General features: G+C 45.7%; 1 protein-coding gene across 2 annotated transcripts; it reads left to right on the plus strand.

Annotated features, from left to right (window-relative positions):
- The first annotated feature begins 63,080 nt into the window (after positions 1–63,080).
- LOC147703185 (cytochrome c oxidase subunit 6A, mitochondrial-like) lies at positions 63,081–119,587 on the plus strand. 2 transcript variants are annotated; one of them, XM_086928894.1, is made up of 3 exons: positions 63,081–63,380; positions 91,329–91,471; positions 119,244–119,587. In XM_086928894.1, exons 1-3 carry the CDS (start codon positions 63,269–63,271, stop codon positions 119,337–119,339), a joined length of 351 nt encoding a protein of 116 aa, XP_086785020.1. In that variant the 5' UTR covers positions 63,081–63,268; the 3' UTR covers positions 119,340–119,587. The 2 variants fall into 2 exon arrangements, with proteins under 2 accessions (XP_086785020.1, XP_086785021.1); XM_086928895.1 differs by having other exon boundaries at positions 63,093–63,362.
- The last annotated feature ends 24,592 nt before the right edge of the window (positions 119,588–144,179 follow it).

A 144,179-nucleotide genomic window follows, 5' to 3' on the forward strand; every position in this document is an offset into this window, starting at 1 on the left:
CATCGTAAAAATACCGCAACAAATGCAACTTTGGAGGCAACGAGCTTTTCATCAAAAATCACTCATATCCAGTATCCCTTATGGGGAATTCTTACGCCTGAGAAGAATATGCAGCGAGGAACAAGAGTGGCAAAAACAGAGCAAAAATGCTATGCAACGCTTCCACAAAAGACAGTACAATCAACAAACCACATGGAAGTGCTGGGAAAGGGCGAACCAAACTAAAAGAGAAGAATGCCTAACACCAAAAGAATCCCAATTAACAACTGAGGAAGAACCAATCAGATTCATTACAGATTACAGCAGTGAAGCCAAGCAGGTAAATCAAATACTCAAAAGAAATTGGAAACTCCTACAATTAGACCCAGTGGTAGGCAAAAGAATGGGAAACCATCCCATCTTAACATACAGAAGGGCCAGAAATCTCCAGGACCAGTTGATCCATAGTCACTTTCAACCAAACAGGAAAGGAAAACCATGGCTACAAACCAAAGGTTTTATAAAATGTTATAATTGCAAGGTCTGCGAAATTGCAAAACCAACTACAACAATAACAATGCCAAACAATAAAAGCTGGAAAATCCAAGAATGCATCACCTGCAATAGTAAATACACTGTGTATATGATTGAGTGTCCTTGGAAATTGAGGTACATAGGAAGTACAATCTGCGAGCTCAAAAAACGAATATTGGAACACGTTCGGGCCACTGTCCACAAGGACAGAGCCAACGCAATTGCAAAGCACATGGAACTGAGTCACAATGGTGATTGGAAACAACTTCGCTTTTGGGGCATTGAAACCATGAATTTGTCAGTAAGGGGTGGCCACCATGAGAAATCCCTTCGACAGAAAGAATCCAAGCATATTTTGAGCTTCAGGACAATGACACCTTTTGGGCTAAACCAGTCAGAGGAACTGTACATACATTTGTAAATATTACTGTAGAAATCCAACAACTATGAACTTTGAACCTTTCATACAATGCAATCCCGCTACCATGATTCACTTGAACACATTTTTGTCCCTACACTCACAGTCTCAATTGATTGTTTTGTCTTGATTCTCAATAAGTTTGCCCACTGGATGGCTGTACTTGGACACAGAGACTAAATGGGCAATTCATGAATAGCCCACTGGAGGGCAGTATCCCCAGTTCGATCACTAATTGTACTGCATTGCACTATATGCCATCAGGAATGATGAATGTCAATTGATTGCCCTGTTTCACAATTTGAATTTTGACAAATGAATTGTATTATTTATGGGTACAACGTCACATTCCCCCTAATTTTGTTAAAAAACCTTGGTTTAAAAACTGAGAAATCATTTGGGACGGCCAAAAACTACAGGTCCCAAAGTGCTTAGCGTAAGTGGGTGGGCTTGGCCAAAAAGAAGGTGTGTTTTGAAAAATACGTTGTCCCCTTTAAAACTGTGAGTGTCCAGCACTAAACTGACCGTGACCAAGGCAGCGGACGCTGCCGAAACGCGTCGGTTGTTTTTTGTTTGAACCCCCCCATGGATTTGTGAAGCCAAAATAAACATCTCATAAATGAATTAAGCGACTGACAGTCCGTTCCTTTCTGCGACTCCACGTCCCCGGAATCGGGGAAACCTTGTTGAAATTGTCAGCGGCTGGCTCTGCCGCAGGAGAAACGCGATCGGGAAAAGCAGCGCCTTACGAGGGAAAGGCGAGCCAAGCGGAGGATATATATATATATATATATATATATATTCACTGAAAAAACCATAGGTTATAGACCATATATAGTTAGGAATTAGCATTTACAAAACCTTGAAAATTCACTGAAAAAAACCATAGGTTACAGACCATATTAGTTAGGAATTAGCATTTACAAAACCTTATTTTACTCACACAAAACCATTGAAATTCGCATATATAGTTAGTTGCACTAACTATATATCGCGCACCCGCAATCCACTGCTGATCATGTCACATATTACATCATTCATGACATGGTCAGTGACATCAATGATGACATCACTGATGACATCTCAAATGACATCACTGATGATTTCAATGGTTTTTTAATAGCAAATATCAAAAGCTGTAAAATGTATTCTTCTTTTAAAGGAAAAATATATTTTATATGTATTTAATATAATTTTTTTATGTATATAAATTTTTTGAGGGAACGAATTTATCAACTATCATGCTGAAGAAGAGTGTGGGGAAAAAAAAACAAAGAGGAGGACTAAGAGGAAAGAACAATCAGTTCAAAAATACAATTGTTTTAAAGCATGAAGTGCTTTTCCACACATTTACATTTCAATAACCCATATTAGAACATACAAAATATCTACAGAGGAGACGGTGTACATTGAATTTTAGACTCTTCATTGGTACCTACATGTTGGTACTTACATCACCCACACAACACAACAGCTCTATTCAGAGCTACCCTACCTCAAAGCACTCTAAAATATTATTTTACTATTTCCCTTGGTTTTTCCCTTGTTACGCTTTCCGGAACGCTACCCGGTGCGCAGACCGGGCGCTAACCGTGCAAATTTTTTTTTTTTTTTTACATATATGGGCCTCCTCAGCCACCCTCAGAAAACCTAGGGGGTCAGGATATGTCTCCCGTGCCCCCTTATACCCATTCCCAACATTGTTTATCCTCCATCTTGTGACTAAATTCGTCCGAAACACAAGATGGCGGACTCCCGTTACGCTACCGGTGAGCTACCCGGTTCGCGTACCGGGTAGCGCTTCCACCGCGAAAGATCAAAAAAATATGTATTTAATTTTTTTGCCCCGCGGGGCCCTTTAGTAGCCCCCACATCAATCCTAGGAGGTCAGGAGGGGTCTACCTTGCCCCTTTCATTCATTTCCCCATTTGTTTATTTCCACCTCTTGTCTCTCAATCCTACCGAGAGACAAGATGGCGGCCGCTCCGGACTGTTTAGAATGTTGAGAGTCACTGGAGAGCCAATCCGCTTCTCCTCGCGAAGTTACGTTACGCGTCTGGTACGCGAACCGGGGCGCTAACCGGGACGCTGTCACAGATATATATATTTTTTTGAAAGTTAATTTCTCAAAATCCACTGGAGCACATATCTTGAGACCTAGCAAAGGCACATCGGGCAAACAGTCTCTACAATTTTGCCAAGTTTTATAGAAATCCATTCAGCCGTTCGAGCTAAAAGTGAGTCCAACCGCCCTATGGAAAACTCAATGTTAAAAACACGTTTTGGGACCCCCCCTTTTTTCTCGGCACCCGCTTGATGAAACCCCCCCAAACTTTTAGGGGACGCTCAGAAACTAAATGTGCCATTTTCCTGAAAATTTCAGCCAATTCCGTCATTCAACGCCAAAGTTATTCAACATAGAATTTTCAGAAATCCCTATTCAAAAAAATCCTAACTATATATACCTACTGGCGACCGTCAGTAGGTAATATATATATATATATATATATATATATATATATATATATATATATATATATATATCCCAACGTATTTTTTGGCAGAAAACCAAGCCACAATCACGGCGGGCAACACGGCAGGGAATGCCACTCCCTTAAATTCCAACGTAACCCAGTTTAGGAAAATAAATAAATCCACTGGTGCCGTGGCCACATTTCATAAACGGTCTTTATTTCAGGCTTTCGGGTAGACCCGACGCGTTTCGCAGTTACCTCACTGCTTTGTCAAGGGTGATTCAATAAAGTGCAATACACACATTTAAAGGTGCAGGGTTCAAACTTAATAAACATAGTAGAAATACTTCAGTTTTTAGTTTCAAGCAGAGTAAACATACTTAGTTTCCCTTGTTGCCCTTGAATACATTGTAGCCATTCATTAGCCGTGTTTTTCAAACAAATCTAGCCCAAGTGGGCTGGTATCATAACATTGTTGATAACAAATCAAAGAAAATTCATAACATACAAATAATGCGTGTCGACATTATATTAGTCGTGGCTTTCAATATAGTCTCTTTGTAATGTAGCTCTACAGGCGGCGAAAAAGTAAACATCTTCACGCTGCTAAGAAAACGGTAAAGTAAACGCTAGCGTAAAAAGCAACAACGCTGTTATAATGGCTTCGGAGAGAAGCAGCAAGCGACGAGAGGCAGCATCTAAGCTGTTTACGAAATCAGTGGATACAGACAGTATTGGTGCAACAACAAGCAAGACTGCTGTAATTGACGAAAAACGAAAATTATGGGATGCGTTGTGGAAGGCATTAAAGAGAGAGCAAGCGAAGGGTTGGGAAGCAATGGCCCTCCAACAATATGTGGATGTCGGACGAGTACCACGAGGGCTGCGAATATACACGATCCCCACCTTTCAGAATCCAGACCCAGATTTAATTGAGGAATGGATGCAAAACAATGAGGAATGCTCCAGAAATATGCTGAAATTGCTTATAAAATATGCAGAAAAAGAATGCATGAAATTGAATGAAGAAATCGAGGGACTAATGGATAAACTAAAAAGCCTATACACCGCAGATGAGTTTGATATGGAAATGAGCAAAATCACTAAAAAACTGTTGAAAATTGAGGAAGGAATTAAATTGAAGAAATTATCGAAATTTGAACGAGATGAGGCTGATTATAAAAATGGACAGATCCTAACATTCAGCAAAAAGTTCGATCTTTTGAGAAAAAATACTCAACAGCCTAGCAAACAAGTGGTATCATCTCCTCCAAGTACAGAAGAAGTACCTGCATTGGAAGGGAGTAGCAATTCGGTGACAGGGAACACTACACCAGATTCAGCCTCCAATGAGGTATCCATGTCAGAGGGAGTAAAAGAACGTTTTTTAAAAGAAGTTACGCTAATGACAAAAGGAAGAGTCCAGAATCATCAAGTCAACAGCGAAAGCCCAATAAGAGGACGTGGTCGAGGAGGCAGAGGAGGAAGAGGGAAGAATTACGCCACAAACAGCACAGGAGGAACCCCAGTGGGAATGGTGACCAGGGGAAGAGAGGCATCAAAGAAATGAAGAATCAAACTGTGGTAAATCTCTCTAATTATTTATTGACTGATGATGAACTTGATGTACTAGCAAAAGGACTGTCATTTTGCCCATCTTCCAAGTTTAACTATACAGAAACTAGAATTGACCTTTTTAATTTTACTAGAAAGTTGAAGTTAAAAAAATGGTTTGCAAATCACAAAAATAGACAAACAAATAACTCTAACCAAACTCCAATCAATTTGAATATATCTGACATAGAAACATTACATGTGATACATGAATTGGGCAATACAGAAAATTTCATTGATGATCCCTTTTTGAACCTTATAAACACAGACATTGACATCGGGATCAGTGGTGGAACTAGTTTCAAACCCAAATCCACTTTTATCCCTCAGATTAATAACGATGCGATCAATTGTTTTGAGAGAGGCATGATTGAAGACCTCAGAAATATTGAGAAGAAGGGCTGTAAAAGCAAACTAAATCTGTCGAAGAATCAAAGACATGCAATTAAATCATTGGAAGATCGCAGAGACATAGTAATTAAAAAGGCGGACAAGGGGGGCAACGTGGTTGTCTGGCCGTTACAAATGTATTTGGATGAAGGTTTGAAACAACTATCAGATTGTACTAAATACAATGTAGCTACTAGAAAAGAGTATGACAACACCATTGATGAAGTGTCTAAAAAATTGATGAGTTGGAGGGATGATGGTATTTTAGAACAAAATGAATATCTGTTTTTGCAATGCAAAGATCCCAAAATCCCAATTCTGTATCTCTTGCCGAAAATCCATAAACATGCCACTATACCACCAGGGAGACCTATAGTATCTTCAAGGGGTAGTGCATTGGAGAATGTATCGAAGTACGTAGATTATTTTCTTCAACCCTACGTACAAGGTCTACCGGCATATGTCAAAGATACGGGAGATTTTCTGAAAAAAATTAACGGAATTGAATAGAAGGACAGTTATCTCCTTATGAGTTTGGATGTGTGCAGTCTCTACACCAGCATCCCTCAGGTGGCTGGTGTAGATGCATGTAGATATTTTTTAAGAGAAAGGTCACTATCGTTTCTGCTACATACAGACATGGTACTTGAAATGATTGCACTGTGTTTGAAGAATAACTTCTTCATTTTCAAGAAAGTTTTGTACAAACAGACCCAGGGGACGGCAATGGGAACCTGCTTCGCCCCCAGCTTTGCAGGTCTTTACCTCGGCTGGTGGGAGGAGCAGGTTGCCGGGAAGATCGATCAGTACCAAGATCATGTCATCCTCTGGGCAAGGTACATTGACGATGTATTCTGTATCTGGGATGGTGAGCAACAACAGGCAGAAGAGTTTGTTATCAAACTGAATCAAAACGATTGTAATTTGCAATTTACTTGTGAAATGAGCAAGAAGAAAATCGAATTTCTTGATTTAGAACTCAATATTGTCAACAACAACAAGATCTGTAGTAAATTGTACAGAAAAAGACAGCTGGCAACAGTTTACTGTTAGCTCAGAGCTGCCACCCGAGAAACCTTATCAATAGCATCCCCTATGGGGAATTGCTGCGTGCTAAACGCAATTGCAGCTCTTCCGGGGATTTTGAAACAGAACAACAAGTGATGGTATCTAGATTTAAAGAGAGGGATTATAGCTCTTCAACTATTCAAACAGCTGTTGACAAAGTTGCCTTAGTGAAAAGAGAGGATTTGCTCATTCACAAAGAGAAGGAACTGTCCAGTGACAATAAGATGAGATTCATTACTACATACCATAACCAGGCATGGGAGGTACGTAGGAGTTTGAGAAAGTTCTGGGAGGTTCTTAGAACCGATGAAGATTTGAAAGAAAACCTGTCTGATCAGCCATCTATAACGTTCAGACGTAATAAATCATTGAAGGATATACTGATGACAAGTGAGATTAGAGAGACTAAGAAAAGAAACCCAGTACAAGGATTCTTTACATGTTCTAAGTGTAAAGCTTGTCGTTTTAGCCAGAACTGTAAAACTGTGAAACTAAACAAAGACCTTGCTGCATTTCAAATATTGAAACACCTATCCTGTGAAACAGAATTTGCTATTTATGCCCTGAGATGCCCATGCGACCTATTTTATATAGGCAGTACGATCAAAAAGGCTAAACTGCGCATCTTAGAGCACCTGCGGGCAATCACTAAGAATGATAGGCAATACCCAGTTGCTCAACACTTTTTTGAAAAACACAACCAAAACCCTAACTTGCTTAAATTCTGTGTGCTGGACACAATACCCCTGAGAGAAAGAGGAGGGAATTGCACACTAGAATTAAGGAAACTTGAGTCAAAGACAATTATAAAATATAACACCGTGATTCCTTATGGTTTGAATGTGGATAATGAGATTTCTATACACCTGAGATGAATCATGTTCTGTATCCTTACCTCGTTCTAACTGCATATCTTTGTTTGATTTTAAAGTTTGAAGCTTTGTATATTTTGGACACTAAGGGTTCAAACTAGTTTTAAAGTCAGTTTTCCATTTGTTTCTTTGCAGACAAAAAGACGTAACTTCCAAAGATGTTTTGCCCAGAGCGGTGTATATTTGCTCACTAGAGCTACATTACAAAGAGACTATATTGAAAGCCACGACTAATATAATGTCGACACGCATTATTTGTATGTTATGAATTTTCTTTGATTTGTTATCAACAATGTTATGATACCAGCCCACTTGGGCTAGATTTGTTTGAAAAACACGGCTAATGAATGGCTACAATGTATTCAAGGGCAACAAGGGAAACTAAGTATGTTTACTCTGCTTGAAACTAAAAACGGAAGTATTTTTACTATGTTTATTAAGTTTGAACCCTGCACCTTTAAATGTGTGTATTGCACTTTATTGAATCACCCTTGACAAAGCAGTGAGGTAACTGCGAAACGCGTCGGGTCTACCCGAAAGCCTGAAATAAAGACCGTTTATGAAATGTGGCCACTGCACCAGTGGATTTATTTATTTTCCTAAACTGGGTTACGTTGGAATATATATATATATATATATATATATATATATATATATATATATATATATATATATATATATATATATATATACATACATACATATATATATATATATATATATATATATATATATATATATATATATATATAACATTTCTATGGCAAAATGAAACCCCTCATTTTGTTCCTTTGCAAATTAAATGTTTTAAGTGTTAACACTTTATTCCAATCAAGATGACTTCAGGTGTGCCATACTTTTGTCATAAGTAAGACTGTTAGCGCTCTAGTTGTTCTTTAGAACACTCTGGGACATTCTGTCACTGGGCTATAGTTGGGCTACATCTGGCTGATATTTGGGCTACATTTGTTTTTTTTTGTCCCTGGTGGCCATCTTTGGGCTACCTTGGGCTACATTGGGCTACATTTGGGCTCTAACATATATATAGCCCAATGTAGCCCAATATATATTTTTCAAAGTTAATTTTCGTAAAAACCACTGGAGCATATATCTTGAGACATAGCAAAGGCACATCGGGCTACCAGTCCCTACAATTTTGCCAAGTTTTGTGGAAATCCATTTAGCCGTTCGAGCTAACAGTGAGTCCAACCGCCCTATGGAAAACTCAATGTTAAAAACACGTTTTGGGACCCCCCTTTTTTCTCGGCCCCCGCTTGACAAAACCCCCCCCCCCAAACTTTTAGGGGACGCTCAGAAACAAAATGTGCCATTTTCCTGAAAATTTCAGCCAATTCCGTCCATCAACGCCAAAGTTATTCAACATAGAATTTTCAGAAATCCCTATTCAAAAACATCCTAACTATATATACCTACTGGCGGGCGCCAGTAGGTAATATATATATATATATATATATATATATATATATCTATATATATATATATATATTCACTGAAAAAACCATTGGTTATAGACCATATATAGTTAGGGATTAGCCTTTTCAAAACCTTATTTTACTCACACAAAACCATTGAAATTTCATATATAGTTAGTTCCACTAACTATATATCGCGCACCCGCAATCCACTGCTGATGATGTCACATATTACATCATTCATGACATGGTTAGTGACATCACTGATGACATCACTGATGACATCTCAAATGACATCACTGATGACATCTCAAATGACATCACTGATGACAACATCCAGTGACTGTATGTTTCTGTAAAGGTAAAATATGTCTTACATATTGAAGAATGAGTGGATGTATAAGTGTCTGGATGAAGGATTTAGTAGGTGCATGACTGATTGTATGAGTGAGTGATTAAATGTGTCTCACTGAGTGCATGGGTTAGTGACTAAACTGTTTTAATTTGTGCATCATTATATCTGTTGTTCTACAAACTGCTACATATGGTGATCAGTAGCTATATGAGTAACTGTATGGGTTATTCATTGGTTGTCCAAGTATTTGTATGGGAAACAGAGTGTGTGTGTATGGGTGGCTGGGAGGTGTGTGACTCTGTACATAGATGTGTGAGTAGTTGATTCACTATATGTATGGGTTCAAAAGTGCATGTGCAAACAACTGTATGGGCGGTTGACTATGCATGAGTGTATTAGTGAGTGAATGGATATCTCAGTGCTACATGTCAAAGTAAGTACATAAGTAAAACACAGTACATGTGAGAGTTGACATATATAAATAACTGTGCATAAGAGCCAGTGAATGTGTGAGTGGCTGTATGGATCATTGTGAACATGTATCAGGGATTGTATAAGAGAGTAAAGTAAATGTGTTAGTATATGTTTGAATAAGTAAGGTGTGTATAACTGTATAGTTGAGAAAATGGAGGTGTGATTGATTTTTTGCATAACTGACTAGGTGTGTGAGTAACTCCATGGATGAGTGACAGTCTGTGACTGTCTATTTACACTGATTGTATCTAAGGTTATATTAGAGTCTGAAGAGGTTCATGGTATTATCACATGAATGATATCATCAGTGATGTGATCAGTCATGTCAAATGAGATGTTATCAGTGATTTTATCAGTGATGTCATTTGAGAAGTCATCAGCGATGTCATTTGAGATGTCATCAGTGATGTCATTTGAGATGTCATCAGTGATGTCACTAACCATGTCATGAATGATGTAATATGTGACATCATCAGCAGTGGATTGCGGGTGCGCGATATATAGTTAGTGGAACTAACTATATATGAAATTTCAATGGTTTTGTGTGAGTAAAATAAGGTTTTGAAAAGGCTAATCCCTAACTATATATGGTCTATAACCAAAGGTTTTTTCAGTGAATTTTCAAGGTTTTGTAAATGCAAAATCCTAACTATATATGGCCTATAACCTATGGTTTTTTCAGTGAATTTCATTGGTTTTTTAATAGCAAATATCAAAAGCTGTAAAATGTCAAGTACGTGATAGGTAAAAACTTTTTCGTGTTTATGCACGCTGATGTGCTTTGAACGCTGCCCCCCTCCCCTCTTTTCTCTCAGTAGTACTCTCTCTTTGCAGATAGTGAAGAGTAGTTAACGCAGGCCTTTACCCCCGTTGTAATCCGTCGTGCCTGCTTGTCTCTCCATTTGATTGATTGTTATCCAAGCATTTACTGTTTTACAATTGATTCTCTTTGGTTCATTCTCTATTTACAAACAAGCACAAAGTCGCAATACTCTGTTTAGTCTTTGCAGATAGTGAAAAATCGTGAAAAATCGTGTAAAAAAATAAAAGTAATCGAGCAAAATCAGTAGGCCACTAATTGGATCTCTTTTTGACCTCGCTAAAATAGAAATATTATGAACAACCCTTCATGAGAAATACGAAAATAGTGAGATGAACTGAGCTCCACACCATGAGGGCTGCAAGACAGCTCGGCTCCGTCACCCACCCCGCCCAAAATAACGACAAACCCTATGCAAATATTAAAAATATAGACAACACACCAGCAAAGAAACAGGGTAAAACATTTTATTAAATAACTATTTACATAACTATTTTATACTTTTTATTGCCCGATCCGGCTAGCTCAATCGATCGAGCATGAAACTCATGCACTCTGATAGCAAGCGTTGCTACTGATGCTATGCAGACCAAAACTGGTTTTCAGTTTGTACATTTTTCTAGATTTTTCCATCCAAGGTTGGTTGACTTTGTAGAACGATGGCTTCAGATTTTCAACATACGGTGTGGTGGCGCGGACTGGGAGGGGGCGCTTCGCTCCTGCCCCCTCCCCAAGTAAGATTTTCATACGTGAAAGTACGTTAATGGTTTTGGTCCCTGAGTTGCTTCAATGTCACTGCCATTCTCAAATGGCATAAGTTCTGGATGTTGGGTGCCATAGTTCAGAGTTCTGAGCAGCGCTTGTAACACTGTCTGAAGCTTATTTCCACCTACTGCAGCTTCACTATTCTCAAAGTAAGTGAGTGTCGTTTGTGGACCTGACTGCATTTGAAAACAATGTGATATGTTACCTTCCTAAACCGCTTGACGGAGGCCCCCGAGGGGCGGTGTGATGGCCATGGACTCGGAGAAGACGCTTGGCTCCGACCCCCTCCCCAAGTCTTATAGCACCGGTGTAGCCTGAGATCGCCCCCGACATAGGCGGCCGGCTCCCGGGGTCCGGCGGAACTTTTTGCCTTTTGATGACTCTTCTATTCTGGACCTTGTCCCACAATCCGTTTGACCTGAAGACATGCTGTAGTGGGGCGCCCCTTTACCGTTTTAGTTGCCATTCCGCCCGCTTTTGCTACACTGTGCCTCTTCCGCCATTCAGCTGTTTACCGCCCGCTCTTGCGACTACAACGTCTCGCTCACCATGTAGTTGAGTTGCTCCCGCTCTTGCGATGCAACGATAAGCGACTGCCACAGGACTCTCAAAATGGCGGGCGGCTCTTCAGATTTGGGCGTGGTCCACTAAAATGGCCCTGGGACACCTTGGAACTCGGACGCTTCCCTGATAGGGCTTGGGTCCCATTCTCGAAAGCGTCCCCTCAGCCGTGAAGATTCTACAAAAGTCTTGGGGGCCCCCGACTCCCGCAGGCTTCTGGTGGGGAGCGGCTGCCATGTTTGCTCGTGGAATGGCCACGACGGACCTACGAGATGGTAGTGCTCTCATGCTGACGCCAGCTTTAGTCTGAAACATCCAGAAACACTGTAGACTACCAATTCGATCAGTTCCGGTAGCGCCCCAACATGACCCGGTAGAGAAGAACTTGCCCTCCCCTCTTTGACTGATGGTTCTTGTTGCCTGTCCCCTCTGTTGTCATTTTACAGAACTTTTTGGCCTGCTGAAAGGGGTTGTGTTCCGAACGCTGGTTGGTGGAGACATTTTGACTATATTCTTGACCTACGTTGTCGCGTAATGCGTTATATGACACGCCGCGTTAGCGCACCCGGAAGTAATCCGGGGCGCGGCGCGCAGCGCGCAACGTAAGCATAACAGGTCATGTGACTTGTTAATAAAACTTTTTATTGGTTCATTTTACTTTTGTTATTTTAATAATGAAAAGCTTGGTCATATGACCTAAAAAATACGCTTTTTATTGATTTTGAACTTTTTTTTAAAAACATATATGTTATAATATTCCAGGCTAATGTACTTTCCCGGAAAATTTACAACTGTCCTGCAAGTAAAATATATTCCTTTTTCGAGAAAAAGGGCGTTTCTTCGTTCCATGACGGAGCCGTTGAGTAAAAGAGACTCGGCCTGCTGTCTTAGTCGCCGATACGCCTGATTATCAGATTCTTATCGATCACTTTATGTTGCAGAAGTGGAAAACACAACTGCCCTTGACCATTTATCTTTACTGCGTTCCTACATATTATACCTTTTATCCGTCATGTAATTGGACTACTTTATTTCACTTGCCTTTTACTGATTCAAAAACAGTGACTAAAAGTAAAAACTTTACCAATGTAAATACTACTACCATGTTTTGTTTTAAAAACCTTTATTGTGAAAATGTCAGTATACAAATACGGGCCTATAACCACGTGGGCCGGCCACGGAGCAAACTGGAATCGTATATGATGAGGAGACATTTACATTATAGAGGAACGTAACGAACGAGCCATTAGGTTGCAAGAACTAAGGTGTCTAACAGTTGCGGAATCGGTGGACGTACATTTTGTAATTAAAATACGACAGGGCCACTTACAAAAAAGTTATCTAGATATACATTTGCGTGCAAGTACCATGGGTGACGTTAATTCGAACTTTCAATAGTACAGTAATCAATAACACATCAGAACTTAATATCAATAGGGATGTCGAAATATTCAATCAATTCTCGTCCCCGCCCGCCATGAGCATCAAAACTGCATTCATATCTCGTGATATCAAGGTTGTTCAACCGGTACACAACAATGAGTTACGAGTCCCATTTATACCGGCGCCATTTTGGGCGAGGCCGGGCAGGTCCAAGATATAGTCAAAATGTCTCCACCAACCATCGGCCAGACCAGAACCCCTTTCGGCCCTTTATGCTACAAGATGGTGTCTTCCATTCAGAAAATATTGTTCGCAGCATTTTGAAAGGAAACATAAACAGCCGTTCTCCTAGTGAGTCTCACATTGTTACATTTAGGAAGAATGTTGAAGAGTAGTATGTGGAAAATCTGAAGCCATTTTTCTACAAACTCTCAATCAGCCTTGGATGGAAAAAAAATCCTGAAGAATGTACAAACTGAAAACCAATTTTTGTCTGTATAGCATCAACAGCAACGCTTGAGTCAGCTTTGTGTCAAGCCGCCATTTTCATTCAATCAATAGCGTCCCCCTGCACACATTCAGGGACCTGGTCGTGTCTTCAGATGAAACAGATTGTAGGACAAGAAGCAGAAAGGAAAAGGAAAAAAGATCCGCCGGACCTCGGGAGCCGGCCGCCTATGTCATGTGCGACCTTTGGCCACACCAGGGCAATAGTGAAGCTGCAGCAGGTGCAAATAATCTTCAGACAGTCTTACAAGCACTGCTCAGAACTCTCAACTATGGCACTCAACATCCAGGACTTGCCATTCGGATCTTGGCGCCTTGTGCTGGTTCCGACCTATTCACACATCGGTCCACTACTGACATCACCTCATACGCCAACGGGGCACCCCACGCCGACTTTCGGCACAGCATTGTAGGATGGCCACACCAGTGCGGCAACTTGCTGGACACCACCTCGGTGCCATCCGGATCTCGGCGCGTTCGAGTCACTGTACCGCAAGAGTGACCGGAACTCAGCTGGACACGCCGTCTTTCGGCGCAGCATTGTAGGATGGCCACACCAGTGCGGCAACTTGCTGGACACCACCTCGGTGCCATCCGGATCTCGGCGCGTTCGAGTCACTGTACCGCAAGAGTGACCGCAACTCAGCTGGACACGCCGTCTTTCGGCGCAGCATTGTAGGATGGCCACACCAGTGCGGCAATTTGCTGGACACCACCTCGGTGGCATCCGGATCTCGGCGCGTTGTGCTGCCTTCGGCCTACTGTAGCCGCAAGTGCGGACGCAACTCAGTTGGACGGCGAGTGAAACGCTAAGGGGCGCCGCACTGCAGCCGAGGAGCCTCCATCTTGGGGGAGACGCACAGCCCCCACTGACTGACGCGACCTCACAGGCCAACGGGGCGCCCCAAGCCGACTTTCGGCGCAGCATTGTAGGATAGCCACACCAGTGCAGCAACTTGCTGGACACTAACTCGGTGCCATCCGGATCTCGGCGCGTTGTGCTGCCTTCGGCCTATTCGCACATCGGTCCGCTACTGACGCCGCCTCACGTGCCAACGGATTTTCTACGCTTTTTGTAGCCCTATGCCGCATAACAGGTCATGTGACTTGTTTATAAAACTTTTCATTGGTTCATTTTACTTTTGGTTTCCTAAAAATGGAAGGCTTGGTCATATGACCTAAAAATAACACTTTTCATTGGTTTAGAACATTTTTTTTTCCCAAACGATGAAAGCCCCACCTTGTTTCTGGATGATTCAGACTGAAGCTGGCGTCAGCATGAGAGCACCACCATCTCGTGGCTCCGTCGTGGTCATTCCGCGAGCAATCATGGCAGCCGCTCCCCACCGGAAGCCTGCAGGAGTCGAGGGCCCCCAAGACTTTTGTAGAATCTTCACGGCTGAGGGGACGCTTTCGAGAATGGAGCCCAAGCCCTAGCAGGCAAGCGTCCGAGTTCCAAGGTGTCCCAGGGCCATTTTGGTGGACCAGGCCCAAAACCGAAGAGCCGTCCGCCATTTTAAGAGTCATGTGGCAGCCGCCTATCGCTGCACTGCAAGAGTGGGAGCAACTCAACAACATGGTGAGCGAGACGCTGTAGCCGCAAGAGCGGGCGCAACTCAGCTGGATGGCCGCCACCTGGGGAGGCCCGTTCACGCCGCCTCCCCCACGCCCCCCCCCGGGCCGCCCCACGCCAATTTTCGGAGCAGCATTGTAGGATACCAAAACCAGTGCGGCAGTTTACTGGACATCACCTGGGTGCCATCAACATCTCAGCGCGTTCTGCTGCCTTGGGACTATTCGCACAACAGACCGCTACTGACGAGGCCTCCCTCCGCACCACCCTGGACGCCCCACGCTGTTTTTCTTTGCTGCATTGTAGGATCCCAAAAACCAGTGCGGCACCCAGGTGACATCACCTGGGTGCCGTCCAGAATTCAGCACGTTGTGCTGCCTTGGGACTATTCGCACAAAAGACAGCTTCTGACCATTGTTGCTTTTTTTTGTGAAAAATGTTTAAATGTTTTTACAGTTTTTGTTCCGTTCGTTATATTTAAAAGTTAATAAAGTTTTATAATCCTACTTTGTTGGAGTGTTATATATTTTTTTTAAAACGGGTGAATGGGGCCTTGAATCGGGTTATTGTCATGTGTGGGCTTTGCAAGTGTACTGCTACAGGATCGGACATTTCAAACTCAAATGCACGTTCTTTTTCTTACCTTTCCGAAGCATGGAGCGCAATAGCAGGCAGAGAAAGGGTGATGCAAGTGTTGAACACTGCCTGGCCTGGAAGTTGCTGGCAGTGCCCCCCCCCCGCCCGCTCCTGAAAGAGGACACACACATACCGCCGCCCCGAGTACTTCACAGATCTTTAAAAGACCATGCGCTTGTTCATGAGGCTTAAATGGTTTATCACCCCTTCTAGAACCCCTGCATCGACCCTCTGACGTTTCCTAGAAAAATTACCACGTAACACAATACCAAGCCCTGTCAGCCGAAACCCCCGAGGAATCGTGGGGCATATTATCAAGGGGGTTTATCTCCGCTTTTTTGGCTTTAAAAGCCAAGAAAGCAGAGATAAAATTATCTCCCTATTACCAAGCTGTCGCTAACACCAGTTAGTGACAGCTAAAAGGAGATAGCGACCATCTTGGGCCCCGCTTTGCATGTCAGTGATATTTATCACTAATGACATGCAAAGTGGGCGTGCCAAGATGTTAGCGACTGGAAACAGTCCCTAACATCGCTATCTCCTATTACCAACTTTTGGAGATATTCGCGCTAAGCGCGAATATCTCCAAAAGCTAACACCTGACCTGAGCAGTTCTTAGCCATGTTATCCAATGGGAGGTGGATAACATGGCTAAGAGCATTTGCTCGATAATGCATGAATATCGCTGACTTTTCAGCGATATTCATGCATTGCGGCCGTTTTTATCGCATTTGCGATAAACCTTGCTAATAGCAAGGTTTATCTGAGATAAAAATCGCCGATATGCGGCGATAATTTTTGTCTCTAAACAAGTTAGAGACAAAAATTATCGCTAGTTGTTGGTAATATGCCCCCGGGTTTTTGCTTGCAGAAATCGGGAGGCGGGAGACTAGCACTGAAATCAGTAGTCTCATGCCTGAATCGGGAGGGTTGGCATGTCTGGATTCTCTACAGCTGGGGCCATAAACTACATCCGCAGGGCTAGGTGATAGCCTGGGACCGGCCTGGCATCTAAAATGGCTGCCGTGCACGACAAAATTGTGGCATTGGAAAAAAGGCAAGATGGCGCAGACAATGTTTATCAATAAGGAATTAATTATAACAAAATATTTTATCGCACTGACAAATTGGTGGTCAACACTTCCTGATTTCCATCGAATCGAACGTTAACAGACGTCACGCAGCAAAAAAAAAAAAAGCTCACGCACAGCCGCTGGAAGACATGTATCAACATATATGAGCCTCCTCAGCCACCCTCAGAAAACATAAGGGATTAGGATACGTCTCCCGCACCCCCTTATACCTAGTAATTTAATTAAAACGAAGCACAAAATGGTCTCCCGCACCCCCTTATACCTAGTAATTTAATTAAAACGAAGCACAAAATGGCGAATTCCCGTTTCGCTACCAGTTTGCGGCCCAGTTCGCGGCCCGGGAAGCGCTTCTACCGTGAAAAATAATTTTTTTTTTAGTTTCCCCACGGGACCCTTTAATAACCCCAACAACATTCCTAGGGGGTCAAGAGGGGTATACCTTGCCCCCTTTCATTAAATTCCCCCTTCGTTTTTCACCTCTTCTTCTCTCTCGATCCTACCGAGAGATAAGATGGCGGCCGCTCCGGACTGTTTAGAATGTTGACAGACACCGGGGAGCCAATCAGCTTCGCATCGCAAAGTTCCGTTTCGCGAAAAGTAAGCGGACCGGAGCGCAGCCCGGAGCGCTGTTACAGATATATATCTTGTTTTGAACGTTAATTTCTCAAAATCCACTGGAGCACATATATTGAGACCTAGCAAAGGCACATCGGGCTAACAGTCCCTACAATTTTGCCAAGTTTCGTGCAAATCCATTCAGCCGTTCGAGCTAAAAGTGAGGCCAAAGGCCTTATGGAAATTAACATGGGAAAAACGCGTTTTGGGACCCCCCTTTTTTCTCGGCCCCCCCTTGACGAAACCCCCCCAAATTTTCGGGGGCTGCTCAGAAACAAAATGTGCCATTTTCCTGAAAATTTCAGCCGATTCCGTCCACAAACGCCAAAGTTATTAGACATAGAATTTTCAAAAGTTCCATAGACAAAAAATCCTAACTATATATACCTACTGGCGACACGCCAGTAGGTAATATATATATATATATATATATATATATATATATATATATATATATATATATATATATATATATATATATATTCTTTCCACACAAGGTTGCCCCCAAGAAGAAGTCACACAGGCAAGGGTTACCGCACATAAGATCCCAGGCGGCACGAGTAGCAGCATGTGGCAGGCTTCCCAAAAGCCAAACGCGTTTCGAGCATCTCATGTGCTCTTGATCACTGGCAATACTGACACAAGGCGGATTGATTTCGGAACCTGCTTTTTTGAAATAACGAGTCCCGCCCAAATAGGCGCAGGCATTGTGGTACTTGTAGTCCGCAAATTAATGCCCCCAGACTCAGCGTTCGTTTTCTCCCAGTGGAAATCCAAGCCAAATGTCAGTTAAATATCGAGCCTTGTTAGGTGAGAGTCCCGTTCACAGAACTGCATTCGTGCCAATATATTCCTGCGATTAAGGCCCCCTGCCTTCCAACGAGCGTCAGTGTTTTCTGGCACTCAGGAACCACTTCACAAGCGGCGGGACCTCTTCGCGACCGGGCTGGCCGCATAAATTCTTTCCACACAAGGTTGCCCCCAAGAAGAAGTCACACAGGCAAGGGTTACCGCACATAAGATCCCAGGCGGCACGAGTAGCAGCATGTGGCAGGCTTCCCAAAAGCCAAACGCGTTTCGAGCATCTCATGTGCTCTTGATCACTGGCAATACTGACACAAGGCGGATTGATTTCGGAACCTGCTTTATTGAAATAACGAGTCCCGCCCAAATAGGCGCAGGCATTGTGGTACTTGTAGTCTGCAAATGATTGCCCCCAGACTCAGCGTTCGTTTTATCCCAGTGGAAATCCAAGCCAAATGTCAGTTAAATATCGAGCCTTGTTAGGTGAGAGTCCCGTTCACAGAACTGCATTCGTGCCAATATATTCCTGCGATTAAGGCCCCCTGCCTTCCAATGAGCGTCATTGTTTTCTGGCACTCAGGAACCACTTCACAAGCGGCGGAACCTCTTCGCGACCGGGCCGGCCGCATAAATTCATTCCACACAAGGTTGCCCCCAAGAAGAAGTCACAAAGGCAAGGGTTACCGCACATAAGATCCCAGGCGGCACGAGTAGCAGCATGTGGCAGGCTTCCCAAAAGCCAAACGCGTTTCGAGCATCTCATGTGCTCTTGATCACTGGCAATACTGACACAAGGCGTATTGATTTCGGAACCTGCTTTATTGAAATAACGAGTCCCGCCCAAATAGGCGCAGGCTTTGTGGTACTTGTAGTCCGCAAATTAATGCCCCCAGACTCAGCGTTCGTTTTCTCCCAGTGGAAATCGAAGTCAAATGTCAGTTAAATATCGAGCCTTGTTAGGTGAGAGTCCCGTTCACAGAACTGCATTCGTGACAATATATAGATTAAGGCCCCCTGCAGGTTCCGAAATCAATCCACCTTGTGTCAGTATTGCCAGTGATCAAGAGCACATGAGATGCTCGAAACGCGTTTGGCTTTTGGGAAGCCTGCCACATGCTGCTACTCGTGCCGCCTGGGATCTTATGTGCGGTAACCCTTGCCTGTGTGACTGCTTCTTGGGGGCAACCTTGTGTGGAAAGAATATATATGTGTGGTTGGTGTTTTCAACACTTCGAGCGCACATATCTGAAAGGTCCCATCACCTTTCTTCTCCGCACCCGCCTGAGAAGAGTGCACGACGTTTTGATGGGGAAAGGAGCGTGGTAGTAAAACTGCATCACGTCAGAGCACCGCCAAACAGCGAGATGGAGAGAGCCCGTAATGGTGAGCATCCAGCTTGAGGGGAGATGAATCTCGCTTTTTCCCCTGCTCTTACACCATGACGCTGCCCGGCTGGCGAGGGGTCTCTAGTCCAGGGCTGCTTCCCACAATGGGGAATTCCGGACTCGGACGCTATACAGCGACAAAGCATCACTGCAGGAATACAAGTACCACAAGGCACGGCGCCCATCCAGGGGCGTGTCATGAACATAAATGAGGGCTTTTCCTGCTACTTCCTGAATACTTCATTCGTCCTCCTCTGAAGAAGAAGGCAGCCGCCTTCGAAACGCGTCAGGACTCACGACGAATCAGGCTGGCATCACGAACCCTGTTCCTGTGTTCTTCAAGCTACCTAGCTTTTATTGTGGGAATAAAGCCTTGTACAGAAGCCCCGCGAGTGTGGTTGGTGTTTTCAACACTTCGAGCGCACATATATATATATATATATATATATATATATATATATATATATATATATATATATATATATACACATACTATGTATGTCAGTCAGTTAATCTACATTTATTGTATAGTTCAAATCATTCTAATGTGTGTGCAAAAATCAGAGTTCAAGTTTAACATAAGGAAATACCATAGGTTAAGAGCTGTTATCACAAGCATAAACAGTCTCAGAGTATAAAACATGAGAAAGCCAAGTTGATTAGATGTAATAAATACATTTTAGGAATCGAAACAGAACCTAAGGCTAAAATATCAATTAATTATTATGGAAATAGCTTAAATATCCAAACAATGCATATATTCTAAATATATTATATTCACATCCTAAAAGAATCAGCAATGATGAGCATTAAAATTCACTAAATTAATGGCTTTAGTAGCAACGGTAGACAGACTTATTGTGGTCTTTGAATAATTCTTGTAGCAAACTGATATATTTTCCTATTGTTGCCAATGCATATGCCCCCGTCATAGTAAAAACAAAATGTGTTGCCTCGTTGCAGGTTAAGATTCTATGGGCTAAGAACAATGGGGGATATTATCAACAATAGGCGAAAAATATCGCTAACGATATTTATCGCGACAAATTTTATCGCAATGCATCGCCTGGAAATATCGCCGCCGTAGCGAGGTATTATCAACACCCAGCATGGCGGCGATATTTCCCCGAAAATGCGATAAACGCGTGCGGTAAAACTAGCGTGCCCACGCTAAGCCGCCGCACGCTAACGTGAAAAAAAATTGCGATGGGCCTATCAGCGATGATTATCGCTAAACCAATAGGCCCAAGGCTACCATATAACGCGTTAACGGGACGAAAAAATGCCCGCTAACGTGAAAATTGTTGCCAAACATGGAAAATGTGCAAAATGATGGTGAGCAGCCAGGGACCAGTGCAGAGGGCACTACCAACACCCAGGAAGGCCAGGCAGAGAGCCAGGGAAGAGGCAAGAGGAAGAGGAACCCTAAGTTCACTCCAGATGAGAACCAGGTACTGTTTGAGGAAGTGACGCGACACCAGCACGAACTGTTTGTGAGTTCCACAGTCACTTTGGCGAGGAAAAGGGACATATGGCAGGAAATAATGACCAAGGTCAATGGCGTGGGGGAGCACAGGAGGACAGTGGACGAGTGTAAGAAGCGGTGGCACGACACAAAAAGCAAAACAAAAAAGAAACTGGGAGCAAACCTAAGGGCAGCAAGTCTGACGGGAGGCGGTGGACCAGCTCCACAGGAGGAGCTGGATGAGGTGGAGGAGATTGTAGCGAACGTCATCAGTGAGGAGAGTGTCATCGGAGCCAGAGGCCAGGATACTGCTGTACTGGAAGACACACAACAACACCAGGGTGAGTGTCAAATAGGAACAGGTGGAAGTGGGTGGATGGGCACAGTCGCATGCATGTACCATGCACGTGCACATAATGTCGTCAGTGGTAGACATGAGTACTGGCAGGGTGGTGTGGACTCCTACGATGCAGTCCTGGGATGGGTAGTGGATGTTGTTGTCTACCAGGTGGTGGGCCAGTTGCATGTAGAACAATTCCCAGTGATTGGCCCTGGAAACAGGAGCACAGAGAAAGGCTGGAAGCACCTCAGGTCCATGTGGCCTGGCTCTGGCAAGTTGAGGAGGGTGCAGAATAAGTTGCGTAGCAAGCTCCATGGAAATATTGCTGTAATGTAGTCAGCTCAGATAGCAGCATCTGCCATGTAACATATGTGGGGGCAGATTTATGTCAACTGGGGCATCCCTAGGGATGCGCCAGTTAACGTGCGCCACAGTGCGCCACAGCTCCGCCACCCATGGTGTGCCGCATTTATAATGTGGTGCACCATGGTGCTAAAACAGCACTGATGCGTGACGCATCAGTGCCGGAAATGTGGCGCATTGCTGGAGTTGCGCCACAAGCGCAACGCAGCTCCAGCAAGGCTGGGGGGTACACCATCTGCACAATGCTGCATCAAGACCCACGCCTGCTTCAAGCAGGCGCATGGTTCTGACGCAGCATTGACCTGAAAGTGACTGAGTTAAATCTCACAGATTTCACTCAGCCACTTACAGGAGGCGTTCCTGCGCAGGAACGGCCCCCCTGCGCAGGAACGGCTCCTAATGGCGCAGTGGCATACAACGTGACGCATCTCCTAGATGCGTCACGTTGTACATAGGGTGCATTGTTTGCGTCGCAGTTGCGTCAAATAAAGTGACGCAATTGTGGTGCAAAGAGGCGCAACGGCCTCATTAATCTGCCCTGTGGTGTGGGAATAGGTGTGACAGGGAGCGTGAGTGGATGGAGTACATAACCATGTGTATCTTCTAGCCGTTTACATTGGACCGGGAGGTCAGGTGGCATGCGCTGCTGGTGTACACAGGGGAGGTGGGCCCTGGCATAGGTTGGGTGGGTGTCGTGTTGAAGCTGTCATGGACAACAGTGAGCTAGCAGTAGAAGAAGATGGCTAGTGAGTTGCACTGTTCCACTCAGGGAGTCATGTTTTTGTTGTTGGAGCAGGAGCCTGAGAGTACCCTGATGATGCAGAAGAGACCCTTGCTCCTGTGTGTGTTGTCATTCATTTAGGTTTACAAGGAGCAACCCTTGGCCAATCACAAGCGGTGGAGATGCATGTGTATGGCATCCCTGTGGTGTGCGTGGTTGTGTGGAGTGTATATGGTGACCAATAACCACTCATGTTTCGGCCATCCAACGCAGGATACACACCAGCACATTGTTGAAAGTGGCAGCTGGCCTGCTGGTGTGGGTACAACAGGGTACCTTGAGTGGCACAAGTGTGTTGTCACAGTTGTACATACACTGCCTGAGGTGGGGGCTTGCAGCGTTGGAGTTGGAGTTGTTGTGTGGCCTGTGGGTAAGGGTGGTGATTAGCTGGTCTACAGTCACTCACCTCCAGCAGTGGTGAGTTACCTGTTGTGTGCGGTGGTCTGTGGACTGTACAGTGAATGTGGTAATGGATGCAGCACGGTACAGTCCTGTGGAAACAGGTGTCGTGTACTAAAGTAACTTAGGTGCCTGTGTAGAAGGTGGTGTCCAATGTGTGACCAGCGGCATGGGTGGAAGTGTGGGTGGGTGGGTGGGTGCACAAGCCCCATCCCTGTGAACCTCCTGTGACAAGATGCCTGCATTCACCACACCTGCTGCACTGCTTGGTCTCTGACCCCTCATAAACAAGATGCATGTGAAGTCACATAGAAGGTCTACCTGTTTGGCAACCTCCACCACACACTAGCAGTATGAAACATCTTCTTGGCGTACACACTATAACGACCAGTACACTCAAGGGACCTTGTTGCATCATGGTGTGCTGGCAAAGTGACAGGCACATGTAGGCACAAATTTGGTCATATTGCTACCAAATGCACAAGTACGCCAGCAACGTAGCAAAACTGTGGACTGTCATGCCAGTCAGTGCAATATAGCAGAACGCCAAATAGCTGGGGGCAGAGTACCAAGCAATAGCGATAATAATCGCTGAGCACCGAGGAGTGATTACCGATGAGATACCGTGATACTATCAAGGTTCATCTCAGAAGCCGTAAAGAGTCCAGCTAAATGCATGAATATGGCTGAGAAACCTGCGACATACATGCATAATTGTGACAATGCTCATAGCCATGTTATCCACCTTCCATTGGATTACATTGGCAGGAACAGCTTTTAGCAGGCGTAAGCTGTTGGAGATATTTGGCCTTAGCGCAAATATTACAAAACTAAAATAATATGAGTCAGAGATGCTAGCAACTGTTTACAGTCGCTAACATGTTGGCACACCCACTTTGCATGTCATTAGCAAAATAATCGCACACATGCAAAGTGGGCCCCTAAATGCCTGCTATCGCCTACAAGCTGTTGCTAACTGGTGTTAGCGACAGCTTGGAAATAGGGTGACAAAGTGTTTGCTGCATGAGCGGGAAAAAGTACACCTAATGTGGGGACAATTCCCTTGGTAATATGCCCCCAGATTTTGCACAGAATAAATCCCATGTCAGCTGTCAACCATGCAAGTCAACAGATACCACACCTAAAGTGAAGTGAACACTATACATGCATCCCAGTAACAGGTTGCATCCAAAGTCACACATACAGGGATCACACCACTGATGACCTCAGAAGCATAGAATGTGTGAAGACCCACACTCTGCAACCTAACTGACACCAATGCAAGTATCAAACAATGCAAAAGTATTTATTGTATAAAAATTACCTATCTAAAACTACACTAAACACTAAAACTAACACTATATCTAAAATCCCTACACACATAATAAACTAAACTACACATGTAATGCTAACTAAACCCTACTACACAAACTACAAAAGGACATAAACCCCCCACCCAAAGAGAAAATAAACTTAGCCCCAACACTATCTTAACCTAACAATATCACACTACACTAAACTAACTATACCTAATCTAAAACTATTCTATATCTAAATCCTATAATACAACTATATACAAACAAAAAACTGAAAACAAGGAAGGAAGGCAGAAGAGGGGTGTGGGCCAGAAGAAGTCCAGGACTACGGTACCCCAAGTTTGACCGCAATGTCATTCAGCCGCCGGTTCATCGTGACCAGTTCATTTCGCACGTCCAGGAGCAAGCTGTTGTTCCTGGCCAGCTCTGTCAGAATGTCCTGTTGCCTGTCAGCCCTTGCCGGCGTTGTGGTGGGTGCCCCCGGATCCTGCCCTGGTGTGTTCTGGCCAGCTGTATGAAAAGAGAGAGTTCTCCCAAATATTTTGAGGCCCAGAGGGGGGAGACAAACCAAGCAAAGAGAAACGGAACCTCTAGGTAGGCCTATATTTCTTTCAACAATGGATATATCCTAATAATTAGTAAGGAGATGCCAAAGAAAGATCCTTAGGATATTATTCAAACATGAGAAATTTTTATTTAGACTGTTTTGTCATTTTTTTTAAAAAGTTGATTTTGAAGACTCATATATATAAATACATTTCATTGACACTGTGCAAATTAACATTTATACATGTGTTTGGTAATAATCCAATCATTTCAAAATGCCCTCTAGTGACAATTGATCCTATAGATCAGGAACGACAGATTCACACATACATCACACAACAATCAATCTCAACAAAGAATACAGTGCATACCTAACAATATATACAATTCGGCAAATTTATACAAGACATGGACTAATACAGGTGGTAGCTCTTAGGTGTACTTGAAAGGGAACGATTGAGAACCTAGATGGAATGGTTCTAGTGGTTATGATGTGATTGACCAAATCGTATCCAGGGCAAAGATGTTGAGCCGACGTACGTTTCGGTGAAAATCACCTTCCTCAGGGCCAAGGACAGAAAACTAACAGACAAGTGATACAAATATCTTAAAAATGTGAGGGCAACACACAAAATTCTGAAACACAAAAAGGAAAAAGACATTTCAGTATCTTAATCTCTTTTGATTTTTACACTTTTTTACATCTTAGTTTTGATCTATGGCATCATATATATACGCATTTGGCTACTTAGTAGTTTAAAGATATTAATACAAGCTCATAGTTAGCTACACATCTTGCTAAGTGAAAACTTAGTAGACCAAAAAACGTTGTGAGTCCACAAAGGGAGGAAATAGGAAAGCCAAGGTCCAAAGGTATTATTATTATTATTATTATTATTATTATTATTGCATTTATTGAGCGCACAGCTACCCGGAGGTTTCCCGGCGCTTGCCTTGGGAACCCATCCTGGCTTTTCCCTGTGAGATAGCCCCTACAGGGCATCCCCAAGGTGAAAGCCAGGCATCCCGCCGCAGGGGGGCCGTTGTGGAGATTAAGCAAGCTTAATGCCCAGAGTTGCAGAGTGAGAACCCATGATTAGAGCAGGCACCGAAGCGAGAATTATCGAGTCCGTGGACATTTGAGCTCAAGACCCTGCCGCGTCCGGGATTGAACCCTGGTCCCGGGTCTGACCTCAGCTTCTGGGTCTGCCTGCTCTACACCGTGAGCCCAGTAGGTCTAAATCACCTTGAATAGTGACTGATAAGGTGCCAAGAGCATGCAGTGCCTCTAAAGTTCTGTGACAGTGTGCTGTAGTCGTATTTTATGAAAGAATGTGTATAGGGTTTACCTATGATTTAGAAAATCTACTAATGTAGATGTTGGGGATCCTGGCAGGATTCTTTGAAGCAGGTGCTACAAGGTTAGAGTACAGAGAGTTACTTTGATATACTGTTGCAAAGAAATTAATTATGCTGCTGTTATTGTATTGGCCAAATACCTCAAAAGGGGGCAGATGTCTTTGTATTTCTTTATTGTTAGAACCACCCGGGGAACTTCTCTGAGCAGAGGAGTAATTTCTATGTAAATACATACAAATATGAGGGTAAGCGATAAGCTAACTGGGCTCAAAATAAAAAATAAAAATGTTGACTGTCAGTAGCTATGTTACCTGTTAGCTTGTGCACGGTGGGTTGACAGTAGTAACTTGAATTGTTTGAATTAGGGCGCCATAATCTATATAGTGAAAATAATTAGACATATAGATGTCGCTTTTGAAAAATGTGACTAAAAAGCGGTACACGTAATGTTAGCAGGAACCTTTTACTGGTTAACAGCTGCTATAAAATGAAGAGACTTAGATATTGTAGAGAAGGGAAAGGCGTTATTTATGGTGGTTTCCGTTTCTCAAAGTCAAATTATTTGATTAAACTATAGCTTTATTAAGTTATTGCTGCATACAGCAGGAATCACCTGCAAGATTTAAACAGGAAATATACGTGCTAATGGAACGGGTTATGCTATAAGTGAAACGACATCACACTAGTGTAGATTATATCTATTGCTCATTTTGTTAGTGCGGCATGTAATGTACTCGATAGAGATAGTGGGCGGATAGTCGTACCTTTTGATTAGCGCTTGATTTCCCTCCTAATGCGCATTTAGTGGTAACTTGCTTCCTCTCGGTAATGCTGGAGAGAGACCGTGTCTAGAATGAAAGAACAACTCGGTCAGGGGTGTGCGCGTGCTGCGCCAGCAGAGCTTGAGAACGGGAGAGTGAATTAAACACACCGGTAGAGCCTAAGATCGGGAGAGGTATTAAAACATACCGGCATTGCTGTCTAACAGCATAAGGAGCTCTTAACAGCGTCTGAGATCGGGGTAGTGATTTAAACAACCCGGCAGAGCCTGAGTTCGGGAGAGTGCTTTAAACATACCGGCATTGCTGTCTAACGGCACAAGAAGCTCTCAACAGCGTAATACAAGTTAAAAGCCTATGCATAGCGAGTTGGTACGATGGGTCTTACCTTACTTTCGATATGTTGAGAACACGACCGGTGGTTCTGTCAGGAAAATACCGTCATGTGCTAGAGGCAGGCATGTGTGGCTATTTAAATATGAGGTAGCAACTAGGGCCAGGTGAGAAGATAGTAAACACTAAAGTAGGACTGAAATCACGATATAGACCAGCACATGGAAGAAGGACCATGGAAGGAATCGCATGCTCTATGGCATCCATCTTTTAATGGTGACAGGTGATAGGATATTTACAAGGAGTGTGTATGAAGACTACATGGAGCCAATTGAAATAACAATGTGATCATTTAAAAAGGAGAGGTTGGACAGCAGGAAGCCGGTTTATGGCAAAAATCGACACAAATAACGTCGACACAGGTGATTGTTTATTTGTGGAGGTTTGCTGTATTTGGTGCCCAGTTAGCTTATCGCTTACCCTCATATTTGTATGTATTTACATAGAAATTACTCCTCTGCTCAGAGAAGTTCCCCGGGTGGTTCTAACAATAAAGAAGTACAAAGACATCTGCCCTCTTTTGAGGTATTTGGCCAATACAATACCAGCAGCATAATTCATTTCTTTGCAACAGTATATCAAAGTAACTCTCTGTACTCTAACCTTGTAGCACCTGCTTCAAAGAATCCTGCCAGGATCCCCAACATCTACATTAGTAGATTTTCTAAATCATAGGTAAACCCTATACATATTCTTTCATAAAATATGACTACAGCACACTGTCACAGAACTTTAGAGGCACTGCATGCTCTTGGCACCTTATCAGTCACTATTCAAGGTGATTTAGACCTACTGGGCTCATACCTTTGGACCTTGGCTTTCCTATTTCCTCCCTTTGTGGACTCACAACGTTTTTTGGTCTACTAAGTTTTCACTTAGCAAGATGTGTAGCTAACTATGAGCTTGTATTAATATCTTTAAACTACTAAGTAGCCAAATGTGTATATATATGATGCCATAGATCAAAACTAAGATGTAAAAAAGTGTAAAAATCAAAAGAGATTAAGATACTGAAATGTCTTTTTCCTTTTTGTGTTTCAGAATTTTGTGTGTTGCCCTCACATTTTTAAGATATTTGTATCACTTGTCTGTTAGTTTTCTGTCCTTGGCCCTGAGGAAGGTGATTTTCACCGAAACGTACGTCGGCTCAACATCTTTGCCCTGGATACGATTTGGTCAATCACATCATAACCACTAGAACCATTCCATCTAGGTTCTCAATCGTTCCCTTTCAAGTACACCTAAGAGCTACCACCTGTATTAGTCCATGTCTTGTATAATTTTGCCGAATTGTATATATTGTTAGGTATGCACTGTATTCTTTGTTGAGATTGATTGTTGTGTGATGTATGTGTGAATCTGTCGTTCCTGATCTATAGGATCAATTGTCACTAGAGGGCATTTTGAAATGATTGGATTATTACCAAACACATGTATAAATGTTAATTTGCACAGTGTCAATGAAATGTATTTATATATATGAGTCTTCAAAATCAACTTTTTAAAAAAAATGACAAAACAGTCTAAATAAAAATTTCTCATGTTTGAATAATATCTTAAGGATCTTTCTTTGGCATCTCCTTACTAATTATTAGGATATATCCATTGTTGAAAGAAATATAGGCCTACCTAGAGGTTCTGTTTCTCTTTGTGTTCTGGCCAGCTCCCTGGCTGGGTGCAGCTTGAGTTGGCCCCTGGCTGCTGGTACCTGGAATGGCTGATGTGCCTGGTACCGGAGCAGGTGAGACCACTGTGTCTGCATTTTTTCCTCCACCAGCCTTGCCACCAGCCTTGGATTTGTTAGATGAGTCACTGTGTCCCACAGCCTCTGGCATCGCACGCCAGGTCCCATCCCGCCGAGCAGCAGCGTATATCCGTGCCATGGACCGGAACCCCTTCTTGACCCTGCGGCAGTGAAGCCACCGTTCCTTGGCCACATTGAATGCATGGGTCTCCTCTGCATTCATGTTGTCTGAAAAAAATGGGAAACATCAATCCCAAACCAATTACACTGGTTCATTTGCCTATCATCATATCATATGGCACAAATCACATACCACATGGGAGCCAACACACATGTCACATCCTGTAACGTCTCAAACTGACCTGCCCACATAATTGACAAGCCCTACTTTCCACTATACAGGCCCTGGAACGTGACATCACAGTACATGGCAGGTGTGATGTACAGACAAATCAGACGCCAAATGAGAGAGTGATAACATGTCACCTTTGTGCATCCTGAGAGTGTTTGCCAGTGTGGCTATATGAATATGTCAATGGAAACACTATGTAAGCGCAGCCTATATGCATGGGAATTAGACCGGGACACCCCTACCAACAGCAGGTGTCAAGAATATCAAGGAAGTTCTCCTCAATATTACTGCGTACATGGGCAGGAAACAGCATCAAAACACGCCATGAAGGCCTACACAATATGCACCTCAGAAATCCCATAGCTGTCCTGGTCATGGGGCAAGGATGTATCCTAAGTCCAATGCTGTCCAATCTATACTTTCGTCTGCTGGCCAACGTCGGGAAATAGTACGGCTCATCTAAGTGTATTGTATGCCGACAATAATCAGTAACTGAGTACGTGTGGGACGAACTACACTGACACACGTCTCTGTTGTACAAACAGCATGTTGAACATGCGTAACTAGAAGAGCATCAACAAATTGTAACGAAACTGCAGCAAAACAGCCGTTTGGCAGCCCTGTGGTATCTTGGTCACATGAAAGGTGGCAGCTGGAACTGTGCTCCTCTCCCCCTTGCAAACATGTGATGTAAGACCTACCACAAACAAAATAACATGCCCTGTCCTGGCCAAAGGCCGTCAGCCAGGTAATTTCACCTGCTATGGGTACATGTGTAAAATATGGAAGAACTCCAAATGCCATCCTATTGAAGCAAGGAACCCTTTGCTGCAGGGCCTGGCCATCAGCCACACCGATGACAGCAATCCTCTGATACCATGACTACATGTAAAAATTAGTGACAAACAGCAGACCCTGCAGAATCTGCCAGCCACACTGACTCACGACCAGTCGCCTAGAACCCCTTCCATGCCTAAATAGTAAAAACACCACAGGCACATCATGCGGCAGAAAAGGAACTATGCGGCATATTACCAAGGGCATTATTGCAGCATTAGCGGGACTTTTTCCCGCTAAAGCAGCGATAATTGTATTGCCCTAGTACCAAGCTGTCGCTAACGGCAGTTACCGACAGCTTGTAGCCGATAGCGGGCATTTAGGGGCCCACTTAGCATGTCAGCGATAATCATCGCTAATGACATGCAAAGTGGGCCTGCCAACATGTGACCGACTGAAAACAGTTGCTAACATCTCTAACTCCCATTAACAACTCTTGGACATATTTACGCTAAGCGCAAATATCGCCAAAAGGTCACGCCTGCTAAAAGCAGTCCTCAGCCATGTTATCCAATGGAAGGTGGATAACATGGCTAAGAAGAGCATTGTCACGATAATGCGTGAATCTTGCTGATTTTACTGCGATATTCATGGTTTGCGCAGGAATTTCGCCGCTTTTGAGATAAACCTTGATAATGTCAAGGTATCTCAGCGGTAATAATCCTTGATGCTCGGCAATATTTTCCCCCCCCTAACCAACCAATAGCGATAATTATCGCTATCACTTGGTAATATGCCCCTATAAGATTCTGAGTTGCATGCATGAGACCCAGTCTAGCCCAGAAACCAAAGGCCTCATAAAGGAGAAGAGCTGGAACGGGCAAAATAGACCACTCAGATCATGTGACAAAACATTCATGACCCAGTCTTGTGTCAGTCCCTCTCAACATGGCTACGCTAGGTCATTTCTCCTGCCCCTTGGCGGTGTAATGAACTGCCCCCTCACCCATTATCCATCTATCAACACACACTCTCCTGTGAACGTTGGTAAACTTGCCTGTTCCCAATATGTGGTGCAATATTGCCTTGAACCTCTATGGCACAGTATCATATGAATGAGACAGCAAAAGGACCTTCAAACCTTGTGTGGATGAGATGTGATGTATTCATACCTTACACATGACATTGACTTAACCGGGCATGATATGGGTGTGTTACAGGGCATATAAGTAAATCTCAATGTCCGCTTCAGAGGCAGTGTACTGCAGATGAAGCGTGTATACATCTTTGTGCTGGTCGTGATAATATGTAGCCATGTGTGAAACTCCTGTAGCGTAATGCCTGCATGATCCCAGAATCATTGCCTATATTGCTATAATCTGTGCTGGATGTCATGCACAGGTAATCAGAGCAGTTGCATCGTCCATTCATGGTCAATGTCACAATTTACATAGATGTGCGTCTGACCACACTCTCATACATATTGTCTGAATAATGACACAACAATACTCAGAACCTTGTGGCCCAGTGACATGCGGAACACACCAGCATTGCCAAACTACCGTGTGTTGGGTTTCTCAATGACATCCATTACATCACACATGCCAATGTACTTCACAATTACTCACCAGTGGCTCTTGGGTCCTTGAAACGGTCCACGTCACCCTGCGTGATGGGTTGCCGACCATCTGTGAGTGAATCAAATTAAATATGTGTCATTGTATGGCATCCAGACACGTCACAGAAACATGATGAACATGATGAAAAACTTTTCAGTCACAAGAAATGCTACTTCACTTAATAGGGGATTCACACATAGTACTAATGACTCTGTGCACAATGATTGGCATGCACACATGGGCTTGCTAATGCAGTGGTGGCCAAACATAACATAACCACAGTCACACATGCACATGACAGTTGGGTCATGCAATTCCTAAGCACCATGTCCACACAGGCAACATGTGTACGTTGTACTCCGTATGATGGTAAGTATGCATTTAGTAAGAGGCTGACACACAATCCTTTGGGAGGTAAAACACTCTTGAGCTGTAAAACACAAATGTGAATGACTGTAACCTGAAACTTTTAACTATGTCACTTCATAGAGGTGTTCCTGTGTACGAATGTCCTCCACTGCGGCAGAATGCACCCTAAAGGTGCATAACTGTAGGAAGTGAGGATTCTCCAAGAATAGTGATATTGTACCTACCCTGCACCATGGCGCAACTTTTGCGTTGCTACTCAGTCACATAAGTAATGCAACAGCGCTGGCAAATTACCCCAAGAGGCATGTCAATCTGCTAAAATGTGCCGGGAAGTGGGAGTCCAAATCAATCTTAACTTAAGCAAATCATGTGCAAATTACATAGGGACAGATGTATAAACATTCCCTTTAGCAATTAGTAAATTGCGATTATTTAGGAATTGCTACATAGAAATAGCAAAATAGGGGGGGCGTGGCTTGGGCGCCGATGGCGATGGTCGCCTGAGAGCTCGGCTCCGGGACTGAGCCCGGATTTATCCTGTAAATCGGAGGCTGCGGGGCACCCCAGACCCCGCATTCGGCTGAGCGGACCGACGGAGACCTGCCGGGGCCCTTGGTGGGGCTCGGACGAGGGTTGCTCCGGAGTGCAACCGAAGTTTGCGGAGTCGCGGAGTGCGACCCAACATGGCGCCCGGACTTCTTTGTCCCCCTGGCCGGACCCACTGACTTGGCGGAGCGTCGCGAGCGGCGACTTGTGCCCGACTTCGCCGCCCCCGACTGCTCTGTGCACTGGCTGTCTATTGGATCGGATTTCTCACGACGAGTTTGCACTCGGTTGGGTGGCCGGGCGGATGCCCACGTTATCGGAGACCCCGGGAGCGGACGCCCTGTGATCCGGGCGGTGGCCCGTCTCGCGACTCCACACCTAGCTACGTCTCCCCGGCCAGCCCACTTCCATGGGAGGCGCGACACCTTGGCGCTACACATCGTCCAGTGGAGTTGGAGACCCTCACCCTGGATCTCTAGCGGATGAGCGGGCCTGCCTGGCACGGCGACGGTTGTCTCCGCCCCCTCATCGGTGCCCTCGGACGCCGTGGCGGTGGTGTGAGTCGAAGCGGAGAAGTCTCCACAGGCCCTGGAGACGGAGGTCTCCTGTACTCGATCTGAGGACCAGTAGCCCGGAGGGTCGTGGTCGACACCTGCGCCCGGAGACGCCTACTCCGGGACCTTCACGGAGTGCCCCCGGCGACATGGGGAAACCTAGAGGAGCCAAGGGGCCCACCCCGACCGCCTCGGACTCGGAAGCCCAGGACAAAGAAGAGCTTGGGGACCCAAAGAGTTCTGATGGCGCGTCGATGCAACGGCAGTTCGACCGCGTCCTAGAGGCGATAACGACCACGAGGTCGGCCCTCCAACAAGACATTGCCCAGGTGGCGACGAGCCTAGGTCTCCTCAGAGCGGACCATGGCAAACTTTCGGACCGGGTCAAGGAAGTGGAGAGCTCGGTGAAAACCTTGGAGCCGGCGCAGCAAACCTTGGCTGCGACGATGAAGGATGCCCTGTCCCGAATTGCGTCCCTGGAGCAGAGGGCGGAGGATGCGGAAGGCCGCAACAGGCGGAACAACATTCGTGTCGTGGGCCTCCCGGAAAAAATCGAAGATGGCGACATGGTGACATACTTGGAGGCCTGGCTCCGTGACACGGTGGCCCCGGAGGGGCTATCCTCCTTCTACACTCTGGAGCGTGCCCACAGAGTCCCGGCGCGGCCGCCGCAACAGGGACGCCCCCCGAGGCCGGTGGTGGCGCGATTATTGCACTTTCGGGACAGGGATTTAATCCTCAACGCCGCCAGGCGTAATGGTCCATTCAAAGTAGCGAACAGTCAGGTGAACATCTTTCCGGATTACACCTACGAGACTCAACGCAAGCGTTTCTCCTTCCTGGCGGTCAAGCGCGAGCTCAGGAGCGAGGGCATCCAGTACTCGCTTCTCTACCCTGCAAGGCTCCGCATCATAGTCGACGACAAAACTCAGTTCTTCGACACCCCGGAGGATGTCTGTGCCTGGCTCGAGCTCTATAGGGCAGGGAAAGATGGTTTCGGCTCCTCGTCCCAACAGGCAGATGAGCCGGAACAGAGGCGGCGATCCAGGAGGATCAGGAATCGCCGCGGCCGCACGGGAGGGCCCTCCACTGCAGAGACGTCGTCGGAGCGGAGGGGAGTGCTGGAAGTGTTGTCGGAGTTGTCGGGTGCACAGGACGAAGCCATCGAGGAGGAGGAAAACCTGGGTGAAGAGGTGGCACCATCGGACTCGGAGGACTCAGTGACTGATAGTGCCCATACACCGGTGATCACACCGAAATCGGTGGAGGACCTTTTGGATGGACAAGGGTAACGGGGTGTGCTGCCTTATTTTGGGTGGGGGCCCGGCAGGGGGGAGGCGGTTGCCGTCCATGAGCTGCTGACAACGAGGGGGGGGGTGCCCCTGTTTCTGCCCCGGGAGAGGTTGTCGACACTGTTTAGGGCTTGCAATGGTCCTGGTGGCCTAAGCGTCGAGGGCCCACTGCCTCCGCCCGGCCCGCACCTGGCTCTTAAGGCCTTCCCACGGTGGCGACCGTGGGATTAGTTGGGGTTATTGGGTTGATGGAAGGCGAGGTTTGGATGGGATCTAGATGGTATAGTTTGGGTCCTGTTCTGGGGTGGGTGGGTGAGGGTTTGGTTCGTTCTTGGGTGGTTTGGTTTTGGTTGGGGGAAATGGCCGCCATCAGTGCTGGGAGGAAGGATGTCTTTTTTTTGTGGGGACCCGGATGGGGAGATGGTGCGAGAACGTTATGGGACAATGGCTGATGTTGCTAATTTGAAATGTGTCACTTGGAACGTAAGGGGGCTCCATACTATGTCCAGGCGCCACAAGGTCCACGCTTATTTAGTGCGTAGGGGAGTGCAAATGGCGCTGCTGCAGGAAACTCATCTGAACAAGGCGGAAGGGGCGGCGCTACAGCGTAGATGGCGGGGGCAGGTCTTTTCCACCTCGTACTCCGCTTATGCCAGAGGGGCGCTAATATGGATCAGGGCGGGGGTCCCCTTCCAGGTCACGAGAACAGTGGTAGATCCGGAGGGGCGATACGTGGCCATCTCGGGAACACTGGGAGGGAGGGACTTGAACGTTTGCTGTGTGTATGCTCCTAACATGGACCAGACTGCCTTCCTTTCCAGGTTATCGGGCTCGTTGGCCCACTTCTTCTCCGGGCCCCTTCTGCTTGGCGGAGACTTCAATTCCGTAGTGGACGTAGACATTGATCGCTCGCATCCACCGCTTCCCGATTCTCCGGTTCGTCGCACAGCTAAGGGTCGTCAGGATTGGCAGACTCGCTGGGGTTTGACGGACATCTGGAGAGCGCATCACCCCGCAGCTCGGGATTATTCATATTTCTCGAGCCTTCATGAGTTACATGTCAGACTAGATGGCTTTCTAGGGTCGCCCGAACTGGTCTCGGCGGCGGTCCGATCCGAGTACTTATCCAGGACCATCTCGGACCATAACCCCCTCCTGCTGGACCTTCGCTGGTTCCCCGGGAGGCCGGCGGTGCCCACCTGGAAGCTGCAACCCGAGACCCTTGAGGACAGTGTTTTCAGGGCGGGCCTGGGGGACAAGGTGGTGGAATTTTTTGCGTCCAACGGCGGCACCGCGAGTACCAGAGCGTTAGAGTGGGATGCTCTTAAGGTAGTGGTGAGGGGTTACTGTATCTCTAAGAAGGTGGGCATGAGGCGTGTTATCCTAGCTGACTTAGATGCAGCGGATCGGAAACTCCGCGAGCTTGAACTTCGGCGCCCCGGGCACCCGGAATTGCAAGTACCAACGGCGGAGGCAAGGGAAAAGGTGGCGGCAGAGGTCGAACGGCTCCGCTGTTTTGACTATAAGGCCTACACGGTCCGATCCATCGCAGAGGGGGACAGATCGAGCGCGTTGTTGGCGTGGTTGGCGAACCCTACGGGCCAATCCCAATCGACGACAAGTATGCGACGGGCGGACGGCACCGAGGTACACACCCAACCGGAGATTCTTAGCTGCTTCCGGCATTATTACGAATGTTTATACCGTAGTCGCTCCGCACGAGACCCTGACCGACTTGAGGATTATTTACGTCCACTGGAGCTCCGCACGGTGGAGCAGGAGGTGGCGAAGGCCCTGGGATCCGACATTGAGCTGGGGGAGATCCGTGGGGCCATCAAACGGATGGCGAGAAACAAGACCCCGGGCCTAGATGGCCTGCCGGTGGAGTTTTATGCAGCTTACGCTGACCTCCTAGCCCCTCGACTATTGGTGGTCTACAGGGAGGCGAAGAGGCTGGGGCGACTCCCGAGCTCGATGTGTGAGGCGTTGGTGGTTCCTCTCCTTAAGCCAGGCCGCGACTCGTCCGACCCGGGGTCCTACCGTCCCCTATCGATGCTGACGGTGGACTATAAAATACTGAGCAGCATCTTGGCCTCGAGGCTGCTGGGACACATGAGTTCCCTGGTGCATGTGGACCAAGCTGGTTTCATCCCACGACGGAACACGACTATGAATATCCGCAGGTTGTTCCGTTTGCTAGGGGAACCATTTGTGGATGCCCCGTCCCCGGTCGTCCTGTCGGTGGACTTAGAGAAGGCTTTTGATAGCCTGGAGTGGGACTACCTCTGCACGGTACTGCGGAGATTCGGCCTCGGGGAGGGCTTTGTCAGGTGGACCACGGTTCTATATGCCTCCGCGTCGGCCAGGGTCCGGGCGGGGCCGCTGATCTCCTCGCGGTATCCGGTAGAACGAGGCACGCGGCAGGGGTGTTCACTGTCCCCACTTCTCTTTGCGCTGGCGGTGGAGCCACTCGCGCTGCACCTTCGATCGGGAGCCCATTATACGGGCTTGTGGACTCCTGCGGGCCCGCATTATGTTTCACTATATGCGGACGACCTGTTGCTCTTCCTGGAGGACCCGATCGACGCTTTACGTGGAGCGGCGGGGGCGCTTACAGAGTTCGGGGAGGTCTCGGGTCTCCGTGTGAATTGGCCCAAGACCTGTCTTTTTCCGGTACGCAGGGGCACTCCTGCCCCTGCCCTAAGTAGGGAGATTAGGTGGGAACCCGACTGCTTTAAGTACCTCGGGGTATTTGTTTATCACGACCAACCTGACCTCCTAGATGGGAACATTGCCCGCAGCATTCGGGCACTCCGAGGCTGCTTGGCCTTTTGGGCCACGCTGCCGCTTTCGGTGGCGGGACGGATCGCCCTGCTTAAAATGGTGGCGCTTCCCCGGCTATTGTACTATTTCCGGACTCTACCGATCTGGGTCCCACCGGCCACGTTTCGACTGTTACGCTCCATGGTGGTCGGATTCCTCTGGGGATCGGGCCGCCGGCGGGTGGCCCTCAAGACCCTGATGAGACCGAAAGACGAGGGGGGCTCGCGGTGCCGGACTTTGAAAAGTATTATCTGGCGGCGCAGCTCCAGACCTTCACCCAGGAGGTCGCCAGGGAATTCCGGGGCCCGGAAGACGGGAGGGGAACGGGCATGGCCAGGCACGTTCTATCCTTTATAGCGCTGCGACAGCGACTGGCCCTTCGGGACTTGTCGATGGAGGAGCGGACTGTCCGCCTGTGTTGGAACCGGGCCCACGCCCGGGGCCAACTGAGGATCCCGTACGCGCCTGAAATACCGTTGGGGATGTTGACGGCCCTCCCCCACGGAGGGGATTGGTCACGCTTGGCGGCCTGGGAGGATGCCGGTTTACAGCTGGTTGGGGATCTATACGAGGACGGAGCGCTCTTGTCCTTTCAAGATCTTATTGACCGCTTCGAGATCCCCCGTGGTGACTTTTTGCTACACTCGGCCATTATGAGAGCGATCCAGGCACACTGGAAGAACGGGCAGGAGGAACCCCCCTTATCTCAGGTGTGCCAGTACGTGATGATGTCGGCGGGCACGGTGAAGGCGGTCACTTGCCTCTACGGCAGGTTGATTAACGAAGGGTTAGCTCCTCTCACCACTCTCAGACACCGTTGGGAGGAGGACATTGGTAGGGAGATCCCGGAGACGACTTGGTCCCAGCTGGTGAGACGAGCCTGGAAGGGCACACGCAACGCCCGTTTTCAGCTGGTACACTATTACGTTCTCCATAGAGCGTACCTGACCCCGGTGAAGATCAGGCGATATTTTGCCACGAATTCGGCGGCATGCCCTAGGTGTCCGGCTCCGGAAGCGGACCTCCTACATATGTTATGGGCCTGTCCAGGTTTGTCATCTTACTGGAGGGACGTAGAGACGACCCTGGAGGAGGTGACGGGGAGAGCCCTATCATTCGATGCGGCGGTGGGGCTCCTGCACTGGTTCCCCCATACCCCCAGAAATAAAATTTCTAGTAAATTTATCGACCTAGGGCTCCTCCTGGCTAAGCGAGAGGTGACCAGGAACTGGAAGGCACGGGTTGGTCCGACAGGCAGCAGATGGCACAGTGAGCTTTTGAAATGGGCGGCGGGGGAGAGCGCGCTGAGATATCAACTAGCTTGGAGGCAGCGTAATGAGAAGGCGCAGGAGGCCGCGTTGGAATGGGAAATGTTGGTTCAGACCCTCAGGGATTATTGTGCCCCCAGCGACTCTGAAAGTGAAGAAGCGACTCGCCCGAGTCCCGGTAAACGTTTGTACTGATGGTCCTATTGCTTTCCCCGTGGGTCCCAAGGCAGATCCTGTATAGGTGGCTCCCTGGCGCTGGTGGTGGGGTGGGGTGGGGTTTCTTTGCTTAGTAGTTCTTTGTGGGTGGGGGTTTTCTTTTCTTTTCTTTTGGGTTTATAGGCTTGTTTAGAAAAGCAGATGACGGACAGTGTATCATCCGGACCAGCTCAAGCATCCTACTGATCCCCCTCTGTATTTCGCCGCCCGACCCCAGGGTTGTGGGCCGGATGGCTGTGTTCGGGATTGAAGGTGGGGGGCCAATGGGTCTTATACTGTTGATACTGCCTATGATACAAAGCTGGTCGATACTGTAACGATTTACTAATTCCTGCAATAAAAATATATTAAAAAAAAAAAAAAAAAATAGAAATAGCAAAATAGTAAGTATGTCGGAAATCGCTTATTGCTTGCGAACCATCAACATTCCCAAATAGCGATTAGCAATTTGCAGATCACAATCTTCCCATTCATTGCTGTGTGCCAGGAGGCGCTTTGGAATGAATGGGGAAGTTTGCAATTACCAAATTGCAATTGCAAATAGACATTGTTCCAAATGGTGCAGGGGTGTCACATGAACACCCTGCAGTACCCATGAAAAATGACATGCGTGCACATAAGGCGCACAGACATGCTGCAAGAGCATGTATGAGCGTCACATGGCAGCTATTGATGATTTTAAGACAAACAGAGCACATTAAGAAAATAGCGCTACTTACCACCAACTAGCAGAAGGTGTTAATTTGCCAATCCCAAATGGTGATTTTGAATGTAAATTGCCCTGATACATGGCATGTAAGGAATTGCTAAAGTAGCTATTCCTCAAATGTAATAGCAAATTAAGCACAAGCAAATTTTCCCATTCCTAACTTTGCGCTAATAATGTCACATAAATGCCATTTACCAAATAAAGGGTTTGCTGACGCCGCTAATCAGCTAATGTCTGCGTTACAAAACTATTTTTGCCATGATACATATGGCCCATAGGGAAATGACATTGTCATCAAGACCTTGTCACAGTATCACAGTAACGAGTCAGCATGTACATCCCATACACACATGTCACACACGTCACGCACTTATATTCCATTGGAACATTAAAGTGAAACTATGGGTGTAGGACTTACCACCCTGTAAGCCTGGCAGCACTCCGGTGTAATCCAGGAGGTCGGCCTCCCGCGCAGTCATGTCCTGCCAGCGGTGTTTCCACTGGTGCACAGAGCGTGCTATCTTGAAGTAGTGCTCCATTTGGAGCCTCACACGCTCCCAGCGCACATTGCGTCCCCCAACAGCATACCCCAGCAGGATCCGCCCCCCTGCCTCCAACATATTTGGAAGATAACATTTTACCAACCACAAAAACCCCCCCAATGCCTCCTCACTCATCCTCCCCGACCTCCCAACAGCAGGTATCTCCCAGACCCCCATTAACCCTATAAAAACTAATAAATAATAACCCACTTAACAAACTCTCAATAAATATATACAAACTAACCCCTGAATTAACTCTAACAAACTGAGGACAGTAGACACACAAACAGTATAAAACACAACAAAAAGTACAAACACACACTTTACACAAGACAGAGCACGCAGCAACACTCTCCAAATCCAACTTTCAACACACCAACCACCATAAACCTCCAACACCCAGCCTATGCACCAGCAATTGCAGAAAAGAGAAAGTGAAAGTAGAAACCACACCCAAGTGACAGGAAGCAGTAATACACCACTTCCTGTGTTTGCTGCTAAAAGGACCGACTTAGCGACAAAATAATAGGTGTTAGCGACAAAATATTAGGTGTTAGCGACAAAATAATAGGTGTTAGCGATGGTACGCATATACAAAATCGATCGAAATGCGACCCGTTTTTTGTATTTGCGACGAAAATTTACTCGCTAACCAATGCTAAGCGACATAATTAATATTAATTATACAGAAATGAATTACATCATGGATTTCTCTACATAAATTGAAATAAATACCAGTAAATTCACTAAAAATTATGAGCATATTTTTCATCCCACTAAATCTTCTAATTATTTGGATAGAGAGGTGTGAACACAAATTACAAGTTAATCTTACATCTGACATTAGGTCAACACAAGAGACAGGGGTGAGGGAACGTGATCATGCACACATTACCTACTGGAATAATATCTACTATCAATGGTACAATGCTGTTTCATCATGGTTCTGTTGCAAAGTATGGAAGGACGTCCAAATGGACACTTCCTAATGCATTTACATAGACGTTACTGGTCAAAGTCTTTGTTTTGCCTCTACATCTCATGCATAGGGTGGAAATGTGACATTACATCATGCAGACGTAGAAGGCAACACACAATAGGAGGGATCAAAACACCACAAACCATACATCATGGTGCAGATTTTCAAGTTCCTTGCACCCCTGAATGTCAGCATTGGCGTTACATTATGTGCGGCTGCTGTTGCACAATCCATGTGCAGCATATGTTGTGCAAAGGATGCCCAATGCTGTGGCATATCCCCAAGGTCTTGCCACGTGAAGAGAGGCGTACCGGCAATAATGGCTGCCACCGGGTGTGGCACAAATGCACAGGAGGTAGTGTACTGGCGTTGCTACGCGTCATACCATTGGCTGATGTAATTCTGAATGATACCAGCCACTCACTCCTGGACCAATGCTGCGTCCTATCCCTGCACTTGCTTTCAGCATGCGTGAAGCTTCATGCAGGGCGGTAGTGGGGTCACATGGAGCGTTCATTGATATCCGTGTGCGAATGTACATGTCTTGTGCCTCTGGTGGCGCAGGCTGGCACAGGTCTTGTGTGTGATAGCAGCCTATGCCTTATGTATATCCCATGGTTGCTTCGTTTGCCCTGGGCTCTTACTGCCTTTGTACCTCCTGAGGATGTTGATCTTCCGGTCACACTGTGTCATGGTGGTGTGTAATGTCACATGTGTGCGTTGCCACCAATTGCACACGATTTGTGGATCCTGCTGCAGGGCCGACTGGCTTTGGCCTCCCATTTGGGGAGGCATGGAGTTTGGTCGGGGTGGGTCTGACTCACTACATTGTGTTTGGCAGTGGGTCCTTGCTGCCAGGCCTGGACTGACCATTGCGGGCCCTGTGCAATCCCCGGGTGCGCCGCAAGGGTAGGTTCCAGCTTTTGGGCCCTTGGGGTCCCTTTTACCTACAGGGCTGTTTGTGCAGCATAGCTGCAAGCTCCTCCCTGTAACCAAGTTGGACGGAAACCGGACCTGGCAAGGAGCTCTGTTGCACACCCACGCTCCCCACAGGGGACAGCCGAGCACTTTGACGGGGCAGGTTTTGATTCCCTGTCCAGCCCTGCTTGCTGTAGCTTGCTGGAGATCCCTTGTTGTTTCACTTCAGTCGTGGGGTGTCAGCTCTGCTTGTGGGGTGGCTGTGGTGTGTGTGGACCACCTTGCATTGGCCTGTCCTCCTACTATGGGTGACTTTGTACATGGGTATGGTTTCCCTTGGACCCTCTGGTTCCATGCCAGTCATGTGGACATTTTACCTGGAGTGCTGTCCAACACGGGGTGTGTCCGCATTGGTATCCGGGGTGTGTTTAGGATTACGTGGTGTTTTGCTTCAACTAGGGTCGGGCCCTGTCCACCCTGCAAGCTTTGTGTGTGGCCGGATGGGCCTTTGGCAGTTTGTGGGTTGAGCATGTGAGCCCCTTGTTGGCCAGATGGACCTTGAGTTTAATCTTCCTGGGTCAGGTATTTTAATTCCTTTGCACATAGTCACAGTATTTGTTTCTAATATTGTTGTGTAGTGTACCTCTTACTGATGTATATGTGCAGGTGCTCAGTTTAGCGTTTGTGCACAGTCTGGAGGTGTGCCTCCTTCATGCTGTGCCTTTGTTGTAGGGTGGTTATCCCTTTTGGTTCCCTTTGGCCTGGCTGGTCATTATCTGTGGTCTTCTGTGCCTACTCTCCATCAGTGGCTGTGTTGGCTGTAGGGCCTGTGTTTGGCCTTGTGGTGTGTGTCATGGGCTGTTAGGAGGTTGCTTGCGTTGGGTGTGGCAGATCATTGCGCTTGCTTCTGGAGGACATCCGAGGCCATGTTGTGCATGGATGGCGTTGGGTGTTCTCACCGCACTCTAATGTCATGTGGACATAGGGTGATGTGTGGGACAGTGTTTTCTGCCTTTGGGTACGCAGTGTTGTGTAATACTTGGGTTACTTGCTGCTTCTGCTGCTTCAGTCTGTTTTGCTACAGTGTGAATCCAAATCTTGTTTAGCAATCTGCACAATAGTTAGCCCTGGTACTTGGAGGGCAATGACTCTGAGTGATGTTCATTTCCATAGAGTCACCCGTCAATACTACTCCCCCACCTGCATATGTCAACACCCTGCACATACTAGCACTTGCACCTGCACATGGCTGACTTGCACTTGCATGTACACTCCAGCAATGCCACACATTTACGGCATAGATGGCTCTCACAGATACTGTCATTTTAGTGCCCAGGCTGCACAACACATAATACGCATCACATCCATGCTGGCTGTGGCGTTCTGCACTGTTACTGTGGCATCCCTGCGGACATGCATGGAGCCAACAGGTATTGGAATACTGCACATTTTTGTCTGACACTGAGGTCCATTGGAGACATGTAGCACGCCATAACTTAATGCTGGCAACCCTGGCATGGCCATTGTGGCTAGCTGGACACATAGCTACTCCCCATTGTACTACAGATTTTAGAATGGGTGGTAGTTTTGCAGTAAGTCTTTATTACACCAGGACATGTATGTGCCTTTCATTACTCAGTCCACACTAAGGATGTGGCTGGTGCGTCCAGATAGGTATATTTCATCCAAATGCCAAACAGCATGAACCGAAAGCAGGACTGAGATGAGCCACACACTAAGGGGGAGGTGATGTCAGTCACAGTGATGTGTGGAATGTTGTGCATATGAGATGAGGTCACACAAGGGCTGCCAGATAGCCAGTGTCAATATGCATCACAGTCCCAATAGTCTCACATAGTGTCAAGATACACTCCACATTCATTAGGCTATTTCCTAGTGCTAAGGCAGAGCCATTTTTGTATGTCCCATTGAAGATAGGGCACAGTGAGACGACCATGTACCACTGCTACACCTCACCTGTAATCTCCTCAGATGATTCCCCATTTGTCAAACAGAGGTCCTTTCCTGTAAACAAGTATGATCAGACAATGTCATGCTGTATCAGGATGTTATGTTCAAATGCATGATTGATTGTGACAAACAGTGATGTAGTTCATATCCCATGTCACATTGCAGAGGCCGAGACAGCACCTCCTGCACCTCCTGAAGAGCAACCTGGACAGGCACTCACTGTTGACCCGGATGTCTACGCTACACTCAACATCGAGGACATCGAACTCCTACTCAATGACATTGCCTCCCCACCCTCCCGTGCAGGGCAACCCAGTAGCCCTCAGCAGAGCCCTCCCCCTGCTCAGACCAACGAGCAGCAGGCATCCACCACCCCAGCCACTTCCCTGGGGCCAGATCCGACGGCACGTGCATTCCAACAGCGGATCATAGGGCTCCAGGAACGGTTGGGGGATAGGGTGGACGAGGGCTTCAAGCTCGTGGCAGCCGAGCTCGCAGGCATACGTGGGTGCCTTACTGACACCCAGGGCCCATTCCATGCTCTCCACCAGTCCATGGCTGACATTGCTGGAGTCATGATACAGCGGCAACATGCTTTGTCTGCTCAGGATAGCTCCAGCAATGTCGCCAAGAGACTTGAGAACATCAGGATGATCATGGAGAGCATGGAGCGGATGCAGGCCCAACATCTGGCTGCCAGGGCTGAACACATGCGCCAGGTTACTGGGATTTTCACCGCCCTGCACCTTCTTGTCACCTCCTTGCTGCCACAGGGTATGGTGCAGATGGATGCTGCTGCAGCCTCCACATCCTCAGCTCCAACACCAGGAGTGTCAGTGCCTCACATGGCTGCTGCCACAACACCCACTGACACCGATGATGATGGAGATGAGGATGACTGCGAAATTGTGCTGAGGAGGAAGCGTTAGTATCCCTCTGTACAAATGCCCCAGTTTCTTTTGTTTTGCTGGACTCTGATTCGTGCCACCCATGAACTTCTTACACTCACTTTCACTGTCCCCCGGAACAACCTTGGACCCCCCATGGACTGCCATATGAACCCATTCCTTGCCACCTCAACCAGCCTGTGGAGTGAACTATGCCTCTTCCCTTGGACCTGTTAACATCTATTGTCTCTGTCTGGCCATCCAACGGGCACCCTCTGCACTAGCCCTATATGCTCACCTGTTGTATATAGTGTAAATAAATTATTTTTTTCCTTTGATATGTGTATTGGTCAAATGTTGCAAAGGTAATAACTTACTTTTTAGGGTCCGGCCACTGATACCTTAGGGATGTACGACAATGTGAATACGAGCATTGTACATGTTGATACTGATCCAGAGATGGTGTAGAATAATGAAGATATGTGCAAACATGTGGTCCCACCATTGCACCAATGCAATGCTATGACATTGTCACAATGTGAATGGTCCATCAGGCAAGGTCTTCAATTGGTACATGCCAATGAGCATTGATGTGCAAAATGTGATAGTAGAAGGCCCCCTGGTCCATGTTTGGTTGCAGCAGGGCAGGCACTACTGTCCTCATGTCTAGTAGGCCATGCACTGATACATACCACTGGTTGACCTCTATATTGGCATCATACGTTCAATAGGGTACACACAGTCTGAATAAATATTAGTGGCACTACTGCATTCACTGTGTATTCCCTGCACTGACACTGTTATGTGTGTAGTATGTGAATCATGAGTCTCTGGCCCTGAGGTGCAATGGCCATGCCTTTCATCAACATCAGATTTGGGGGAGGGCTGCAGCAGGTGTGTAGTTGGACCACAACTTACCAACATGGCCAGCAGCTCTGCATCCTACATGTGTAGGTACAAGTTGGAAGGTAGCTCCGGGCAGCCCGAAGCACGTCTGTACTATTGGTACACTTAGCCACCACACATACCTCGTCATGTTGGCATTTGTCCACAAGTGGTCCATGAGTGATGATAGCCTCCTCTTACATGTGCTACTCCCCCATGGTGGACACGTGACATTGGCCCATCACTTTCTGTAGACTTCACCGTGTGTGCACCTGCATGTGTCATGTCAGATGTAGATGTTAAGATGTCACGTCATTGTAGAATAGGTATAAGAGATGTGTCCAGGTGGTATCTATGAATGACCCAGGGGTGAGTGTGTATCCACATTTACTTGTCTGTCCAGCTGTAGGAGGTGTCTTCACCCAGCCATGTAAAATATTTTTGATGTTGGTGTTATGCATGTCTTGGTGATGGTAATGGTCCATGCGTTCTACAAAGTCTCTGCTCAGCATAGTGATGTTTGGCCTTGTGGATCTGTAGGTGGGAGTAGTTTCCAGGCTGATGTCTTGTGACAGACATACTGATGTTGTAGCCACATTAGACGGCACATCAACTTGTTACTCAAATTTGGCCCTTTCCTTTTAAGGTGGTGTAAATGATAGGCCCTTTCCCCGATCCAAATGGCGGCACTTGTCACCGCCCATAGCAATATTTTCTGCCATTACATGCCCTATTTGCTCTTCTAATCACATTCCACACATACATCTTTGAGGCATTGTTCAGGAGCCTCATTGCCAGTATGGCCATCTGTGCACATATGTACTTGACATTATACGTCAACAATGGGCTTGGAAATATACAGGATATGTATCTCATACGGGCCCGGGTTATTTATACGCCACTTCTTGTGCATGCTTCTATGGAAATGAACATTGGCTGGTAATCAGGAACGTTGTACACATCTTAAGGGTCAGTTTACTGCTGCTACGACTGACATGGTCTGGAGATGTGTCTGGATGATTGGCACCAATGTGTATTGGGATGTTGCTATGACTATTGGCATCATGCACACCATTTCACACTCTCCCGATTAGTGTGATTCACACAACATGCCCAATCCATGATACATGGATTGTGGAAATTGAGTCAGTATAGGAATGTCATCCTCATCACAATCAGCACCCTACTCAGCTAGTATTTGCACCATGTGACACAACCATTTGACATGGTGTAGCCTACATAGTACCTTGCCAAGTCGAGTCTCATACATTTGACATGGTGCAGGGCATAATTGTACTGCGTACACATTCCCACCCTCCATTGATAATGGCCTCATCTGACCACTCATTGTGACACGTAACTGTTTGATGGGTACAGTGCCCATGGCAGACAGTAACACATTGAGACGTTATTTTTGTGACAATTTTATTTCTAAGACAACACGTGACTGACTCAAGCAAAATAATTGTTGATGATGCGGTTCCTCCGTGCAAGTCCTGCAGCATTTGGTGTGGGGTGTACAGCACCAGCCTCATCTTCGTCCTCATCTTCATCAGGTGGTTCGGGCACTTGGATCCATGGTGCTTTGGTACGGACACATATGTTGTGCAACACACAACATGCCAAGATAATTTTGTTCACCAATTCGGGACTGTACAGCAGGCTGCCACCTGTGATATCCAAGCACCGGAACCTGGACTTCAAGACACCAAATGTCCGCTCTACAATGGACCTTGTGCGTATCTGTGCCACATTGTACTGTCTCTGGGCAGGGGTGGTGGGGTGATGTACTGGTGTCATCATCCATGGTCCCAGTGCATATCCTTGGTCCCCTGTGACATACAAGGGAAAGCGGAATTAGTAATTGGTTGTGCTGGATGTGTTGTTGATGAGCATGGATTGGTGTGTTGGGATGGATGTCATGTTGTATTTCAAGGTGACCATGTGTTTAAGCAGAAGGCTGTAGTGCATGTTAGCATGTGAATCAGGCTCACTGCTGTGACTCCATCCAACATCATTTTATTGTGCAGATGAGTTGCATGTGTGGCTCTTTTCCCACCTTCCACAGACAGTGATCCACCTACTGCACTGTAATGTACCTTTGCTATATAGGTGGCATGAGTACACACTACACACACTTGACCTACTGTACGCCAGCATTCAGCATTCCTGCTGCAGAACACAACGCATGCTTCTCATGGTCATGGTCTGACACACATCACCAGTGAGCTACCTGTTACATGCCTGGACCATTGGGCCTTGTTAGGTTCAACAAGGACATCAACTCCAGCATGTGGAACACCATCCCCTACCTGTACTGTGTGCTCCTACCAGTCCTGGCCTCAAGACTATATGACATGAGTGCTCAGCGGTCATGATGAATGTAGCAATACCACATATCTTAATTTGGAAATGTTTTTCTAATGAGACTTTTAGATTTTCGTGACTACATACTACACACGACAAAGGGGCCTAAATGAATTCAGCCAATCAACGGTACAAGTTAAGACTGGACAAGTATGCAATCAGTATTACAAGCATATTTACCAACCTCAGTTTGGATGCTATCATGCCAAGCCCATCAATGAACCACAATCAAGCATGTATAATGGTACATGATTCTTACAGAACGCCCCATCGTTGGGCATGCACATTGACCATCAACTCCCATCCCCCAAGCCCGGCCGCTGGTGCAGTAGTGTGACATCTATGTGTTGCTAAATCACTACTGATGTGTGTCATGTACCAATGAGTCAGCGTACGCTCTATAGTGTAGTTGTCTATTTCCACCTATGTTGCGGGTGCCTCTCACTGTGCTAGTCCCTCTCTATCCAAATGGAGCTACTCATGCATGTCCCACCCCCACTGAGGACTCAGACCTGCTATCCTCCTCCCTGTCTATTATCCTGAGTCCCTTCACCAGGGCCTCCCATGCAGGTGTAGCTTCAGGCACTTTTTCTTATTGGGAGCTATGTGCCAGTTGCATTCTGTAGCAACTATCACTCCCCGCCCATTTGAGTTATGATGCCTTCCACCTGACAAAGCTGGGGCCAGGGGTACTTTCAACGTGATGCATTTGGGAGATGCAGCACGTTGTAATGGGCTGCACCACATGTAGGCGTTCCTGTGCAGGGGGGGCCTTCCGCCACTGGGACACCTCCTAAAAGTTGCAGAGTTAAATGTTCAACTTTTCACTCTGTCACTTTTAGGCCCATGCTGCATGACACGCCTACACCTGCCTGAAGCAGGCATGAGGATTGACTCAGCATTAACTAGATAGGGCCACCAGAGCATTGCTGGATCTGCGTTGGACTTGTAACGCTGTTCCAGCTATGCGTCACTTTTCCGACACAGATGCATCACGCATCTGTGCCGTTTTGGCACCATGGTGCACCGCATTGTAAATGGCACCCATCCATGATGGTGGAGCTGTGGCACACTATGTCTTGCATATCCTTGCTGCTTAGCAGGAATGCACCAGTTATTGCACATGTGCCCCCTTGTATGTGATACAGTGACATTGATGTGGATGGATTTCTGTTTAGCATGTACGTGCTGTAGATGCAAGTGATATGTTGGATTACTACTTACCAACTAGGACTGCATTCCCATATCTTCCATCCTGGAAGCGCTGGTTGATGACTGACTGCTGGAAAATATACGAATCATGCACACTCCCTGGGAACTTTGCGATGACATTTGTGAACATTCCACGGTGGTCCACTATTGCCTGCACATTCATTGAGTGCGTGTGCTTTCTGTTTCTATATATGTGTGCCCTGTCCGCTGGTGGCACAAATCGGATATGTGTGCAGTCTATTGCACCCAGTACTTGTGGGATTCCAGCTATGGCGTAGAAACCCTGCTTGACCAGGAGCTGTTCACGCACTGTATTGGGGAAGTGTAGTTCCTGGGGTATCAGGCTGATTATGCCATCCAACACATTTGGGAGGAATCTTGAAAAGGCTGCCTGTGAGACACCACCCACTCTGGATGTTGTGGGTTGAAAAGTCCCGGAGGCCAGGAAATGCAGCACAGCCAGTAGCTTTGTTTGTGGGGGGATATTGGTAATCCGCTGGGTTGGTGGTGTGAGCCTGTGGGCTATGTGGTTCAGTATGTAGTCAATGGATGTCCGTTTGAGCCTGTAGTGGGCTATGATTTCCTGTGGTTCTAGGTCTCCAAGGACAAGTCGGTTGCGCATTGTCCGCCGTCGTCTTTGGTGCTGCCTTGCTGGTGGTCCGGGAGGCGGTGGGGGCGGTGGCGGTGGTGGCGGTGGGGGCTGTGGCCACTGTGGGACTCCGAGCTGTATGATTACTACCTCCATGCCGTCTGCAGGTCCTCAGCTTTGTGGTGGGGCTGGGCTGGGCTAGTTCTCCTTTTCTATGGTCTTTTTATCTCCAGTTTTGCATTTTTAGTACTGCTTTTAGCAGTTCTTATTTATCTCCAGCTAAGGGGCTTGAGCAGGATTTTTTTTGTCGCTAAGCATGTCTAGGCGATAGTTGATAATAGTGCGCTAGCGTGTTAGCGACTTTTTTGGTGGAATTTAGCGAGGGTACGCCTACCTCGCATATCATTAGCGATATTTATCGCTTCCGCGTATAGCGATTTTTTTTTTCGTTGCTAACGCATGGGAACTGTCGCTAACAGTAGTTAGCGGCAGCTTGGTAATAGTGCGTTATTCTTATCGCCGTTTTAGCGGGGATTTTCCCCGCTAAAACGGAGAGAGAGCCCTTGATAATATGCCCCAATGGTTTTAGCAGAGTGCAATGAGCGTACAACAACCCAGGGCAACAACACAGTAAATGGTTAAATGTTTCCCTTTTATAACCACAATGTCTGCAATTTACAATCATGGAAAGGGTGTGCCATTTTGGGTTCATGTCTTGGTTATGTAGCCTTATCAACCTTGCAGCCAAGATTTGTCTAAGACATGCCTTTGCAATCAAACACTGAAGATATGGTTGTGGTTGTGGCAGATGCTGATTAGCATCTGATGTGGCCACTGCTTCCAGTACATATTTGCTCTTCAATTTGGCCAAACCAGTTAGCATTGACAGTGATTTTATCTGTCTTTTCAGAATCATTTAAAGTGCTAAATGCGAGAGTAAACATTTGTTCACCTCAGACCAGTATCCACTGATTTATTTAAATAATTCGACCAGGGACACTTTTGTTGATCAAAGGTGTATCAGAGAGCTGATTTCAAGGTGTTGGGTGGGGCCTTGGTGATCCTGTAATAGTATTTTAAATAGGAACCCATGTTACTTAGACAACTTTTGGCCCTCCAATCCAAGTTCTAATCTGATCATACAGCCTATTGTGTATTGTGGCAACCTAAAAATCTTCTTATATGCTTTGAGTTACAAATTTACGTTATTTTAGTAAAGTTGCCCGGAAAAGCTTATTACCCATAATAAAGTGTGGGTAGAAAGGAGGCCTGGAGAACCAGTTGAATTGAAATTGTGGAGGGGCTTTCTAAAATGGTGTTGAGCTGACTGAATCTGGTGGTGATCAGTGTGGTCTTAGTTGTGAGATGGCCCTAGTGGGTTTTGATTGCTCAATTTGCAGTCAGCCACACATCGAAATAATTATATGAGGTTGTCTTTTTGATTTTTCGAGGGCCCAGTCTCCAGGCATATTTTATTTTCTTGGTTGTTCGCCCCAAAACTACGACTCTTGTCTTTGCCTCATTGACAGTCATATTATTTGCCTCATTATATTTATGGAGGCAGTTAGGACTTTTTGAATCCCATTCTCTAGCAATCTAGCAAAACAAGGTCATCTTCACATTGTAATAGTGTAATCTTAACTTCCCCGATTTTTGGTGGAATCAGATTAGCATATTTTAAGGTCAAGAACATATCTGCGGCATACAAGTTAACTAAAAGGGGGGCCAGGACGCAAACTTGCTTTAGTCCTCTATCCGTTGGAACTTTCCTTGTTGTAACCAATTGAGATAGCGTGACCCTCACCCAAGTCAAGGTATATAGTAACATTATTGCCTGCAGCAATAGTTTGGGATGCCCAGTTCTGTAGTTTCCTACACGGTTTATTCCCATCTACCAAGTCAAATGCAGATGAATAGTCAATAAAACATGTATACGGTGGGGCGACTTCTGACTTGAGGCTTGGTGGATTAAATAGGACATGACCATAATGTTACTGGTGTACTATGTATGTATGTATATATTACCTAGAGGTGCTGGGTTGTTAGCTGCAATCCTGGGGACTCCTGTGGTATAGTGCCAACAAATAATGGTGGTTGCCATTTTGTCCTACTTTTTTATAACCCTGGATGGGTAAGGTCCTGGGGGTCAATTAAATGCATCATTTGTGGAGGGGGTGTCTGTGGGCCCTCCCTTCTGGAGCCAATTTCAGCTCCAGGGACCCCATTCCTCGGACCCAACATCAATATTAAAGAGTAGAGGGCACTTGGCCTTCCCGCCGAGCCTGTAAAGGCACTAGGGACCTCATCTCCCCGGGCCGCCATCAGTATTAAAGGGGAAGGGGCAAGCTACCCTTCTACCCAAGACTGAAAAGGCTCCAGGGACCCCATCCTCCAGGTCCGGTTCGCTATTTGTGTCCCAGGGAGCCCTTCCTGAGACCCATAGTTTCCCTGCACACAGGGAAGGCATGTCTTCTCCCTCCCAGCAAGAGCTTTAAAAATTCTTCTGCTAGGTGCGGGCAGACATGTGTTTACCTGCCCGTTCTGTTGCGGGCATGGAAACTCATATTGCTCCTGCCTGGCATAAACATTCAAAAATAGATTCTACTATCAAGTGGAAGCAATTGCAGCTCCCGCTGCTCCCAGGATAGGTGCATGCGGGTAGCTGACGGGGTAATGAAGGCCTTGGGGCAACCCCCATGATCCACAACAGGCAACCCCATGATCCACAACGGTGTGTGCTGTGGGTGCTCTAGGAGGGCCCCGAGTCAACCGTGTAAGATCCAAGGAGATAGGGGCTCTGGGGCCCGGGGTGGAACACATGCATCCCTCCCCTTTAAAAAAAAAAGGCTGTTGGAGATGAGGTCGTCAGGGGCCAAAGTGGCTCAGGGAGGGGGGCCATGCATCTGTCTGCCCTAACTAAAAAAAAAAGAGCCCAGGGAATAGAATCCCCAGACAATAGTGGCTCTGGGAGGGGGTCTGCACGCCATCTACCCTTAATTAAAAAGAAAAGCCCTGGGGGGGTGGGGTCCCCGGCAGCAAAAGTGGGTTGTGGGGACCATGCACCACCTCCCTTTATTAGAAAAGAAAGGGTGCAGGGGATTGGGGCAACCCATGAAGTGGCTCAGGAAGAAGGGGTTGTGCACTCCCTTCCACTTAAATAAAGAGAAACGATTTTGGGAATAGGGTCCCCGGGCCATAAAGGCTCAGAAAGGGTGCTGCGTGATTCCCTCTCCATTAATGTAAGAAAAACGGTTTCCCAGGAGGATACCGGGACACCACAATTAGTAATAAATGGGCAGCAGGAGCCGCTCATTTAACACTGCTGCTCTAGGAGTGCCCCATAATGCCCTTTGAGGGCTTTTTTGTATATTAATTTTGTAAGCTTGATGATACCCCTTGAATAGGGAGGGTCACCATCAAGCCTTTTCTTTCTGGTATTGGGGGCTGCAGGGAGTGCTGCAGTACCCTAAAGCGATATTTAAAAAAACAGTGAGTCTCCTTGGTCATTAAAACCATGACCCCGGGTGAGCTTCCCATCTTTTTTTTAAAGCACTTCTAACTGGATCACTATGCTCTTCCACTGGAGTGCAAGACTTTCTTGAAGTTGATTTTATGATTGCATGTTGTGTTTTTTATTAAAACTTTATTCAATATTTTTATAATCACTATTATTAAACATTGCATCGTGTGAATTACTGAAATATACATTAGATTACATTTCTTTTTTTGTGAAAAAAAATAATAGGCTCACATTTTGTATTATGGTGTTGTGGCTCTTTGGCAAAGTCAGTAGGTCTACCAGAGTGTAGCCAGGACTTGGGAGACCAACTGCATGCTGTGCATGTCAGAAGGTCATGCGTGGTGAGGTGTTAGGTGCTTGGAAGGGATTGGATGCAGGGCTTGTGGCCAACCCCACTAGGGTTTTTTTATGTAAAGTGATATCAAGTCAAGTCAAGTCAAAGTATACTTTATTCGAGATTTCACTCATAAAAGCAAGAACATTCTAAAATGTAAAAGTACAATTAAATTTACAATGTATGACTCGATGTACAGTTCCAATTTTGAAAGTTTTCATACAGTGCAAAATTAGCAATTATTTAAAAATAGTACAAAAGTTAAAAAACAACTAGATAAAAACAGTTTTGTGATAAAAACATAGATATAACACTCAGACAGATTATCCAGACAGAGAATAGTCAAGTGACTAGCAGTCTCTGTCTAATCGACCATGCCCATCCAAGATACTTGGCAGTGGCTATTGATATCCATGTCGCAGTGCTGGTGCATATAATACGCAAGGCAACTGTACTACTGGTAGTCCCCAAATTCTTGCACATCGGTCTTAACCATATGCGTCTTGGGTCAGAATAGGCTGTACAAGAAAATAAGAAATGGCCAGTTGTTTCTTTGGTGGAACCACAAGCAGGGCAACTATCGCTCAACCCACCTTCCCATTTAGCTGTCAAAAATCTAAGGGGGAGTGCACCTGCTCTCAGTTGGAAGAAAAGTTTTCTATCGCCAGGTCTAGTTATGATGTCCCAGTAGGGTTCCAAAGAAGGATACAACTTAGCTTCTAGGAATCCTTCGGCCATAGATCCTGTACTAGAGCTACTCCAACCCCGGGAGGCTACCTTTTCCCAATAAATTTCTTTTAGAGCACTTTTAGTAGGGAATGTTGCTCCAGCTGGGTCTACCCAAAGCGGACTCATTCCAAGCTCAATCAGAGTTGCTTTCAGCGATTTGAGCCACCCGATTTTATGGAATATATCCGCTTTGCTGATGTCTAAAAAACCCTCAGCATAATGGGAAAGCTCAGGCGTGGTCCAAAGCCTTCTCCAGTACAGAATCAGTAAAGTGATATCTTATTACCATGTGCAGGAAAGTAGGATCTGCTTTCATGGTTATAAGTTTCCTTATATCTGAGGTCACTGCACTTAAAACCTATAAGTCACCCCTGATGCAGGCTCTTCAGTCCTGAGGGCTGGGTGCTTGGTTATAAGTGGGAGGGTGCCCCTGCAGGAACAGGACACCCCTACAAACCCCAGAGTCAAATTTTCAGTCTTTGTAAGTGTGGTCAGTCATTTTAAGGCATATCGTGGACATCAGTCATTACGAGATGTCTAACTATATAAGGGCTGCACCGAACCTAGTAATGTTTGGTATCAAACATGTTGGAATCATTCCCCAACAATGATTCCAGTGTTGAAAGTATACTCCCTTGCACTGGGGGACCTCCCTGTACTTCAAGGTCTACAAGCAAGCTAGTGCTGCTTCCGACCACAGACACAAATCTACCCTCCTGCTTCGGAGCCGAGTTTGAGCAGGGGAGGGTAGAACAATAGGTTTCCTGGCACAGGGAGGCATGACCACCTCCTAGACAAGACTTAATGTATTTGGCGGGTATGGGGGCCAGCGCCAATAGACTGCATTAAAGGGGATATTTGGCGCCCTCATTGCATACTCTAGTTTGAACCCGTTCAGAAACCCTTGGCTCCTACTCTGGCGCAAAACTGGACAAAGGACATGGGAGTATCCTCTCCTCTGTCCAATACGTCCTCTGGAAGGGACCTTGAATCGTCCCAACCTTTTCTCAAGGGTACTTAAGGGCCACCCTGTGCGTGGGTCCTCAGATTTGTCGTTGGACAAGACTTAACCCTGAAACTACATTACTCTTGAATCGTCTGGAAACTTGAACTTTGTTGGACTTCGAATGGAACTGAGACTGCACCTAGGAAGATTCCTGTTTCTCCCGGTCTCACTGTTCTTCAAGTCTACTGCATTGTCTGTACTTCATCCAGGTTCTCCAAAAGACCAGTGGGCATCAAGGACCTCAGAAGAAATATCCCTTGGAGTGAAGGAGTCACTCCCCTGCATCTGCAGGCAACGCAACAAAGCTGACTGGTCTACTGCTCCTGATGTCCCACGGACATACCGGGGCTCAGCAACACAGGTGGTTCTGAGGCTCTCTAGAGGTCTCACCAGTCTTCCCTGCAATTTGGAGGATGGTAGCCCTCGCCGGGGCTGCTGGGACTGAACCCCTATGCACCGTGCCAACTACGCATTGCCAAGTCTTGTGGGCTCTGCACTCCAGAGATCTTCTGGCTATAAGAAGCTCTAGCCTCAAACACCTAATTTCCTGGAGAACAGAGCCCTCTCGGCATCTCCTGAATCGTGGGCCTCTGACTTTGATGAGCTGCTTGTGGTCCTCTTGCGACTCTTGTGCCTCAGGCCTGTGAGTCCTCTTAAGGGTCTTACTTTTATTCAGTGGGCTCCCCTGCTTACTCAGGGCCTGCTATGACTCTCCTGCTCCTGGTGAGTCCCTTGGACCTTTCTGGTCCCAACGTTTGCTCCTTTTCGTTCTCCATGGCAGTTGCAGCTACCAAGGCTTACTGGTACTTCCACCAGACACCGACCACCTAGACACCGACATCCGATGTGAGACAGTTCATGCATGGCTCCTGGTCTTCCTCAGCATATTCTGGTCCTCACAGCTGCAGAGACATGGCCACCGTTATCTCTTCTGAACCTCTCTTGACATTGGTGGGCATTGTGCTTCCGTTCCTCCTGGTCACCTCCGAGTGGCATAGACTCTGTCCCCTCTGCTTGCAGGTTCTTCACTTCCAGAATTCACCCTTGGATTCTACCAGGCTCCTTCACACTCTTCTCCAGAGCAATCGTTTTCAAAGTCTACTATTGTGGGCTACGGCAGGTTCAGACATCAATTTACCCCTATGCACCCAGCTTCCCTGGTGCAGGTAACCTGGTTCCTGGGGCATCCATGGGTGGGGTGGCTCTCCAACCTTCTTTCGTACAAAGTGTGTCTTCAGGGTTCTCCGGGAAGGGTCCTCCTTCTTTCAAACGGCAACTGCGACTTTCCCCTTGACTTCCATTGGGCACACAGCTGTGTTTCCACTCTACACACAGCCTACGTGGGGTTCCTGGGTACTTACCTTGGATGGTTCCTCGTGTCCCCAGCTCCTCTGAGTCTTCTGGTGCAAGTCCTGTTCTCCTTTGTAGTTCGCATTCCACTTTCTTTATATGTGGTTTGGTCTTCCCCTGGAGAACTGAGTATATTTGTTCTACTTATCTGATTATTTCAAAGTATTCTTGTGTATTGTGTTGATATCTCTGGGTAGAAGATATACCAATGTGTTAGTTAGTGTGCTGCGTAATAAATAGACTTATTTTTATAACACACTGTGTGGTTCTTTTTCATTTAACTTACACTATTCATTATTGGTAAAATAAGCTGCTTTACACTCCTTCAAGATATGACTGAAAGCTGCTCTTCACATCTACCCCTTTTAGAGCTTTCTATGGTTATCAAAGACCACTAAAATCACCATAAGGGCTGTGTGGATAAGTGCAAGGTGCATCACTTGAATAAGGGTGCACCATATAATCAGGTAGCCTCCTACGCCATATGGAAAGCAAAACCCTCGCTGTGCACGACCTAACAGGGTGTTGGCTGCCCACAGGGGTTGAACGCAGGACCTGGCGGTGCATGGCATGGGGTTGACTTTTTGTGTGGTAATAAAATATTACTTTATGTTACAATAAACCTTAGAGATCCACTGAAAAAACAAAGGTTAAAGTAAAGTTATAGTTGGATGAAAATCTCCGTTACAACATAACGTTTTAAACTTTAAAAAAAAACTCTGAAATTCAACATTTATAGATGTCTCAAGTAATTATAACTTGAGCCCTAAACTATCTATAACCTTTTGCCCATGTCATGCCTGGCTAATTACTTCACATATGACATCATTCATCACATGTTCTATAACATCAATGATAATATCACTGCAGTATTTGAAATGGCATCATTGATAATAAACTGTGCATGGAGGGGGCATGAGTTATAGTCGCTTTAGGGCATGAGAGAGATAGATAGATAGATAGATAGATAGATAGATAGATAGATAGATAGATAGATAGATAGATAGATAGATAGATAGATAGATAGATAGATAGATAGATAGATAGATAGATAGATAGATAGATAGATAGATGTGCAACTATTTAATATGGTCCAATATTGCGATTGGGTGGGATGTTCTGGTGGCATCATAAGCTATGAGCCGAAGGCTGGCTGGTTTGTGATTGTCACTAGAACCCCGAACCGAAGTGGCAAAATAGAAGTACATTATGCATGTTACCCGATCTGAATTTTAAACTACGTTTATAGTGAGGTAAGCAGCTTGACACAGGTGTTTTTCAGACATGGACATATTTTTGAAGCAAGTAAATGAAATAGTGGAATAGGTTGTTTGATTGTCAGCAGTTAAAGAAAGAGAACAACACTGAATTATGTAGTTAAGAATGCAGACTTCTAGGTAAAAAACAGATTTAGGGTGGTTAAAAACACATTCTCATACCAAAAGAGAGTCACCGTTCCTAAGTAGAGAGAGAAAGAAGGGAAGTAAGAGGTACTCTCGTTGTGTGCTACTGTAATTGTGGGAGGCCGTGTGTCTTCATCTTGATGCCCTCACACACCCCGAAGGATGTCATGCCTCATCATTGGGCTTTTGCTCCTCGTCGGGGGAATGCAGCAATGCCCTATGGGTCCCCCGAGGGGTCTCTTTTTTTTAGATCTTTTGATGAAGCTGTATGTGTGAGTGGGTGTAAGTGGCAGTGAAGTCCTAGAAGGTGCATTAAAAAAGGCTGGAGGGAGAGTGATTAATTTTTATTAAGGTGGTCCCTCTGTCATTATTAAAACAAAGTGTATGGTGCCTCTTTAAAGGGCATTATGTCCCTTGGTAGCTGGGTAACTATATGTCTCCTTAATAAAAATGAATCACAATTACAGTAGCACACAACGAGAGTACCTCTTACTTCCCTTCTTTCTCTCTCTACTTAGGAATGGTGACTCCCTTTTGGTATAAGTTTAACTTCGGGAGCACGGGTCACCAGACCTTTTGAATAGCTCCTAGAGTCCCCCTCTTTTGATAAATAGGATAAAAACACATTCTGCCTTATATAAGGCAGGGATTGCTGAGGCTCTGCTATTCAAGTTGCTGTCAACAATGAGCACAGATTGGAAATGGAATACTTTTGATTTCCGTTCGTGAATTGTTTTATGAAAACCAATTAACAATGGTCAGGACAATTGGGACCGTGTGATTATGTAGCTGTGGCATTTACCACACAATTATTTACTTTGCTGCCTAATTTACAGATTTCAACACAAATGTGTGTCCACATCAAATGGATCAAATTAATACTAACAGGGATTATGCAGCATAATGCTGTATTACATGCATTCTCTTGATACATAAGTTAGGTAACTCTGCCGCATATCTTGGTACTCCATTTCAGTATAACCATAAAGCGCTACACAATGGTTGTGACTGTCATTTGAATGCTGAAACCCACATTGCATAGAGATCCCGGTGAAATATGAGTTTTTATACTAGAGAGTGTGCCATAAAAACACCTAATCATGTGATGGAAAAACGTATTGATTTGATCACGGCAGAGTTCTGGAAGAATTACACCACATAACAGGATGTACTTAAATAAGGCTGTCAGGAAAAATCAGGACGTTTGGATCATCTTTCTAGACTAATTTAACAGCAAATGCATGTGGATAAATGAGGGGGGTGATGTAGTGGCAGTCAGAGATCAGCTCCAAAGATGTAGGGCTTTGGGCTTTTTTGGTGGGGCGAAGGGTCCGTTGCAGATAAGCCTGTGGGTTAAACGGGGAGAAAGCAAAGTATATGTCTTCCTTGAGTTTCCTCCTAGGATTGTTGGCTTGACATTGTATTTGAAGTGACTTCCAAAAACATAACTTGTTTTCATGATTGGCATGTAGAGTGGGGTGCACAAGCTGTCTGCTTAAGATAAGTGGATAGGAAGACTGGTGCCCATGATGGTCTGAAGTGTTTATGATTTAGCGTTGCTTATTGTGACCGCCATGTTCTGGGCGTTGAGAACAAAATTGCTGATGTTTTGCAGGACCATCAGAAGGCAGAGGAGAGGGGAAATTAGCCACCAGGTCCTGTGCATTTTTCAGGACAGGGCCCACTAGTGCTCAAATGTGTTTTAAGATTTTACAGCCAGCCTGCTCTGTTCATTTAATGATGACCAAGCTAACTTGGCGGTACTATCAGATGGCGCTAGAGTAGCACCGGGCGAATTTCTGATGAATGATGCTGAAGACTAGAGATGGTAGTGAGAGAGGCATTTTGTCTTTGATGAACAGGGACATAGCGCCTTCTACAATAGGCAGGAGCGCTCCTGGGTCTGCATTTTATGGTAAGATATTCTAGAGGCGTGACCTGGTGGAGAGGATATTGTAACAGAAGGTGGCTGAGGGTTGGGCTAGGGTGAAGGGAAAGTGGCAGATAAGAGACCTATCATGAGAGGCATCCTGAGGCGCGGTCTGGAATGGCATGAGAGCGTGAGGGTCTCTTTTGGTCTTTGTGGGAGTGCAAACAGTCCAAAGCTTTATTCACCACATTGTTTAATTGCTTTCAGTGTGAAAGATGTTTGGGGTAAAAGCATATCAGTTCTATGGAGCGATAAAGTGGACATGGAGGAGAGAGCGGTGAGACTGTGGATGGGAAGGAGTGAAATTGATCGGGCGGTGCATTTAAAGGTGCATTGTGAAGGCACTAGGCAGAGAGGGGGCACTTTTACCTCCATGAAGAATGGAATGGTCTGCGGTGGAGGCAGTTTTGCATAAATACTTGGTTGGGGCTTTGTGATTCATAGCTGCTACTGTCTGGCTTTCACTCATGTTGAATTGGGCCAGCTTTCACTCAATGAGCATTGGGCTGTACAGGAAGATAATGATGGATCTTGGCAGTGGTGATCAGGCAGATTGTGTTTGTAGTTGAGCCCGGGCCATGGTGTTTAACATAGAATGGGGGGCTGAAAATGTTGCTTCTGTGACTTGCAGATGTTCACAGATTTGGGACACCCACAAGAGCTGTGGATCTGTGGGCGCTCCATTGAGAAGTGGTTCAGTCTGCACGCTGATGGAAGGGGTTACTGGATACAGGTTAGTTTGCCTTTCGGGGAAGCTGTCATGGTTTGTGCTGGTAGAGGTGGCATAAGTCGGCCACAGTTGGACTCATTGGTGCATGAATCTGTAGGCTCCAGGATGACCCTGGACTCTTTGCTCGTTCATTTGGGGGGAAACAACCTCGTGAATACAAAAGGTTTGTAGCTGATCAGTATGGCGTAGGGGGGCTCCATGAGAGTTAGGAGTGTTTGGTAAAGTCAGATTAGTTGGATGACATTTTTGACGAGGTCATGGATATTGGTTCACCAAAGTGTCTGTGTTAAAGGAATTGACATCACACATAATTTGACCCCAATGACTTCACAGGAAGTGATATAATTTGTCTATTACTTCTCCCAGGAAGCGATGGCACATGACCATTGACCTAATGCCACCACAATATTTGACATCACTGAAGACAGGAGACCCATTAGGTTTACAATAAATCTGATAACACAGCGGTTACCAACACTGATGCATGACTATTTTAGATGCCACCTATAGTTTAACTAGAGAGCCTCCATGACGTGCATGCATTTTTTTTTCATGGTGTGAAAACTGAGGCTTGTCCAAGGTGAAGGCTCTACTGCTAAAAAAACACGGAACAGCGCTTGGAACCAAATGTATGTATACGAAAAACTGTCATGGTGTTATAGTTCCATAAGTAAACAACTCAGAGAGAAAATGTAAAGATAAACCACGGAGTCACAAAAAAACTCCTAAAAACAGTAGTAGTTACACCCCTTTTTCATATGGACGACAACTAATGTTGCAGATATTAACTTTATTACTGACTTTAAATAGTATCAATCAATGAACACTTTTGGATTCATGATCATTTGTGAGGCACTGTCTATCACAGCTGTGAGGCACAGAGGAAGCGGTTTTATTATCTTTCATTTTAACACGTTCACAGCAGAGAAAATCGCAATAAAAGTAGCAAACAAACAAAACACACAAAGATATAGATAAGTAATATCTTCGCTTTCTTCTTCAATATTGAAAACGCATGATGTATGTGTTTTGAATCAGAGCCCCGCCTTTTTGTTGGTACCCAGCCAAGGGACCAGTGGATTCATTTCAGGTTGCAGGATAGCAGCATTCGTTTCATCTATATTGACACGTGCTCATTGCATTGCTAAATGTATTTATGTTATCAAACATGTATCCTAACTAATGACGCTTGTGGGAAGACACAGAACATGAGCAGTGCTCACGAATGCAGTGTTTACCTTCTGTTCCTGACAGATGTATGCATGGGCAGTGACGTAAAAAAAGTTGCCATGAGCCCTGGTGCAAGGACGACAGATGGGCCCGCGTCTGATGAATGAACAGCAAAACATAACCATATGCAATTGGCCCCTAATACAGATGTGCCCCGGTGCCACTGCATCTGCTGCACTATTCAAAGCTAATCCCTTGTACGTGGGCGCCAGGAACCGGCCACATCTCGATACCTGCATTTTTCTGAGTCACCTTCTCAAACTCTCTGATTAAGAGTCCATTCTTTTCAAGAGCTGTGGAACTTTACACATCAGAGATGTGCGGCTCCTCCAAGCGCTTCCCTGGACAAACGCACTTCTGCGAAAGGCAGCAGAAAAGGAGAGATCTTCACTTCACTATAGCGGCCTTTTGTCGAGAACTAGAGAAATATGAGAGAACGACCGAGAGAAGGATGGGCGAGAGATGGGGGTTAGTGAACGAACGATATCCAGACCGACCGACCGGATCGGACCAGACCGACCGACCGACCGGACCGACCTGACCCGTCCCGAACCGACCGACCGACCGACATGGATGGATGGACGGACAACGAGAAGACTGCTGCTGCTGCTATGTGAGGCGCGTGGCCCCCGGCCAGGTCTAGAATAGCAGAGCACGAGGGCACATCAGGACAGCGGGTGTCCAGCGCCTGGTGAAGGGCGGAGAAGCATCCGAAATGTCACCTCGCGATCAGCTTTCTCCATGGCTCGCTTCCCCACTCGGGAAGGTTGTGGAAGACGGTTCTGGAAGGTTTGGTGACGTCCTTCACTCAGACTGAAGAGTGCTGAAGGTGGCCGGGGGCGCTCAGTCTGCGGACTGCAGCTCCCCTGCGACGGTCGCACCTCTCGGTCTCCCTGCACCACTTTCACCTGGGAACACCAGGATGGCGCAGCTGGCAAAGCTGAGATGGCTGGTGCCCATGCGGAATATGGCAACTGGGTCTGCTGTTAAACAGCACGGCGAGGGGCCGGGCACAGGTGAGGGACCGGGCACAGGTGAGGGAGTGTCGAGGGACTGGGCCTGGGGAATGGACACCTTCCCCGAACGAAGTCAGCACATGTGATAGCAGTGGAAGCTCTCCTCACACACAGAACACTAACACGGGCAGCAGCAGGGCAAGCTTTTCTCAGGCAGAAAAACGACATCACATCAGGGCCGGACTGGGTAACTGAAGGCAGCCCTGGCAAAAATGCTCCGACAAAATTGCGCCCGCTCCATTCATTCCTTGGGCAATCCTTCACTTTCCAACTACCAACTTCCTCTCGCTTTCCTTCTCTCTCTATGTTCCCTCTCTGGTCGCTTTCTTTCTACCCTCCCCGCCCTTCCTATCTCTGGAAGCCCCCCAGTGCCTTCTGCCATTCACCTCAGGGAGCCCCATGGTGAAAGAGGCACCAGGAGCGGCTCTGGGCTTTCAGAACCAACCTCCGAGGGCTCCAGCCCACCGGGAAAATGTCCATTGGAATAAAAGGCCCTTCCGGCCCTGCATCACATGTAATAACAAGGTTATCTTCCTCTACACACAGGGGCATAGAAGATGCAGGAGCCATCAATGACGTAACACATAATGATGGGGCCCCCTTGCAGAATGTGACGAGGGGCCTGATTCTCCCATATTTCATATTTATTTATGCGCTTTGGGCTGAAAGAGAGCCCTTGAAGGGCCTCCCCTGAAGGGTTGGAACGGTCTTGCCCCCCCCCCCCAACCAAGAGTTACCACCCCACTGAGCCATAGGGGCTGCAGCGACCTGTGTTACAGCCCTGTTAGCCCTACAGACTTAGCTCACGCTTTGAACAGCTAATGCGTGAGCAGCAGCTGATAATAGCTCCCCAACACAACAACAGGTGCAGCAGAGCAAACCCTACCCTCATAGAGACATTTAAAGCATGGGCAGCAGCTATGCAACCTTGTGTAACAGTCTTAACAAGGACAGCATTGAATGCTACAGTGGAAGCATAAGCAGCAACCCATGCTTCATTTCTCTGTCTCTCTCACACCACACATACACAGATTGGGTGCAGTGTTGCTTTCAGCAGTGCAAGCTCAGCTGCTCACACAAAACAGATATATAGAGCAGTCTAAGCTTCCCTGATGCATGGAATAAATAATTAATCAAATCATCACCATTCAAAAGAAGCTGGATTGCTTATTTAGGACTAGACAACAGGCAGCTTTTAGCTGCCTGTTGTTGAAGACTTATTGTGGACAGTATCAATGCTTACTGTAGACTTTGTGTGAAACTGCTGCATTCCATTAGTAAGCTTTTTGTCAATCTTATTTGCTTGCTTCTTATTCAGTGGATGTCCTTCCTCTTCTTGTATTTGTCCCTCCCCAGAAATATGGCTTCTTTCCTATCCTCGTGATTGAATGGCTTGCATCCTTCCACTCCTTACATTCAGGGATCTACCTTTTTAGGTCTTGTCTAGGAGACCACATTCGCTGTTGCTTGTGAAATTTTGTTAGCTTCCAAGCCGCTTAGAGCCTGCCAATTGCCCACCATTGGTTGGCTTCATCAGCACTCTCATTTCATTGCTTTTGTTTGGTTAGTACTTGCTAGTTTCACTTCCTCTTTGTCTCTCTCATAGAGCAAAGCCCAAGTAATGCTTCCTTTTCAATTAAGTGTCCTTTCACTGCTCGCACTTTCATGGCAGGCCTAGTTTTTTTTGCTTTTGTGGTAGCACTCCATAAGAGTGCATTTGTTTGTTGCACGCAACTCTTAACATCCCGCTGCCCCTTCTATTATCCCCCTCCTCTGCCCACCTTCCGCTCTGTATTTTGTTTATATAGCATGGAATCGGTCGAAGGGCATTAGAGCGCTTTACATGAGCAACAGATTGCATTGCAAGAGGTCAGATTTATTTTTTTGCTGCTTTTGAGGTCTCGCAGAGAGACCTATTGCAGTCAAAACAGAAAGCAGAGTTCACGATGTGGATTTGTAGAACTGCACGTGCTCGTGAACGCGCTTCTATCCCCCTGCCTTGCTCTTCAAAGGGTCCCCTTACCATTTGCTCCTGCCTCCCCGCCCACTGCCTCACACTTCACGGCCGCCAGGCCGTGACTCGCATTTCTGCCCAGCCCAACCTCTTATTTACAACTGTTAGTCCTTTTGCTTTAGTTTAGAGCTGTATTTCATGCTTTCCCACCCTTAGACTGCCACTATCTTTATTTTACGAATGCACACACACACCTCCCCTTCACCCTCGCTTTTCCTCTCCCTGTATCTCTTACTCGCTTTCTTCATTTCCACTTAATCTCTCACATGCTTTTAACCTTTCTCTTTCACTCTCTTTCTTACTCATTTTCAATCTCACTTTCTCAAAAACACTATCTTTTGTGGCCTTGCAAACCGCTCGCACTCCGCCTTCGACTCTTTCTCACGCCCACTGTCCCCCCCACATCCACTCTGAGCCTTTCACCCCCACCTTTCTCTCTCCCACTCGCAGCCTTCTTGATCTCTGTGTCCATGCCTTTCTTCCTTCCCTCACTCATCGTTTTCCCGACCTTTCTCTGCTCTCTGTTTAAACCTGTTCGAATGGCACAATATATGTTTAAATGTTACTAAAAAACCATGATCTGCGCAGTTATTTGTTACAACACAGCTGTTTGGTTGACGCAATCGAACAATGTTTTCAGATAGGCACAATTGATGTAATGTGCGTCTAATGTTGTGTAATGTTCGTTTCATGGCAGCAGGGCTTTCTTTGCACTATAAAGTGCCACTCTCCTCCAAGATGACCTGGCCAGATTTGTAAACTTTCTTAGCCCTTTTCAAGTGCCATACTTGCACGTAATGGCTCATGTGTGCGAGAGCCTCTGAGAAAGGCCCCAAAAGTTCTTCCTTATAGTTCTCAGATCTCATTATTTCGTTTGCTCCGTTGTTTGTTTTTAAGAAGTTTTCAGTCCACCTTCCCACCTGAGCCAAGTCTATTATCCCCCTGCCTTGCTCTTCAAAGGCTCCCCTTACCATTTGCTCCTGCCTCCCCGCCCACTGCTTCACACCTCACGGCCGCCAGGCAGTGACTCGCATTTCTGCCCAGCCCCCCTCCCAGGCACTCTTCTGTCTGTTTTACCCCTTCACGCTCTGCATCTCACTCACAGCTTGGTGCCGCCAGCAGCTCTTCCCGCTCCTCCCCCTGCTGCATCAAAGGCTCCCCTAATTATTCACGGCCCGCCGGCCGTACGTTCAGTATCACGGCCTCCAGGCCGTGTCTCCTTTTATTTTAACTTTTTATTTTATTTTACCTGTTGTTTGTCTTCTGCCCGCCTCCTTTTCTCTTCGCTACACTTTTCTATGTTTTTTAATCTTTTTTTTCTCACTGTACTGCCTTTTGCCCATCTCTTTCTACTGTCTCCATCTCTTTTTTGCCCCTTCCCTTCTGTATGATGCATGTCTCTTTTCTGTATCGCACTTTGTCTGTCCTGCCCCACCCAGTCTCTCCCGTGGGTGCACTTACATTTCTCTATAATTTCTCATTGTCTCCACTAAGTGTCTTTATTGCTCTCTTCCTCTCGTGCATTGATCTTCGTTTTTCTCATCCTCATTGCCTGTCTAATGCATGTCTCTTTCCTACTCTGCCCTTAAAATATTGGAATTCTGAGTTTCCCATTCACTCTCCTAGTCTCTTTATTGCTGTTACTCTATCTCTCGTTGCTATATTTCTCTCTGAGTATTCTATCTCTTGCCTGTGTCTGTTTGTGCACCCATGCTTTTATTGTCTGTATAGCTCTCCTCTCTTGGACTCAAACTTCACACTTCCTCTTGCCTCTCTCTCTCTGTCACTTTTACCCAATGATGCCCTCTTCTTTCTCTTTCGTTCTCCCTGTGTCTCACTGTACTGCCTTTTGCCCATCTCTTTTTTTTCAACTCGTCCATTTACTACCCCTATCTCGTCTGTATTACGTACTTCCCAGTCCCTCATTTGCTAGCCCCATGCATTCATTTTTCCCCAACTCCTCGTTGTCTCCCTCCAGTTTGTCTTACTCTTTCTCTCCCTTTCATTCATATTGTCTGCTCTCGTCTTTCTCTCTCGCAATCTCTCTGGCCCACTCGTACCTTTTTCAGACTCACTATATCCTTCTTTCATAGCACCTACAATCTAGCTGCCACTGCCCTTCAGTCTCTCTGTGCCCCTCCTCTCCCAGTGCTCTGCCTGCTCTATGCCTGTGCCTCTCCGCGGCTTGACCTGCTCGGTGGATCGTCATCTTCCATATCTGCCTTTGCCCCTCCTGTTACTCACCGCATGATCTCTGTCTGCGGCACTCTTCTTCCTCAAACCTGCCATCCTTTCTCTTTTACTCCTTCTTTGCGTCTGTTTCTCAGGCAGTTTCTGCCTTCTATCTCCCCTCCTCTCCCTCCTTCCCTCTCGTCCTCCCTCTCCCTCTCTCCCCTCACTCTCTCACTCTCCCTCTCTCCGTCTACCTCTCTCCCTTTCCCTCACTTCCCTCTCCCTCTCCCTCTCTCCTCTCTCCTCTCTCACCCTCTCCCTCTCTCTCTCCTCTCCTCCTCTCTCTCCTCTCTCCCTCTTTACCTTCCCCCTGCTCTCCTTTTTCTCCCTCTCCCCATCTCCCCCTCTGCCTGCTCTCCTCTCTCTCTCCCTCTCTCCCTCCCCTCTCCCTCCCCTCCGTCCTTCGCTCTCATCCTCCCCCTCTCTTCTTACCCTCCCTCTCTCCCTCTACCCTCCCTCCCTTTCTCTCTCTGCCTTTCCCTCACTTCCCTCTCCCTCTCTCTCTTTCCCTCTCTTCCCTCTCCTCTCTCCCCGTCTCTGTCTCTCTCTCCTCTCTCCCTCTCTCTCTCATCTCTCCCCCCTCTCTCCTCTCTCTCTCTCTTTACCCTCTCCCTCTCCCTGCTCTCCATTTTCTCCCTCTCCCCATCTCCCACTCAGCACCACCACAGCATCACTCAGCACCACCACAGCATCACTCAGCACCACCACAGCATCACTCAACACCACAGCATCACTCAGCACCACTCAACGCCACAGAACCACTCAACGCCACAGCATCACTCAACGCAACAGCTTCACTCAGCGCCACAGCATCACTCAGCACCACTGAATGCCATAGCACCCCTCTCCGCCACAGCACCACTCGATGCCACAACACCACTCAACGCCACAGCACCACTTAGCCCACAGCATCCCTCAATGCCACAGCATCACTCAACACCACAGCATTACTCAATGCGACAGCATCACTCAATGCCACAGCACCACTCAACACCACAGCACCACTCAACACCCAGCACCACTCAACACCACAGCACCACTCAACGCCACAGGATCACTCAATGTCACAGCATCAATTAACGCCACAGCATCACTCAAGGACACAGCATCACTCAATGCCACAGCATCACTCAACGCCACAGTATCACTCAGCACCACTCAACACCACAGCACCACTGAATGCCACAGCAGCACTCAGCACCACTGAATGCCACAGCATCACTCAGCACCACTCAATGCCACAGCATCACTCAGCACCACTGAAGGCCACAGCATGACTCTGTGCAACATTCAACAACAACTGGTTCTAATATGTTCTCTCAATGTTTCAAGCTTTATTACAAATGTCACAAAAAGATGTTAATATTTCACTGCTGTTCTTGGATTTTCATCACAATAAAATACACTGAACATAATCTTCCCAGAAGTTATTTACAAAAGTTTAAGCTATTGCCATTATAAATTACAATAACTTTTATTTAAGTATTAGTTATCAAAAAAATAAAAACCATTGTTATTTGTAATATTAATACATCAACACATATTGCATTACAAATGCTATAGGTGTCACGCTTTCGAAAGTTAAAACTATTGCCATTGTAAATGACAAAGCTATTAATTTCGCTATTTTCAAAACCAACACATAAATAAAATATTTGTCATTTGCAATACCAATGGATCAAACTTTCCTAATGCGAGACCAATTGCATTACAAATGCTTGTTGTCCTTCCACCCCTCCCATATTATTGCTTGTCCCCTACCCTCCCACATTCTTGCTCGCCCGCCTTGTGTTGCTTCACCATGCCACCCTCTCTTCGTGTGTTATGTTGCTTTGGGCCCTCCCATTTTTGCTTTTTTCTTTCACCCTCCTGTCATTGTTTCCAGCCCTCCCTCACAACCCGCCAGAAAAAAGCACCTGCAAATCCAATAGGTCTTGACTAAATGAGACCTATTGTGCTTTTAGAAATGTTGCATATATTTGTTTTAGTTATGTTGCAAAGCAGTGCAGCTGCTGTGCAACATGGCTAAACTTTTTTTTTTTAAATAAAGTGCTAGGGCAAGTCCATCATTGGCTGCATCTAGAACTTTCTTTTATTGCTTGCAGGAACACATGGCATCTACCCACCCTCTGTGTTTTGCTTCCTTCATCTGCATCATAGTTTTTGTTTTTAATTAAAAAAAATCCAGGCAGGCTGCATAGCAGCCACGTGGCTGTACAACATGACTAAAAACATTGACAAAGCCAATAGCTTGCATAGGAGAAACCTATTGGTTTTGCCAATGATTGTTCTTTTTATTATAGCACTCCATGTGAGTGGCTATTTTCACACTTCCTCTTTGTGTACTGCTTCCCCACTGAAATTTCAACTCCACCCCAGCGCTTCTTGTTGTTCCTCCCTAATCACCATAGTTTTCCTCACTACTCCCATCTTCCCCATCCCACTCTGGTTTCTCACTTATTAAGTCATTTACATATTTTGTCTCACTTAGGCAGTGCTTGCGCTGTTCTCTCAAGACATGCTGTATTCAGGGATGGACTTGAAGCTCCACTGACTTTACCACCCATCTTTTTAATTGGCTCCTGTCCCTTGTCCTTTGTAAATGATATCTTTTCATTGATCAATAGGCTTTGTAGTCTCTCTTTAGTAACACTTTTTCTCTTCTTGTAACCACCCATGAGGACACCCCCTGTTACATGTGCTGCTACTCAGTATGTTTAAATTATTGCCTCGGAGCACTATTTTCTTAAATATCTTCCTCCTAAATGCTGTTGCAGGCAGGACATGCTCTTCCACAACATTTTAAAAAAGTGTATTTAACCAGCACAGCATGCCTCATCTGGCAGCTGCCCCTTTATTTATTTATTTTTTATTTTTTTACAGTGTGCCATGTTGCGCTTTCACTTTTATAGTAGCAAGCAGACCGTCCATAATATGTAAAAAGATGGCCACACTTTTTTTTCTTAATGCAGGGCTTGACAAAAACTTTACAAACATTGATTTCTGAACTTATAACAGCCCATACAGCGGTTTCACTTTCATGGTAGTGGACGTGCTCTGTTCCTTCCAGCACTGCTGCGTCCCCAACTCACATGACACCTCCTCCCCTCGCCCCCACTACTCAGCAGCAGAAGCCAGGAGCAGCGGTGCAGGAAGAAGAGCTGACGACCATGGCAATGTACCAGGCACAGGATCATCTTTTAATGCCTAAATACTTTTCAACTCTAAAATAACTGTAGTAATGAGCCAAGCCGCTCTTTTACAGACACTCCATGGCTCTAGAAAGGCTGTAACTGGGGACATTCAGTTCTACATGACTATAGAAGTGCCTTCTCAATGTGTTCTTGTGGTTTGAGAGTCTGCCATTTATTGCAGTATTATACTTCTACTTGTATTGGGTACTCTTTTGTAACATGTATACATCACTTTCCCTCTTGTAATTTATCGTTTGCTACCTCTTGTATTTTGTTTGCTTTTGATACAAGTACATTTGCCACCATTGCCTCATGTAACGTAACGTTTGTTCTTGTGTTCTGAGTATCTGCCATTTAGTTCAGTATTATACCTCTATTCGTACTTTGTACGCTTTTGTAACATACACACATGTCACTTTTTTTCCTCTTGTAATGTATTTTGTTTGCTCTTGATACATGCACAATTGTCACTATTGCCTTACGTAACGTAACGTTTGCTTTTGTAACATGCCGACTTGTAATTTTTCCTCATGTTTCCCTACTGTTCCTATTGTGAAGCGCTCTGACACCTTCGGGTAAAGTCTGCGCTATATAAAAAAACGCATAAAATAAATAAGTAAATAAAACTTTGTTTTTCCGCTCCCCCTCTGGTGGGCTGGGTACCTCCTCACTCTACCCTCTGTCCTGGTACCTCCCCGTGCCCTTCGCGGGAGGTGTGTCACAGACTCTCTCCCTGCCTGACTGCCCAGAGAGTAAGAGGGGTCACCGGGGTCACCGCCTCAGTGTCAACAATTGTGCACATCCCGAGCAGCTGGCCCTCTCTCATTACTGGGCCTCATAGTTACTTACTGGGGAAAAGGAGGGGACGACGTGGAAGAGAGATGGGTGGGGCTACAGCCCTGGAAATGTCTCTCAATACTTCAGTCACCGTTGCACCCACCTACACAATGTAACACTTTATTACGCGCATATTCCTACCCTGGGGCCCATCATCTAGGTTTTTATCTCCAATGCCTGTCTCCTCTCTACAAAATAGTCACCGGTCTCCACAGCCATTCGATGTTTTCCTCATATTACAGTGACGCACCTCATTTCACTCTCCCTCCCACCTCTTACATTGCCTTTCTCTTCTCTCCCCCTTTTATAGTGACCTGCCTCCACTGCTTTTCTTTCCCCCTCCCGGTTTTACAGAAACCTGCCTCTATGGCTTCTCTCCCTGCATTACAGGCACCTGCCTCCATTGTCTCTCCTTTCTCACCTCACATTACAATCACCTGAAGCCATTGCCATTCCCCTGCCTCACCATAATACAGTCACCTACCTTTTCTATCTCCCCATATATTACAATTAAAGCTCCCTGTTTTCTGTCTTTACTGAATTTTACAGATAAGTACAGTCAATTTTTTTTCTCTGTATATATTTTTTAATGTGGATAAAAACGGAAATCGGGTTGCTTTTTGAGTGATTCTAAAAAACCCTCTGTCATGACTGCCAGCCCAAAACCTGTGTGTATTGATAGGTAAGGGGTTAAAAAAGAAAAACATTTTAGTAAAGAGGATAAAACAGCAGTAGATATGCACAAGGTTGATCATTAATTTAGCATATATTTTCATATAAGTGCATTGATTTATCTTCTGCAGGTGTTCATATCACTGAAACCTGGCAGTGGATAAATCCAGCAAGCAATAGCAAAAAGGAGTCAAGAGGGATATGGAACTGTATAGGAGATCGCCCTCCACTCTAACCAGTAAAACAACAACAAGATCCCTATACCTGGGGCGCTAATAACTTAGCAAAGACATGAGTACACATCACTCAGGTTGCATTCATCTTTTGCATATCGAGTTAAACCCCTGCTATATATCGCAGTATGGTATTGCTCCTCTAACGTCTAGTTGTCCCCACTCATTCTATGGTTCCAAAAAAATTAAATACTGCGGTCTCAATTCAAAAAATGTCCAGCGTGATGTCCCATAGATGTCTGCCGTATAGACTAACAGTGCATCTATCCACACTTCACCACTTGTGTACACTCCTTAAGAGGAAAAAATGTGTGGTAGAGAGGAAGGCACCTCACGGGCGAACACCCTCGGGGATGTTGGCAGATGTTACCAACTCAATGCCCCTTTCTCATCATCGGTTGCCTTCCAATCCGAACAAAAAACAAAAACAATTACAACACACAAACTGAAATACGTGTAAAGGTGCAACATAAAGAGTCCAACAACATTAACTCATAACAGACAGAGTGACTTAAAATCAACAGCCACACCCACTCAATTACTTTATTCTTCGTATCAGTGTGAGCTGAAGAATTAAAAATGAGGTTGGTAGATTAATATCGCCTACCAGTACCTGATACCGACATGTTTCACTGCCCCGTAAATTTCGGCAGATTCATCAGGGTATAGAACACTCGGTCAATGCACCAATCTGTTGAACATCCGTTTTGGACACTATTGAATTGAGACACAAATAAAAACCAGAGACGTGCCATATTGTCAAAATGGATTCATAGGTTTCCACAGCAGTGTAATAGTGTGTAGGCATATATTTATTTGTACACTTCTCATAATAATTACCCCTAGTCAGCATGTGTAACTCATACCGGCTGACCGAATCACGCTTTGACTCGATTAAGAACGATTGAAGTAGCAATCTATAGAGGGTACAAAAGGAGGAAGGATGGTGAGCACTGACATATTCCAAACTCAAAAACATTATCAAGCATGCCCAGCCTTGTATAGCACATTGATGATTTCCATCCGTTTTAAGGTATGTGAGCCATGACGTCCTGCCACCACCTATACATAGACAAGTAGGGGCGCGCTCCAACACCCGTAATGCCAGGTTTCCCAGTACCAGTAACCGGGGCGTCCGACACCCAATCCATTCTATACGTCAATATTTCAATATTTCAAGTGGCCCCCAGCTGAGTCTCAGCGCGTTGTTAAAAAAGACTGCTCGTAGTTAATTTTAGCTAAATGCAGCTGTGTGCTAGCCCCCACTCCTCACCGTACGGTTTGGAAACCGGGACCGTATCTCATCCCAGGAACACCGCGCACCCGCCGGCGTTTGCTTTCAAGCAACCCGGCAGGGTCCGGTCATCTGATAACCCGCGCATGCGCATACATCGGCGCTCCGGTAGGAAACGCGGGCGCCATCTTAGAGCGGCACAAGCCTGATGCTTAAGTTCAATTGCCCTGATATTAGCGACTTCATCAGAAGGCTGCAAGGACACTGTCCCTGTACGAACTATTTATACATGTGCGCAAAGAATATTATTAAATTTTGTACATCTTTTATTATTTTTCAATTTTTTATTGTTTGCCATAGGTGATATGGGGCAAAGTCATAGAATCAATGCAAGTATCATAATGCATTATATGTGTCACCTAACCCGTAGTTAAGACTATTCGGATGAGAGGTATGGATGCCACGCAGGGCAAAGTCTGGATAGTGTTCCATTGTCTCTCCGTCTCCGACCACATAGTCAAATCTGATCAGATATCATTAAGGTACATCCATGACAGAGCACACTCGACATAGTTCTTGGGCAGCATCAACGCCCTCACAGGAGGCAAATGATCAGCAAGGAGCACCTAACAAACATGGGGATCAATAACAGGTAACCCCCCTTAAAGAGGTTATTTCACTCGGTTCCACTCCAGGATTTCATTAAGGCCTACAATGTCGCTACGTTCACTGTATATCCATCTGGCTTCTTTACTGAGCAGCACTGTTTCCATGTTTAGTGGATTTCCTTTTATTACTTCCAACACAGTCCATGTGAAGTCATGCTTTTCTTTGTGACCTTAAGTACAGGGAGAGTATGGTTCTTCAACCACTTTAGTAACTGCAACACCACTCATGTGGTATATAGACTGCTATGCTGCTGTGGTCTCCAATACTTTGGCTTGACCACAAGGAAAATCAAGGTCCGCATTCAAGAGCACCTCAGTACTATTAAGGCGGGCAAACTGACCACAAGGTTGGTACAACACTGTCACAAAGAAAAGCATGACTTCACATGGACTGTGTTGGAAGTAATAAAAGGAAATCCACAGAACATGGAAACAGTGCTGCTCAGTAAAGAAGCCAGATGGATATACAGTGAACGTAGCGACATTGTAGGCCTTAATGAAATCCTGGAGTGGAACCGAGTGAAATAACCTCTTTAAGGGGGGTTACCTGTTATTGATCCCCATGTTTGTTAGGTGCTCCTTGCTGATCATTTGCCTCCTGTGAGGGCGTTGATGCTGCCCAAGAACTATGTCGAGTGTGCTCTGTCATGGATGTACCTTAATGATATCTGATCAGATTTGACTATGTGGTCGGAGACGGAGAGACAATGGAACACTATCCAGACTTTGCCCTGCGTGGCATCCATACCTCTCATCCCAATAGTCTTAACTACGGGTTAGGTGACACATATAATGCATTATGATACTTGCATTGACTCTATGACTTTGCCCCATATCACCTATGGCAAACAATAAAAAATTGAAAAATAATAAAAGATGTACAAAATTTAATAATATTCTTTGCGCACATGTATAAATAGTTCGTACAGGGACAGTGTCCTTGCAGCCTTCTGATGAAGTCGCTAATATCAGGGCAATTGAACTTAAGCATCAGGCTTGTGCCGCTCTAAGATGGCGCCCGCGTTTCCTACCGGAGCGCCGATGTATGCGCATGCGCGGGTTATCAGATGACCGGACCCTGCCGGGTTGCTTAAAAGCAAACGCCGGCGGGTGCGCGGTGTTCCTGGGATGAGATACGGTCCCGGTTTCCAAACCGTACGGTGAGGAGTGGGGGCTAGCAGACAGCTGCATTTAGCTAAAATTAACTACGAGCAGTCTTTTTTAACAACGCGCTGAGACTCAGCTGGGGGCCACTTGAAATATTGAAATATTGACGTATAGAATGGATTGGGTGTCGGACGCCCCGGTTACTGGTACTGGGAAACCTGGCATTACGGGTGTTGGAGCGCGCCCCTACTTGTCTATGTATAGGTGGTGGCAGGACGTCATGGCTCACATACCTTAAAACGGATGGAAATCATCAATGTGCTATACAAGGCTGGGCATGCTTGATAATGTTTTTGAGTTTGGAATATGTCAGTGCTCACCATCCTTCCTCCTTTTGTACCCTCTATAGATTGCTACTTCAATCGTTCTTAATCGAGTCAAAGCGTGATTCGGTCAGCGGGTATGAGTTACACATGCTGACTAGGGGTAATTATTATGAGAAGTGTACAAATAAATATATGCCTACACACTATTACACTGCTGTGGAAACCTATGAATCCATTTTGACAATATGGCACGTCTCTGGTTTTTATTTGTGTCTCAATTCAATAGTGTCCAAAACGGATGTTCAACAGATTGGTGCATTGACCGAGTGTTCTATACCCTGATGAATCTGCCGAAATTTACGGGGCAGTGAAACATGTCGGTATCAGGTACTGGTAGGCGATATTAATCTACCAACCTCATTTTTAATTCTTCAGCTCACACTGATACGAAGAATAAAGTAATTGAGTGGGTGTGGCTGTTGATTTTAAGTCACTCTGTCTGTTATGAGTTAATGTTGTTTGACTCTTTATGTTGCACCTTTACACGCATTTCAGTTTGTGTGTTGTAATTGTTTTTGTTTTCTGTTCGGATTGGAAGGCAACCGATGATGAGAAAGGGGCATTGAGTTGGTAACATCTGCCAACATCCCCGAGGGTGTTCGCCCGTGAGGTGCCTCCCTCTCCACCACACATTTTTTCCTCACACAAGTGGTGAAGTGTGGATAGATGCACTGTTAGTCTATACGGCAGACATCTATGGGACATCACGCTGGACATTTTTTGAATTGAGACCGCAGTATTTAATTTTTTTGGAACCATAGAATGAGTGGGGACAACTAGACATTAGAGGAGCAATACCATACTGCGATATATAGCAGGGGTTTAACTCGATATGCAGAAGATGAATGCAACCTGAGTGATGTGTACTCATGTCTTTGCTAAGTTATTAGCGCCCCAGGTATAGGGATCTTGTTGTTGTTTTAGTGGATAAATCCAGACAGAAGTGTAAAAAAATACCATAAAACTGGGAGCCCTAATTACAATCGCCACAACATTGCATCAGGACGTGTGAAACAGGTCCCTCTCATTCCTGCAGGGCAGGATGAGTTAAGGGTACACATTTATAGCCACAGTTCTGAGAATTCTTCCCTCTGAACAGTACGACCACCACACTCCCTTACTAAGGCGTGGCTGTCAGTAGTGGAGCTGGTACAGTGGCACCAAGACCCGGGGTCTGAGGGACCCACTGCACTGCATTTATAGTTGTAATTGGTGCCAAACCTTACAATGAGAGAGGGGTTCCGGGTGGCCCTGTTCTGGGTGTGGTGTCTGGGGGCCCTGTTTCTTTTTTTGCATCAGATCTCTTGGCACCCTTGCTATTCTACTACTTCTTACTACATTTGAGGTTTTGGATCTCACGATAGGCTCGATATTCTTTAAGCACTTTAACCAGTTTAAATTTAAATTCTTGTACATATCCAAACGCTGGAGACTGATAAAAAAATTCCAAATATGATCAAACACCTCATCTAGGGTAATAAGCGCTATATAAATTCAAATCTTTTTTCCTCTTCTATCCCTCCGCTATTCTTCTCAATCCAAATCACTGATTAACGTCCCAATTAACTCATCCAAAACTCAAATTACTTTCATATTTCACTATACTAATTCAACACTAATCCTTTACGAGTTCCGGAGTAGCGTGCTACTCGCCGAAAAAGTGCTTCGAAGCCTCGTCAGGGGTAGTAAGCGCTATATGAATGCAATTACAATACAATACAATACATTGCCCTGGCTTATTAGGCTGGACAGTGACATGGACCCAAATTTTGTCTAGAATCAGTTTACCATCCCCGCTCACTCATGAAATCAGCCACATGCACAGTGGGTGCCTATGGAGCCAGCAAAGACCTTCATTTACACTTCTGCACTTGCTGCTTTTAAGAGTTATTAGCACCTCGTCCTTCTTTTCTTAACTATGAGGTAGGTGAGTGTGCTCAGCTCACTCACCCAAAGCTACTAGGAAAAAAAAGACATTCTTGCCCTAGTGCTAGGATGGAAATGCCAACCCCCGGCTACTGGTTCAATTAGAAATTGCAGCAATAAAAAGCGAACGGCGAGCCCCTCAGGCCTCTGTACACATACACTGAACAGAGAAGTGTAGTGTGTGGTACTTTCAAAAGAGGCCGCTGGCACAGTGATTGGAGCAGAGTGCCCGGGCAGGCTACAGTCGTCCAACTGAACGAGCAATCGTTAAAGCAGTGCCCCGCAGCTGCCGGTTTGGGCAGACGTTCTCCGGATGACTACCAGCTTAATTATGTTCAGGGGGCGCATATTAGTCAATCTGCGTGACCAGGAAGTGAGATTTCAACGAACTGATGTAATTTTCGTGGTTTTCTTCGGGACAAACGCAGCTAACAAAATGACTGGCATCGCATCTCACTTCCAAGGCGGGACAGATTGTCTCAGCGTGGGGCAACACCGGGACGGGCATCAAGCAACGCGTTCAAGGGAAACCGGTTGCATTACATCCGGGGCATGTAGAAATGAATTTGCGCAATTGTAAAGCATCACAGTCCGGCATTCACAGAACACAGCACAGTAGTCCTGTCCAACCAGTGGTTCGCTAGAAAACCGAGGGCGTAAGTGTTGCACGCCATCCCACACCAATGCAATGCATCCGGGCTCCTATTGATTGAGACACACAAAGCCAATGACAACACAAACCACAATAACAGACGACACAAACACAAGAAAACAACCACTACCAAACGCAAAAAGAAAAAAACAACAGAACCTTAAAAAATAACAGCAACACATGCAAAACAACACAGTAAAATAACTCAGCAACACAACAGCACAACAATGCAAACATCCATTTATGTCTGTAATTTTGTTGTGTTTTGACATTGTAATGCTGTATAGTTGTATTATGCTGATGTACTGCGTGTTGGGGTATGTGAACATATTGTGTTGAGCTGGTTATTGCAGTGTTGCTGTGATATCTTGGTGTTGCTGTAGTTAAAGGTTGTCTTCTTTCATGTTGTTATGTTCGTACATTGTTCCTGTTTTTTTATTGTCTTGTCTTGATATGTTGTTGCATTGTGGTGAGGTTTTGTTGAGGTGCTGTTGTTTTGTTATTTTGTCCTCATTCTGTTCTGTTATTGTGTTGTGGCTTTGCATTGTGGCTTTTGTATTGTTTTTATGCTGCAATTGTGCATTGTAGTATGCCTTTTTTACTTTGTTTCTTGTGTTACGTTCTGCTGCACTACGTTCTATTATTGTAATGGAGTTATGCGTCTGGTTGTTACTAAATCGTGTTGTGCTATGTTGTATGTCAGCTATCACTCACTGTAGGTTGGAGGCCTGGTCGCTTGCTGGCACCTTTCACTGGAGCCTGAGTGTGAACTGTGATGGATTCCGGCGCCTGCACACCAGAGTCCCAAAGCAGTTGGGAAGCGTTTCCAGATTGAGCTCTTTCTTAGCATAAGTTCACCGCCGTGATGATGCTGTTGACTTTCTGAGCCTGGCCCCACCACCTTGAGGATCAAACCAACTCGGCCCAAGCAAGTCTGCAGCTCTGTCGGGATTCTACCATTCTGCTGCTAGGTAGAACTCACGAACAACCTGTCGGATACTGTCCTGTGTCCCATTCATGACAGAACACTCTCCCACCCATTGCCTGCTGTGCACCACACACTCTCCAGATCTGGTTTTAAGACCATCATCTTGATGCATTATGGTCTATGCAGTTCCTTCTGTCACCAAACCTTGCATAGATCTTGTCCTGAAAGTGAAGCGCTATTCTGTATCCGCGTTCCTCGGTCCTACATATATTTGTGCCCATGTATACAGGCAGGACCGTATTACATCTAAAGAGGGGCTGCTATAATGCACCAGTTATAGCTGCAGTGGCAGCGCGGTCCTCCTGACAGGCTTGGGGGCTCTGGCTCAGCTGCTAGAGCTCGGCCTGCCAAGTGGTACAAATTAATTAATAGAGGTTTTGGGCTGCTGCGCAGTGCAGATCTCAGGCCTCTCAAATGGAGAGTGCCTGCCAGAGCCTGTCCCACACTACGATCAGGAAAAAAAGGCAGAGAGACCCTAGAGCAGTGCTTTCCAAACTGTGTGTCGGGACACAGTAGTGTGTCGCCTTCCATTTGTGGGTGTGTCGCGTGACCATGACGTCTCCGGGCGTATCTGGGCAGATTAGGGCGAAGGCTCTCTTTGGCCGGACGTATTCGATGACGCAATAAGGCTGAGTACGCGGAGGGGGAAGGAGAAGTGTTAGGCGAGCGTGCGACCTTGTTTATTTTGCGACACAGTGACGAGGAGCTGCCTCTGCACCCCATCCCAGGCGCTCAGTAAGGGACATTTTCGAAATTGTTAAACTGTGTTTGCATCCAACTCTACTTTTCTCGTCTTTCGCTTCCCCCTCGCCTGGAGGAATTTTTTAGCACCCCTTGCGCATAGGAGGGGGCATGGGGCGCTATTAGAGTTAATCTGCCAATGCAACCGATGCAGTGAGAGGGGTGCAGGCAGGGGCGGCTGGTGACATTTGAAAGTGGTGGGGCGTAAACTAATTTGCATATTGCACCGCAGCGAGCGAGCCCGAACCACCTTGCATCCATCCATACATCATTCATGCGTTCACCCATCCATCCACCCACCCATCCTGCATCCATACATCATTCATTCATGCATCCACCCATCCATCCATCCATCCTGCATCCATCCTGCATCCATCATTCATTCATGCATCCACCCACCCATCCATCCTGCATCCATCATTCATTCATGCATCCACCCATCCATCCATCCATCCACCCACCAATTCTGCATCCATCCTGCATCCATCATTCATTCATGCATCCACCCATCCATCCACCCATCCATCCTGCATCCATCATTCATTCATGCATCCACCCATCCATCCATCCATCCATCCTGCATCCATCATTCATTCATGCATCCACCCATCCATCCATCCATCCACCCACCAATGTTGCATCCATCATTCATTCATGCATCCACCCATCCATCCACCCATCCATCCTGCATCCATCATTCATTCATGCATCCACCCATCCATCCATCCATCCATCCATCCATCATTCATTCATGCATCCACCCTTCCATCCACCCATCCATCCACCCATCCATCCATCCTGCATCCATCATTCATTCATGCATCCACCCATCCACCCATCATTCATCCTGCATCCATTCATGCATCCACCCACCCATAATCCATCCTGCATCCATCCATCATTCATGTATTTTTATGACCATATAACTTGCACACAGCTTGTCAGTGTTCAATACCAGTCTCGAACCTTGTACTCCAGCGCCAATGATACATGATTAATATTAATTGTTTTTAAAACATGTATTTATTTGACACCAATTTCACACCTTCGTCGGAACATCATTTTTATTTGTTTTTTAAAATATCTATTTATTTAACACAAAAGTAAGTAATGTATACATTTTTATGGCTCGATAAGAGGCTCGAACCTGGTTTCCCAGCACCAAAGTCAGCTATGTATTGACCAGCCAATCCTGGCGCTGTATGCAGCGCCAGGATTGGCTGGGGGGGCACCATGACTCCTCGCCCAGTCGCCCTTTGTAACCCCGGGGGCTGCGGCCCGCCCCCTGGTCCTCTCTCTAAGGGGGAATTCACAGGAAAACGATCTGCGCATGCGCGGGCATGCTTGTGCCCAAAAATACACTTGCGCAGCTGCAGCAGGCCCATCCTCCCCTAAGCGCACTCTGGGAAAGTCGGGTGGCTCCCGGTTTCCCGGCCGGAAGATAGCGCGATTTTTTAAAATATTTGTATCGGGCTTTTAGTGACGACGCGGTAGGTCCATGGGGTTTAGTGGGGCTACGCCCCTACGCCCCAATGGACGCATCAGGCCTGGGTGCAGGCAATCTGTTAGCGCCGGTGCAGTTGTGACTTACTCACACAGTAAAAGCGGTGCTCTGTGCGGCAGCTTGTTAATGACATGGCTGAGGGGGGGGGGGGGGGGGGTCTGGCACTTCCCATTACCACGACAAGACCCGCTGGGACTATTTTAAAAGCACCATGTAGCCCCCTATAAGCAAACAGCGGCAGGGTCGTTCCAGGCCAGAGCCTTGTCACACTGTTGCGCTGGTCTGGTGCGGATTTCTCGGCGCTCGTGTCTCAGAAGCGTTCAGCCTCTTTGCTCAGTTCATTCTCTCATCGAGGTTTGTTTAACAACATCACACGTGGGACAGAAAGTCTAGCTCCCAGCATTTTCTATTTTTCATTCAATAAATGTTCTTCTGAGTAGATTTTTTTTCTTCAATGTATCCTGTGTCATGGACTGATGATTTTAGACAGCGTTACAGCAAGGATATTTCGAGGGGACTATATACCGTCCATCTCTGCCGCTGTCTGAGTAATATTTTTGGCAACGACTGGTTGAACGACGACGCACTAACATGAGCCAAAATTTGACCTCAGTGTACTCGCAGTGATAGGCAATTATTGGCACAGATATCTTTTCTCAAGAGCTGCTTGCATTTATTTACACGAGGCTGGATGCAACCTCCTCTTGCTTTGCATTGCAATTTTTTTGGGATCTCAAAGCTCTACCTAGCAATTTCTAGATAAATGGATTTACAGAAAGTGGTATACATCCTACTGCTCTTTTTAAGTGTGAAATCGGCCAAGACCTTTTAATTTTACTAAAATTATATACGCATAAGAGCTTTCAGTCAGCCCTCTTCATCTAGCGTCTTTGTCTATTGGTCTGTTGTTAAATTATTTCTTCCGCACACTATAACTCATTGTGCTGCAGTGGGTCATCCTGCTTCAGTCATTTTCTAACTTCACTGTGAGTGATTGCATTCTGTTCTATCACAGGATGCGCATGCAGTCACAAAGTAATACCCGGGACTACTAAGAAAATGTGTGCTTTTGAGGCCAATAGAGGTGTGCCATTAGCCAAATTTGCCGAGAGCGAGAGAGAGAATATATAAATATATATAATAAGTGAACGGAAGATTCACCAACACTCAAGTTTTGCAAAAATCAGACCATAACAAAACAAGCATTGACAAAATTGAAAGGCTACCCACCAACACCATACCTATTGGATTTTAAAATGCATGTCCAACTGTTGAAGCTCAATTTTGTTGATCCACCCCTTCCTACTCTCTGTCTGGGCATTTGGTGGCAGCTTGAGTGACTGCAGACAAGGCTCTGGCTTGTTCTTCACATATGCCGCAGCAGCAAAGCCTGTGTGTACATATATAACTGCAGGTGGTGTTCTAAACATAAAGAAGTACAGGCACATCAGGGATTTCTCTGATCTCTCCCATCCTCTCTTTTTCCCTCTTCTTTCTTTCTGCTTATGCCCACGCTGTGCCTGCTATAATAAAGTGACAGAGGTGTTAGTTAGTGAACTAGTATAGCGCCAATCTCTGAGGTGTAGTTGTAACTACACCTCTGAGATTGACGCCATACTAGTTCACTAACCTAGCACCAGGGGATAAAAACTACACCTCCGAGATTAGCGCCACATAGCTGCCAAGGTTTCAGATTGTTGTCCATAATTTAAGTGACACTGCTGTCAGGGGATTTACTCACCTTGTGGCAGGATACCGCAAGGCCGGGCTTCTGGGAGCCCCACCCTGCCAGCAGTCTACTGGTACCTGCTGCACGCACAGATGGTGGGGTCCAGGCCCGGACTGGCCGTTGAAGGCACCGGGCAATCCCCCGGTGGGCCGCATGGTTGGGGGCCGGTTTTGGGCCCCTGGGGCGCTTTTTGTTACAGGGCCGTTTTTGTTACAGGGCCGTTTTTGCTGCAAAAACGTCCCTGTATCAAAAACGGCTGAAAACCGGCTCTGGCACAGAGAGCGGTCGCGCCCCCCCTCCCTCCCTGGGGGGGGGGGGGGGGGGGGGGGGGGGGGTTTGGGGGGAGTAGGGGGGCCGGCCGAGCACTTTGCCAGTGCCGGTTCTGGTTCCCAGTCCGGCCCTGGTGGGGTCGGGATGAACGGCTGTGCGCGCATCCCTGTGTCTTTCCCTATATTTCATACTGTTGTGTGCGTGTGTGCGTCAATGAGTTTGTACCTTCGGATTTGCTTCCAATTGCCTCTCGGCATGGTGTGGTAGTATTTAACATGCCCATCACTACGCTACCTGTTTTTTTGTGTTAGTATGTTGTTTTGTTAGCATGTCGTATGTTTGTGTTAGCAAGTCGGCACACTTTTACGTTTTTGCTCATTCATGTTTGTTTGATCCAGGCATTTCCTTGACAGTTTTTGAGCATGTTTGTGACTATAATTATTATGTCAGGTACTTTATTCTCTGCACTTGCCCGAATGCATTGGCCTCTGTATGTGTGTTTGTGTCTGTGATTATGTGTTTTTTGTATGCGCATGTGCGTGCACTGATTTGTGTACTTTTACTCTCTCTGTGCGTGTACCTCTGTTCTATGTAGGTGTATTTGGTTGTGTTTCTTTTTGTGTTCTACTTTCTTATCGGAGTTTGTCTGCGTGTGTTTGCACCGGTTTGTACTGTGTGCTCCTGGGACCATGTCTGTTTACATTCATGTTTAGGCTTTCCAACCTGCCTTTATTTGCCTTCCTGTTTTTTTTGTGTCTGAACCTTTTTCTTTGTGTAGGAGTTGTTGAGTGTGTTTGTCTGCCTGGATGGTTTCTGCATTTGCTTTGCGTATTTTTTTCACATCTGTGTGCAAGTTTAAAAAGCCAGTTGTATTTGAAACATCTAGCAGGGCAGATATGGTTTCAGTTACTTGAGGGTGTACTGTCAAAAATGCAGGTGCTTCCGTTTTTGTTTTGGGGTGCTCCCAGAGAGTTTGTCTAGTTTCAACATTGTGTGTTTGTTAGTCAATTGCCCTTTGTGTCTAGGAGAGTGCAAGCTTTTGTGTATGCGAGTGTCTGAGAATTTGGGTTCATCATGCCGGCGCTTCTTTGAGTCCTCTCTGTGTGTGTGAGTGTGTGTATATGTGTGGGAGAGCTTGTACTCGAGTCTGGAAATGTCACATATTTCTATGCATGTGATTGTTTTTGAACATGTCGGTCATCCTTTGTATATTTATGCATGTTTGTGGCAGAGTATGAGGGGGAGGTATGGGAGACATTTACATACTCCAGCACTATAAGCAGAGTATGAGAGGGAGGTATGAGAGACACGTTTACATAACCCAGATACCCGCTTCTGTTGTACGGTGTGCATGAAAATAATTCATATGGGCTACAGGTGAAACATGTTTTCTAAGATTGACTTTTTCATCTTTAATGTTTATTTTATTATAGCGATACTAAGGGCGCAGGTGGCAATAGGCCAACAGTTCTGCAATAGATCAGCAGCACGGACGTTATTATGCATGAACAATGGTTGTGGGCATTGTGTCAATGTTTGCATAATTATATTCTTGTTTCAGGCACAAACTTAACCTTGCTTACACCCAGTTTTGCGAGTCACTGTCTTTGTTAGAAGAGATTCACAATTGCTTTATTAGCCATCCTGCTTTCTCAAATTAGCTTGAAAATGCACCATTTGCCCACTATTTTTTCAAAATTTTCTCAGGGGGAGACCCCCCAAACCTTCCTAAGGTGGTTCGGCCTTGCGCGCTGCGCTCGCGTTAGCGTGTCACACAATCGAGATTGTCTAAAAGGTGTGTCACTCACATGAAAAGTTTGGAAAGCTATGCCCTAGAGGCTCCCTCCCAGCCACAGCCGTCACGCCCCAGAACTGATACCAGGAGGGGGTGCTGATGATATCACTGCCTGCGGCCCCAAGCGCATGTCCCTGCGCTGCATAGGAGATGAGACGGGCGGGAGAAGCCCTGGGTGCTGGCGACTAGGGCCGCGTGGCTGATTATATTGCACTGCACTTGCAGGGATTGGCTGAGCCTCGCCATCGACTTCTGCCTCGGGCGCCTGGACTGGAGCAGGTGCTGCTACCCCGACTTTGTAAGGGAGGCTAAAGGGCAAAGCAAGTGGTGCGCACGGCAGCGGGGATAAGGTGGAGCGTGAAGGCCACACACTGCTTGGTCTCGGGACTGATAACCTGCGTGCCCCGGTGCCTGGATTGGAAATCCGAGAAAGTGAGCAATGCAACGCATCTTGCCCCTCCGCGGTATCAGGATCCAATACTTGCGATTCTGTGATGTACTCGACCTGCTTCAAACCACCTGGGTCAATGCTACTGGCGGCGCACACTGGCCTGCTGCCTGGTAATGAATATGGCATTGGTTGCACCACATGCCAACATCCAATATCCTGCCACCGAAGGACCTAGATGAAGCAGTATGTCTAGTGTGCTGTCCAGCCGAGAGCTCAGTGCTGAGCCAGAATTGCCATGCTGTGACTCGGGTGTGCTACTCCCATTGGGCTGAAACGGCTTCAGCCCCCCACCCCTCGTGTGTGGCAGCCTGGGCTGAGACAGCTTCCCAGGCACACACACAGCTGCACCCGAGTACTTCACAGGTCTTTAAAAGACCATTTGCTTGCTAACAAGGCTTTGTTGTGTGTTTTCACCCCTTCTTAGAGCCCCTGCATATCCACTCTGCCTATTGCTGGAAGAAATAGCCCCCCTCCCCCCGAATTTTATCATAGTTCTCCCCCCCGGAAATGTGCCCACAACGAGGCCTGCTAATTGACGTGGCACAGGTTCGCTTGCTGGCCTCTTGCCTCAGAAAGAAGTGTGCCCTCAGAGCCCAGTATCTAGCTACACTTGCTACTTGTAATGGGTGCTATAAAATTAGGTACATTCTGAGCTGCCTGCCGTGCCTCTGTAGTCTGAGAAGTGTGCAGTCACGCAGTCTTTCTCTGCTCATTTTGAGCAGTGACACATTAGCGCACTTTAGTGTACTGTAACTGAGTCGGGTAGGGTGCGTGTGCGGGTTGACTAGTACTGCTTGCAGTTCGCCTAGTTAGAGCACCGTGGGCAGCGCCACACGCTAGACATAACAACGATATCTCCAGCAAAGGGCCATACAGCCCAGCTTAACAGTATGATCAAGTTAAAAGGGCGCTACGTCAATGCCCTTAAATTTCTAGTACGTTTCTCGCCGCTCATATGGGTTTAATTTCTGATATTTATGTTACCCTCGTCTTTATTGCTTGAATTTGCTCGCGAGAATGGGCCATACAGTCGTTAAAATGTCACTCATAATTAGCCTGAAATTATGAAAATGTCACACATGGCAATCTGAAACCTTGGCAACTTTGCCAAGCATTTGACAGCTGAGGCAACTATAAGGCGTGACATTGCATTTCAGTGCGGTGATGCAGACCACCACACTGAAATGCGTTAGTCTAACACCTGATGCGTGATTCTTGACAGGGCTGAATGCATTCATTCTTCTAGCCTGGATGACAGGAGGAGAGAGTGATCAGGCCTGAGAGTGATGGTATTAAAAGTGAAGGGGCGGCATTTTTTTCAATTCTTGCCTAGGGCGGCAAAACACCTAGAAACGGCCCTGTATACAGGTTTTCTGGACTTTTTCCCTTGCATAATTTTGGTTGGTACTCTGTCCCTGGTTTCCCTTCCTGTGTCTTCTGGCTCTCCTAGTCTTTCCTTCTCAGATTGGTGAGCATCTTTTTAATTACTTTGCCCAGCTCTTTCCCTGTACCTGTACTCCTCCACTGAGTTTCCAGCTATGTCTACCATGTGAGAGATCAGTGCTCAGAGTTCTCACAACTGTCTTCACTGCGTAGACTCTGCCGGAACCCCTGCTATTTTGCTGCTTTGCTTTAAATCGTGCTCCTCGTTTCTGTGTGCTTTAATTACCCTTTATTCTTGGTTTTCCCATTATCTGCATTACAACCTTAACTTTTTTGTTCCTGTGCCTTGTTGTTACAGCCCCTCGGTGTCAATGTTATTCGATCACCCTGTGTTCTTCAAGTCCTGTCATTGCTTGTATGTAGACTCTTTGTCTTGTGTTCCAGTGTTGCTAGTCCAGTGCTTGTGTATGTCCATATTCCTGTTCTTGTATTTCAGAGTTCTAGTTCTGCTTGAATACCTCCAGTCTTGTCCTTATTTGCGATCAGATTCCTTGTGTTGTATTTCATTGTTCCATGATCTGCGTATTTCCAGTCCAGTCCTGTCTGTTTCTTAGAAACCTACATAGAGAAGATCACAGCTCTAGAGGATGTTTAGGGTATTGCTGCTAGGGAGGCCCAGGATGCTTCAGCACAGGAAGGCTGATGCAACAAGGCCCACTGCACTATTTAACACTTTAGGGATCAGTGGCACAAGTTCTGAAGCAAACAAGGAAAATGAGCCCTCATCATTTGCCTGGGTAGTAAGCTACATAAAACAGGGGTGCACTAGACCCCTCACATCCCTTGACAGCAGGGCCACTGCACCCACTGCAGTACAATAACCCTATAGCCTGCTGCTGGGGGCTATACCAGTTTTAATGGCCCTGAACACAAGTTATAGACCCAAGCCTCATGTGAAGGCCTGTAACGAGGGAGAAGGTCTTTAACAATCAATCTAGACTGAGGCAGAAGGGCTATAAGGCTATTAGAAAATTCCAACAACTGAGGGTAGAATGCACTGAATTAACAAGCATTGCAGAGCCGGTAGGTCTCGCCTATGAGAGGCATTGGCTTTGGCAATGTTTTGTACCCATGCTGTACTGCAGCACAGATGATTTTCATTGTGGCTACAACTAATATAAAAAAGTGTTATGATGCAGCCAGGGCTAGTATGCTTTTTTTAGGTGCATTAGCACTGGATGCATCATAATCCTTTTTTAATTATTATTTTTAGCCAAATAGGTCTACATTCTGGCTCCAAATCATTACCACAGTCAGTAATGCCCACAGTGTACAGCATGAACAAAAGGCAATGCCAGAGCCTATAGTCTCAAAATTGAGTCCTATTGGCTTTGGTAATGAATATTAGAGGGCTCATTACGATGCCATTGTTGCAGTGGAAGGGACCGCCCGTCAGTAATGCGGAGATCCCACCACACATATTACGATGCGCCCGCCAGTATGGAGGGTGCATCCCGGGCCATTAACATTGCGGATGGTGCTGCTGGATGCAGCACCATTCGCACTGTCAGATTGGCATGCACTGCATGGCAGGCACCACGCGGTGCCTGCCACGCAGTGCAGGGAAATGCAGAGGTGTACCATGGGTACCCCCCAACGGGCCCCCAAACCCCATTCCCGCAAGCCTTTCCATGGGGGCCTCGCCGACATGGAAAGGCCTGCTCCACACAACATTCTAATTTGATGGAATGTGCCTGCTAGGCACCGCCACCATTTCAGGCACCCCACACCGTCTGCCAGGCAATCGGCATGATTGCCTTTAGAAGGGTAGTGGCGAACAGACTTTGTGTCCGCAGTGGTACCCACCCCCATCCTCATTGGGCGGTGGGTAAAACGCTTAGTGATGGAAACACTTCCCTGGTGGGCGTGGCCACTCCTGTTTCCTTATGGTATCTGTGGTTACACATTTTGAAACCTCAAGTGAGTCCGTCCTGAAATAACATGATTTTTTCAGTTCACAAATCCACAGTGGGCTGATGCACAGTCTTGTCAAAAACATGTTGCATTATTTCTTCCTCCATAACGGACTACCTCCCATAATGAAACCAGATGGCCTCACCTCGGGGACGCTGCACTCGCAGCGGGGCTCTTCCGCGGCCAGAGTGAGCCGCTAATATCCCATCAAAAAAGGTTACCCCCAGTGAGGTTTCAAAATGTGCAATCACAGCTACAATAAGGCCATGGGAGTGGCCATACCCACTAGGGAGGTCTTTCTAAATTTTAAATTGAGTTGCATAACTGCCGGTCCTGTTGTTTCATGTTGAATTGCCAATGATTAAGGGTCAAAAGGACCCGAAACGCGCCTAGCAGCATTTTTATGATGACCCTTTGCTGAAAACTGTATGCAGCCTTCGTGAAATAAAATACGGAGAACAACCTACCTTGTGCGGCTCTTCCACTGGGGTAACCTTTCTTGTGGGATATATATATATATATATATATATATATAAATATATATATATACACACATAATTCAACTTGTCCTCTGTGGCAGTCACATCACCCGCATGGTGATTTTCAATAATCAATAATTTATTCCTGCAGATGAACATCCCTTTGAAACAAATGGTGCAAATTACAAAGGTCCATGACCCCTGTCATAGTGTCCCTGGAGTGGTACAGGCTTTTGTCATTTTTCAGCTTGACATTAATGGCACTGTGATAATCCTATGCATAACAACTTTGCTGGAAAAATGGCACACGTCTTTGACTCCTTTCTAGCTCGGCGTGGATGGCACTGTGCTAATCCTATGCTTAAAAAATAGTACAAAACAGACAGTTGTGGTAAGCAGATTCAGAGTAAAGAAGGTGTTCACCTGTGCACACCCTATTTAATACTGAGTAAAACAATGCTTTACAATTCAAACAAGCATGCGTGCGATTGGTTGCAAGGCAGCCAGCCCAATTTGTGAGAACAACATCTAGTGGAAAACCACTGGTATACCAAATGCACAGCTAAATTTAAAGTATAACTGTGAAATCACATGAAACTGTTTTTATCAATGAAAACGAATCCAGAATTAAATGTTAACGACCACAAGGAATTAACATGTATATGCAATTCGATTTTCATGAAGTAACAAAAAGATTTTATTTGGCTGCAAAACCTTACTTATACTGCCAAAATAATCTTCATTGTATTATTGTTGAATAAACACTGAAAGCATTGCTGTCCTATTCACAAAAATTGTCAATCATAAATACAATGGATCTATTACACAACCAGAAATTGACTTGACAAAGCCCAATGCATTTCGGGTAGATCCCTTCTTCAGGGGCACTGTGAAAAAATAATAACAATGAAAACAAGTAAACAAACATTAACAGTTTGCCAGAATTTCGTACATACATTGAATTAACATGTTGTTTACAAGGTCCGTGCTCATGCAATGTCCAGAGAGCGTGTAACTGTTTAAGAGCAAATGCCTTATGTATTATCAGAGGGTCAAAGAAAAGAAAGTGAATCCAGAAAAGCTGGCACCACGTGTATTTAAAAATGCTGCTTCTTGTCTGTGAAAAAAGCTACCACGAAAGTGGAGAAACCATGAATAGTAGACAACTGGACTACCAGTATCGACTCCTATTAAAAAGAAAACTCACTGCTGGATTCAGGTGTGTAAAAACTTTGTATCGTGAGAAGCCTCGAAGGAAGTGCCACTAGTGTTGTAGGATGCTCCATTTGAAGAAGCTGCTCTTTGCCAAAACTTGGGCACTACCCAGAGTTCCTTGCTTCCTGTTTTGCATAATTTATTCAGCACTCTAAGCAAGAGTGAGAGATATATTTAGAAGTTGTCGCTACTATGAATGAATGAAATATAACTTAAGATTTAAGAACATATCTTAATACGACTAATTTAATCATCCTTTGATTCTCTGTGTTTGTGGAGCAGCTCGCACATGGAAGATCCTGTCCTTCGTGGTAGCACTGCCCGGGGTGGCGATCTGCATGCTGAACGTGTGGCTCAAGAAGGAGAATCACCCGCACGAGTCTCCCGAGTTCAAGCCGTACACCCACCTTCGGATCCGCACCAAGGTATGAGGAGACAGTGCAAGTTAAACAAGCATTGGAAATGCAATAGGGCTCGCATTAGGAAAGTTTGAGCTATTGGTCTTATAAATGATTTGTTTTTTATTTATGTGTTCTTTTTTCAAATAGTTAAATTAATAGCTTTGTCATTTTCAATGCCAATAGTTATAACTTTCGCAAATGTGACACCTATAGCATTTGTAATGCAACATGTTTTGTACTTACGTGACTTAGATGTATTGATATTACAAATAACAATGCTTTTAATTTTTTAAAATAATTAATACTTAATTTATTTGATTTGTAATGGCAATAGCTTACATTTTTGTAAATTACTTTTGTGAAGATTATGTTCAGTGTTTTTTATTGTGACGAAAATCTAAGAACAGAAGTGAAATATTAACATCTTTTTGTGATTTGTAATAAAGCGTGAAAGCTTGAAAACAGCTTGAAACATTGAAAGAACATATTTGAACCAGGATGCTGTGGTGGTGCTGAGTGATGCTGCTGTTGCGCTGAGTGATGCTGTGGTTGCGCTGAGTGATGCTGTGGTTGCGCTGAGTGATGCTGTGGTTGCGCTGAGTGATGCTGGGGTGGCGCTGAGTGATGCTGGGGTGGCGCTGAGTGATAATGTGGTGGTGCTGAGTGATAATGTGGTGGTGCTGAGTGATGCTGGGGTAGCGCTGAGTGATGATGTGTTGATGCTGAGTGGTGCTGTGGTGGTGCTGAGTGATGCTGGGGTGATGCTGAGTGATGATGGGGTTATGGTGAGTGGTGCTGAGTGTTGCTGAGTGTTGCTGAGGTGGTGCTGAGTGATGCTGTGGTGTTGCTGAGTGATGCTGTGGTGGTGCTGAGTGGTGCTGTGGTGGTGTTGAGTGGTGCTGTGGTGGTTCTGTGGTGGCGCTGAGTGGTGCTGTGGTGGTGCTGAGTGGTGCTGTGGTGGTGCTGAGTGATGCTGTGGTTGCGCTGAGTGATGCTGTGGTTGCGCTAAGTGATGCTGTGGTTGCGCTGAGTGATGCTGGGGTGGTGCTGAGTGATGCTGGGGTGGCGCTGAGTGATGCTGGGGTTGCGCTGAGTGATAATGTGGTGGTGCTGATTGATAATGTGGTGTTGCTGAGTGATGCTGGGGTAGCGCTAAGTGATGATGTGGTGATGATGAGTGATGCTGTGGTGGTGCTGAGTGATGCTGTGGTGGTGCTGAGTGATGCTGAGTGATGATGTTGTGATGGTGAGTGGTGCTGAGTGATGCTGGGGTGGTGCTGAGTGATGCTGTGGTGGCGATGAGTAATGCTGTGGCGTTCAGTGATGCTGTAGTGGCGCATAGTGATGTTGTGGTGCCCCTGAGTGATGCTGTGGTGGTGCTGAGGGGAGCGGGACGAGAGGAGAGAGGTAAGAGGGTAGAGAGTAGATAGGAGAAGAGAGTTGAGAGAGAATAAGAGAGGGGAGAGAGGAGAGTAAGGAGAGGGGAGAGTAAGTAGAGGGTTGAGTGAGGAGAGGGTTGAGTGAGGAGAGGGGAGATGGAGAGGAGAGAGTGAGGAAATCCAAAATTTTCATTCTCAGGGGTCTTACTAATATCAATAAAGAACTTGGCACAGAAGCTGAAATATGAAAAAGACATCTTTATTAAACTTAAATAAGTGAGGCCACGTCACACAGAAACCGTAGCAAATGAATGAGGTAGTCTGAGGAATACAGAAAACAGAGGCCTTTTATATGTTTTAGGGTTACAAAACTCAGCACAAAAGTAAGGGGCAGTCCTAGCTTTTGCAAGCATGCAAAAAACCCAACATTCCTTCTTACACAAGCTGGACAAACCCATAATAAAAGACCACAACCCATATCGTAAACAGGTCATAAAAAGAAGGAACAGAAACAGATGAGAGGTAGGATAAGGGGTGTGTATGTGCATACCAAACTTTACAATCTCCTGTGCTCTGATCCTTAATCTTGATCAGCTACTGGGCAAGGAGCTGGTCTAACAAGGTCAGCTTCAGGCAACAGGGTCAGTTCACTCAGGTCATTCAAAAGTCAGCTAAAGTCATCAGCCTATGTGAGGGCAATTACAAAATGGCTGCCATGCACAAAATGGAACCCAAGGATTCAGAACGAAATCTTCAAATACACAGTGAATCCATCGGTGTAACATGATGAAAAAACTCATACTTGCTGAGCTCACTGTTTACGGTTCGCTGTTACCAAAATCGTAACAGAACCACGACCTTTATGACCCAGGTTCAGAATTCACGGAACCTCAGACCCTCCTTTTGTCCTTACATAGGCAATAACCTAAACTCAAGTCAATCTGAATCCAGGTCTATATTCATCAGATCATCAAGATGTTGCTGGAGCATAATCCTATTATTTAGCAACTCTCTCGGGACAGGTCTCCTTACACACGTAGTAGTACAAAGGCCACATATGTCAGGACCAAATAGGGAATACCTCTATCTGTAGTATGTGGCATAAGACCATACACCCAACAATTAGTGATGTTCACTACTAACTGGTGTTGATGTAGAAGCTGTAAAAAAAGGAATTATTAGTAAACTCTGATCTCCTAACCAGTTCATGTTCAGGTAAAATATGGAAAGAATGCAAAGTAGGAATAGTAGGAAGAGACATAGGTTGGGAGGTGGGTACAGATGTCAATTGAGTAGAAAAAACAATCCCACCCATAAAAGACAATGTCATGTTTAAAAAACACTAGAAAACACGTTATTAAGAACATATAGACAACAGGAGAAAGTAGTGGCCACTATTACAAACAAAATTATAATTGTTCACAACCCTAAGCAAAAAGCAAATCCTACAATTATCTAGTAACATTTTTAGGGCTCCTATGCATTTCAGTAATTTTTTATGTGTTCAGGTGAAACAGTGGTGACCCTCATTAATGCTCTGAGGTGAAAAGGGGATACTCTGCCATTGAGAATGGACTTTATTCTGCTTTTACTAAACAGAATAGTACTTTAAGACAATGCCAGTCTCCTAACACCCATTCTATGTTATCATACAGGAAATACCCAGAGTCCGTCCAAGCCTCTCTGGCAGGCTTCTATTGTCCATCAAATCTTCTTTTTGTTGTTGCATGGGCCTCTTGATTCAGGCCTCCCATGAAAAAAATGCTTTTCAGTATCCGTTGGAGTGCCCTCCTGGCAAACACTCATAGCTCATTCGAAAGTCTCAATGTCTCAAGGCAGTGCACCGATATCTCTCCTCTGCGGCAGGCACTACAGGTAGTGTGCTCTCCATTTGTTAAGGGCACAGATCATTTTATGCAGATCCGGACCTACATTCTCAGGCTCCAACACTCATTACTCAGTGTCAGAGAACGCTCAGACTGCTCTTTCATGGGCACCATAATGTAATGCCTTTTGCCAATCTCGGATCCTCCGGTGCACTGCACTTCCATTGGAGCAAAGGAAAAAGGGGGGTGTGTGTGGCCAAAACTCAGGCCAAGGGGCTCAAGGGACTGCACACTGTCAGAGGTTACCAGCACATGACACGCGCTCTTTTGCACTGAAATTCTGGTTCTGTGGCAAAACCAGCTCCTCCTTCTTTTCTGATGTTGAACGCCTTCTAATGAAGCAAGCACAATACTCAGATATCATTGATGGCACGCTGGCAATCGCTGTCTGGGTGCTGGGACTTTTCATCTGTTAGCTGTCACTAACGGGATTGTGGGTGAGTTCCGCAGGTTATTATGACTTAATCCCGCAGAACCTAGTGACGTAGGAGATGTGACACATTTGTTAGTTTCCTTCAATTAAGCACAAAAAACTGTTCATTTAACAAAGGGACTGCAAACAGGGGGCCTGCAATCTTCAAAGGAGTGGCTACACGTCATGGGAATTCTATCTGAATGGATGTCCTCACACATGGTGGCATTGTCTAATGGGGTAAACACATTTTTCTCTCAATGATTACGTATAGGTGTTCCTAAATTCCTTATCTAAAACATCTCAAAAGAGAGTATTGAGTCAGTTAACCAATCCATCACTACCCTGACAGTCAGACTGGGAAACATCAAAGTAGGCCTAAAGAAAATTCTTTAAAAAAACAGTCTGGTCATACAAAAGGGAATTATACATAAGATGGGGGTCCATGGTACATTACTGCAATCTGGAAGTGTGAACCTGAACAATACATCAACAATACAAAAATGGGTTAACTGGTGAAAAGAATATGGAAAAGGGAAATGGAACTAGGACACAGCTAAAATCCCAATAAATAGACACAATGCGCTTGGGTGATAGTCAGGCATGTGACACAATACCAAGAGTATGGGTGATACACAAAAGGTCAAAACAATACACAAATTTAAACTCTACCGCTGGCCGCTACACCATATACGGTAATCTCAGCTAATGTTCCAGTTACTTCTTCGGGGAAAAATGAAACCTGGTTTCCTTTATGGTACAAAGCCATATACTACTTAGGAAGCAAAACAAAACTGAGTAATGTAATATATAAATTAGGTCACCATGTACAAGAGTCACAGATCTATAATTTCATCCTTATGTCCAATCAGGATACATAAATTTAGGGCTGCCTGTTCCTTTAAGGGAAGAGGCAGTAAGTGACAGCAGGTGACACACTTTGATTCTGTATATCTTTTTTATTTTCCTTGAATACTATTCATAGCCAAATTGACATACACTGGTGAAGTGTTGTCTGTGTCGCGCACAGTTATGAAAAATCATATCTGTGAAATTTAGCAAATCAACCCAACTGTTGTACAGCAATACACATCGTCATGTATATCCCCTCACAACACAGGTAAACTTGTAATAGTATCAAAAGCAGCAACATAAAACAAACATGCATAAAATTAAAAACGCACAAAACATCAAGCCATCAGATATGTGAAATTCGGGCCTGCTTAATTTGTCAGGTTTAAAATCCTTACCCTCCTTTTGACAGTAGATCACCAGTTAGTGGATATCGGCTGTCAAATACAACTTTCTAACATACAGGACCAGCAAGAAAAATTCATGATAGGACCACATACACAAACATAAAAAACACATGAACATTTCTTTCCAAAGGAGTTACGCAAAAACACATCTCCTTTCAACCAACCAAACTCACGTGTCTTGTCTGCTTTAAATCACCCAGAACAATCCATGAATGATCTGTAGGCAGAAGCAAAAAAAAAAAAAATACACAACACACAAAAGAGAGACATTTCTCATAACAAACAAATATCAATTACAACTTTTAATCAGAAGATAAAACCTGATACACATTAACAAACACAAAAATACATTTCCATTACTTAACAGTTACCATCTTGTCAGTCACCTTGCAACATGAAGCCCTTTTAACTTTCCAAAAGTAAAATCCTTTCACTGACACTCCATGTTAGCCTTGTGCCACAATCTCCACTGTAAAAAATAATTCTTAATGGGCAAATCGTTCTCACTTAGGCATGTAGCCTTCAAAATTTTAGTAAAGGGCTGCATCTTATTTTCTGTCTAAGACTTAATGCACCACTTCGTTTTCTGTCACATAAAAGCAACTAGCAGACATTATTTTTTAGAGCAGAGACACAAATGTATCAGTTCTGCAGAGCATTTAACATGATGTTGGGACTTTCAAAGAAACCTTTTTTATATTACCCTTTGGAATTAAGTTCTTTAATTTTATTGATGTTCTTATGGAGAAACCAGAAACCCCACCTTTCAGAGGCCTGTTTAGCAAGGTCATTCTGCATTCCACAGAGACAAGGCCCTAATTTAAAAGGTCACAAATGTCAACATGACAGCCTCTTCCATTGTTTACAGGGAAACTAAAGATAGCATCTCAGCGCAACTTGAGCCTCTGCAGCTTTCCCAGCCCCCAGCTTCTGCTCACTGTGAATTATCTCTATTCCCAGATTATTAAACTACATTTACTGTGAATAATTCACAAAACCTAATATCACACATACCAGTTTTTAGAACAAATGCTTGTTACACTACATGTATGCATTTACTGAAGCCTAAAGCACTTTAAAGCTATTATAAATGGCAAGAATGCTGTTTTAAATTGTCTATTTTACCCAAATTCAACTTTGATGTTAGGGGTACTTAAAAATAAATATCCTATAATTGTTTTACATATTAATCATCCTCAGAATGTTCTTTACAAACTGCAGAGATTGAACATTAGACATATCTCATGTGAATCCTTAGAAAAATGAGTTTTGTACGCCTGCGCTAAGTGAAATTCCATATGCTAATGTTCTCATTATGCAGTGTAACACAACTTAAATTAAATTATAATGCTAGGAGGTCACAGTATGAGCATTAAGCTTTATGAATAGAAAAAAACGAATTTTGTAGCACTTATTTTTAATAATTATTTTTCAAAAATTATTAATTATTTTTAATAAACCCAATCATTTTTGATAATTTCACATATAAAAGCGAGCTGCATCCCTTGCCCATCATTTTAGACGCATTCATTTATAAGCCTAAGCACAGAAGCCTAACTTATAACATGACAAAATGTTTGCGCTACTTTTTATCTGTCTTTCTAAAAAAGGACAATTTTATTTAGCAACAGACCCACGAATATGCTTACAAAAAATGCAAAAAGAGAGAAAACTCTTAATTGAAATGCCTTCCTGTAATACAAAATAATGAACCTTAGTTTTGGAACCTTTTTAAAATGACATTCTGAAATGTAAAAATGTACCTGTGCAACTGAGGGCAAAGTCATGGCTGAATAAATATTCCTATTTATTTAGCTTGTTTCTCAATGTTTGTAACGTAAGCACGGTGGCTGTCTATTTAAAACTAAAACTAAGACATTTCAAGTTTCAAAATGCGTGTGCAATACAGCAAGGTCCAATGTATTCAGATTATGTATTTGCCTGTTAATATCTAATACAATGTATCTAAGAAAAATGCTGTAAGTTTATTTATTTTTCGCAAAACACCCAATTTCATTTTTGGGGGCTTTTTTATTTCTAGTGAATGTGGATTTACATTTTAGTTTTTAAGCATTTAGACATTTTGCTTAATAATTCAATTTTATTTATTATGTTTTGGCTCTCAAAAGAGGGCCACATAAAATTTACAAGATAAAAGCAGAAGACAAGTACATATCAAAATTATGACATTTAAGAAACATATTTAAGTACAAAAATAACATACAATGGCAGATCTACAGCAGGTCGCAATGTCAAACATCTCCAGAGGCATATTAATAAATAGCTAAAAAACCTTTAAAAAAGTTAAAAATATGGAAACAGAACATTTCATTAGGAGGCCAATAAAGTGCTTGGAGAAAGCTGTTCAAAGTGGAAATGCCCAGACGGATACAAATAAATTTTAACCATCTGAGACGCAATTTACGGAGCGCAGGGCAGATCAATAAAACATGCATACAATCCTGGGTACTCAATTTGCATAAATTGCACATAGAAGAAGAACCGTACCATTTGGATAAAAGTAGGTTTGAAGGTACTAGGTCGTAACGTAGAAGAAACCAAAATCTACGAATACCATGCGGCAGGTTCCATGTAACATAGGGTTGGGCCAACTTCATCACATAGGAATTAAGGAGAAGGTCTACATTCCTTTTTTCACAGATTAACTTTTTATCAGACTGAAAACATAGTTCCCACGAGGCCTGTTTTAAAACGAGTTTTAACTGTAAGGGAGAATACGAAAACAAAGTGTTTTCATCTAATTTTAGAAGGGTTACGGCTTTTCTAAAATTCCTTACAAGTTGTGAAAACTCTTTAAAATTACCCAGTAATTCACTTCTGAGGAGAGCTCTCATCGTCCCTAGTTCAGCTCTAGCCAGGCAGGCCACCCATCTTACTAGGGCACATAGTCCCTGTACCCAGCTGCTCCTGAGACCGAAATCGAGCCTACAGGCGGCCAAAGAGCACGCAGTATTTAGAGAAGATAGGGATCTTAGGAGTTTCCCCTCAATCTTATGGCAAAAGTCCCAATATTTGACCTCTATAAGTTCTATACCATACAGTATCGTTGCGGGTATTTTAGACCTATACACCTCCAATAAACACGAGAAGTGCCTTTTCCCCGTAGCCTGATAGAGGGAGTTTAAACCTTTGCCATGGGCGAGGGCTTTGCGTGAACTATGATCAATATGGGGCCTCTCACTCAAGTTAGCCGTGATAATTTTCCCCAGGAAGGTATAGGAGTTAACAACCTCCAGTTTTTGGCCACCGATATACCATCCAAAATTTACAGATCGGCACTTCTTCTTACCGGCTTAATAGACTGAAAACATCAAAAAGAAACACAAACACACATTTGAGCTCATTTCAGACATAAAAAGAAAGGGGTCAAACACTCAGGACACACAATAAGGCGCGATCGCTATTCACTTACAGAAGTTGCACTAATGGGAAAACCACATAGACATTTAAATACATATTTGACCCACAAATCAATAACCATTTGCAAATACTAGTTGTAAGTCATATTTACAAGAAACGTTTCTCAAAAGTGTTCCAAAAGACTGAAAAAACAGCCCAACAGACTGATGTATGTCCAAGAAGTGAAAATGCACTCAATTCACTAGCTTTGGATAGCAGAACACCAAACAAAATCGTTCTGCATATCTTCGTTCATAAAACTGCGCAGAACAAAGGATCCTTGTTTTGTATTATGTCATATTTTAATTCCCTGGGGATACAAAATCACCAAGGAAGAAATATGTTTTTATATCTAACCTATTTAGATATTCCCTTTAGGGGAAGCCGGCTAATCCAAACATATACAAAGTTGGCCAACACAAAGCTTCAAATTTGCTAAGATCCGGCATCTTATAGCTCACTAATCTAGCTTCAAACTTCAAGGGGCTATCTCTATCGATACACTCGTAAATATACAAGACCCTCGGTTTTTGAAAATTGCAATCTTCAAATAAAACTAAGGACCAAACAAACTAAGCAAAGAACCACAGAACCAAAGAACAAAGGACTGGGAGCGACCCACTTATACTTAACTCTTACTTTTACTAATCAAAACGTTATCCAAATTCTAACTATCAAGTTCTACATGACCTAACGGTATTTTTATAATACTCACGCCAAAAAGGTTCTCAGTCAGGAGTGACATCATGTGGAGGATCAAAATCAGGAGATCAGAAATATACTGGGCTGCAGAAACAAAGAATCTCCAGAATCCCTGTGCACAGAGTACCTTCTTAGTAGAATCCTGTTCTGTCCTCCTCAGTAGATTTCAGTCTCCTGACAAGATCACTCCCACAGAAAGTCACTTCTCTGATGAGCCCAACGTTGGGCGCCATTTGAGGAAATCCAAAATTTTCATTCTCAGGGGTCTTACTAATATCAATAAAGAACTTGGGGAGTGAGGAGAGAGGGGAGTGAAGAGAGAGGGTAGTGAGGAGAGAGGGGAGTGGGGAGAGAGGGGAAGAGAGGGAGGGGAGAGAGGGATTGGAGAGTGAGGAGAGGGTGGGGAGAGGGGAGTGAGGGGGAGAGAGGGGAGAGTGGTGAGAGGGGATAGTGGTGAGAGGAGAGTGGTGAGAGGGGAGAGTGAGGATAGTGAGGAGAGGGGAGATTGAGGTGAGAGGGAGGTGAGAGAGGGAGGGTAGAGTGGTGAGAATAAGGAGAGTGGAGAGATAAGAGCGCATCCCTCATTTCAGTTCTTCTGTTGTGGGCAGTGGAGTATCTTTACTCACTATTGTTTGGTGAGGTCCAGCCCTAAAAACCTGTCCTATAGGAAACAGCCCCTCCCCCACAACCAAGCACTGCTCTCCGTGGCTTATTTATTTTTGATGTTATATAGCGCGGGACACGTGGCCAGAGCGGTTTACGCTGGTGAAGGCAGAGCACAGAGAGCCATGTGCGAGCACACTGTGTGCAGTACAAAATACAGAAACAACGAGGGTGGATGCAAATGCAGATCATAAAATGATACCTGCACCGCTGGGTGCCTCCATCAGACTGGTGAGCCGCAAACAGAGCAAAATGTATCTTTGATTGCCGAACGTCCTTGAGAGACACTGGCCTTTAGCAGACAGTCCTTTTTTCACTCACACCGTTGAAGGTGACAGGCGGCATCCCAAAATAAAAAAATAAGAGTTCTTCACTTTCTGTTTTTAAACTAATTATTTGGTTTGAAAAAACTCAGATGACTAAAAACATGGCGCAACTCGTATTTATGGCGCTGAAAAATGGCAAACTGTCAGTGAGGCACTATTTAACGAAAACACGTTTTCGATTTTTTTGGGGGGGTGGTCACAGCAAGGGATGGGCAGGAGGAAGGTGATGCGTAGTAACGTGACAGTCGCGCTGTTTACTGAGGTAAGAAACCGCAGCAAAGCTGCTTCAAACACTATTTTGAAATACCGTTTATATTAATATGTTTGGGGTCTAGACAAGGTGTGTAGCCAGTGATAGGATGCTGTGCTGTGATGCCCTATTGTTTTACAGCACTTAAAACTGTCAGTGAGGCGCTATTTAACGAAAAAACGTTTTCGATTTTTTTGGGGGGTGGTCACAGCAAGGGATGGGCAGGAGGAAGGTGATGCGTAGTAAGGTGACAGTTGCGCTGTTTACCGAGGTAAGAAACCGCAGCAAAGCAGCTTCAAACACTATTTAGAAATACCGTTTATATTAATATGTTTGGGGGTCTAGACAAGGTGTGTAGCCAGTGATAGGATGCTGTGCTGTGATGCCCTATTGTTTTACAGCACTTAGAAACCACACCACTGGGGTTGAAGCGCTATATAATAGAGGTTAATATTGCAGAGGGCTCCTGTATGGTTGACGCGTGGGTACCGGAAGGAGGGTTCTTTGGAATGTGCTATTTTTTACCGCGGTTAGAAACCAGACAAGTGCATTGAAGCGCTACATAAAACAGGTTATCGTTCTCATTACCGGGGCCGTGAGGGAGGCTGGCTGAGCTGACGGGCTGAATTGAGCGGTTCCTGGTGCAGTCTCAGTTTTCTTGTGCTGCCGCTGCCTCTCCCCCGAGCTCCACTCTAGCGCTGCGCCTGCACCTCTGGGCACACAGTGAGGCTTGTCTGCAGATGGCACGTGAAAGGGAAGGAAATGCGAGTTTCTCTCTGGAGCCACGAGGAACTTGGAAAAAGCGGCGGAGTTTGTATGACTTTAACAGGGGAAAAAGCATCCACGTGGGACAAAGTTCAGCGGAAAGGGGGTGCAGCAGGCTGCGGCGGTGCTGTCTGACAACGGGGGTGGTCTGAGGTAATGCGTTCATTTCAGGGAACACAGCAGATTTAATTGTTTACAGAAACGAGGCTGCAGACTTGGAAGTGACAAAGGAAATGGTGAGAAAGAACTACAGAATGCAAAAAAACAGTAAATAAAAAGCAGAAATAAAGTTTAAGGGAGGAAAAGAGTAGGAGTAAGAGAAACTGAAAGGCAAAATGAAGTACTGACAGAAAAAAACAACGCAGAAGGAAACTTAAAGGCAAGACAAACAAAAGGGACAACTAAGCACGGCCGTGTAAAGTGAAAGTACGGCCGGCCTGGGCAGTGAAAGGGGAGGAGGGAGGAGAAATGCGAGTCATGGCATCAGCAGCCTTTAATGTGCCGCCCGGCCTTGCAGTGAATATTTAGGGGAGGAGAAGTGCCGGCTGGGGGAAGCTTGAGATGCCTGAGGAGGCTGGTGGCTTTGATGTGCACGCGCTTTTTGCCAATGCGCTTGCGCATTGAGCTTGTTTTTCTCAGGCACTGCAACAAATCGCCGAGATGGTTAAGCTCTGTTTAAGCCACAATATAGCTCGCCAGCTATGCGCAAGCGTATCAGCAGGCGAGCCCTAAAAACTGGAGGTGGGCAAGACCATAGACAGTGGATGATGGCAGATCTGTGCAAGAGGTAGAACAGTACAGTGGTCTTATGAGGAACCACTGCTAGTGGGAAAAACAGGTTTATATGTGACCTGAGAAGTATAGACAGAAGTTAGATGAAACAGGGTTTTCCTGCTTTCCTGAAATGGTGCCATGGTTAATATTTCTTTAGGTAGTGTGATGTCCCTGCACAGCTGCCATTTCTGTGGTATGGCAGGGGCACAAGTCTCGAGTCTATGTTATAGGGGGCCATGGAATGTGGGTAATAGCAGATCTGTGTGGGTGGAAGTAACCTGTGTCTGCATCGTGGGACCAGGAACCTTGGGATAACGTGTGGTCTGTGTGGGAAGTGGGTGAATGTACAGCTCTGTAGTGAGGGACCACAGATTGTGGTTTATCTGTAATGGTGAGACCAGAGGTCCGTAATGAGGGATCACAGACTGTAGATAAGACAGATCTGGGTTGAATGAGTTTGAGACATGTCTGTGACGATTGGATTATGGACTGTGGATAACAGTGGATGTGAACATGATGGAGGGTGCACAGGTCTGTTAGGAGGTACTATGAGCTATGGTCTGTGTGAGATAATAGAAGCAAAGGTGTCTAATGTGAGACTATGTTCTGAGGGGGATACGTGGTCTCTGTAGGATGGAAATAGTGCAGGTCTGTAATGTGAGACCATGGACAGTGAATAACAGATGGTCTCTGTGGGATAGCAGTAATTCAGGTCTGCAATGAGGGACTGTGGATAGGGTTGCCACCCAGCCAGCATTACCGATAAATCAACTGCTGGGGCTGGGGTTGGTATTGATGACATGGTTGTCATGATAATGGCTGGCAGTGCTTAGTTTGTAAAATAATAAGTGTCTTGGCAAAAAATATTTCTCAGGAGGCCAATGCAGCTTCTGTCACCTAAACTTCTTGCCAGTGCTGCTAAATTCCAATACCAACAACACATAATTACCATTGCAATCCTACAAATGTGACCATTTGGACTTTTCTGTGTGACCCAAAATTTTAAGAATGGCCTGAGCACACCAATGTTATGTTTTCTAGTCATATATTGACTTGTCAAACACTTTGTCCATATGCTTTTTTTTAGATAGACTGGCATTGCCACCATGTAGTAGACTGTCAAACATATGTGCCTGTGTTGTGAAATATGTGATGGTGCAGAGCACAGGCAAACACCGCACAAAATAAGCACAGACGGGCTATATGTAAAGTCTGCCTTTGCCAGGATAGTGCCCTGGGTCGAAATAAATTTGCCACGCCCCAGCTACTGGTGAATAAAATGAGTCACCAGAGAGCAACTTTTGTATTCAGAGGCCAGTCACTGGCTGATAATACCTGACTTTTGACTGACCTCTGTATACAGACATCTCTGCACCTCCCCCCAGCTCACCTGAATCACTTACTGATTAGCTCCTCATGCTGGTGCCAAGTTGTTTGTCGTGTGGGTGGAGGGGGGGGGGGGTAATAGAGTATAGCAGCAGGAGGTGAGCAGTCAGGAAAGCAGACTTGGTGGTTGTTAAAAATAGCGCCTGAACTATGTTAAAAATGACTGAAAGCACTTATTGTGAATGACTCGAACCAGGTGCCAGAGAGGGCTTTAGTGCTGGTGGCACCAGGTGCGAAAATTATTTTTGGCTCCCCCACACCCCATGACCTCCTCCTCGAACTCTCCCACTACACCCTCTACAGGTCAGCGCCCAGTGTGGCTGCACCAGTCGCACTGCCCTAAAGCCGGCACAGGGACTCTGCTGTCGGCATGACTTTAATGCAGATACCCCTTGTGCCCCCTGAAGATTGGTGAGCAGGGCCTGCTCCCAGCTCGCCCTGCCAAAAACTGGCTCTGCCTGTATTTTTTTTTTTTTTTTTAAACCTTTATTGTACCTTCTCACAATTACACAGCAAGTCGCCTACAACCCCGAGGGGCCGGCCGCTAGAATAAGAGAGAACAGCAGTGACAGCCATGCGGAAATGAAGTTCATACGTTAAGTACGCTACTGTAGTGAATGGGCACATCACCAAACAAGTCGAAGGTATTTAGTCAAAATCACATTACAAATTAAGTGAGGTTTTCATTTTTTGTTTTTTGAAAAGAACCAAAAGAACAAACAGGCAATCACATTACGGTCATTGAGAAATAATAATGCAGGTTAGCTGTACAGAAGATCCTTAGGACAGTATAAGTTGCTATGTATTATCCGGGGATCTCATCCGGAACGGGGAAGGACTTGTCCCCCACCCTCATTTCTATCCAAATGGTGTCCCTATCTCTTTCTCCACCCTTCACTCCACCCCTCCCTCATCATCTGATTCCAACAGATCATCTTCTGGCAGCGGGTCACAGATTTCGCCACGGTACACATTCCATGGGGACCACACCCTATTCCACTTGCCCGGACACCCACGGCTCAGATACACCGCCCTTTCAGTTATCATTATTTTGTCCATATTCATGCACCACTGTGACTTTGTAGGAAGTTCTGCCGCCCCCCAACGCTGAGCAATATCTCGCTTCGCTACAATCATTCCCAACGTTACCCACAGACGACTATGTCTGGGCAAATCTGTTGGTTCCCACACGTTTAGGAGACATCGCCTTGGTTCTGGGAGGATCGAAATCTCTAGGGCCTGAGATACAGTACGCAATACCTGCCGCCAGTAATTTTGTATGCGTGGGCAGTCCCAAAACGTGTGGAAAAAGGTGCCCTCCTCCCCACAGCCACGTAGACAAAAAGGGTGTGGTGTCCTGTGGATGCGGTGTAGCAGTGTTCTTGTGTAATATACCCTATGGAGAACCTTGAGTTGGACAAGTCTCATCCTAGCCGAGATGCCCACCTCTCTCGGTGACGCCAGAGCCTCATTCCACTCGTGTTCATCTAGGGCGTCCACCTCCTGTTCCCATCTTTCCTTCAGAGGAGCCAGTGGGTCCGGCGAGTTGTTCAGGAGCTTACGATACGTCAGCGAAGTTGCTCTTTCCGCCATAAAGTCAGTCAGGAGGCGATCGTCCAACGGGGAGGACTCAGGTAGAGTCGACCCAGAGGGGATGGCCGCGAGCAGGGTATGACAAATTTGTACGTATCGGTATGATTCGTGTGGCCCTAGGTCGTATATTTCCCTCAGGCGGGTGAATGAGATAACTTCACCCCACTCCCACATGTCGCCCACCGTGGATATTCCGATGGAATCCCAGTGGGAGAAACCCTTGCTAATTCTCAAGTTGCCCAAGGCGCGTGTATCCCAGAGCGGGGTGAGTTTGGTGATTTTCCTCTTCCAGCCTAATGCCGCTGTCGCCGCGTGCCAGGTCTCCACAGTGAGTTTAGTGGGCCCTGATAGGAGTCTCAGTTTTCTTCGGTCATAGAGTGGGGCAAGTATATTATTAATGCCCAGCTGCGCCCTGTCTGCTTGAAATGCCGGATCAGACTGCGGGGCGTGTAGCCATTGATTAATGGGCTTAAGTTGCGCCGGCCAGTAATACAAGTGCAGATTCGGCAGTGCAATGCCCCCATCGTACCAGTTTCTACAGAGTTTAGCCTGAGCTATGCGCGCCGGCCGATTGCCCCACAACAGCCCCGAAACAACCGCTGCTACCTTTTTGAAGTATCCTGCCACCACCAAGAAGGGCGTATTATCTAGGATATATAAAAAGCGGGGCAGCGATTTCATTTTGTACAGTGCTGCCTTCCCCAACATGGTCAGTGGCAGCCCCGCCCAGAAGTTAGCGTCTTGCTTGAGACGTTCCAGCGGTGGCACTAAATTCAGCCTCTTATACTCAAGTGGGTCCCTTGTAACATGAATCCCTAAATATTTGAAGGAGGAACCGGCCAGTCTCAGGGGGCAGTCTGGTCCGAGCGTCGGGATCTGGCCTTTCAGTACGTACATCTCTGATTTGCTCCAATTAATGGTGTAACCAGAAACCCTGCCATGCTCGTCGCATAAGTTCAAAAGAGCCGGCACTCCATGCTCGGGATCCGTTAAATACACCAGCATATCGTCCGCATATAGGGACAGGCGGTCTTCCCATCCCTCCCTCCATTGCAAGGGTGTTTGTCTTATGCGATTAGCCAGTGGTTCCAGGGTTAACGCAAAGAGCAAGGGAGACAGAGGGCAGCCCTGCCGGGTGCCCCTTCCAAGCGGGAACGTGCACGAAATGTGGCCGTTTGCTACCACGTGTGCCACGAGCGCCGCGTAAAGTAGCTTAATCCACGATATAAATTTCGGGCCAAAGCCCATGCAGGACAACACCTCAAAAAGGTAGGCCCATTCCACCAGGTCAAAAGCCATCTTCGCGTCCAGGGCCAAGATAACTGCACTATCACTAATCTGGTCTTCCCTCGCCAGCACCCCATGAACCCTACGAAGGTTTAGCGCAGTGTTCCTATGAGGCATAAACCCCGATTGATCTGGGTGAATAAGATCAGGCAGATGAGCCAACAGCCGGTTGGCCAGGAGTTTAGCCAAGATTTTGCTTTCCGCGTTCAGTAGGGAGATGGGGCGGTAAGAGGAGCATTCCTCCTGAGGCTTACCGGGCTTTGGTATTGCCACAATCGTGGCCGTTCTCTGGTCTAGTGGGAGCAGCCCTTCTCACGGCATTCCTCATACATATTGAGCAGGTAAGGACTAAGGTCCTCAGATCGTGCTTGATACCATTCCACCGGAATGCCGTTCGGACCGAGGGCCTTTCCGGGCTTGAGCGCCCTTATGGCAAGCTGTATTTCGTCGGTGGTTAATGCCGCATCTAGGTCGGCCATTGCCTCCGGTTGCAGTATTGGGATATCTATTCCAGCGGATGCCACAGTTGACACATTCTCAACAAAGTAGTGCTCTGTGGCCCTTTGAAGAGCCTTCTTGATTTTTGGGACTTTAAGATAAGACGCCTGAATGGGGTATATGCGGCGACGCAACTTTGTCTGGGTGGAAATGGTGAGAGTTATCGGAGAGTGATCTGAAATGCCTCGGGGTGGATGTCAACAGTGTCGACCTGCTGTATCCCTTCCCCCAACACCAAAAAGTAATCAATGCGGGAAAGACTGTTATGGACTGTGGAGTGGAACGTGTACTGTATGACCTGAGGATGAACATGACGCCAAATATCTGCCAATCCCAGTGCCTCTAGGAACCGCTGAAACCGGGAGGGTCCCCCCGGCGAAGCAGTCACCGGAAACCTATCAAGCTGTGGATCCGCCCGTTGCGTTAAAATCCTCACCCAAAATTACATCACTTTCGGGGAGAGATAACAAAAAATCACCAAGGGCTGGAAGCATTACTGAATGGAGGGACGGCGGAATATATACAGAAACCACTGTCAAGGGACGACCGTCCCACTGCCCCACCACCGCCACAAAGCATCCCTGACTATCAGTTTTCGTGCTCAGTGGAATAAAGTGTGAGGATTTTTTGATCAGGACACCCGTACCTCGGGAACCCGATGAAAATTCCGAATGCACAATCATCCTGTATCCCCTCCTATCTAAGGCCTTAGTAGTCCCTCCCACCAAGTGTGTTTCCTGCAAGAGTGCTAGTTGGGGTTTATGCCGTTTCAGCTCGGTTAGCACTAGGCCGCGTTTCACCCTGTCCCCTAGGCCTCTTACGTTCCAGGAAAGTATCCTAAGGGCGGAGCCAGTAGACCGCGCCCCATCTTGCCCCACGGCATTGAGTTGTTCATCCGCCATCTTTAATCACGCCACCCCCCACAAATCTTCCAGAAAGAATCACTCGTACCTGCAAAAACACCATTCTAATAGCACCACACACTTCAGTTCTTGACCGACTTAGTGAATTTCCAATGAAAAAGAAACAAACCCCCCCATCCCTTCCCTCCCTGCCTCCCTGCTTAACGGTCCTACAACTGCCCGCCACCCCAACTTAGCAGAGCGCTTAACCCATCCCACAAACAGAGTACTTACACGTCGGGGGAGAGTGTCTCCCAAAGCAGGCGGCTCCCTTGCTGCCCTCGGGATGTCCAGGCCGGCGTCCACAAACGACATATATGAGCAACCAATGTGGGAGGAAGTCCAAGTCCAAACATTTCACGGCCTGCTGACCTTATTTGCCCCCGGCAGCCCTGGACAGGTCCTGCGTCGGCGATGCACTCGCACTCCTTCCTGCCGAAGTCTGTGAGCCGGGCCGGCTGTCGTTTCGGTGTCTGTTGCGCTGTCGGCCAGACGTGCGATCCACTGTGCGCCATCCCTCCAGCCAGTCTCTTGCTGCCTCGGGGGAGTCAAAAAACCAAACCTTCTTGTCGGCAACCACCCGTAGCCGGGCCGGGAATAGCATAGAGTACGGCAATTCCTGTTCGCGTAGTGTCTTCTTCACTTCCAGAAAAGTTCTCCCCCGTCTCGTAACCTCCGCTGTGTAATCCGGAAAAATGGATATCCGCGAGTTTTGGATCTGGATGGCAGGTGCCACTCTGGCCGCCTGGAGGATCGCTTCGCGATCTCTGAAGTTAAAAAGTCTTGCTAGGATCGGACGCGGGAGGGCCCCTGGCTTAGGTGTTCCTCCAGGTACCCTATGAGCTCGTTCAACCGTGAAGAAGTTAGAGAGCCCACATACAAGTCCATTGCCCCCTTGGTTTCAGATTCCGGAACCCCCAAAATGCGGACGTTGTTCCGCCGGGAGCGTCCTTCATGATCGTCCAGTTTGTCCTTGAGCAGTTTGTTATCGGCCTGCAGCTTCTCCATTGCGACCTGTAGATCTGAAACATCCTCCACCAATGATTTAGCTACCACCTCCACCTGCTTCACTCTTTCACTCATCTTCTGGAGGTCCGCTCGTATCAGGGTCACTTCGGTAGCAGTCGCACCCACCGTTGCTTGTACCTGCGCCAGGGCGTGCAAGACATCGTCCAGGGTAGCCTTCTTTGCCCCTTCACCTTCCGTGCCTTTGCCCACAGATCTGCGCTGCTCCGGTTGGGAGAGTGTTTGTTGTTCGTAGGCGAATTTACCGAGCTTAGCCTGGGTGGTGGTTTGTCGGAGTCCCTTCCCCGCCATTGTGGCACGCCCTCAGAGCACTCCCGGCGGATGGGTGGTCAGGCCGCCCTTATTTCAGCGGTGTCCAGTCTTCTTAGCAGGCAGACACGCCAGTCGTAGGTTGCGAGTCACTGATGGCGTCTAGTCCCTTCGGTAGTGAGGCCGTACCAGCACTGGCGGACGAGATGTAAGATGGCGGCGACCACGCAATCACTTTCGAAATTCAGTTACACTTATCGCCGCAGTAGTTCACTGTACCGCCTTGACGTCGGAGTGGCAAAGCCAGGTTTTGAGTGACCAAGAGGGATTTGCAAATTTCAAGCCCCGCTGGCGTGGGTTGTGTCGGCCGCGGGCACTTCCGCTTGGCCGCGCCGGCGATGGTCCACTTCCGCCCGGACAGGGCTAAACTCAGCCACCGCGGCTGCACTCGTGCCGCCAGGCCGCACTCTGAGGCCAGTTGAGGTAGCTCTTTCCTCCCGTTCCCGGGGCGTAAACGCACCCAAACTTCTCCTGCAGCTGTCGTTCGGTCACCGGACCCGGGGCACCCCTTCTGGGTTCTTTGTTGAGCGGATAGGCATGCGGATTGATGCGGGACGCCGCCACGCTACGGGAGCCTCTCTAGTTTGCTGCCGCCATCATCGGCTGCTAGCCACGCCCCCCTGCCTGTATTTTTATGTGTCACCTGGACCTCTTTGCCTTGATGTTAACAAGGCAGCAGCTGATAGGAATGGCCAACACGCACTGCCCCACCTCTTCTACCTCGCACAATAATTGGTGACTCTGGCAGACTTGACACATGCACAACTGGAAGGCACCAGTCAGCATAGAAGCAGCTAGGTGGGCTGTCTGGGAGCATGAGCATCGACTGCTGTACTCCAGCGATGTGAGCCTGAATGCTGACAGGCACTACACAGCATATTACCTATTCAAAATCAAACTTCTGGAAGGTTGGGTGTTATATATTGAAATGTGACTTTAATTTAGGAAGGTGGATTTTCACATGATTGTGGAATTCCACCCATTGCTTGGGTTGACCGTTCCATGCGCGCCAGTTTCCCTGGTCAACATGGGAGGTGGTCGCAGCAACTGCTATTAACCAAAAAAAAGCCTGAAAAGAGCCTACCTGAAGACTTCCTCGCTTCTATTTTACGACACTGGGCGTGGCTAAAATATGCTGCCTTTGACTTTCAGTCGACTATTCGTTCTGGATTTCAGCCAGTCTCACTTTTAAACTTTCAGTCACCAACGTAAACAAAGAAAAGCATATTTGTTTTCCAGTGCGACTTACCTCAGATTACACCAGATGATCTGATTTTTATCTGACTGTAGAATTTTGCACTTAAATGAGAAGATGGAGTCTGGCTTACTTTGTGTCCCCAACATGAGTGATATTTAAAAATAAAACCTCTGGGGGGCGTGGCTAGCAGCCGATGATGGCGGCAGCAAACTAGAGAGGCTCCCGTAGCAAGGCGGCTTCCCGCATCAATCCGCATGCCTATCCGCTTAACAACGAACCCGGAAGGGTTGCCCCGGGTCCGGTGACCGAACGGCATTTGGAGGAGAAGTTTGGGAGCGTTAACGCCACGGGAACGGGAGGAAACAGCTACTTTAGAGTGCGGCCTGGTGGCGCGAGTGCAGCCGCGGTGGCTGGGTTGGGACCTGCCCGGACGGAGGTGGAGCATTGTCGGCGCTGTCAAGCGGAAGTGCCCGCGGCGAGCGCAGACCCACGGCAACGGAGCTTGACGCTTGCAGATCCTTTTAGATCGAATAAGGGGTTGCATTCTTGCTCCTACGTCGAGGCACTACAGTGGACGACGACGGCGATAAGTGTTACTGGAGTTGCAAAGAAAGTGCGTAGTCGCCGCCATCTTACATCTTGTCCGCCATTGTTGGCACGACTTCTCTCGTCGAAGGGACTAGACGCCATTCCTGGATCTCAATCCTGAACGACTAGTGCGTCTACCAACTAAGAAGACTGGACACCGCCGACTCAAGGGCGGCTTAACAGACCATCCGCAGTGACCGATCCGTCAGCAACACGCCGTGACTGACTGTACGCGCCAGTGTGTCACTATGGCGGGGAAAGGACTCAGAAACGCCACCACTCAGGCTAAGCTCGATAAATTTGCTTATGATAAACAATCACTCTCCCAGCCGGAGCAGCGCAAATCTATGGGTAAAGGCGCGGAAGGAGACGGGGCAAAGAAGGCTACCCTGGAAGACGTCTTGCATGCCCTGGCTCAGGTGCAGGCAACGGTGGGAGCGACTGCAACAGAAGTGACTCTGATACAAGCGGACCTCCAGAAGATGAATGAAAGAGTGAAGCAGGTGGAGGTGGTAGCTAAATCATTGGTGGAGGATGTCTCAGATCTACAGGTCGCAATGGAGAAGCTGCAGGCCGACAATAAACTACTTAAAGACAAGCTGGACGATCATGAAGGTCGCTCCCGACGGAACAACGTTCGCATTTTGGGGGTCCCGGAATCTGAAACCACAGGAGCCATGGACTTGTATGTGGAAGATTTGATAAAAAACCAACTAGCCCCCAAGGGTCTCTCTAACTTCTTCACCGTAGAACGGGCCCATAGGGTACCTGGGGGAACGCCTAAGCCAGGGGCCCCGCCGCGTCCGATCCTAGCAAGACTTTTTAACTTTAGAGATCGCGACACCATCCTCCAGGCGGCCAGAGTGGCTCCAGCCATTCAAATCCAAAACTCGCGGATATCCTTTTTTCCGGACTATACAGCGGAGGTGACGAGACGGAGGAGAACTTTTCTCGAAGTGAAAAAGACACTGCGCGAACAGGAATTGCCATATTCTATGTTGTTCCCGGCCCGGCTCCGGGTGGTCGCCGACAAGAAAGTTTTTTTTTTTTTACTCCCCCGAGACAGCAAGAGACTGGCTTGAAGGATGGCGCACAGTGGAACGCCCCTCTGGTAGACAGCGCAACAGACAACGGAACGATAGCTGGCCTGGCTCACAGACTTCAGCTGGAAGAAGCGCGAGTGCATCACCGACGCAGGACTTGTCCGGAGCTGCCGGGGGCAAATAATGTCATCAGGCCGTGAAATGTTTGGACACTGACTCCCTACCACGTTGTTTGCTCATGCAGGTCGTTATTGGACGCCGGCCTGGGTACTCCGAGGGCAGCAAGGGAGCCGCCCGCTTTGGGAGACACTCTCCCCCAACGTGCAAGTACTCTGTTTGTGAAATGGGATAAGCGCTCTGCTCAGTTGGGGTGGCAGGCAGTTGAAGGTCCGTTAAGCAGGGAGGCAGGGAGGGAAGGGTTGGGGGGGGGGTTGTTCTTATTTTGTTGGAAATTCACTAAGTCGGTCAGAAACTGGTGTCTACGTTGTGTGTGGCGTAACTAGAATGGTGTTACTGCAAGTACGATTGATCCTCTTTGGACGGTTTGCATGTGGCTGCGTGATTAAAGATGGCGGATGAACAACTAGTTGCCGCGGGGACTGCTGGGTCACGGTCGAATGGTTCCTCCCTTAGGATATTTTCTTGGAATGTGAGGGGACTAGGGGATAAGGTGAAACGAGGTCTGGTATTAAACGAGTTGAAACGGCACAAACCCCAATTGGCACTCTTGCAGGAAACACATTTGATGGGAGGGGCTACTAAGGCCTTAGATAGGAAAGGGTATAAGATGATTGTGCATTCCGAGTTCTCGTCGGGCTCCCGGGGCACGGGTATCCTGATTAAAAAATCTTCACACTTCATTCCAATAAGCACGAAGACTGATAGTCAGGGATGCTTTGCAGCATTGCTGGGACAATGGGATGGTCGTCCGCTGACAGTGATTTCAGTATATATCCCGCCGTCCTTGCACTCAGTAATGCTTCCAGCCCTTGGCGATTTTTTATTATCTCTCCCGAGAGTGATGTCATTTTGGGTGGGGATTTTAATGCAACGGCGGATTTACAGCTTGATAGGTTTCCGGTAGCAGCTTCACCTGGGGGACCCTCTCGGTTTCAGCGATTCCTAGCGGCAATGGGATTAGTAGATATTTGGCGTCATGTTCATCCTCATGACAAACAGTACACGTTCCATTCCACAGTCCATAACAGTTTGTCCCGGATTGATTACTTTTTGGCTTTAGGGGAAGGAATACAGCGCGTTGACACTGCAGACATACACCCTCGAGGCATCTCAGATCACTCCCCGATAACTCTAACCATTTCCACCCAGGCAAAATCACGTAGCCGCATATACCCCATTCAAGCATCGTACCTCAAAGTCCCAAAAATCAAGAAGGCTCTCCAGAAGGCTACAGTGCAATACTTTGCTGAAAATGTGGCAACGGTGGCCTCCTCCGAGGTGCTATGGGAGGCCTACAAGACAGTACTGAGGGGGCAAGCTATAAGCTCAATCGCAGTCCACAAAAAGGAGCAGGCGGCTGAACAGTCTACACTTGAGCTAAAACTGCGTGAGGTCACAACTTTGCACGAGGTTGACCCTACTGAAGACACGGCACACACCCTTACGCTCCATCAGCGATTATACACAGAACATGCTCGTCTCACGGTGCAGGGGCACATTACTGACACACAGAATCGGGTATATGACGTAGGTGATAAGGCAGGAAAGATGTTGGCCCGGCTTGATAAAAGAGGGGGCAGCTCCAGAGGGATTCAGCAGGTGAAAGATAGAAATGGTGTGTCGCAGACCAACCCTGAACGGATAGTGGAAGCACTGGTGGCACATTTCGGACAGGTGTATACCCCTGTGAGGGAGGTGACCGCGGTCATGGCCCAGGGTGCATTGAGTGGGATAGATATCCCAGTATTGCAACCGGAAGCAGTGACTGACCTGGATGCGGCCATAACTAGCGATGAAATACAGCTGGCAATACGAGCGCTCAAACCCGGAAAAGCTCTCGGCCCAAACGGCATTCCGGTGGAATGGTACCAATCCCACTCTGAGGACCTTAGTCCGTACTTGCTCGAAATGTATGAAGAATGCCGAGAGAAGGGGGTGCTTCCACTGGATCAAAGAACGGCCACTATCGTGGCAATACCGAAGCCCGGTAAACCACAGGAAGAGTGTTCCTCTTACCGCCCCATCTCCTTATTAAATGCAGAAAGCAAAATCTTGGCTAAACTCCTGGCTACCCGGTTGGTGGCTCATTTACCTGATCTTATCCACCCAGATCAATCGGGATTAATGCCTCATAGGAACACCGCACTAAATCTTCGCAGGGTTCATGGGGTGCTGGCGAGGGCAGACCAGATTCGCGACAGCGCAGTTATACTGGCCCTGGATGCGAAAATGGCATTTGACATGGTGGAGTGGAATTACCTTTTTGAGGTGTTGTCTTGCATGGGCTTCGGCCCGAACTTTATATCATGGATTAGGCTGTTATATGCGGAACCGGTGGCACACGTGGTAGCGAATGGCCACATTTCACGAACATTCTCGCTGGGGAGAGGTACCCGGCAAGGCTGCCCTTTATCCCCCTTGCTTTTTGCGCTATCCCTGGAACCACTGGCTAATCACATAAGACAAACACCCTTACTTAAAGGAATACAATGGAAGGAGGGGTGGGAAGACCGCCTGTCCCTGTATGCAGACGACATGCTGGTATACTTAACAAATCCCGAACAAGGTGTGCCGGTTCTTTTGAATCTATGTGACGAGCATGGCAAAATTTCGGGATACACGATTAATTGGAGCAAGTCGGAGTTGTATGTACTGAAAGGCCAGATCCCGACACTCGGGCCAGACTGTCCCCTGAGATTAGCTGGTTCCTCCTTCAAATATTTGGGGATCCATGTCACGAGGGATCCACTGGAATATACGAAATTGAATTTGACGCCACCGCTGGAACGCCTCAAGCAAGACGTTAAGTTCTGGGCGGGGTTGCCACTGACCATGCTAGGGAAAGCAGCACTGTATAAAATGATGTTGTTGCCCCGCTTTCTGTATATCCTAGATAACACGCCCTTTTCGGTGGCACCGGGATACTTCAAAAAGGTAGCCGCGGTTATTTCTGGGCTGTTGTGGGGCAATCAACCAGCGCGTATAGCGCAGGCCAAACTACACAGAGGTTGGTACGATGGGGGCATTGCATTGCCGAATCTGCACCTATATTACTGGGCGGCGCAACTTAAGCCCATTAATCAGTGGCTACATGCCTCACAGTCTGATCCAGCTTTTCAATCAGATAGGGCGCAGCTGGGCATTAACAATATACTTGCCCCACTCTATGACCGACGCAAATTACGACTCTTAACAGGACCCACCAAACTCACTGTGGAAATTTGGCATGTGGCGACGGCTGCGTTGGGCTGGAAGGGGAAAATTACCAAACTCACCCCGCTCTGGGACACACGCGCCTTGGGAAACCTGAGATGCAGCAAAGGCTTCTCCCACTGGGATTCCATCGGTATATCCACGGTGGGTGACATGTGGGAGCGGGGCGAAGTTATTTCATTCGCCCGTCTGAGGGAAATATATGACCTAGGGCCACACGAATCATATCGTTATGTACAAATACGCCATGCTCTCCTCGCGGCCATCCCCTCCGGGTCGACTCTGCCGGAGTCCTCCCCGCTGGAGGATCGCCTCCTAATGGACTTCATGGTAGAAAGAGCGACATCGCTGACATATCGTAAGCTTCTGAACAACTTGCCTGACCCGCTGGTTCCCCTGAAGGAACGGTGGGAGAGGGAAGTAGACGCCCTAGATGAACACGAATGGAATGAGGCATTAGCGTCACCAAGAGAGGTAGGCATCTCAGCTAGGATGAGACTCGTCCAACTCAAGGTCCTACATAGAGTGTATTATACAAGAACACTACTACATCGCATCCACAGAATACAGCACCCTTTCTGCCTACGTGGCTGTGGGGAGGAGGGTTCCTTCTTTCACACGTTTTGGGACTGCCCACGCATACAAAATTACTGGCGGCAAATATTACGCACTGTATCACAGGCCCTAGAGACCTCGCTCCTCCCAGAACCAAGGCGATGTCTCTTAAACGTATGGGAACCAACAGACTTACCCAGACATAATCGACTCTGGGTGACGTTGGGGATGATTGTGGCGAAGAGAGATATTGCACAGCGTTGGGGGGCGGCAGAACTACCAACGAAGTCGCAGTGGTGCATGAATATGGACAAGATAATGATTACAGAGAGGGCGGTATACTTAAGCCGTGCGTGCCCAGGCAAATGGAATAGGGTGTGGTCCCCGTGGAATGGGTACCATGGCGGCATATGTGACCCTCTGCCGGAAGACGACCAGTTGGAATCAGATGATGAGGAGGGGGTGGAGTGAGGTGAGGTGGGAGGGATAGGAATGCCTTTGGGTGTAATGGGGGAGGGGGGTCTGTCCTCCCTCACTTCGAACAGGGTCCTCAGACAATGCATAGCAACATATACTGTCCTATGAATCTTTCGTACATCTAAACTGCACTGTTATTTTTCATTGACCGCATTGTGATTTCCTGATTGTTCTTTTTGTTCTTTTCAAAAAAACATAAAATGAAACCTTACTTAATTTGTAATGTGATTTTGGCTAAATACCTTCACCTTGATCTCGTGATGAGCCTTTTTTACAGTAGCAACGTAATTACTGTGTGGACTTCATTTGCGCATGGCTATCATTGCTCTTTATTAGCGGCCGGCCCCTCGGGGTTGTAGGCGACTTGCTGTGTAACTATAAGAAGGCACAATAAAGGATTTAAAAAAAAAATTTTTTTAAATAAATAAATAAAACCTCTGTATAATCTGCTTTTACTTTTTTTCACAGGAAGCTCATAGGTGACTGTTAGAAGAGTAGAAAATGGGACCTTTTGAAAGTTATGGTGTTACAAGGCTTCTATTCTTTCCAATAAGGTTGTCAACCCTGACAGTGGATAACAGTGGGTCTGTGTGGGAGGAGACCAGGAGAATGGATACAAGCAGATCTCTGCTGGATGGAATTAGCGATGGTTTGTAATGAGGACTGTGGATAATAGTGGGTCTGTGTGCGATGGAATAGTGGACATTTTTAACAAGGAACCATGGACCGTGCAAAACAGCGAGCCTGTGTGAGCCCAGGTTGGCAATGATGGCTTATAGACTGTGGGGGGTCATGTTTATGTAGGTTGTGTGTCACCCTTTTGCTACCTAAGGGGGCGCAAGAACGATGCGAAACCTAAATCGGATTGATTATGCCACAAAATGCCACCTCGTGTGGCCTTGATTGGCTTGATAAATCTAGAGCAACTCCATGCAGCACAAATCACTGCATTGAATTACTCTGCACCAGGGAAGCGTCCCATCGGTGGAGCGTGGGTGTTCCCGTGCATGGGCCCATGGATTTGAGCACATTACCAGATTTATCGCTAGTGGTAGACGTGGGAATGCGTCAAAAGGCTGCGCGTCCCAGGTGAGTCAAAGCGAGGAGAAATATCTTTATTTCTCTTTGTTACTTCCTCTTTGGTGTCTCTTCCTACACAAAAACAATCCTGCTTACAAAGCAGGCACCAGTGTACCATGGTGCAAGGGTGCCTGCGTTGGCGTTAGGCAGCACATTGTGGGCAGCACATTGTGGGCCAGTGCAAATTACAGGAATGCGCCGTATATTGTTAAGTATGGCGCATTCCTTCCCTTTCCCTATCACGCAGAGCAGCACAGTAAGGTGGCTTGCTACGCTGCATGATATCATTATTAATATGCCCCTGGATAGTCATCGATGCGGAATGGAGGAAACACGTGTTTGCGATGAGAAATCGTGGACTGTGGTATGTATGAGCTGAAGGGACACGAGTCTGAAATGAGGGACTGTGGTCTGTGGATATGAGGGGGTTTGGATGGAACGGAGGGCGCCACGGTCTGCAATGAGGTGCATTTGAATGTGGGGGATGGAGGGAGCATGGGACTGTAATGGGGGACCAAAGGAGGTGGTATTAATCAGAATGGAAGTAGCTCAGGCCTGTGATGAGGGGGATTGAAGTGGTGGACTCTTGGACCCTAGTTACTCAGTTCCATCTTCTGTTTTTCAGCCGTTTCCTTGGGGAGATGGAAACCACAGCCTTTTTCACAACCCTCACGCCAACCCTCTCCCGACGGGCTACGAAGAGAAGCATCACGGCCCGTGAGTGAGGCCACATCCAGGGTTCCGCGGGATTCCAAAAATGCTCGCCCATGGCGGATCCCTCGGAGACTCCAGAAGATGTCTCAGCACCTTAAACCCTGTCACAGAAACCCTCAAAATGGCCTAGTGGCCTTTCGCTGCAAAAGAAAGAGCGGTTCAATGAAAACTACTAATCTATACTGTGCTCACCAATTGTGGTATTGTACATTCAATGTGGTGGTTATTATTAATAAAACTTTATATTCACTTAGATGGGAAAGTCATATTTTTTGTCCCTCATCATATAGGGCCACCTGGGCTTCTAGGTGACAAATTCTGCTTTAGGAGTTTGCCTAACAATAAGCAGCTTCTTACTAATCACGCCCTAATTACCAGACTTTTTCACTGTTATATTTTAGAGAGTAATTTCACAACTGTAAAGTACTTTTCATACAGTGCTTTATACCCCTACGTGGGGTGCTGAAGCACATTTTCCCATTGGTCGCCCCCTATACCACATAGGAGAATAGTTGTATTTGTTGTCTTCTTATGTGAAAAGTGCTTTGGTATCATGCCAGATCGAGCAGAGGCGGTGCTCTTACCTTCTCCTGAGACACACTGTGTAGCATTGTGCTGGAAGAGGAGGTGTGAGGGATCCCTGTGCAAATTATAATTAGGGCTACCGGTTTTATGGTATTTTGTTTTTTACATTTCCGTCTGTATTTATCCATATTTATTTTATGGCCCTTTTATTTGCATTTATCCATACATTATTTTATGTTTTGAGGAGAAATGGAGTTGTGAAATAGTATATTTCCACATTTATTTAACTGTTAAATATGCACTCCTATGCAGCCACATATAAAAAACACTACAAGACAGGGAGAAATTGCCATTATATATACACATATATGTTAACATATGCCTGATTTAATGGGAATCCGATCCTGTTTTTAATTCCCCATGGTGTCTGGAATTCATGAAGGACAGCAAGGAGAGTCACTTACAAGAAGCACAATTTTCTGTATTTTCCCATTTTAAAAATAAATACAGACAGAAAATAGATTGGTTTCTCTCTCTATTTATCTATAAAAATCAGTAAAAACGGAAAACTGGAAGACTTATAATTAGGACCAAAAGATATAGTCATCTACACAGCACCAGGGAGAAGAGCAGCAGAATGTTATGTGCATGTACACTAAAAAGTGGTGCAATCAGAGAAGGCCTAGTAATCCATGCAGCAACATGCACAGTGCAGAGATGTTGTCAAACAAGTAAATGGTGCCAAAAAGGAAGGAAGTTGGGGCTTAATAGGCAGGGAGCAGTATCCATGCATACATTTTGAAGGTAGGGATACTGGCTACTGTCATGAATGAGGAAAGACATAGAAAAGCAATCAAGGCACCTAATTTACCAGGCCCTAGCGGAATTTTTGCGCAGCCGGAGCGTCAGTTTCACTGTGCTGCAGCATATTTACAATGTGACGCAACACCACTTTAAGTGGCTTTTCATGGCATTGGAAATATGTGCCCTTTTCATGCAGAACACTGGGTGTTTCTGTGAGTGTTCCCATGCAACACCATGGAATCTGAAGCATTCCGAGATTTACGAGAAATCGTAAACCTGGGAATGCGCCAGATTCCTACGCCTCCCCAAGGGAGGCATAGGAGTGGCCCAATGAGGAGAAATGCTTTTATTTCTCCTCATTGTTTCCTCTTTTTGTGCATGCTGCATTCCGCAGCACGCATAGAAAGAGGAAAATGCCATTAATTCAGTGGTGTAACAAAGGTTTAAGGGCCCCCCTGCAATGTACATGGAGTGCCTCCCGCTACGGATTTAATACGGAGCGCTTATACCTAAGTACTGTGCTGAGGGGGCCCCCAGCAGCTCGGGGGCCCCCGCACTATGGGGGATGCGCGGCCCTGTGTTATGCCCCTGCATCAATTATTATATTTGTACAGGAAGGTGTCCCTTCCTGCACTAAAACAATCATACCCCTAACGCACACACCCTTGCAACATGGAGCAAGGGTGTCTGGATTGGCGCATGGCTGCTGTTTGTGCACCAGTGCAGGTGAGAAGGACAGGAATGCGCCATATTTTGTAGATAAGATGCATTCCTGCCCTTTTCTTTTGACGCACGGCAACAACGCAGGAAGGCCTGTTGCAGTATGTCAAAAGTTTGTAAATGAGGCCCAAGGTTGGCAAATCTGAGGCAAAACTACACAATCCTTAAAAGGCCCAAATTCCACCTGCCCTGCCAGACTGGATAAAACCAGCGTTTTGAAGAAGGTCCCCTTCATGCTCTTGAAGGTTCCCATAGACAAAGGAGGACAAGTCAAGTGAGCCCTATTTGGGGTAATACCACACACCCTAGCCAGACTGGCACCCAGCACACAATATGGTGAGAGATGAATCACTTGGTACGTTGTTACCTTAACAGCACAGGAGAGAAACGTCTTGCTACTTGTTACACTACTGGCATTACAGGGTAAAAAAGAGACAATGTAGAGGAAGGAGACTAACAACACTTCCATTGTTAAATCTAGGACAGCAGCATGGCACAAATTTTGCAGTTCTTCTTCGTTCAACCTTAGATCAATCCATTGATAAAAAACAGGAAATTCAAACACCAGGGATCCCAGCCCTTGTCCGGCTTTTTCTGTTCATCTACATGTCGGCAAACCAGAATTCAGTGCCAAATGCCTGGTGTTAACTCAGGAAATGAGAGGGCTTAATTTGTAAAGGTATGATGGCCGGTGCCCAAAGCTCTACTACGAAGTCCTATTAAAAATCAACGTACCAAGGCTGCACAGTCTATAATTTGCTGGAGGCCTCCTTAACCCACTACCATACTCTGTTGCCCCTCTACCTCACTCTTGCAGCTTCCTGTTTCTCCATTTGTGTTTTTTATCCATCTTCTCATCCTCCTTCTTTCCCTTTTCTATGTTTTGTCCTCTCTTTCTCGCTGTCAATACCTGATGAGGGAATATAAGTGCTGGTCCCCAAAAAAGAGTGCTAGTGGCCCCACACCGGCAACCACTGGCTACACCGGTTTGAGCACTAGTAGTGCCCTTTGCGACAAGGTCTTTTGGTGCACCCGAATGAACACCTCCACCATGGATTCCTTCACTACCACCATTTGACAGTGCCCCTCAAGTCCAAAAGGAACAGATGATGGACAGAATGCTGAACAATGCAAACAATCACCCCAGTCACAAAAATCTGGGTTTAATCCATCGCTCTTTTGCTCACCACACCACCCCAGTGTGGACCCAGCCATATGCAAATCAGCTTTGAACCTGTTCCTTATAAGAACAGTTCAGCCTGACCTGCCAGGCCAGGTCCCCCCTGGACCAGAAACAAGCATCCTAGGACCAGTTTCGGGGAAACACCCCTCATCAGCCAGGCTGTCTTGAATCCAGTGGCGCAGTGACCACAGGACCCACATCAGGGCATACCCTTCCCACTTAGGGCGAAAAATGAAAAAGGAACAAATGATGCCGGAATGCTCCAAAAGTGGAGTGGTGTGGCTCACTGGTTAGAGGCAGGCAGACCCAGAAGCAGAGGTCGGCCCGGGACCAGGGTTCGATTCCCGATTCGGCAGGGTCTTGGGCCAAGGTCAGCGGACTCGATAATTCTCGCCTCGGTGCCTACTCTAACCATGGATCCCACTCAGCAACTTTGGGCAATAGCTTGCTTAATCTCCACTTACGGCCCCATCAGCGCCGGGGATGCTTGTCTTCACCTTGGAGATGCGCTAGTAAGAACCATCTCACAGGGAAAGCCAGGATGGGTTCCCCAGCGGTATACAGCGCCGGGGCGCCCCGTTGCTGGGGTAGCCGTGCGCTTTACAAGTATACAACACACACACACATAACCACTGTCTCCTCGATTCATTTAGTTATGTACCACCACTAATACTAGTTTAAGGTGTCAGAACGCTTTACATCACACACATATTGCACAAAGACAAACATACATGTGTAAATCAGTGTATAGCAAATGTTACATAAGACAGAAGCCTACAAGGTGTAGGAGTCACATGTCATCCATACTGGTAGGCAGTATAGTTTAAGAGTACTTGGTCTGGAAAAGTACAAATTCAGAATTTAAAATGTAACACCGTTGTTAGGGGTTTTCTTCAATAATATTAATTGATTTCTACCCAAATTAACCCTTTTTGCAAAATTAGGATAAGGAAAGACTAGGCAAAAACATATAGCTCTAACATAGTCCTTGCAGTTTGCATTCAGCTCTTTGATGACACTTAATTATTAGCTCATTGTTCTACATTAGGATTTTAATTTATAAACGGAAAGTAACAAAATGATCTCTCTGACAAAAGCAGTAACCCACTGACCTATTTATTTTATATTCATGTTGTACACATTCTTCACAGCAGGCATATTACACCTCTGCACTACCTTAGGATGAGTCGAATCTTCCACCAGACAAAACGCAGGTCTCTCTCCTGGAAAAACATTAATCACTGGAGTTTTCTTGACCCTTTTATTGATGCCTGAAAATTGCTAGTGGCAAGGAATGGCGTCATCAGGTGCTTTTAAAACTACAAACATGGCACCCCCTTGCAAAGTCCATGCCTGGTGCAGTGGCACTGATCCCACCGCCCTAGAGGCCGCTCTGGCCACCAGCTCAGATTAAGCACTGAAACTGCAGGACGTTGCCTCTATTCTGCAGTTCTCCGATGCTGGCACAGCTTTGAAGTGATAATGGGTGGGAGAGGGGAAGGGGCAGATATGCAGGCAGTTATGGGGAAGCAGTGCTTAATTTGTAAAACAACAACTGCCAGGGCCCTCTTCAGGTCACTACAGACTGCACAACCCATTGTCCCTGCCAGCCCTGCCAGTACCAACACAACTACTAACCATCACACTACAAAAGTGTGACTGTTCAGACTATTACAGGCCCCCAAAGCTATTAGCATGGCTTGGGCGGCAGGTATAAGTCATTTTGAATGTAGATTGAATATTAAATAACTGTCGTTTTGGTTATTTCTGAATTAGACAGGCAGAGGAAAAACACCGGCTCAACTTAAGCACCATGAGGGAGCGAAGGCAATCCTGGGAAGATGGAGGCAAGCACCAGCAGGCAGAGACTGTCTTGAAACTGTGTTCATTCCAGCACATTAAAGCTCTTGTAGGACCCAGAAAAGGGAGAGTGGGTTCAAATTGGTACATTCAAGACTGTCTGCAATGTGTATGGCAGGGGAGCGAGAGAATGTATAGGGAGAGCGAGTGCCGAGCCAAAGCCCTAGCTTGGCTCGTAGAGCCAAATCACCAGTTAACCCTTTCTATGCTGATGACGGAGCCGCTCCGTCATCAGCTGCAGTGGCGCTGTGCTGATGACGGAGCGGTTCCGTCATGGCCCTGCCGCCGCGCCTGCGCGGCGCTGATTTCGCACCTGCGCGGCGTGTTCTATTGAGCGGGCGGGGCCATGACGGAACCGCTCCGTCATGAGCACAGCCCAACCGCGGCTGATGACGGAGCGGTTCCGGCATCAGCATGCGGCCGCCGAGCTGCCGCCCCGCCCACTTAGCGCTGCGGCGGAATAGCCACCGCAGCGATGTGGTTAAGGCTAAAAATATCGATCGGCTGGTAAATACATTTCTGTGACTCGTGAGCAAATAAACTGTGTGCCCAAGGACTTCAATGCGAGTCCTGGGTCTGTAGCACACTCTCACAGCCCCCCTTACACGAATAGCACTAGTTACAACGCATGCGTTTTCTACGCATGCCATTACAAAGTAAGTCGTTACAACGACTTGCTGTAGGGGAGGCGCTGGAGTTTGGAATAGTGTAATTTACTATTCCAACTACAATGTGCAACAGTAGGGAAGATGTTGGACTGAAAATCCAACAAATCCATCACCTTTAGCCCCCTACAGCAAGTCGTTGTAACGACTTGCGTTGTAATGGCATGCGATGTAACAACGCGTTGTTGTAACAACTTTCTTTGTAATGGCATGGGATGTATCGCATGCATTGTAAACAATGTTTCCCCCCTTACACAGAGCTATGGCTCTTCTTTGTGGTGTTTTTTAAGCTTGATGCCCAGTCCACCTTCCTCTGTGCCCCAGGGTGGGTGTAGTCAGCATGCAACAGCGACGCAGATGTCACATGAAGGTTGGGCTGGCTTTTCACTCAGGGTCGAAGAGGGTCTCGAGCCGAGCCAGAGACAGCCATCTGCCTCGAACTAGGCTCCGACCTTTAGTGGCCAGTCTGCTTCTACTATAAGTGAAAAAACACTATTACTGCCCCACTAGTTGTAACACTTGTAAGTGTATTACTGATACTATTGCTGGCACTCCGAGTATTATTATGAATAATGCTGCCCTTGCTAATAATATTGGAACTAACATACTCCATCTACTAGTGCTCGCAAGTGTACGTGTTGTCGCAGTAGTATCACTGACTTTCATTGCACATCTGTAATGTCTCAGTGGTGCATACTGGGGCAGATTTACAAGCTTATTGCAACACTTTTGTGCCGCCGTTGAGTCACTGTTGTGACGCAGCGGCAGCGTAAAAAATGCAGTCAATTTACAACATGACGTATCTAGGGAGATGCACGACGATGTAAAGCCCTTCGTCACATTATACCTCAGTCAAGTATAATGTATGCAGGGTGGGCGTTCCCATGCAGGAAAGCCTCTTAAAAGTGATGAAGTGAAATCTACAAGATTTTACTGCACCACTTCTAGGACGTCACTGCATCAAAACCTTACACCTTCTTGAAGCAGGCGTAAGAAGTGGCACAGTGTAGTGGGAATAGGCCTTCCCATGCATGTCTGGAGTTGCGTCGTGCTTGCAACATGATTCCAGTAATGCGTGGATTTTGCCCCAACAGATGCGTCAGAATTTCTGACGCATCTGTCAATCCTTGCGCCATGGTGCGCTGTATTCTAATTATGGTGCATCCATGGTGGCGCAAGGGTTTCTCAGGGTGGCGCAGGGAAAGTGACCATCTCTACAGATGCATCACTTTCTTGAAAATCTGCCCCACTGAATTAATTGTAGACGTGTGATTTCACAGATGTGTACAGTGACTTCAATTGTGCACCTTTTTGTTGACAAAATGATGTACACTGACTTTCTTTGTGTATAGGTGATATCATAGAGGCACACAGTGACAGCTTCATATGCATGTGCAAGATGTCATGGTGAGGCAGAGTGGTGCAAATTGCCTTCTTTGTACACAAATGAGTTATGACAGTGATGCTGCATGCTATGAAACGATATGATGTCACACTGGTGCACACTGACTTTCACTGTACACATGTTGGATGCTTAATGATGTCCAAGGGGGGCAGAACTTCCATTGTATCATATTATATTGGCATTTATATAGCAACTGAATCATTTATTACAGGTGTGATGTCACAGTGTAAGGTCAGTTGTGAGTGTTCCTTTCACTAAAATGCATTTGGGAGCAAATATACTTCAATTTCGCGTTGTGGCTGCACCACACAAAATGTGAGTAGAGGTTTACAAAGCTATGCAAGGGCAGATTTATGGCGCCTTGCATAGCTTTGTTAAAAAGAATTAGTAACACAAGGCAGCTCATAGCACTGTCTTTTGTTACATTGCATCGAGGAGGCATTCCATGAGTGGAACATTGGCGTCCTATGCATCCACCTATGGATTTTGACGCAATCCCATATCTACTAAAATCAGTAAATTTGGGATTGCGCCAACATGGTGCATCTCCCTGACACAGGCGTGACGAGGAGAAATATCTGTATTTCTTCTTGTTACTTCCTTTTTCTATGTGTGAAAAAGAAATATGCCTTTGAGGATTGTTTTTGTTCAGGAAGGTACCCCTTTCTTCACAAAAACATTCCTGTTCATAACGCGGGCATTCTTTTTTTTCCATTTTTCAGTTTTATATAGCGCAAATTCGACGCAAAGGTATCAGAGCGCTTTACATGAGTACCAGTTATGTTACAGACGGACACATACATTTTTATTAGGCACAGGAGATTAAGTGATTTGCCCAGAATCACAGGATTTTGAGCATTCTTGCCGAGGCTGAACCCGGCTTCCCAGCTTGGAAGTTGACCGCTCTACCCATTTGGCCACATCCTATCCCCAGGCATCAAGTTGCAAGGGTGCCTTCAATTGCGCTAGGCTGCGCACAGTGCGCCAGCGCATGGGGGGAGCAGCAGAGCACCATATCTTAGTAGATAAGGTGCATTCGTGCTCTTGCCATTTCACGCAACACAGCGTGAGAAACCTTAGTTAATCTGCACCTTGATGGGACAGTGCTAAAAACTGTTTTCATTGCACACATGTTACACCATAGTTGTGCACAATGATTTCCTTTGCACACATATGTAACATCATAAAGGTGCCAAAGTGGTGGACACGGTCGATCATTGGAGAATGTGCACGCTTAGTGGCGCCGCCGGTGCGTCACTTTTTGCCATATTAAAAGTTACGCAACGGCAGCTCAAGAGGCTTGTAAATAAGCCCCTCAGTTTCATTGTGCATGTGCAATGTCATGGTGGTGCACATTGTGCACAAGTGTGATGACATCATATCGATGTCAAAGTGGTGGACACTGATTATCTGATACTTATGATGTCACAGTGGTGCAAATGTGGTAAAATTCAGAGTAAACCTGTAGCCCTCTGGGAGGGCTCCATGATAATGTTAGAATCTGTTTAGAATTGTGAGCTTTAGCAGTAGTTGTGTAGGTTTCACAAACAAAGGAGATGAACACCACAAACAGCAGCAGTGAAAATGCAAGCACACACACACACACACACACTTTGCAGCAGCAATAAATATCCCATTGCACACGGAACTTGTATGCCATATGCAGCAGTAGTAGTGCAATCTTCCCTCTTGTGCACTCAATGGCTGCAAAAATGTAAACTTTACCACATAACAAGATCAACACACACTGTATCAGGGCAAACTTTCCTGAAAGGCATCAAAGGACAGATAATAATGTTCAACCTACTTTAACACATGGAGAGCTATCCGTAGTGCATGCTACTCTCACCAAATCAATTTCCCGTACAGGCTGTCAATGAAGACCACAAAGAATATGGCGCTCACACTCTAAGACAGCATCAGTCCTATCCATCTGCACAACTACCAGTCTGGCTTCAGATCACCCTGCAGCACAGATACTGCTACCTTACATGTCGTACATGATGCTGACTGACCACAGATGAAGATGATCAGTGTTCTGATTTTGCTTGACCCCTCAGCTGACTTGGACACAGTCGACCATCCAACCCTCATAAGCACCGTGAGATCTGAAATGAGATTCACCGACAATGTCTGTCAGTTGTTCTCCTCCTACCTTTCCAACCAAAACAAGTTTGTTAATATGGGCACCTCCAGGTCATAAAATATCCCTATCATCTGTGCAGTCCCCCAAGGTTCCATTTTGTCTCCACACCTGCCACTTGGTGCTCTACTCACAGATGACAGCATCAAGATTCACCAATATGACAACAATACAAAACTCTATTAGAAAGTCTCCTCTCCTTTAGACAGCCAACCCCTCAAACACTGCTTGCATATTATTCAGACCTAGATGTGGCTGTTCAGCAACTAACTGATGCTCAATCCAACCAAGGAAGAATCCCTGTTATTTGCCTAGAACAACAAACAAGATACAATACAAACCTGGTTCCATGACATGAATCTTGAAAGCTTTGAACCACAACTTTCACTGAATGCCAAGTTACGTGGATTCACCCTGGAGACCAACATAACCAGCTCTTTCGTCTATAGAAATTCAAACCATTCCTTCCAGAAAGCGAGTTCAGAACTACTTTTCAAGCCCTCCTACTCTTTCATCTGGATAGTGGCCTTCCAGACTCAGCAGTGAGACCCCTTAGGAGTATCATACACACTATACCACTTCTCAAACAGAAAGCCCTGCTTTTGATAAGTGGCAGAGCGTGGTGTTAAGCCAAGGAGGCTAACGCTAAGCTCCATCACTTCTTTGTAAATATTCCCCAATTAGTCTATTGCTTGCCCTCGCAAACCAAAGTCTTTTTTCTGCCTTCATTCTAAGACAGTCTTTAATGTTGTTGCATCGTGGAGGCCATGTCTGTCTTTTATGTTTCTCCTTACAGTGTAACAAGTATTGCATTTGTGTTCTAAAGGAGAATAGCCTTCAGGCACCGACGTGGCAAATTGTGTCAGATAGGTTTGCCGCGCTGTTTCATGCCTTCTTAAATAGTTATTTCACAATGCAGCATACCTAGAAACAGCAACCATCCAGAGAAAGAAAGCATTTCTCCTCGTTGCGCCATTTTAAGACAAGGTTTTTTTTGGTCTTTTAATTTTGGCGCTGCCCCATATTTATGCCACCCTTGTAAATATGGGGCAGCATCAAAATCAATGGGTGTTGCGGCAGAACACCCACTGCAACACCCAATGCCTACCCCTTTCACTCTAAGTGAAGCGCAAAAGGGTGCCTTATTTTCAAGTCAGAGTTAAGTCACATTAAGTGGCTTAATGCTGCCTTGTAAATAAGGTGAAGCCCGTCTCACCACAGGAACATCTTTAAAAGTGGTTTGTGAATATGCCCCACAGTCCTGGGCTAAATTGCAAACCTTCAGGATGGAGGTAAAGTCTAATGGTTCCGGGGTATACAGATATTTGTCCTTGAATATCCAGTGGCACCGTTCCCTCACACAGAAGAGGTGCTATTTCTAGTTATAATTTGGCTCGATTGCAGAATGTATGTTTATTCTTCCTTTATTTAGTTACACTCTGTCACAGAGCAGGTTAGCTGCAGGAGACAGTGGAAAGGATGCTCGAATGAAAGATGGCTTTTAAAACCACCAACATGGATGAGTGGGTTAAACAATTTTTGTGACCTGTAGATCGTGAGGTTGAATCTTGGCCTTTCAAGGCCACTAAATTGAGTCACATAAAATGGGCAATTCTAACACCTTTCATACACAAGGCTAAGAAATGGCTGTGGAGTGGAAGGTTGGAATGTAGAATGCACTAGCGTCACAGACATGGTGTGTGCGAGAGCTCACAATCGTGGGGGGAGATTTACAAAACCTTTGTGCTGATGCTAACCAGCACAAACAACATTTTTTCCCTAATTTACTTTCAGTGTAAACCCTGTTTTGCACTGGAAAGTACCTTGAAAGTAACACAAAGCAGCATGAAGCACTGCTTTGCATTACTTAGTGCCAAGAAACTTGACATGGCTGGTGCATGGGTGTTCCTATGCAACCACTCATGCCCTTTGACACAGAACCCTATCAACAAACCATAGTAGACAGGGTTTAATGGCAAAAGTTAACGCCATTTGCTAGGATGAGTTAAGAGGAGTATTGTTTTTATTTCTCCTTTCTTTTCCAACTTTGCATCCGTGCTGCACTGTACAGCACACATATGAAGTAAGAAAAGTTTTAAAGTGTGTCTAGCCGTAGTATTTTGTACAGGAAGGAAACCCTTCCAATACAAAACCTATGATAGACTCAGGCCCACACATCTGCTCTATGATGCTACGGTGTATTCCTGGTGCACAGCAGCTAAAATCTGAGCTGGCACTAGGGAGAAGGGAGTAGAGAGTCACATCTCTGTATGTAGATATATCGCTCTCCTGCTCCCTCCCTGTACCGCAAAGCAGCACAGCATTTTTGGCTGCTGCCCTGCATTCCATGACTGTTTTAAAAATCTGGACTCAAGTGTCAATTTAGAATGTTAAATGCAATTCAATTTCAGAGAATTCAGTTGCATCTGATGATGGTGGCGGATCGACGTATGTAGGGTCGAAGAATAAACTTGAGCATACTTTCCCTTCAGAGTCACTAGAACAGGGATTGTCCAGCAGACAAGAAAGTGCTAACAGTGAGATCAGTGCAGGAATAACCAAGTGGGAACAATACAAGTTCTGTTTCCAACATCTACTTTTGTACATTCTGCAAATGGTCCTGTTTCATGGTTTAGTGTGCTAACACTGGGGAAGAGGCTGTGGTGTGTGCACGCTCTGCGTGCACACCCAGTGAGCTTCCTGGTGAGTAACTGCTGAGGAGTCATTTTAATTTCCATTGCAACCAGCTGCATGAAGCGCTCACTTTGGCCCAGATTTCCAAACCTTTTGCGCTGGGTTGTGACACGAACCTGCGCAAAACGTTTCTTTTTGGATTTACTTTCCAGCGCAAATCTTGTTTTGCAATGCAAAGTTGTCTGAAACTGGCATTACTCTGTGTCAGTGGGATGTTACATGTGTGCCACATGGGCGTACCTATGCAACCACCCATGCTGTTTGAGGCAAAATCATATCTACTAACAATAGTAAATAGAGTTTTGTGCCAAAAAAATAGCGCCACTTTGAAGCAGGTGTTAAAGGAGAAATACTTTAATTTCTCATTTCTTTTTCGACTTTGCATGTGTGCTGCACTGTACATTACAAATACAAAGTGGGTAAAGTTTTAAAGCTTGTCTAGGCATAGAATTTGCTAGACTTACGTACACTGCCTTGCACTATTTTGCAAAGGTGTGTGTGTGGCTCTCAGCAGCCTGATAGGTCACTGGCGCTTGAGAGACAGGAGGAGAGTGCCCTACCTCTGTAGATACAGCGCTTTCCTCCTCTCTCCCAGTCACGCAAAGACGCCCAGCAACTTTGGGTGCTGCACTGCATTGCGTTATATATACAAGAAACAATATACCAACCGGTATTATTTTTGGACAAGTATACAGGAGGCAACACCAGTCAGTTGATTCTGCACTTGATGGAATCCGAGGGGCAAGTGAGACACTGTCGAGGAGAAATCGGTTCCTCAGTCGAAGTTACGTACAGGTTCCGAGGCGGGAGGGGTAAGAGGCGAGTGAATCTGTCCTCTAGAGTGGCGAATGAAACGCTGTGCTGGGGGTTCACAAATCGCGATCCAAGCGTTGCTATTGGCATTGATTAATTACAGTGCTGATATTAACTGTAACTATAACTGCTCCCTTTTTTCACGAAAAATTGTTGATAAAATGATGCCTTGAGCACACATGAAAATCATATTGAGTTTCCTTGTTCTTCGATGGAGAATGTTGTATAGATATCCTGTATACTTGTCCAAAAATAATACTGGTTGGTATATTGTTTCTTGTATATATTTCTCTACCCCAATCCCAACAAGGTTGAAGGGTTTACACTCCTGTTCCTTATACAAGCACTGCATTGCGTGACAGGTACGTAACTCTGCCTCTTTGTAGTGTATGACGTAGTGTGACACTTTGTGCTTCATTTATGTCCATCACATTACAGTTACAATGTATCTGTTCAGAGTGCAAGCACATTCACTTGTTTATGTTTGTATATATTTACTTTCATGCTGTCTCGTGTGCTGCATTCCTTCTCCATGGTATCCAACTGCAGTTAAACCACTTACAGCTTTGATTCCTTGGCAGCAGGACATGTTGGATGTGGGGTCCTGTATTTGGAGTAATAAACTTACGTTTGGTATATACTGGAGGATCCTATTTTCTTCATTAGGCCTCACTAGATATTTGGCGATGAGCTGGGGTCGTTTCAGGAGCCCAGCCTCATTTTGGCTATTTTGACACATTTACTTCTTTGTCCGTATCCAGTCTGCTCCAGTGGATTGGTATAGCTGCATTGCTTCTGGATTGCTGCAGTGCTTTGGTCGCTGGCATTCGTTTTAACAAGGGTGTTTCCTGATTTGCTTCTGGAGCTATATTTGCATGTTTTCGAATATGCCCGCTATGACGTTAGGTCACGAAATGTTGCTAAGGAAATCTCCCTGCGGGAAATCTGCATTGCAATTGGGATGCAGTTATGACGCACTGTCATGGAGACATGCTCACAAGTGGCTGACATGCACTGCTTCGCTTGAAGCGATACGTCGTTTCCTTTGGGTCCATCTTTGTTCGGGACTATATACGGTGTTCTTTTAGCCTCGTATTGAACTTTTTACAGTTTTGAGGTAAACTGTTCATTTCTTCAGACTCAGTGTATTTACTGAAAGCATTGACAAATACTTCATCATCACATCTACAAGGTATTTCTTTCATACTTATGTGCAAAACCTTCTGCTATATTTTTCAAAATACCACTGGGGTTACTCCATAGAGTAAAATGTCCTCCAATATAAAAGAGTTTGTACAGATCATTCAACCTTTCCTTCAGACACCTGACAAACCTCTTACTACTTTGAAAAAATGGTTTACCTGTTTTGAGAATTTCTTGGTTGCTATTGAGGCAGAAATATTTTCTGCAAAAAGAAAAACATTATTTTTTACAGCAACTTGGGACCTGAAGGGCAATAAGTATTTGATAATCTTCCTGGTTTAACACCACCTGGAGATGGTGATGGGTAGAATGAGTATTTGGAGGCGATTAAAGGACTAAAGAACAAATGTACTGAACGATCCAGTGGTTCAACCGAAATATTTAATTTTAACTACAGGAACCAATCTCAAGAAGAAACTATTGAGGAGTTTGTGTCTGCAATCAGGATTCTGGCATTCAAGTGCAAATTTGGAGCAACGTTAGACACAGTAATCAGGGATCAGTTTTTTTTTTTTGTAATTCAAGAAAAATTCAGGAACATTTGGCCTAATTTCTGTGACCCCCCCCCCCCCCCCCGCTATAGCTGAAGATTTGGATATGGCTAAAGCCATTGAACGCTCAGTCATTTCTAGAAAATGTATTGTACCTGAACCTGTTGTGCATACTTTGAACTCTGTACAAAATGTTGAAGTTGTTAATGCATATCAATTAGGGATAAGATTCACAATAATCAAAGAAAATCTGGGACATATTGTTTCAGATGTGGTTCCAAAACATATCATATAAATTGTGCCTCATGTCCAGTGTCAGGTACAAAATGCATTAAATGTCATAAAATAAGGCATTTTCAAAGGTTATGCGGAAGTGTGGGAAACATCTCTAGGGTGATTTCTGTAGACATTTTTTACTGTGATAGATGAGTGTTCACAAGATCTGTCAAGGGTTGATCCCACACTTCATGTTGATATTTGTAAATATGAAACCGGTGAAAAGTCCATTATGTGATGTACACATTGGTTCTATAAAACTTAACATGATGGCTGACTCAGGGGCACCTATCACTGTTGTCTCAGGCACCTTCTATGAACATACATGGTCTGACACTAAACCACTAAGTCCTGCTGATGTTTCTCCCAAGGCATATGGAGATCAAGATATAAACATGATAGGTTTGTTTATGGATGATTTAGAATGTTTAGGCAGACAGACTCATACCGGGATATATGTTGTAGAAAATAGTAAACACACCATTGGTTGGCAAGACTTAGCTAAGTTGGGTCTCATGCTGGTTCTTGGTGCTCCCAGTCTAGTTCTGGTAAACAGCATGTGTGTAGCCTCAGTCCCATAAAATAGTGATAGTGTATTGTCTGAGGATATACACAAATTCCAAGCCGTTTTCGCAAATAGTATTGGAAATATTATCAATTTTGAACATAGGATAAAGCTTAAGAAGAATGCTTTACTGTGGCACACAAAGTCAGGTTAGTACCTCTATCCATAAGGTCAGAGCTAAAGAATCTGCTTGATAATTTTTTTAAGGAAGGTGTGATTGCGCACACAGACTCCTCAGAAAATATATAAGTCCCATTATCTAAGTCTGAAAAAAAGATGGGGACTTCAGACTTCGTGCGGATGTATGCACTCTTAATAAGAACCCAGTAGTAGACTTTCGCCCATTACCCTAAATACATGACTTGTTAGCAAATATAAATTCTACCAAATATTTCACACTTTTAGACTTGCTCTCTGCATACCACCAAATCCTGCTTGCTTCAGAGTCACATCACCTCACCACATTTGTTACTCCTTTTTGAGCTTTAACATTTTTTTGCTTACCATTTGGTCTTGCATCTGCAGCGAGCATATTCCAGAAATTAATAGATCCCTCTTATCTGGTATACCAGGCACTCAAGCCTACCAGGATGATGTTTTCCTCTTTTCCAAAACTGTTACAGAACACAAGGTCATACTTAACACAGTTTTGGACGTTTTTAGAGCTGTAGGTACAACTTTCAAGCAATGCAATGTTGTGTGTTAAAGCAGTGTAGGAAGCTGGCTCTGTATATACTATACCAAAGTGAGGTATAGTGTGCACAGAGTCCAGGGGAACCCCAAAGGTAGACAGAGGTAAAGGTAGATAGCACCTCACTCTCTATTTGTGGCAGTGTGGTCGAGTAGTAAGGCTGTATCGTAGAACGGTGTATTTGTTGTACACACTTAGTCAGCAAATGATTTCACACACTCAAAGACTGAACTTCAGACCAATTGTGTTTGTATAAAAATATTCTTTTAGTTATTTTATTTCCTTGAACCAAGCAAGCCTGGCACAGGTTAGTTATAAATACTTTGCAGTAAATATAAAGTTTGTAAACAGTTTGAATTGTAAATGTACTTTGATTTGATTACAGTGGTGTTAGTGCTCCATCCATGTTGGACTTGAATGACACATATGTGAGGAAGTTTGGAGAGAGTCCCAAAAAGCAAAGTGAATTGCAGGACTTACCTGCCCAATACTTCAGAAGCCCTTCGAAATACACCAAACTTGAGGGTGTAGTGGAGAAAAGATGGAGGGTCTCTTTGTAGTGCAATTAACTTTCCAGGAGTCCAGCCCACTTCCAGCTGCCTTCTTTTCCAAAAGTAGTAATCACACCAGGCTAAGTGGGGAGCCCTTTCCCAGTTTTATGTCTTTGTTTTGTGTGTCCGTTGATAGGATACTCTCACCTCCACTCCACTGTGCTGCTGAAACTGCAAGACAAAGACTATGGCTGAACCAATATGGAAGGAATAAGCAAAGGGCAGGCAATTTCAGTGACCAGTCTTCGAACTGGACCTTCAGAATATACAAACTCTTTCTGCAAACTTAGTGTACGATTGAGGCTGAAACTACCAGCTCGTGTCTCTACACTGAAACTGACATCTATTAACCTGATTATTTGGGTCATCCAAAGATTCCAGGGCAAATCTCTATTGAAAATTCTGTTTTTTCCACAAATTCTTAAATTTGGATAGTGAGTTCAACATTCATTGTATTTTCAATACACTACACACGTAAAAAATCGAAAACCAACCTAACCAAGCAAAACCAATCATTCAAATTCTACATTAAAAACTTGGGAGAAAGAGGTTTATTGGGCATTAATGAAATATCTGTAGTCTGTAATTATTTAAATTAGAATGATATGGATGAGTCAAAGAAATGTAAACCCATTAGTGATTATTTTACCGGGAAGAGACAAATGTTAGATTTTTTGTGTATAGTCAGAAATTTGGAAATATTTGTATATCCGATAAAGCTATTCACATTTTATTTTTTAGTTAGGAATTTTGACAAAACTATTAGAATTCTGTGCATATATCCCTGCAGTACATAGACAACAATATAAGTCTGACACCATTAAGTTGATGATGTGTCGATTGTAAACTAATTGGCATTTCTGTTTCTTTTTTTACATCGCAGATGAAACAGAAATAAAGTGTTGCGCAAGGACACATCTGCATTAGGATTTCGAATCGTTGTCCAATAAAACAGAAAGATCAGTGACTTCCGATTCACTTAGCACAAACGCACCAGGAGTCCTAACCCATGTCTAAGGATGCAGAAGGGGTCAGTGACTTCTGGCACGCTAAAATAGAGGGGCAGATTTACAAGCCCCTGGTAACACTTTTGCACCGCAGCAGTAACGGAACAAATGCTGCTAATTTACAACGTGATGCGTCTAGGGAGATGCGTCACCTTGTAAAGCCCTACATCACATTATACCTTCGTCAGGTAAAATGTATGCAGGGTGGGCATTCCCACGCAGGAAAGCCTCGTAAAAGTGACACAGCACCTCTAGGACGCCACTGCATCAAAACCTTATGCCTGCTTGAAGCAGGTGTAAGGAGTGATGCAGTGTAGTGGGAGTAGGTCTCAAAATGCATTACTGGAGTTGAGTTGTGCTTGCGACACGACTCCAGCAATGCGAGACTTTTGCCCAACAGATGCATCAGAATTTCTGACGCATCTATCAATCCTTGCGCCATGGTGCGCCGTATTGTACATACGGTGCATCCATGGTGGCGCCCGGATTTCTCAGGGTGGCGCGAGGAAAGTGACGCATCTCTACAGATGTGTCACTTTCTTGTAAGTCTGCCCCATATAGTATAACACTCACTGAAACACCACACCACTCTTGTCGGGATTGACAAGAGGATAACTGTGTGGGATATGGGAGGAGTGCAAGAATGAAGGTGAGATTAAAAGACACTTATTCTAGAACCCAGACCCTTCAAATGGTAAATTCAGTGCTTAATTTGAGTCACTGGTTTCCGGTGCTCTGCCCAGGCACTTAATGGTCAACACCAGAGCTTGTGCAGTCAACCACAAGGTGGCGCTGCCTGGTTTATTTAGAGGGGATCACAACAACAGTTAATTATTAATTCAATATACATTAAAAATTACTATTACCTGTAGTGTACTTGGGTATCTCTGTAATTGGGATGATCCTTAACAGTAAGGAACTAGTATAAAGAGGTGACAGAGATATTAGAATAATGTGAGCATTAAAGCTTTGAACAATTTAGGAGAACCAAATCAAATAAATGAATGTTAGGAATTCTTTGGTGAATTATGTTGTTTTAGGGTCCATCACAATATAGAACAATAATATGAAATAAGGCTCCAACAGGTGTTAAGACATATAACGAGATGTGAGGCCAGAGTATAAAATATCCAAGGTGGCATTAAATATAAATATGAGTGAATGAACGACAGTAGGGAGTCTTTAAATTATTTTTCGAGATTATATAAAACAGAAACGGCTGTATGTAAGGTTCTAATAAATCCCAGGACCATGTCAAATGTAGAAATTATGTCAGTAATTAGGTAATAGAGTGGGCAAATAATGAATCCCTGTTAGTATTTGACCTTAGAATTACACTGTTAAATATATTCTTTACCTGAACCCTATTTTTCATGTGAACCCTATTATAATTAGCTTAAAGATGTTGTGGATATCAGAATCAATGATATACCCCACATTATAAGTGAAGCTCTCGCACCCAAACGTTTTAACGTAGAGTATGAACGATTGTTTTTGTTTTGTTAAGTGTGTTTTTCGATGTTTTATGTGTATGGTGTCTCGAAAATATAATGAATTTTGAACCTATTATGAAAACTGAAGACTCAGTAGAAAATAAAGCCTTTTCAATAGAGGATTGACCTGTGATGTTTGAAGGACAAAGAATGAACTTAATAGATGTCAACTTCAAATTAGATATGTTACTGTGCCTAGACATCTATGCCTAGCCTTTTGTAGTATGGTATTGTGTAGTACAAGCTAGGGTGCTAAGGTTAATCTGCCTGAACCCAGGGGTCCAATGGCAGTGCAACAGAGAAACTCTTGAATGCTCCACAGTTGGGTATGAATTGCAGACTCATTTTTAGCAGGTGGTTCTGCACCAGAAACCTGGGGCATTCAACAGCCGCCAACAGACTGTCCATTGGGCCCTGCCTTGAGGAAAGGAATTGAATGACTGTTTGCAAGGTAGTGAAGGTGCCCTCACAGAATAAAAAGGCTGCCTGAAGAGTAAGACTGTCAGGAGCTGGGGAAGCAGGAAGAAACAATACTTCCAGCTGAGAATTAGGGTAAGAAGTCTCATCACTGAGCCATAGGTGGAGACACAGAGGCCCAGGTGTCCCCGCGGGGTGTGTGCAGAGGCTGAAGCGCACATACTGTGGGGCGCTCTAGGGAACTGTTGTTGTAACTAATGGGTTTCCTTTAGTGGGATAGCATGATATAGAAGCAAAGTAAAAGTAAAAGGGGGGAGATATTCGGGGTAGGATGCTTGGAAACATGGTAGTTAAGAGATGCAAGTGTTCAGGGGCCTATCGCTCATACCTTCAGCCAGGGCAGTGGCATTGGGACGGAAGTCTAATAGTGGCCCACTGCGTCACAATTACAGCTGCTTTTTACCACATCACCACTGGGTTATGAAGTCCATGTTGCTTACACACACACGCACACACACGCACATGCCCGCAAACACATAACTCTCACAGCCAGGCGTTCACACACGTTGATAAGTGTGGCTCAAATCCACCTGAGCGACTTACCTCACTCATCTATCACTAACAATTAAATAATCCAGCCAGGCAGTGGAGAAGAGTTAGACACATATTTATTCAAATAATATTCATCTGCAGATGGGCCCTGTCAGTTCTACACCCCAGAGAGTGCATTGAGAGGACGACTGAGGACTCTCCTCACAGCAATACAATATATCACAGCATGGCAGCGTGAAAACACGCCCTGACTGGAAAAGTACTGGGCTCAGCAGAGGGAGAACAATTAGCTCATACATTGGGCATCTGCACCTGCGAAGGCAACACTGTTATCTTCCCCTCAAGGCCACAGAGCCGAAGCTCTGAGGAAAGAAATGCTGAAACAGGGACTTTCTGCTCATAAGGGAGGGGGGAAAACTGTACCATGAGACATTGAGCTGCAGAGCAAATGTCAGCATTAGAAATCTGCCTGTCATAGGCAAGCTTCTTATTATTATAAGAAAGTATACAAAATTATCAACAATGGGACCCTAACAGATAGAAGGCAATGTACTACAAACAGCAAGTCTTCTAACTTAGAAGGCAAAAATAAGACAAAAGCTTAACCATTACAGAAACAGTTCTATCCAAATGAAGCTTGCATATAAAGAAAAATAGTTCAGTGGGTTGCAGCACATGAATAATAGGTTGTAACTGCATATTAATTTATGACACATTAGGCTAACATATGTACAACATCATTTAAAGGAAAATTACAATCTATCAGACCCTCCTTTTAGCCTAATGTGGCTAACATAAGTGCATCCTTTATTGCTCAAAGTAGGGACTGTGTAATTCTAAAGGAGAGAACGAGAACGGCATCATTCATCAATCAAATGTCGGGAAAGGAAATACTAGGATGAGCATAGTCATAGAGGTAGCGCAGCATACTATAGGACAGGAAGTGCAGAGGCAACTAATAAAAGAACAACCCCTGCAATACCTACTAAAACAATTATTATTCTCTGGGTGTGAGGCACCCTCCTTTTTGACTAATCTAAGCATATTCTCCCGGTGTACCATTGCTCTATAACATTATGTCATTATTGGACAACTTAAAAAGACATCACAGTTCAAGTCATGAGCAGGAAGTAATGCAATAATATTGATCAGAGAAAACGCCCTATTGAACCATATACTCAGTGTTCACTTGCATCTAGACTACTCAAAGTATACTAACCCTGACAGCTACTTCCATAGGGCAAGAATAAAAGCAACATTTCTTTTTTTTTTCACCCTTGTGTGTTTGAAGGCAACGACCCACACCCAATAATCTGCAATACTATAAGTAACAGGTGTCTTGTGCAACAATAGAATACTACATCATCCTAATGAACTTCCCAAAAACAAACACATTATTACATTTGTAGACCATGTGAACCAAATATGGGCAGGGGCATCTGGACAAGGAGCCGCAGAGGCAGCTCCTCCTGGGGAAAAGGAACATTCAAAGGGACTCATTTTCCTAGCTAAAAGATCAAAGTAAACTAAGGGAAAAACAGTTCACACTGAGGCCAACCAGGGGGAAGCGGGCTCAGGTCTACGAGGAGCCGCAAAGGGCTGCTCCTCATCGGGGATAGGACGACCAAAGGGAACGTAACCAGAAATCCAAAAAGCAAAAAGGAAAAAAGGGAAAAAGAAACTAAACTAGAAAAAATTGTCCCAGACAGTCCTAAAACCGGCCAGAGGGGTTCTTCAACCCTCGAAAGGGATCTTCTCCCTGTGTCCGTTAAAGCCTCACAGGCAGGCTTTTACCGTTCAAACCCTAATCCCACGTCGCTTGTCACACAGCAGTTGTAACAGAGAAGCACTTAATCTGGGCCCAGGCGCAGTCCTAGTGTCTCACCTGACAATGTCTCAACAGTGCACCAGGGCTCTTCCAGCAGTCCATCCCTAACACTCTCTTTAGTCCTTCCCTACTTCCCTTACTCAGCCCTTCTTCCGGTGCCCTGCTCTCCTTTCTTGGGCCACAGATTGTATCGAGTGCTCCCTCGCACCTCTGGATCTGTGAACAGAATGGGGGGCTCATTTTGCAGGGGACTTATCTGCTGATCTTTGCTCATTGTTATCAAGAGAGACCTCACCACTATCAATCAGAGATGGCCTCTTATCCTTTTGATCAGGCTCGTCACCTCTCAATAAAGCATCTGAGAAGCGTATTTGTCATCAGCGACGCCCTTTCTCGCCCACTCCCACTCATAGGGCAACAGAAGCTAGACCCTTTTTACACGGCTGGCATGGGTGCCCACTCATGAGCCAGGATCCTGAGTGCTGTTTGGGTGGTAACAGCACCTTCCTCTCTTCCGCTGGTATCTTCGGATGTCAACGCAGTCCTCATGATGGTTGGTGTGTCCAGGCCCCTCCGGCAACGGCTTCAGGGTGTCTGCTACCTATTGATGAGTAGAACGAATATCTTTAGTCAAAGCATACAAAAGGGTCAAAACAATTTCTTATCTCAAAGTGCCACAAACATTTGCTGGGCGGTGTGCATTTGAATGAAGAAAACATCTCAGGCCTATCAATAAATTTGTGCTAACAATATGTAATATAGTACATGTTTGACTGTTCCACTATATTACCTGTGGTCGGACGTACGCATTTATTCTAAGAGAAGAGAAAAAATAAAACAACACAGACATGTTGTATTCCCGCAAAACATTTCCTTGAGAATCCTCAAAAAAAAAAAAAAGGAATTTCAAAACGCTATTCCTATAGCATGCACACAGCGTCTACTTTGTGAACCCTCACTGTTGTGCAAAACATCAAACACTTCTAATATTCACTTTTTTTTATACTCATGACCATGCTCATGTACTATGGGAAGCAGCAGGAAACTAACTTCTACAAAGCTATAATTGCAACAGAAAAAATATTTTGCTGAGGATATTTTGCTGAGGATCACAAGCATCCTTCACCTTTTTCACTATGTAGACCATGTCTTGTGATGGTCGGGTGGAGAAAGCAGCACAAAATGGCAAAACACATCAAGAAGAGGAAGCTTGGGTATACATAATAAGAGAAGAGAGTTTCAAGCTGGCAGGTAGTATGGAAAATCCTTGTAAATATACATGACGTTAAGGGTGGCCTCTTTGAACATATGTGGACTGAATAACGGAGGGAAAAGGCAGACGGCTGCAGCTATGCTAAGGACGTTAAGGCTGGACGTGGTATGTCTCCAATCATATTATGGGGAAGGATACACTCATGCTGGAACAGATGGGGTATGATGTTCTTGCTCATACAAATCAGGATAGTAGGACAAGAGGAGTAGCTATCCTAGCTAAAAAATATTTCACTCATACAAAGCTATTGAAATTCCCCCGTTATAGTTAGTTCAGCTAACTATAACACGCGCGCCTGCAATGCACTGCTGATGACATCACATATTACATCACTCATGACATCATCCAGTGAATGTGTGTCTTTCTGAAAAATAAAAGAAAAAAGGTACAGAACTATTGTTCCCTTCAAAGGTCAAATAAGGAAACATTAGTCTGGGGCGTCTTCTCTAATAAAGACTATCAGTTTATTTTCACAGACTAGCTAATAAAGAACTAGCAGTGTGTCCACACGACTTTAAAACACAACACTTGTAAAACAAAGCTACCCACATCAAATTCCCCTTTTAGAGCAAAAACAGAACAGGCTAATGAAAACTGGAGAAGAGGAGAGAGCGATATACATATTACCTATTTCTAATTCATAGCATTACCTATTTCTAGTTCATAGGAGAGCTAGCGGAACGCTAGCTACCACCCCCATTTTTGACAGAAGGAAATCTGAAACGTATTTCTCTTCAGTCAAAACCATCAACCCCCTCTGCCCCCCTGAGTGTAGCACTGGGCAGAAACAAAATTGTAGGAGATACATAGCACTTTTGAGAGGGCTAGAAACACATGTACAAATGTCATTGCTTTAAAATAATGTGTGTGCCTATTAATATCGAGAATTCATTCTTATCATTTATCCATTGCAAAACACACAACCTCTATTGAGACCTTCTATTCCCATTAAGGAGTAAGGACAAGGGAAAGTATAAAAAAAAATCCCCCATAACCAGGCACTATGCGCCATTCATTAGGGAAATGGCGGCAAAAGGGAAATCTATAAAGGAACAACCATGTAACAAAATGGACATACACTGCTAAAAGTGCTGTCTATAAAATTTGAGGGCCAGAACAAATTCCCCACAGAGGAACCTGTACTTGTTATCAAAAATGAATTTGTCAAAACAATACAAAACAGAAACAAGCATACCAAAGCAGCAAGTATAGTGGCTGTGCCAAGCACAGAAAACATAGACGAATCCCAGCCACACATGCAAAGGAGCTGTGACACAGAACACAATGCCATGCATGCAGCTCAAAACCCAGTACGCATTTTGTGTCAGCCTTAAAGTCCATCAACATACCTACCACGCTGAACAGAACAAACAATGCACAATAAGCCAAAGAAAACATAAAACTCACAATATTCACATGCGTATATCATAAAATAATACGCAATATTACATATACCAAACACAAAAAACCCACAAACGGGAAACACAATATTAGTTACTCAGAGGACTATATCCTTCTCATGCATGTCATGCATCATGCGGTGTGGTGTCAGTGCACATGTAACCCATCTTTAACACAAAGTTGCATCAATACTCACCATAACACAGAGATAATATTTCCCGTTGCCCTGAAATGAAACGAATCAAACCACAAAAAACAACACACAAAATATTGGACCAAAAAAAGCA

This window comes from Lissotriton vulgaris, chromosome 7 (genome assembly GCF_964263255.1).
Source record: "Lissotriton vulgaris chromosome 7, aLisVul1.2, whole genome shotgun sequence".
NCBI lineage: Eukaryota > Metazoa > Chordata > Amphibia > Caudata > Salamandridae > Lissotriton > Lissotriton vulgaris.

Bases quoted from the DNA above. Each gene is read 5' to 3' on its own strand.
- LOC147703185 (XM_086928894.1), top strand. From the start codon at position 63,269: ATGGCGCAGCTGGCAAAGCTGAGATGGCTGGTGCCCATGCGGAATATG. The intron at 63,381-91,328 runs GTGAGGGAGTGT...TTTGTGGAGCAG, and splicing joins AGGTGAGGGACCGGGCACAG to CTCGCACATGGAAGATCCTG. The intron at 91,472-119,243 runs GTATGAGGAGAC...TCTGTTTTTCAG, and splicing joins ACCTTCGGATCCGCACCAAG to CCGTTTCCTTGGGGAGATGG.